General features: G+C 37.0%; 3 protein-coding genes across 7 annotated transcripts in view; 2 read left to right on the forward strand and 1 right to left on the reverse strand.

The window, feature by feature from the left end:
* The first annotated feature begins 210 nt into the window (after window positions 1–210).
* On the forward strand, window positions 211–52,329 carry LOC115442962 (flocculation protein FLO11). Of its 2 annotated transcripts, none has more exons than XM_030168190.2 (14): window positions 211–491; window positions 43,826–43,925; window positions 44,545–44,693; window positions 44,871–45,009; window positions 45,685–45,798; window positions 46,044–46,095; window positions 46,465–46,610; window positions 47,361–47,458; window positions 48,146–48,297; window positions 48,919–49,097; window positions 49,654–49,751; window positions 50,085–50,339; window positions 50,694–50,936; window positions 51,171–52,329. In XM_030168190.2, exons 2-14 carry the CDS (start codon window positions 43,841–43,843, stop codon window positions 51,321–51,323), a joined length of 1,863 nt encoding a protein of 620 aa, XP_030024050.1. In that variant the 5' UTR covers window positions 211–491; window positions 43,826–43,840; the 3' UTR covers window positions 51,324–52,329. The 2 variants fall into 2 exon arrangements, with proteins under 2 accessions (XP_030024050.1, XP_030024049.1); XM_030168189.2 differs by having other exon boundaries at window positions 212–491; window positions 43,821–43,925.
* A 1,240-nt stretch (window positions 52,330–53,569) lies between these two features.
* Window positions 53,570–81,792, reverse strand: LOC115442960 (WAS/WASL-interacting protein family member 1). 2 transcript variants are annotated; one of them, XM_030168187.2, is made up of 10 exons: window positions 81,586–81,792; window positions 69,934–70,008; window positions 68,251–68,386; window positions 65,973–66,049; window positions 64,950–64,998; window positions 64,565–64,681; window positions 63,777–63,855; window positions 62,389–62,659; window positions 62,115–62,250; window positions 53,570–61,904 (listed from the first exon to the last, which is right to left on the reverse strand). In XM_030168187.2, the coding sequence occupies exons 1-10, from the start codon at window positions 81,646–81,648 to the stop codon at window positions 60,877–60,879; spliced, it is 2,031 nt and encodes a 676-aa protein (XP_030024047.2). In that variant the 5' UTR covers window positions 81,649–81,792; the 3' UTR covers window positions 53,570–60,876. The 2 variants fall into 2 exon arrangements, with proteins under 2 accessions (XP_030024047.2, XP_037295343.1); XM_037439446.1 differs by having other exon boundaries at window positions 80,903–81,775.
* A 1,958-nt stretch (window positions 81,793–83,750) lies between these two features.
* LOC115442953 (microtubule-associated serine/threonine-protein kinase 3) overlaps window positions 83,751–144,179 on the forward strand; it is an 86,278-nt gene continuing 25,849 nt past the window's right edge. For 2 of the 3 annotated variants that reach the window (XM_037439449.1, XM_037439454.1), the window contains exons 1-5: window positions 83,752–84,182; window positions 121,557–121,642; window positions 123,643–123,717; window positions 134,258–134,394; window positions 138,708–138,783. In XM_037439449.1, coding sequence (XP_037295346.1) covers window positions 84,050–84,182; window positions 121,557–121,642; window positions 123,643–123,717; window positions 134,258–134,394; window positions 138,708–138,783 — 507 coding nt within the window. In that variant the 5' untranslated portion in view covers window positions 83,752–84,049. Of the gene's footprint in view, window positions 84,183–121,556; window positions 121,643–123,642; window positions 123,718–134,257; window positions 134,395–138,707; window positions 138,784–144,179 lie in introns of all 3 variants that reach the window. The other variant, XM_037439455.1, reaches the window with a different exon arrangement.

Consider the following 144,179-nt stretch of genomic DNA (forward strand, 5'->3'; position numbering starts at 1 on the left):
AGGACTATAAATTGTAGCATTATCTGAATATTATAATTATAAATCTGCAGTGCAGTTGATATAAATTTATTCAAATATCCTAAGCAAGTATATCATAGTTTAGCTGAAGTGAAATTGTGAATAATATTGTCATTGAGTTCATTACTTGAAATAAATTTATTATTAACATATTTTGAAACACTATATTCAAACATAAATATTAATGTTTCATTTGTTTAGTTTCTGCTGGTGATCTCAAACTGAGTCACTGATCGTGACTATTTCTGTTTCACGTTTTCCCGCGCCTCGAGAGTCGAGAGCGCGCGCGCAAGATCATTCCGCGCGCGAAGTGCAAAGTGGAGACGTGGACGCGCATGTGTTACGAACCGACGAATTTTCGAAAATAATATAAATGAAATAATTTGTAAATACGCTTTGTTGTTATGTTATTGTAGGATTTTGTGTTGTTTTTGTGTATTAAGTGTTGTGAGTGAAGGATAATTTTATAAGCGGTGAGTGTTCTTTTTTCTGTTTTTATGTATATTTTTACTGACCTTCGGAGTGATATATTATTGTTCCGCGAATGTTGATATGGCTGGTTTTAGTACCATTACACTACATGTATACTTTAAATTACTTAGCAAACATTGTAAAACTAGGTATTCTTACATTTTATCGCTTTAATAAGATTTTGGCAAAAACAACAAACAATATATTTCATGTGGTGTGATTTTTATATTATACTCACAGGGTTTCATAAAGTAATAATGAAACTGGCCGTGTATTTTACAAAAGTGTTTTAATGTTCCGATTACCTACCTTACTAATACAAACTCCTAAAATTATCGTTCGAAATTCAAATGTCCGTTGCGGTTCATGGGTACCATGCTATTCATCTGGCTGGCCATCTTTTTGGCTGCTTATAAAGGAACACTATGATGTGATCTAACGTTTTAATAACATAATCCAAAGTTAGATTACCTTTCTTACACGAGTCTAGTGCATTCAAGCTTGCACTTTGAGGTCCGCGGCTTTACAAGTCCTGAAAGTCTTCGGTCCTGGGTTCCCATTGGTGAGCATGGACTCTACTGTTGAGAGGGGAATTCCTAGTAGAGAATATGATTCATTATTAAATGAAGAGTTAGTTCATGAAGAATACCTTATAATTCAACTTTAAGATCAAAACAACCTTTGCGTCATTTCCCGGGTCGTTAGATTGCTACTTTCGACAGTCGGACCCTATCATTTAAGTTTATTTCACGCTAGTAAATAACTTAGAAACAGTTCCAAGGAAAAACTTGATCTAAGCTGCTATTTTAAAGGTTTTAAATCAGTAACTACCCGATTAGAGCGGAATTTATGCACGCAGAAATAGCGTTATTACATCGAATTTAAAATGCCTAAATCAGAAGACTGATATTTAGCAATGGGACAGCAAGATTACATATTTTCTTGCCCGTTCTTCTCTGGTGAGAACTGCTTTCCGAACTGGCGGTAGAGTTAATATTGACGGAATCTAAATAATGCATAACAATTTAAAGGTTCAAATATATAAGCTCGGTAAAACGAAATATACATCTCTGCCTACCCCCTCATATAGCAGTAGTTTCTTACTTCACTAACTGTACAGCATTTTCCTTTGCCGTTACGCGCGTATAAGGCACCGGTCAGGAGAGACTTATGTCTAAATCGTGCCTAGATTGAAGTCTAACTAGTTTTTAAAGCTACTGATGGAAACTTAGCTTTAAAGGAAAAAAAACTTTAGTTAAACGGGAATGTGTGTACGTGGGGTAGACGGCGCAATTAGAGGAATTACATCAACGGTATTACGGTAGTATGGTGGTATAGGATGGAAGTTGGTAAACAGAAATCCTATTTCAGGATTTGAATAGCTACCGCCGTATCAGTGATACAGGGCCCCCGAGCATTGGGGCCCCTCTTGGCCCATACCTACAATAAACTAAGCGGGTGCCCATGGCAAGCACCGCTACTGACTCAGTGTCGTAAATGAATAGAATCGAATCCTCACTCATTAAGTAACGAAGACTATAGGTAACATATTGGTATTTAAATCTAACAAATTAAATAGTAATCACACACAAATTTTAGCGTCTTTGGTAGGTACCAACTCTACTTTACTACTCTGTATCAGTCCCTCGTAGGTACGAGGGACTGATACAGAGTCCGCAAGACCCGAAAAAAATTGCGATTTATAAAAAAATCGAACCTGTACCAAGTGGTACGTAATTATCTACGCTGTAGACGTTCCTTGGGAGTTAGGATAAGTAGCACAATCTAGACCGCCTAGGTCTGGTCTAGCCTCCAAGCGACGTCGAAAGCGCCATTGTTCCACTGAGCTTTAACACGACTTTCTATTTATCAAATGTTGAGTACGGCTGTAAATTCGTTTTCTCTGTGCACCCACGTTATGTAATGGCGTTATAGTAATTGATTTCGTGTAGGAAGACTTGCTTACATGTTTTAGTTAATTGATTTGAATAGAAATTATTTTGTCCTATTAAAATATTTTGTGTAATCGTTCTTTGTTTTGTAATTTAAATAACTGAATTGTGAATACATAATTTTGCCTGATGGTACTTATAAATACCAAACAAAGGCAAGATTTGTTTGATATTATAAGATTTTTTTTTGGAGATAGAAAATTAAATGACGAGATTTATAGCACAAACTTTTTAACATTGATAAAAAATACTTGCCAATCCGCATTAGGTCAGTGTGGTGGATTATAGCCTAATCCCTCTCAGTAGTAGAGGAGGCCCGTGCTCAACTGTGGGACAGTATACAATACAGGTTTAATATTATAATACCAGAAAGGCCATAGTGATTTCTATCTGGACAACACTCCAGTTACTTTCAGCTAAAATGTAATCCCTATTAGTGTCCGAATAAGATTCAAGATTTATCGACAATGTATTTAGAATCCAAAACCTTACGATACGTTACTACTGGACTGTTGATATTTCGAAACAACATATCCGATCGCCTACATGTTTACCTGGTCACACCCACACGCCACCAGCTGTTGACACTCGTGGGCAGTAGTTATGTAAAAAGTACATCCACCCTTTTAAGGATTGGAGGCATTGGTCAATGGAAATGAGGTATTAGATGATTGCTTTTTGTGTATCGGAGCCGACAGTCAACACCGGGAGACTTGCATATGGGATAATGGAAAGCTCTGTATTAGCGACTGCAGGGCCTTGGAGTAAAGCTGAGAGGGGAGATCTGGGGAAGTAAGTGTGCGGGGAGGAGAAGGAATCTTCTTAGGTCGGGTGGAGGGGAGAAGGCCAGAAAATGTCCGCAAGCCCTCATAGACCTTAATGTAAATAGGCAACTATGAGGTATAGACACTTAACAGCGTGCCTAGGGCCGCGACAAATGTTTCCTCGTGCATGGGTTTGCATTCGTTGTGGAGACCGAGCGCACAGGAATTGCCTCGGGTGATTTTCTGGGCTTTAGCTTATAAAGCTTTATTGAACCTGTGAGTATTTGAAAATGTTCTCTTATGTATATTGGTTAGCTTATTACGCATAAACCTAAAGAAAAGGGCAGAGTTAGATAATGTTAATAAGCAAGTTTCGATCCCGCACTTGCGCTGCTTCATAGCAAAGATCTCATGACCTTTATTCTGTAAAAATAATACAGACGAAGGCGTGCAATTCTCAAAAAAAAAACCCAGAGACAAAACCATAACATTTTACCTCTACATCATATGTTACGGTTCCCAATAAGTCATACAAGGTGTTTACGTTCACGGTGACCCTGCATAATACGGCCAAGGAAATACCTATATTACCGAGAACGGGTTACGTGACTTCAACCATTGCAAGGATTTCATGACTCAAATTAACAAACAATTCCAGGATTACATGAGAGTTCTTCGTCATAGCTATTTGTGTTTTATGATGAAAACAATAACCCTCTTATTCATAAACGTTATTTTTCTAAGGACGGAGCATCGCTGTGATAACAAGTCTGTTTCTCAGTGCTGACGGCATGGCAGCCTTCGCAGTGCGTAGACATAGAGCCGTTGTGATTGGCTAATATTGAGATACAACTTGAATCTAGTTGGCTGTCAAATAAACAAAGCTGAGAAACAGACTCGCAGCAATGCTCCGTCCTTAGATAAATAACGTTTATGAATAAGGGGGTAAGACTACAATTCCAGTGAAATGAATAGAATGCTAAAATCGAAATAATATGGCTAATTAATGGCCCTAGGATCCGACTTTGTTATTACTATGTTCCTGAGTAAAAAATGCCTATCAGTGGCAAATTGTTAATATAACCAGATTCCTTCCGGCTTTCCTCTATGTAAAATCTAATTATCATCAGAACGATTTGCAAACCGCATTTATGCATATTAGTACCTATATGTTATGTCGGGTTTCCTTTCGGAAAATTTCACCTTTCGTCACTATTACCCATGACATTTTGTTTTAATGTCAACTCTGTTAGTTCCACTAACTGAACAAAGGTTTTCAGCACTTATGAATTTAATATACTATATAGAATTATAAATGTCGATTGAAAGAATAGAAAACTAAATGTATAAAATACCTTTTCTAATTGTGATTATAGAATATTTTATATTTGCCTGTTTTTGCAACAGTTTTCATTGATGCTCCCCTCATATTTGACATAGCTTGATGTTATATAGCATATTGTTATATAGCCTTTGATAAATGAGCTATCTAATACTAAAACAATTTTTCAATTGAAACTAATAGTTCCTGAAATAAGCGTGTTCAAACAAACTCGTCAGCTTTATATAATTGTATAACTAGATTATATCGTAGACAAATATATTAAAACAAGTGAAGAGAAAACTTAGTACCACTATTTAAGCAAATTGCGCGCGAGGAGTGTGGAATTCGCCACGATTAAAATTCATGTGGAAGAGTGTAGAACAATATTCTTTTTGTTTAATAATATTTGTTATGTAAATATTTTAAAACCGACAATCGAATTTTGACAACTTGACGATCGCTAGTTCATTAAAATAGGAATAATTAAGTGATTAAGTAAGTAAGTGAGTAAGCGGCAGTGGGCTGGACATAGTTTGCAGAATTGACGGCTGATGGTGCAAAAAAGTTCTTGAATGGAGACCACGTACTGGCGCAGCGTTGGATGTCCACCTGCAAGGACAGATGACTTAATAAAGGCCGCTTTCTACAGGTCCGTCTGGAATTCTTTAGATCTATTGTTAGCAGTGGACTTTATATGGCTGATGATTGAAGTGATTGTTACATGTATTATCATCCCCTCCCCCTGGAACCTAGATTTGGAATACACTGTATCATAATCGCCATTAATTACTGGAAGACTTGTAACTGTTTCTTTGTTCAATACTTCTCAGTTTTTCAATACCATAATGTCTATAATAAGATTCGAACCTACGTCATGCCTATTTCTCAGAACTTAAGGTTGCAACCACAAGGGTGAGTCGACTATCACATCATCGAAATTGTCATAAAGGAATTTGAGTCAGCTGAAGTCATTTTATCCTCTTACGGCTTTTGAATGGAATATTTCTGACAAACATATTTTGTATTTATTGGTATTTTTATAGCTCTTTGTGGAGCCATAAATTTTAAAATAATATCGGTTTTATTGGATATGAAAGTGTGATACTTTTAATCTGATTATATGAAAGGCTGCAGGATTGTGTCCTGGAATTTTTTGGAGAAATGTCATCGCATATCGTAAAGGCAAAGACAACAATGATGTGTTAATACAAAAAAAAAAAAAAACAAGTACGAGTCGGACTGGGCAATTCTCTGAACTACAAAAAAACAGGTTTTTTGTCAGATAATGTATGTTTTTTGGTCATTTTTAATTATATCTATATTTCATATTGTACTTATACTAGTTTTCTACTAAGGCCTATTCATATTTTTTTATATAATATTATAATATTCCAGTAAAAAAAAATTAAACATGCAAAATCTCATTCATATGGCGCGTCCGCACGTCCAACTTACGATTTTAATATTTTATAATAGAAAATATACAATACTTTAATTATTTCAAAGTAGTTGAATCGATACTTAAACTATGCGCCCGTGATTTACCATTTATAGTGGATTAATTAGTAAAAACCAATCGTATTTACAGAAGTTTTAAAAATGTCCAGACGTATTTCCATAATTTCTATGGCTCATGCTTTCGCCAAGTACCTGCAATAACTGTGAAGACATATCGGCCGAAATGTTTCGGCATATCTTTGGTGATAGATGCCGCCGTGCTTGAGTGAAGTAAGAATGTTCCTATGTAACGTAAATAGTGAATTATACACGATAATATCAACGACTCTGGCTTTTGTAAGGTATGTTTTCTAATTTTTATGATCGTATTTTATTTAATTTATATTAACACAATACTCTCTATAAAATACCACCGAGAATCGAAACAGTTTTAAAATTCTTTAATGTATTTGTTATTTGTGAATTCTGATAAAATTAGACGGGAGATGCATTTTAGTGCTTAAATCTCATTTAGCTGGGTCTAATTATTCTGGATTTCTCTGGCGAATTTACTTCAGATGAATTAGACAGGGGCCAGCTAAATTAGAATTTTAAACAGTATTAGGTTTTTTACTTTATAAAAATTGAAATATTATCATTTCATATTACATGAAACGGTTAGCAGAAAAACAAGATATAATTGGATTAAAACTATCGAAAATTTACGGAAAGAAAAGCAAGAGAAAGACTGACTTAAATATCTTAGGCATAAGACTGATAAAAAGCAACTCAGTATTTCAAAAATGTCACCAAGAAAACAGAGAATTCAAAGAAAAAGATAGAGATAAAATTCCAAGGCTTACTATTTAAGGAAAAAGGGAACAGAAGAAAACGGCTCAATTGCTAGCTTCTAATACTCCTCTTGAAAGTACATTTGGATCTGACGTTGAACGCTTCTAAGAAAATAAGGATAATATTTTATTGCCATCACATTTAATTATATCTGACGAGACATATATTCCTAAACTTGGATCACTTGTTAATTAAAAGAAGACAAAATTCATCTTGTCCGAATTTAGCGCAGCGTCTATTAACTGTTCGCAAGTTGAGCTGTTGCGGGAATTCTTACTTAGACGAAGCTATTTTATGTCCTCATGATAATCATCCAGGTTTTTATATACTGCCCCCTCATAATATTAGTGTGTATGTGGTACCATTAGCTGAATCTACAAAGGAACTTAGCTTATTACGATAACTAGATTGCCTGAATATTCTTTAAGAAAACGGTTATGATGCGTCTGTACCTCTAGAATCAAATAAAATCTGTGTTAAAATATTGACTGATATTGAAGTTTAGCCTGCTAATATCACGTTCACAGATAATACACTAAAAAAAAAATAGAAAATTAGAAAAAGATGCCAAGCCAAAAAAAAATTGGAAAAGAAAATGCTACGACAGAGGACTTGGATTTGCCAAATTATAATAATGAAACATTTGAATTTTGATGAAAAATTTAGAATATTGGCTTATGGCGAGACGTCTTTGATAATCATGCTTTGAACATTTTTAATTGGTTGAATATTATAATTAAATTGCAACAAAGTTGCTACCTTAATAATGATTATTTCAATAATATATTTTTATATTTCTACCAAAAAGTTATCTAATAGCCCTGAAGTGAAATCGTTCTTATGTGATTGTGATGATAACATTTAAGAGGACCTAATTTTCTTAAACATGTTTAGGAAATTAGCGTGAGTCAGTCTTAGAAATATAATATAGTACATCTAATATAATGCTCAGAAGAATACTTGCCTCATTATATTTTAATAAAAAAAATTAAGCTCAATTGATTATGTTTATGATAAACTTATGATTATGATAAACTTATTGATTTATTTAGTTATTTTATAGAACATAGAGAAAGTGTCTGTTAAAGAAACTGATTACTATTTGCAGGTTTTCATTTGATGTTCATTTTAAACTTTAAACCAAGTTATTAATAATTATAATATTTATAATTATTGATAACTTATTGTAATCTTTTGATTATAGAGGACAAAAGTATGACATTGTAATTTTTTTCAAGGCTTTACAAATTTAAATATGCTACCATTCTCATTCACCTGTCTTGATCTCATTTATCTGATAATTTAAATTTTCAATTAGCTATATTTCTTCGTCTAATTGATCAATTTAAGGGCCTTTACCGTTATTATATTTCTTTAAATTATGTTTTTAATATGAACTAAGCAAAACTTTCAAATATTTAAAAAAAAAATGAGCCAGGTTAATGATGCCAAAACCTTGTTTTTCGGAGAATTGCCCGACGCGCTCACCGATGATTCCGTACAAACTACCTTTTTTGTTATGATGCATATTTACCATTTTCATTTTTTCCTTTAAAAGTGCTGTGAGACATAAGTTCTTGCCAAACATGATTGTTTGTCTTAAAAGACGGACAGACGAACAACAAAGTGATCGTTTTGAGATACGGAACCCTAATTAAAACTAATATATTTAAAAACATAATGATGGTTTCCTGCAAAAATGCACGCGAATATTCTAAAAAAGTATTACCTAATTCAGCATGCACGAGTTTCCTTGTAGTTTCCTTGTATCAAGGCTTAAGCAAGCAAGAAGTGTGCGGATAAGCTAGTTTCTTTATTGTTCATTATAATACATAAGTCTATGGTTAACCAAGAAGTGTAACTACTGCACATAATAAGACTAAACATCTCATGTCCCAGGATGGCGAGAGTAGTGGAGTACCAAACACTATTTATGATGCCCATTGAGACCTAACGTATGAACCACCAACCAAGAAGTTATGAAGTGGAATAATATGGACTACTAAGCGTTGCTCGCGGCTTCGCGTAAAATACTTTTACTGGGATAAACTAAGATGTTTTTATTACATAGATACGTTGTCCGAGCTCAATACTGGCAAGACGAAAGTAAGGTAATTGCCCGACATTCAGTCAACCTCCAACCACTGTTGCCGATAGTCGGCTTACTAACTATTGTATTTTTATAAATAAAATGCCTTCCTGAGTTTTTAGACGATGTACACATTATACTCCAACTGTGATTGAAAAAAACGTTTCATTTCATACGTTAGTAATAAGTATACACTATTTAACTTATTTTTTAACTAATAAATGCATTTTATTCGACCGTCATGGCGACGGAGCGGTCGACGCTCGGGCTCATTCGGGCATACTCGGGCACACTCGGGCCGTATCGACGCGAGCCGCTAGGGCTGTGACTATAGTAAATACTGCGCTGTTTTTATGTGCAATTTTGTTAGTGTATGACGCGTCTATTTGTAAAACGTCATTGGGGATATAGATCTCAAATGTATTTTTCCGGGATAAAATGCTTATAATCGAGAGCATGATCTGTCCTTGTGCCAAAATACACCCAAATCCGTTCAGCGTTTGCTGCCTTTACTTCTAATCTCCAAGGGTCCGAAGATCTAAAAAAAACGATTATACTACTAGTAAGATAGACTCTATCGAAATAAAATTAGTTTTGGGATGTTATTGCGGTTTTTATATTTTAATTTTCTTCGGACGTTTCGAAAACTGCTGCCTTCATGGTCACGGGGCAGAGTGAGGTGTTGTTCGTCCGAAAAGGCAAAGTTCTATCTACCTACATATTGTATAATTGTAAACTTTATTTCTAACATTCGTGTAAACATAAACCATTTATTTCTCTACACACACATAAATAAAATAAAAAAGGGATAAAAAGAAAAAAACCCACACACAGTTAACAATGCCAGGCACAATAATAAAAATCATTATGTAGAATATAGTCAATGTACATTATCTTCAATATTAATGTAACGGGTATAACTATATTGTTTGGTAGACAGCCAAATCGTACTGCGCAGATAGATTTTACTTTCTACTACATACAATATAACTTAGGAACGTGTTTATTAAGTTTATATGCAAAATAGTCATTGTAATTCCCGCTCACTCATGTTTTGCGTAATTTCATTCAACGTGACGAATTTACTTTATGACATGGTCTGTATTCTCGAGTTTTATAGGAACCACAAAGTAAACAATGATTATACACTTCAGTAGCAAAGGATACCATTTTCCGAAAGGGACACAACTATATTCTTATACATGAAGGCGTTCTGAAAATCGTTCTAATGATAATTAGATTTTAAATAACTTACGAAAGCCAGCAGGAATGGATTTGTATGGACCTTTCGCCATTGACGCTTTTCAAAAATGTTTGCCATTCTCGACTCTAATGTAGTCCCTTATTGCTTGGTGTATACTCGACCTATTTTGACAAGGGACCTACCGTGTAATATGTGTGTAATTTGTTTGAAATCACCAAAATCTTAAATAACCGAGACGAACTCAACTCACAGACATATAACTCAAAAACATACCAAATCAACAAGGCGGATTTAAATATGTAATTTCTTTTAGAATTTAAGTATTTATACCTAGAAATAATCGTTTGATAAATCATGATTTTATATACAATATACTTAATATTAAATTAAAAAAATTGTCCCCGACAATCGTAAGACCAAAGGGCACTCTACTTCATTCCTGTATGCATTTGCAAACAATGCCCGGGTTATTTAATTGCACATTTTCAAAATGAGTATAAGTTCGAGTTTTCCATATCTCAAGTCCTTAAGCAAACAAAATAACACCTATTTCAATAATAAATCGTAATGTTATCAACCGGTTTGACCTTATGCGGTTTAGTTATAACATTCGTATTTGTAATAAAGGTCACGCAACGATCATCCGTGTTATTTAAAATATATGAAACATCGCTATTATGAATTGAAATATGTAATAACCTGTTTTTAAAAATTGTTTAATAATGTATATTTAATCAGATGTTTGAAGATTTTCTTATAGGGGGAGCGTCTTTCTGATTCGACATGGATGCAATGTCTATTTCTGCTACCAAACAATACTGTGCAAACACTTATATGTTTAGATTTGAAGCAGAACCAGTCTAATTACTAAGGCGAATCTTTTGATGAGCACCTTACCGTCTGCGCGAGGTCTTACAAAACAATAACCCATATCTACCATACAATACGGTTGCAAATGCAAAAAACAAAGAATTAGTCCAAAGCAATAGCCTTTGTACATTCTATCACAACTTGTTTAATCTCAGAACAAAACGTAAACAACGCCGGTAACACAATTTGCGAAAAATATCTCTGATACAAATTGTAGTAAGTCAATATTGAATTAAATTTGTTAGAATATCAGAGTTTGTAATCTAACCTAAAAAGGAGCTTTGACTTCCTTCCGGTCCCTACTCCTGTCTTGTCATGTTATACAAAACGAATGTCTACAAAATAAAACAATTATGTAAAATAAAACCTTTCATTTGTAGCCACTAGCCAGCACATGAATGTTGCAAATATAATAATAAAATTTGGAATAAAAAAATACACTGAAACATATAAATCAATGTTCTGAGCTTATACGATAAGTACGGATAAAAAATCTGATTTGTTTTGTCTTCAAACACAAACAAATAAACAATTTAATTCATGTTTAACACATTGTTTTCCTCACTCTTAAAGTAAAGAATCAAATGACTATTAATTAGTAATTCATTAAAAGTCCAGGCTACTGATAATTTTGAGTTACGTCTCTTATTACGGCAATATTTTCGTAAACAGTTCGCCCGATGACATCAGCTATCGAGGGCGCTAATATTAAACTTGGCGCCCGTCCACCAGCATGGATCATAGTAATACGGGAATTGGGATAACGCGCATTTTTACGTCGGACTGTTGGCAAATTCGTGAAAAATGATTCGTAAATCTAGTATGTAAATAGAAGAATATTTGAATAGCGTGTTGGATAAATTAGTGTATGCCTATTTATAAATCTCTTTTTTTTTTGTCACCGATTGGTAATTTTGCTGTTTCTCATAAACACACACATAATACATTTTATGTGTTATATAAAATAAGTTAACTTTGACAGTCAAAATTCAGCAACATTTACAATTTCTATTTTGAAAATGAACTATTGAAGATTTCTATTTCTTTATATTTCTGACCAAAAATTTGATTAAGCGATAAAGCACCTTTATCGGGAGAAATCAGAATTGGAACTGTTATTATATACTGTCCCACTGCTGGGCACAGTCCTCCTTTACTAATGAGAGGGATTAAACCTTAGTCCACCACGATGGCCCAGTGCAGATTGGTAGACTTACACACCGTCAAAATTCCATAGAGAACTTAGGTATGCAGGTTCCATCACAATGTTTTCCTTCACCGTTAAAATTGGAACCTTAATTTGAATATTACCTCCTACATCGAAACGTACAAACTTTACTTTATAATATTAGTACACAGTGGAAATATAAATATTGTATCTGCACTACCTTTGTTTGAATGCCCACATTAGGTATTCTGTAGCGGATGTGTGTTTCCTTTCCTTGAATCTTGTCGTGGCATTGTAGTGACACCTTCGTTATTCTAATCAGACATTAGGACACCTTGTGGGATTTTTACATACGCTTCGCCGTAGGGACTTTTTTTTTTGGCTATCGAACCCAGTATTAAAAACCTGGGGAATCCTACGAATGGGGTATTGGAATTCCCCGGTTTAACGACTACAGGGCCCTGGAGGAAAGTTGGAAGGGGATAGCTGGGAAGGAATTGTGGGCGAAGGATAAGGAAACCTCTTAGACTGAGACGAGGAGAGGAGTCCAGGAAATGTTCACGACTCCTTGTAGGTTTCAATGTGAATTAGCAACCATGAGGCACACACTTAACTATGTGCCTAGGGCCGTGACAAATGTCCCCTCGTCCATGGGCGTGTATTCGGTGTGGAGACTGGAGACCGAGCGCACAATATTGCCTCGGGGGCTTGCTATAGGGATTGTCAGATGCACACTTTCTACAATTAATCATTTACTAGGTCTGTTGTACCCTAGTCTGACAGGGTATATGCCCCTGTACTGTCTATTTCTTTCGCCGAACGTTGTGCAAATACTGTTGAGTTCTGATTTCTTTCGTTTACCCAAATGTAAGACATTGAAACAAAGCTATTTTTCGGATTTATCACGGTTTTTCATATTATAATTCTTCCCGATGTTTCGAAGACTTTGTAGTCTTCATGGTCACGGAGAGGTACTGAGGTATTATGCGTCCAAAAAGTCAGTTACATGATCTACCTACATTATACATTTTTTTATTTTTTAGCTGACGACAGTCTCTGAAACGCCAGGAGAAATTATAAAACCCGTGATAAAGTAGACATAAAAAACAGAATATATACTGAACATTATAAGGTTTTAAATTTATAATGTCTAAGAGAAGACTTTCTTACCATATCTTATATTCGAATCTGGCTAGAAGCGATATAAAATACAAAATAGAGAGTCTACACTGTTCGGTAGAAAGTTGCGTGTTTATACGCGAAATGTAGCCGCATTTATCAATAAACAAACGAGTCGCGAAAACTTTCTACTAAATTGTTTTGGCAATAGTGATAAGTGACAAGTAATGTACCGGAGTGACGACGGGCGTAACTCGCAGGATTTTAATATCTGCACGGCACAGTGACTCCACTGCCCCTAAGAAGAGGGATGATTATTCCTCGCCATTGGAACTCATGCTGGTCTCTTTGACACTGGATATACACATACCAATCCTAGAACGCGACACATTAATACACTTTATATTGTGTCTTATTTATTTAGGTACAATTTTTTTTGAATATTTACCAAAACATTATCCAGAAAGATCCAAAACCTTTCATTAATATCAACGGTGTGTTTATTGTTATAGAAAAAAATTCACATACATTAGTTGCAAGTTGTATGTGTTAACCGACATTGGCACCGCATCACCTCGTGACCTCTGCTAATTCCCGCCGGAGCCATGAATTGTAACGCGTGCTAAATATAAAACATGAAACCATAGGTTTAAAGCTATTAACGCTGTAGTGGCAGTATATTCTTTTTATGGTTACAGCAAATTAAAATATGGTTCACAGGCTCTTTAAAGAAAGCAAAGTAAACAATGTTAACTAAAAGTTACCGAGTTTACAAATATGAGTTTTAAAAAAAAAGTGAATTATATTTACGCGAATATTCGACATTGAAATAAAATTACTTATCGAAAGTTTTTGCGATAACAAATACTTCTTAACCTAAATAACGGAGTATAAATAAAAATTTGTAGCAAAAGAATCCGTCAAGTAGTTTTATTTCAATAACTTGAATACAGAATGTAATAATAAGTGTTAAGATATAAAGATGTCGACTTAATGCAGGATTCCTCAACAAAATTAACAAGCCAGAAAAACTGGGCAAATATCTTTAAATAAAATTAACAGCGTTTCCACGAAGAAATGCAGTGACACAATTTCCAAATATCTTTCCTAATTCATCAGATTAAAATTCCACACGAATCCCGCTTTTCGTGCTCACACGCCATGAAAAAATACTGTTTTTTATAGTTATACCGAAGGTTTTATAACAGATTTCAACAGTTAAAGCCAGTCATATTAGAAAGTTATTATTTATCACTAGTGTCGTGCTATCGTCCGATCTCATCATCTACTAATATAGCTATAAAGCTATAAAGCTGGGGAGTTTGTTTATTTGAATGCGCTAATCTCAGGAACTACTAAAGCGATTTTATTTTTTTACTAATTCGGAGCTACGTTAGTTCTAAATGCTGTAGACTACTTCTAAGTAAACAAAAGGCGGGTCTTTTACCCACGAAAAACTTTTCATGTTGGCAGAGCTACGGGCAAAAGCTATTAATTTATAATGTTAATACTGTATATTGTGTGCCAAATATCATAAAAAAAGGTTTCTTTTTACTTCTAAAAGTATAGTCAAATATTCACAGATTCTTATTTACAGTATTAGTAACATAAGACGAATCAAAATAAAGCACTAATTAGGTAAAATTGAGATTCTAAGCACTTATTGGTAAACCCGTGTTAACAATTCAATTTAGTTCGATTTTTTTTATTGCTTTGAAAGACGAGGTGAGCGTAACGTTTGTCTGATGGTAAGCGATACGACCGCCCATAAACGGAAGAAAGACCATGCAACACCTTGAATTACAATTGTTTGTTATTTCACTACGCATGTCATCCACAGACATGAGATGTTAAGTCTTATATCTAGTTACACTAGCTACAATACGAATTTTAAAAACACTGTTATATAACTGCCTTCTTTTCTTTACGCCATTAATTCCGAGTCCATGTGTGTCCGTACGTGGAATACATTTCAAGCATCGTGAGCGGCTGGTAACGACAATGTTCGCACACTTTTTCTTCTGTTTATAATAGATTTATAACTGTATTGTAACAGTTTACATAATGTTGCGCATTGGTAGACTTCACATACCCTCATGATTCCTATAGAGAATTTTTTAAGTATGCAGGTTTTCTCACGATGTTTTCCTTCACCGTTAAAGGGAGCCACAATTCAACACACATGATTTTACAAAAGTCAGAGATGGGCTTTTGGGTTTTGAACCTGCGGACATTAGTATTGGCAGTCCGTTCCACAACCAATAAGGCTACCGCCGTTTTTATGCTCGTTTCATTAATCTGTTTAAAAAAGTGATACATACATATAAAACAATACTGCATTAAATAGCAGTTGATATTAGTATCGTGAAAACATTTTCGCGTACAGCAAGCGTTGGCGCCAGCATTTGTGTCAGGGTTTGGTGTAAATCGGTAACAATGAATCAGGCCAGTTGGAAACGATACGGAAGGTTTTGTAAATATAACGAAAATAGCTGAAGAATATTTCTGAGTTATGTTTTTTGAATTTATCAAAATAAATATCGGACTGCCTCGGTGGCGTAGTTGTATTGCATGTCCGGTACAATAGCGCTCTGAGGTCCTGGGTTCGAATCCCGGGTCGGGCAAAGTGATATTTGGGTTTTTCTACTCAGTATCAGCCCGGAGTCTGGAATTTGTGCCCGATATGGCGATAGGCTCGCCCCCTATCACATCATGGGACGGAACATACTTGGCGAAAAGTGCGTGCCCTAGTTGCGCCTCTGCATACCCCTTCGGGGATAAATGCGTGATGTTATGTATATGTATGTAAATATCGGAAATCAACTTTGAGAAGTTGGTGGTGAATTGTTTTTTGGAGTTTAGATGTAAATATATATGGATCAGAATAGAAATTATGTATTCTATTATCAGTATTGTATTTTGGTTTGGTGTTGATTGTTGCCTATAATATCCGGACAGCACGAAACGCAATAAGTAAGATTTGAATTATAGAATCCTTCTTATAAATTGTAAAGACTGAAATACCCAGGGCATGATCTGTTAAGATATAAGAAATTTTGTTCCAATGTTGATACAATTGATTTTTAAAACACCGGAATTATTAACACCCATCCGAACTTCTATTCTTTACATAGTCTTCTCTTCCCTTTCAACATTGTCATAGTTTATACACGTAGTGCTATGGGCGCCGGGAGGGGGGTAAGTAGGTGCACGTACACCCCCCTGTCCAGTAATAAACCACAAAAAATATAAGTCACTGAATAAATCCGCAACAATGAGTCTATCGACTACAGAAGTTTTTTTTTATGATAAAGCTTTTTTAAAAACTTGCGCCATTTTATTTGATCAATATGTAGCAGACCCGACTGACGTTGGCCTGTCTTAACTATATATGCACGCGCGCATTCTGTCGATCGCTGACAGTTATTTCAAACCACTGACGGTTATGTAAAATTAATATTGTCGTTAAGTTTTTTTAAATTTTCTGATTTTCTGGCAATTTTTTTATTTTTTTGTTTCATAAGAACCTTTTCCTGACAATAACAAACAACAACAAAAAAAAAATGATATCAGTCCAGCCGTTCACGCGTGATGGCGTGACCAAGGGAAATAGGGATTCATTTTTATTTATATAGATAGTACGTAGATCTAGATGCACCTCCCTAAAACTAATCTTGGCGGCGCCCATGCGCAGTGCTATCCCAGGGTTTACTGTAACAGTTAGTCATTAAACAACGTCTAGTTTAAAATTAGTGTCATGATGCAACTTCCTGATAGGACAGCGGATGCGTGAAACCCAGTTGGCTCGCAGGTAACCCAGAGACGAATCTAGGATTGGGGACGTTACCCCCGTGGCAAGATAAGAAAAATAATAGCTCATAGTTGTTACTTATTTGATTCTAAAAATCATAACAAATAAGTGCTACTAGGTTATGGTTTCTCGTCTTGCTTATTCTATTTGCAAAGACTTGTAAAGATTTTATAACCATCTTGTCTTGCCCTATGAAATTTGTGTTGGAACAACACATTATTAAACCTCTTTTGTTTTATATCGTTGAGGCCAAACGTAATTCGCGCACAAATCAAAAAGGAGCAAGCATGCCACCTAAGGCAGTATTGGCACCAGTCAATACAGCCTATAAAACTCCCATGAAACATCATAGATCCGGCTCTGTAACCACCTGAAACATACTAATAATAACTGCAAACGTCACTTCGGGGAATACTCGATTCGACTTGGCACACTCGGAGTTTAGTCGGTAATGATTGAGGCCGCGTGAAGGGTGCTGGCCGCTGGGTGTACTATAGGTCAGATTCGTCATAGCTGGTGGTAGGATATATTTTATATCCCCTTGGATAGCGACCACCGTACACAAGTTGTTAAAACCCGCTATAGTGACCTATGTAAGTGTGTCGCGTTCCGAGATTAGCCTGTGTGTATATTCGGTTCCAACAGGCCTGAATCTGTTAACTGTCGAGAGACAATCATCTCTCGTCAGTAGAGATTCTATCGGAACCCACTCCAGCTACCACCGGGTGCTATGGGTCACTTTGTTGTACCCGTATTAAAAAATTGATGTTGCTGGCTACCGCGAAGACCTTTCCCCTAATAGTCCAACTTGCCAGGATAATAGGTTGCTTATCTTATAGAAACCCTGGACTTTGTGTATCAAATTGCCATCCAAAACCACCCAGAAGTTTATGCATTTATCTATCATCAAAATATTTGCTCAAACTTTCGTATTTCTTAATAGTAGCGTTACTTATCTACACATATTATAAAACAAAGTCCCATTTTCTGTCTGTCTGTATGTTATCGATTTTCTCAAATTCTACCGAACGGATTTTTATGAAAATTTATATGAAGATAGTTTAAGACTTTGGGAAGGTTATAGACTACTTTCTATCCCGGACATATATATAGCGGGACTTTTATCCCGGAAAACTTCTTCACGCGGACAAAGACGCGAACAAAAGCTAACAATATTATAAATGCAAAAGTTTTTAAAGTATTCGCATGTTAGAAGTGAACACAGGAACAGCTAAACGGATTTTGATGAAATTTGCACACGAGTAGACCATGTCCTAGATTAACACATAGACTACTTTTTATCCCTGTAATTTGTTCACATGAGAAATAATGGATTCTTTATATAGATGGCGCTGAAGTCGTAGTGTTTTAGGGACTTTAGTAACGGGAAACTCTATCCACGCGAATGCAGCTGCGGGCCCCACTTAGTGTATAATATACGCTTCACAGGTTGCAAGTTGTCTTGAGGTCATAAGGCAAAGTTCGAGATTCATCATCATCATCATCAGCCACATAAAGTCCACTGCTGAAAATAGGCGAGATATAAGATTTCGAGACAGACCTGTCGAAAGCGGCCTACAGCGTGTTCCTGTGACTTTATCACGTCGTCTGACGTTAAAGAATAGCTTTATAAAATACTCAGAGTCGGAAACAATTGAAGGCGTCATTCCATCTTAATCTATATCAAAAACCGAATACCTTTTGAAGTAAATCTGTATAAAATTCCAAAAATCTCTTTGTTTTGTATACAATATTAATATTCAATCGTTTTATAGTTCGGACGCATAGCCGAAAATATAACGTTCTGAGAATTTTAATCAGCTCATAAATAGTTATCTAAATAGGCATCAACGGACGGGCGTGCAAAACAAGTTTACAGAATAATTTTAATTTTAAGAATGTATTTTTATTAGTAACAAAATAAAGCTTATCACTGCTATTTATGAGGATTTTTTATTCTACACAAATTAAATTTAGTTCAGATGTTAAAGATATTGATATTGTTAATTTATTAAAAAAAAAACTTAAAAATCCTTTCACAAATAAATGTTTCTTGATGAAATCCTGGACAGATAAAGTACGTATAAGTATTAGAATTTGGTTTAGATTATCTTATTTAAAACCTGAGATACTTATTATAAGTAAAATGTAGCGAACTTACTTTGGCATCTATTGTTAAACATCTGCCTACATTTACAAATAAACAATTTTGATTGAAACTGGCTTGCGATTTAACAGTCAGCGGTGATGTGATCCCGAATTTAAAATCGCATCGACCGGGAAGGGGTCATCATTTCTCGTCGACACACATTGGACCCTACTCTATTTACTCTCTGATGTTTGTGGCCACTGCCATGCACGAATAAAAAAATAGCAAGTTAGATCTGTTCCCAGTTAAAATTTATTTTATCCACAATGTAAATAAATGATCGAAGATAAAATTTGGTATTTCTGTTGAAGCAGTAATTATATTTTGCTCCAGGAAACGCCTTGAGATTCAAAAGTAATATAGCATCTGAATGAATACCGCAATTGTATGGAAGCCTTTCATGTCAAAAGTTTGGATATAACGTGACGGTTATATGCCGTTATCATCATGTCATTTCTCTCTGTAATATATTGTACATTTTATACTTATTTAAAGTATCTTAATATCATTAATATTAACGGAATAATTCATACCAATATTGATGAATTTTGGTAAACTTGAACTGAAAGAATGAATAAATATATTACGTAGTTTTTAAATAGTCGCAAACCGAATTCCATGAAAACGAAGCCACGTTCAAAACCTATCAACCAACCTGTTTTGTGTATGCAGTTTTGAACATGAGGCGATCATGCGGTGTTATTCAAATTTTTCACCAGACGACCTTGTTCTGTAAATTAGCTATTACTATACACGGTGATGTAATTCTATTAAAAACAATAAAAACACGCTATCTGCTGTTAAATTAATGTGCTGGTGTTCAGTTCAATTATGATGAAGTAGTGACCTTGATAGAAAGTTTGTCAGCTGTTTCCGAAGTAAATGGAATTGTACGAGATTAGATTTTTGCCTAAGGATCTAGTAAGCTATCTGCCTTATACAGCTTTCCAATAAACAATCTTAATCTTAATCTACAATCCGATTCTGAGAATGAACCAAAAATAACTCATTTGTAAGCACGTCAAAAGAAACTTTATTGTGATTGGTTTATTTTTAAGATAGATCGGAAAAAGCGATTGGGATCTTTTATTGAAAATGGCGGGTAGTCACTTATCTTAATGATATTGAGTTCGATTATAAATAGTTAAAGTCTATACACCGTTACTTATCTTCCTAACTAATTAATAAACTATGGTGTAGGTTATTGCATGAGTTTCTTAATGTTATATATAATAAATAAATATCTCACTGCGTTCATATCTATAGTCTAATAGTTTTGAACAGCCATTGTAGAGTCAGCTGTAAACTAGCTATAAATTAAGAAGAAGCCCGTTCGATTCTCACTCCAAGACGAACGATCATGTCCTCTGTAAAAATTTGTTTATCTGTCATCTATCTTATTATGGAACCAATATCACACACAAATATACTCGATCAGCTGTAAATCAAAACAGCGCCATCTCGCCTCTTAATAAGGTTTAAACTAGGAAACCGGTGAAGTTTTTAACAGCTATTTAAGCAATTCTTAACCACCTCTTAACGCTAAAACAAAGACCTATTAATTTTTAAGATGTGTTTTCTTAGTGTGCTATCAAACCATATAAGAAGATTTATTTAAATATAGGGAAATTCACTACAGATATAGCCAATTCAAAATTTATAAAAGATCATCAGTCCCAGTTCAAATCCAGTTAAAGTCTGATATTACTAGACTCCAAAACTCATTCAACAATTCATTTTTTCACTTGCAATATTCCATTGTTACTACAATCAAAGGCAGTTACAGTCATTTAGTAGTTAGCCAGCACGTGTAGTTATGTAGTAATCATTGCATTGTAGTCGGTATCTCGAAGGTTAGCAACGTTGTTTACCCATTTATTAACACTCATTCATAAAATTACTGAGTCTCCTTGAATACCTGTGTAGGTGACGAGATAGAAATATTCGTATACTACGTGTTAGACGGAGAGGGGAGATGGTGGGTGTTAGACTATTTTTGCTTTTGAATCACTCCCATAGCAACTAGTGAATATGACATGTAGACGCGTGAGATGACTAAAAAGTGTAGCTGAGTTATTTTGGTTCATAAATAAACATTTGACGAAGTTTGGAATCGATATGCTGATAAAACATCGATTAATTTTAGTATCGATGAAAAATAAAAGCTATAAAATTTAGTCTATGAATTTTATCGTTATTCCAAATTCAAATGAATACTAAGTAGAATAGAGCATACTTTTTGTGTTCAAAGTTTAATGTTTTCCTGTTTTCGTTTGTAAAAAATCTATTTCGGTTAACCTTCGAGTATTCGGTCTGGTATTTGAATGTTAGTGTTACGTAGAATGCAGACGGGAAAATATTTTCGATAATGCATTAGCGCTTCTCTCTTCCTAATCTGAAATGTATACTTGTAGTTTTTAACATTAGAATGTTTCATACCAGTGGCGAAAGGTTATATAAACTGATTCCTGTCGTCTTCCATTTCATAATTTATGTAAAATGTAATCATAAGAATGATTTAGGCAAGCGACGAGAAGGGTGTAATCCGAAGCGCTGGTCCAAGGCCGCCAACTCCCTAAATACGCCAATGAGCGTAGTGGTGAACCAAGCCGAAAATCGCGCCTCGTGGAGAAGACTGCTGAATGACCTTGGGATCACGGTCCTCAGTAATGAGGGACCGGCTGAAGAGGCAGAGATTAGAACGATTTGCAAACCGCATTTATGCATATTAGAACCTATAAGTTGCGTTGGGTTTCCTTTCGGAAAAGTTAGTCCTTCGCCACTGGTTCATACATAAACAAAGATAAAATTTATATCATGTTGAAAAGCCTCTCATGTTGAGAGTCCTTATCGAAATATAAGATTCTAATTCCATAAATTATAGATGTTAACTCGTGTTGGGGTTAGATCGAGTCAACTCAAGTTGAATTCTCTTTAACTCAAGTAAATACTTACCTTATTTATGTTACGAAGATTAATCTTAAAGACATAAATGCATGATGAATAAATAAATTCCTTTTTTATTTAAATTCACCTGGTGAGTCATTACATTTGTATAAATAACCCAAAACAAATCATTACTCAGTTTCATTTTACCCAGTTAACTCGAGTTGTACTCGAGTTACGTGAATTTCAACTCGAGTTAGTTCGAGTTGTGTTTATCCCGAGTTGGCACATCACTACCATAAATATAAGACTTCATCATCATCATCATCATCATCAGCCTATATCTTTGTCCACTGCTGGACATAGGCCTCCTCCAATATGCGCCATTTTACCCTGTCTTCGGCCCGTCGCATCCAGTTCTATAATATAAGACTTGGTATAATCTAAATAGAATCCTTTTAAGATCAATATTCAAATGCGTAATGCAGTTCGTATAAACGATATTTTAGGACCCACCGATGACAGCATCCGATGACTCGCTCGCAGATCGTTGATATAAATTTATTAACAAACTGGTTTCTGCGGCTAGATGTCATATTCATTAGCAAGGATTTTATGTGCATGAATAAAGTAGACAAAGGCATCCTTCTTTGTTATATACGGCTTTTATTTGCTTAGTTTTTGCGGTATTACATTCTTTCATACGTTATTCATATTACGTAATTTTTAAATCTTCAATTTGGACTGTCATCAATCATCATGATTCACACCAGTCCTGGATTTGTAAATAGGCGGCAGATATCACAAGACTCTCACTCGATTTAATTAATCATTCGTTTATTTAACTTTAGTGCCTTCCATAATAGGGTACCGGACTCATTTTAGTTCTTTACTATTATCAAATACTTACATAATATAAATTATAACACAGAAGGAATTATTAAAATCCGGTAAAAAATCAACAAGTTATAAGTCTTTGAATTTCGGTGGAAGGGGTTATTAACAAGAAACAGAAAAGAGACGAAATATCCACTTGTGACGTCATCGGGAATTACAACGCGTGCGAAAAAAAGAGATGAAGCGATATCCCCACATCGTGCCCACTTCTGCACATTACAATATTTTAAATATGAATTACTCGCTCATTTTTTAACCAATTGTTATGCAGTTTTCGCAGGAGTGCTTCTTTTTCGTACTATTAACCATTACATGTAGAATAATGTACAAAATCAAGCATAGGCCGGTCCCCTATTCCACTCATTTTAATCCCGAAACGAGGCTCTGTTATGTTTGTTATAGTTTTTTCTGGTTTTATTTTATTTTGTAATTTTAATTTGTAATTCTATCTAGATGTTATTTGTGTGAGAATGTTGTGCATACCTTTAATAGTCATATGTATCAGAATTTGTATTATTATTTATTATTTGTGATTTCTAGATGCATGTGTCACTGGTGTGTTATTCAATAAATAAATAAATAAATAATACAAATAAATGGAAAATTATTAAGAAACCTACATAACTACATACATAAACCTACCTACATGGGGCGGCGGAAATAAAGTGGCCCACACTCGTAAAAATTATAAATCCGGCACTTATTCACATATGTTATTCAGTCACCTGCAATGAAATGTATATCAAATATTTTTTACCCCAGCCTTCAGTCACCAGAACCCAGGACCTCAGCGTGATAGTCGTACTCGTACCGCGTACACATTACAACTACGCCACCTGGGTAGTCAAATCTAATATTTACACCATTAGTGCTGGTAAGGTATTGGTTGACACCATTAGTGCTGTGAGCTTTTTAAATATCCCAAAATTTATGTGTCAATGACAATAAAATACATTATTCTTTACTTTATAAATAACTAGAATTTGCTCGCGGCTTCGCCCGCGTGATGGGTTTTCCTGGATAAAAGCCCGGCTATATGTTTTCCTGTGGTAGGAAGTAGCCTATAACCGTTCCAGGGTCTTAGACTATCTCCATACCAAAGTTCATAAATATCCGTTCAGAAGATTTTGTGAAAATCGATAACATACAGACAGACAGAAAAGGGGACTTTGTTTTTTTTATGTATAGATATCTGCGTATGCTTGCTCAGTTTTGTGCATTAGGTAAAAAAATAACCTAAACATTGTAAAAAACGTTGTGAAAATAAATTTGCATATTCCAATAAGGAGTCAATAAAATTTTACGTGAGTCATGTACTCACAACTATCGAGATGATGTCACGTTGCTTATGACTTTCCTTCTAAAGTTAACAATATTTTTGTGCATCGAATTTCGTTATATTTATATGTAAGTACCTTAAAGACTTCCCTTTATTCATAGACATTATTTATCTATGGACGGAGCATTGCTGTGATAACAAATCTGTTTCTCAGTGCTGACGGCATGGCAGCTTTCGCAGTGCGTAGACATAGGGCCGTTGTGATTGGCTAATATTGAGATACAACTTGAATCTAGTTGGCTGTCAGATGAACAAAGCTGAAGAAACAGCAAGCTGTCAGATAAACAAAGCTGAGAAACAGACTTGTTATCACAGCGATGCTATGTCCTTAGATAAATAACGTTTATGAATAAGGCGTTAAAAATTTTATAAAAATGATTATTTATGATGGTTATAGTTCGTGTGACGTGGGCTTCATTAATTATTGATCGACCTTAGCTGGAAGAATGTTGAAGCCCTTCGTATGTTAAGCATTATATACTCTCATAATTATTACCAAAAATAAAGTCCAAGATTAAACCGACTATGAATGTTTTCACCGTATGTGCTGTGCTCGCTATCCAGTCAGATGTAGCAGTTTATTATGATTGTGAATCAAGATTATCTGGAAATATCGCCCCTGTCTATTGTTATACTTCTTGGGCTATGAGCCACTCTAGCAGAGTTGCACAGCAGAATTAACGTGCTTCAGGATTGACAGCGAACTAGATTTTCATTTGAATAATGACTTATGTATTTGTAAAACATTGCACGTCAGAACACAACCATAATTAGTCAGCACATAACACTAAATAACAACTTGACATTGTTAATCATTCTAATTTCCACAATTCAATTATGCTGCCAGCTCACATCACATAAAAACGTTTTGTGTTTGCCTGTGCATCCTCAACAATACTAGCTGTTTTATTTTAGATTAGTTATTTTGGAAATATATTTCATGTACAGAATTGACCTCTCTACAGATTTATTATAAATATAGATAAGTCTTATGAAATAAAGAATTCTCTATTCATCTGCATCCCATGAAAAAAATAGTCTCATAAGAATATGTCAGGAAACACTCATTTCAAGTTTGAAGAAAATTTTAGCCTGTGTAACTACTGGACATGAGACTTAACATCTCATGTCTCAGGAGCGCAGTGAAATACCAAACAATACTTTGTAATTCAAGATGTTGGACGGTGTTTCTACTGTTTATGGGCGGTCGTATCGCTTATTATCAGGCGAACGGCAATCTCGTCTTGTCATTCAAAGCAATAAAAAAAGTATATTTGTGAATTGAGCGGAAGGGTTATGTCGGAAGTAACTGAGCCCTTTATAATATTAGTGCGCAGTTTCCCAACGAAATTCTACAAGACTAACAGCTCTGCGTGGGCGGCAAGTGGCGCTTTAAACCGATCCGCCCACGTTTCTGTGGTTTATGTTCCAACTGTTCGTTCGATTTCGAATGCAATCTCTCGATATTGTCAGATCTAGTTTTGAAGACTTTAGGTGTTTAAGGTGTTTTAGGTGTTTAAGGTGTTTTAGGTGTTTAATTTGGCCGATAGGCGAAGAATGAAACAGGTTTGAAACAAATGTTTGTGATCGGCAAGTGTTTGTTCCGCTTCAAGTATTGTGGGAGTAAAGATTATGATATTGTTTAACCGTTGTTGTCAAATGTACATTTTTACGTAAATTAAAATAGATTAACTAAACTATATTACTAAAATCTGATCAAGAAAGATATTTCTTATGTTAAACATCGAATAAATCTATTTTTCGAATTTTAACTGTTTTTTTAATATGATTTTCTCCTGACGTTTCGAAGGGTGCAGTCTCCATGGTCACGGAGTAGACTGAGATGTCGGTAGTCAGAAAAGTCAAACGTACAATATTTACCTACATTTTCCATAATTTGTATACTTTCATTTCGAAAAAAGAAATTTATAAAGTCAACATTACCTGAGATTGAATAACTTGAATAGTCAAAGCGTTATTAGCTTTAAATGCAATGTTTGTGCACGTTGGACGTCCTTCTATAAGATCGACAGATGACCTTGTATACGTCACAGGAGTCCGCTGGATGCAGGTCGTTGTAATTGATTGGCCTGGAAATGTTAGGAGGAGGCCTATTTAGCAGACTTCCAACGGCTGAAGAAGAAAAAGAAGAAATGGTTTTTATAGTATGCTTGTTTCGTTCCTAGTTTAACTGAACACAAAACATGTGCCCCTTTATTTCATTCTCAATTCTCGAATCAAATTTAATTCTATCAGTCGATTAGATTATCACAATGCTGATGAACATCCATTAACGGAGGCAATTTAAAATCGATTACGAATGTAGGTGAGCAATGCGTGCCGTGTAGTTAAAGCATACGTAGGCTGGAATAATGCAAATACAATGATTTTATATAACAATTAAATTCTATATGGTGTGTCATGAGATGGTGAAGAAGGTGCTTATTTCAATATAATAATATCAACCCTGTATTACATACTGTCCTACTGCTGGGCACGGGCCTCTTCTACTACTGAGAGGGATTAGACCTTAGACCTAGTGCGAATTGGTAGACTTCACACACCATCAAAATTCCCATAGAGAACTTCTCAGGTATGCAGGTTTCCTCACGATCACCCAACTAGGCTATCGCCGCTATTAACTTAAAAGTAACAAATATAAATAAAAAAAAAAAAACAAATAACTCACTTACATGAGCATAACATAACGACACATAAGTAATAATTGTAATACAATGGTCACCGTGCACTCACTTAACAAAAATTAATATTCATTATTATTCCAGAGTAGTTTTTTTTTTATTTTAACAAATAAAACTTGACTAACTGATTTTCAAGGAAAATAAATTCAGTGGAAGTGAAAGTGCTGCCAGATACTGGTCTTATATTTATCCTCTGATGTATATAGAAAGTCTGTCGTTATAAAGGAAAAAAATCCTGGCCAATCAGTTGACAATTTGCCTGTAAAACGAACCTTTTAAGCATAGCTTTGCGTTTCATATAAGTATAGCTTTGCTAATTTTTTATATGTACTTAAGACTGACAGTGTTTAACGTCTGTATAATATAAGCACGAGATATCACAGATAATAGATTCTTATCAGCAATAAATACCACGTCTTAATTATCTTTCGGAGTAATGTTTTATTTATGGTAGCAGTTATGGCTGACAATCATATTTTGTGGTTATCTTACTTGATAGACATCGTATAAGAAAGTAACTACTAGGTAGGTTCGTATTTAGTCACAGTCCATATTTCCATTATAATATAAAGACTTTTTAGTAAAAAAAATATCGCTTTCAAAAACCGCCAAAAAACAATAAATAATTGCCAGCTAAACCTACATAAATACATAATATGTATATACGAAACAATATACAAAGTTCAATTTTAATTACTCACCGATTCCAAAATTAGTAACCACTTTTAGATTTTGAATGGTTTTTTAAGTCTGTTAAAAATCATTAACATCCCCGAGCATGGAACCCCGTGCCTCCATATACACTCTCACAATTAAAGCGACAAACAATTACAAGTCAATTATAATAAACATCATTCATTATACATAGATATGAAGAGAATAGCTAGCCACGTGAGGTCGCTATTGCAACCTGCATGATGTCACCTAGTTGAAGGAATTGCTTGATGATTCTGATAAATTGATGATACCGTGGGTGGAGAGGGCACGGCGTTTATAGTTGAAGGTGTTTTGGCTTCTAACCGTAAATAAAATGGAATATATTCACAAAAAATACGATGTGTGATTTACTCACTTACGTATAGTAATTTTAAAGTACTTCTGATCACGAAAGCTGCAGTCTTCGAAACGTCGGGAATAAAATATTATAAAACCACGATATAATCCGAAAAATAGTTTTATTTTAAAAATGTATTTTTTTTACGATATGCTATAAGTACTTATGTTTACTAGTAAGGCTTTAAGTTTATGTTCAATTATACCTTACATTGTCGGCAGAAAGATAGGTAAATTACGTGTACAATAACAAAATCTAAGAAGTTTAAATTGATTGAATTGAAAAGTTTGTATGTAATATATTGTGCTACATTTTTATTTACTTCCTAAATAAGGTAAAGAATTATCTGTTACACTTATACCACGAATGCTTCTAAAAAACCGGTATAATTTGCATAACCTAAGTTTTATTTCACGACGAATGACCTCGTCTGTATAGCAGTCCCGCGAATGCGTAGGCTCTTAGCTATTTCACAATAGTTCTGGTTAATATTTGGTATATTGGATTAGTAATCCATGACTATCAGAGTACTACTTTTTTAAGATAATTGATCTTTGTAATTACTTGCTAAGAGTGAGTAATTGATATTTACTATTTAGGATAGAGATTAAAAAATGGTTGTTTTTGTCTAGGAATTATTTCCATAGTAATTTTATTTACCTAGAGGATTATTGAATGAAAAATTTAATGGGATGTATTTATCGCAATAAGTAGAATTAGTATTAAGTACCTAACTATTTGTTTGATTTGTTATTAAAACCTTGGATTGAAGATTACATTGAATTTATTGCACGCTACAATCTTATCAAGGAAAGGTCAAAATACATTTTAAAACGTAAATATAACATCAATCAACTTCAAAATTGTTGACATAAGACCTAAAACATTTTAATATTAATTTTGATTTATAAATACCCATATAATTAACATCTTACTATGAGAGAGAGCCCAAATTATTGACTGCCTCGTTGGCGTAATTGTAATGCTTAAACGGTTCGAGTACGACTACCACACTATGGTTCTGGGTTCGAACCCCAGATCGGGCCAAAAATATTAGTGACTGGGTTTTTGGTTCTTAAAAATTGCTCAGGCGCAGGTCGGAGTCAGGAAGTACGTGGTGTGATAACCCCGTACCTCGAAAAGCACGTAAGGCCTTTGATCCTGACTATGAAAGTGAAGGAACAGAGAGTGCATCTGTGTATTGCGCACACTTGTGCACTATAATATCTCCTGCGTACCTGGCTGATCTCCGATGAGATTGGCCGCCGCGCCGTGACGAAATTCGGCTAGGAAAGATTAATTCATAATACAATGAGGACGCATTAGGACCTAGCCTTTTGCGGATAGAGTAAAACTTATGTAAATATATTTATGATTCTTAGAAAATTGTGATCTATGTACATATTCTTTCGATCTATAATCGGAAAGTATTTCTATTCAATACAGTATAGGCATTCAGGAAGATAATCAGCGTGTAAACGACAAGACGTGGACTCCTTAGGACATGCCAGTTTTTAGTTCATCTGCACTGGCGTTAATTAATATATTTCAATGAGTGGATGAGGTTATGTTGAATGTTTAATGAAATTTATTTTTCTTTACTAAAAGAAAAATTAAATACAGCTTTGTTATTTAAGAACAAACATAATATATAGAAAATAATGGAGTTTGTCTTTATTAGTAATAGTTATTTCCCTTATAGAAAGTGACTTGCTTTTGCATGCAGGTTTGCCCGCGGAAAATAGTTTTTTCCGGGATAAAAAGTAGCCTACAGCACTCCGCAGTAATAAAGCTAAACATTAGTGAAAAGAAAATCAAAATCGGTTTAGTAGTTCCTGAGATTAGCGCGTTGAAGCAAACAAAGCTTTATGTATTGCATAGGTTATAAATCTATATATTATGAATTCAATAGAATTTATTGGAAGTACGTGACCGATTGTCAACAAAAGGAAATAAGGATTGAGAGGATTTCTAGTTGTTTGGCATCAGACATTATTGGTGTTGAAATAAAGTTTCTATCGAAATCACAACTGATATACAAATAATCCCATTTCACATTGCTATCCAAGGCACAAGAAGGGCTTCAATAAGCCATACTTTACCCATCTTGCGTTCGTGGCGCCCTCTGAAGTATTTACTTCTATTCTTCCATCTGGAAGATGACTGCAACCCTATATTGGATACTGTCCCCGCCAAGTTTGTTTAACATTATAAATAATGGACAATAATCAAACAACCACGCAACAAAATATAATTACTTTCAATCAATTCATTACGGTTGAGCCTTGGGAATCTAACGCAATAATGGGAAAAATACACCTAATTGATTAGCTTCAACATAACCGCGTCCAACTGTTTTTGTTTCGTACCTATTCGTAGGTAATGAGAGTTGTTGTTAGGGTTGTCACTATCACTGGCACTAATTTAAAATATTAATAAAAAACGAAATTTTTCCCATTAGTGGTAGAGATAACGCAATTTTCCCCACCAAAAAAATAAGAATGTTTTCAAAAATTTCAAGGTAATATATGTCTAAAATTAGGGCGCTATGAGCATGTATTGGTAAAACACTGTTTTTAGTATACTGATATTGGAAATACATCATGCAATTTCCTGATTCCGAGAAAAACCAAGTATGAATTTACCCGACATGGTATCTGAATTTGGGACCTTAAAGCAGTAGTCATACCGCGTCAATACATCTACGCAACCGTGGCAAAATCAAGGCTGATATTACAATAATAAATAATTGTATACAAGTTGTCAACCCTGCACCGGCCGGCGTCACTCACAACCGGTCTTGGCCTCACGTCTAAATAGGAAGTGGTATATCACAGGTCGAGATAACCTACACAGTTTCCTTGCTAACTCTGGCACTTGTTTGTACACTGATATTCTTAAACAAAATGTTTGGTACTAACGTATTCACAATTGTCCAATTTACTGCTGTCAATTTTCTTTTTGACCATTCCAGTATCGGAAGAGGCTAAAGGCTTATTAAAAAAATATTTTGATTTTATAAAAAAATAGTAGGCATGGATAAAAGTGGACGTACGGAGCGACATAGTCGTGAAATAACGACCAAGCTCCTTAAATAAAGATTAAAAAAAAAAAAAAATCTTTTATAAGGGCACGCCAAAGTGATGGTAAGTGAAGTGGAATCTGTAGTGTCTAACGAGAGATGATTATCCCTGGCCAGTCGACACAATTATGCCGGCCCGTAATTTAGACATTAAGGTTATACTTGGTATTACTTATGACTCCGCCCGCCTAAAACACCTATCCTGATTCCCGAATAATCCCGGAATAAGGCAACATATCAGTAAAAGTTAAGGTTTATCAATCGGATTCGGCACATAAAAATTATCCATTAAATATGTTTTACCTGACAGAATATTAAAAGAAAAATATAAGAAGAATAAAAGTTAATTAAATTGACAAGTTTATTCTTACACTAGCTTTTGCCCGCGGCTCCGCCCGCGTTATAAAGTTTTTCGGGCTGAAGTTTTCCGTTATAAAAGTCACGCTATATATTTTCCCGGGAGCCTATGTTCTTCCCAGGGTCTCAAACTGTCTCCATACCAAATTTTATCCTAATACGTTGGGTAGTTTTTAAGTTTAACACGTTCGGGCAGACCGATGCAGCGCGGGACTTTGTTTTATGATATTTTTGTAGAACTTTTTAAGAGGAACAATCCCGTCATACATGTATTGTTGCATAACTTTAACCGTTTACGCAGCGCACGCAACAGAAGCTCTCAAAACTAATAAATTGTCCCCGTTTTTGCATCATGTTTCATTACGGCTCCGCTCCTATTGGTCATAGCGTGACGATATATAACCTATAGCACTCCAGGAACAAAGGGCTATCCAACACAAAAATATTTTTTCAGTTCGAACCGGTAGTTCCTGAGATTAGCGATTACTGCTCCGCTCCTATTGGGCATAGCGTGATGATATATATAGCCTATAGCATTCCAGGAACAAAGGGCTATCCAACACAAAAAGAATTATTCAGTTCAAACTCCTAGTTTCTGAGATTAGCCGTTACTGCTCTGCTCCTATTGGTCATAGCGTGATGATATATAGCCTATAGCACTTCACGAACAAAGGGCTATCCAATATAAAATGATTTTTTTAGTTCGAACCGTTAGTTCCTGAGATTAGCCATTACTGCTCCGCTCCTATTGGGTATAGCGTGATGATATATAGTCTATAGCACTCCACGAACAAAAGGCTATCCAACGCAAAAAGAATTTTTCAGTTTGGACCGGTAGTTCCTGAGATTAGCCATTACTGCTCCGCTCCTATTGAGTATAGCGTGATGATATATAGCCTATAGCACTCCACGAACAAAGGGCTATCCAACGCAAAAAGAATTTTTCAGTTCGGACCGCTAGTTCCTGAGATTAGGCATTACTGCTCCGCTCCTATTGGGTATAGCGTGATGATATATAGCCTATAGCACTCCACGAACATAGGGCTATCCAACGCAAAAAGAATTTTTCAGTTTGGACCAGTAGTTCCTGAGATTAGCGCGTTCAAACAAACAAACAAACAAACAAACAAACAAACTCTTCAGCTTTATATAATAGTATAGATATTCTATAATGATTTCTTATGTTTACGCGAATGTTAGACATAAAAACTAAACTTCTTTTCGAGTTTTATCGCGATTTTAATTAAAATAAAACATATTTTGTCAGTTTTAATGCTTTGTTTGAGTTGCACTTTATCCTACGAATATATTCCAATGATCGAAATATTAGGAAGTAAGGATAAAACATCTTTATTGACAACCCGCGATTAAACTTCCGTTTAAAATTTAATGATACTTAAGTTTTGAATAATATAAAATTTTATTCAATACTTATTTTTCGAAATGTATGACAATTGTATATTACGAAATCATTAACTCAATTGTTTTAAAACCGTTTTGCCACAGTTCGTCTTTTAAAGTGCGAGTGGTGTTTCAAGGTATTCTAAAAAGCAAAAGCCAAACCAATTTTAGTATAAATCTAGACAGGAAACATAAATGGCGTCGTCCTTAATTGATAAACGCCTTTGATCTTTCAATAAACACAATTACGAATGAGTCATTGTTTTTATTAGTGAAATTAATAGCTTGCTTCCAAGTATTTATCTTGAAATAGTCTCTGATTGATGACTGATTCATCAACGCAAAAATATTGCAGAAACTATCGTAGCTTACAGAAAAGTTATACTCGCATTGTACGAAAGAACAGAACAAGAGCTGAATTATCATCGAGAAGTTAGCAACAGACTAAGTAACTAGTATGAACTAGTTACTGGTATACGAGAGCCTGGCTGAGTACCAGTACCACCACAATGCCTCCTTCTAGTAGTAACATTGTTGTGTTTTGGTTTAAGAACATTAACCAGTGCCATTACTAATTAAAAGACTGCTGGTGGTAGGATATATTTTATATCCGCCCGGATAGCGATCACCGTACAATAGGTGATACCCGCCATAGTGGTCCACGTAAGTGTGTCGTGTTCCGGGATCAACCTGTGCATGCCCGGTTCCAACAAGCCGGCATAATTGTGTCGACTGCCGAAGGGTAATGATCTCTCGTCAGTCGACATTCTATTGGACCCCAATTCACTACCATATATACGTATAAAAAAAAATCGAATATCAATTCTTAAGGGTCGATCGCAGTGCCAAGCAAAGCTCCACAATTTCGTTTAAAGATCAAATGATTTCTGGCAGTCTTTTTACCATCAGACGAGGCTTAACAAGTATTTTAAACCAACAAAATGCAACAAAGAATAAAAATTCAAATGCAATGCGTCCGCGATTCGTTAAGATGAGTAATTCATTAGCAAAGAAAGAAACGTTGTGCTAAATTGTGTGCTAATTGATACGATCAGTGACCTCATGCGCCGGATAATAAGCGCTTCAGTATTCGGCTTTTAATATATGTACCCACACATTACTTTTTCCCTTTTCAGGGGTAGGTAGTTTCTCACCCATATTTCGTTAGCAATGTTAGGTAATAGGTCCCGTAATTCCAGGCACAATTCTTTACTCTAAGCTAGTACTGAGCAGAAAGAAACGGATTTCTGTATTACGTTTCAGTTTCTTTTGTGTTTTGCTGTCATCTTTTTAGTTAGCAAGGGTGTTTAAGGACCCCGTTGATCATACTGGTGTTAATACCACGACTCCTAAAGGTCTTTGTTTTGTCTTTAATATAAATTTCGTTCTTTTCTCAATCCTTGAGTTTCCCTAGTCACAACATTCTTCGGAATATACTTTTAAACCAGACCACTTTCGATACTATAAAAATAAACTTCGCAATTAACAAAAGCAAAAAGCATTAAACGTAACAAAACCCGTTCAACATAATTTTTTTTATGTGTCCGGTCTGAAGCCCTAAAAGCTATAATAAGAAAGACCTTTATTCCAAAAACGCGTGCGCGAAAGAGACGGCTACATACGTCCATACGAGTGAGGGGGAGGATGTAGCAAAAATAAATGAAAAGCAAACGAGATGATGTCATCTTGTAAGGCAAATAGCGGTCAAGGTACATGCTCTGAGATAGCTCGCGCTGTCGATAAAAATCGACCAAGAAATGAACTGGCACAGCGTCATGCACTTACGTCATCGTAAGATATTTCTGCTTTGTTTCTTGTAAAAAGTTACTAAGAATTATTGTTTGTATACAATGATATTTCGATAGCTCCTAGGTAAACTATCGTATCTGGTAAAATAGCGACATTCACTTTTAAGCGGTTCGTTATTAACTATCAAACAAAATTAGTTCTAAAATTAATAAATGAAAAAAAAAACACATTAAAAATCATTAACTAACTTTTTTTTAATGTGTTTAGTAGTAAACAGTATCTAGATAAGGAAATGTTAAAAAGTGAATATCGCTATTTTTTTAGATACGATAGTTTATTTAGAAGCTATCAATTTGTGTGGTTGTCATAGCCGGTTTTCTTTAAAACTGTCCTTGCCTCACGGTAAACAGACGCACGCGCAAATCAACTGTCAGCTGTCCGTTGTGCTATTGCGTTTCTTACTGTCACTTGGCGTCTCATGAGTATAAACAATTGTGTCCAGCGGTGGGACATTCAATATCAGCTGATATTTATGTAATATTAATAAACCAGTTCTGCATTGTTTGCTGCCCACTGCTAAGCACAGGGCTATATTACTGAGAGGTTTTAGGTTTTAATCCACCACGCTTAGTGCGAGTTGGCAGACGTCACATACCTTCTCAGGTATGTGGGTTTCCTGTCGATATTTTCCTTCACCGATAAAGCATGCGATAATTGGCAGTGAAAACTCATGTACCTTCATAAAGTCAGAGGTGTGCCTTGGGTTTTGACCCTGTGGCATACGGCTCGGCAGACCCTTCAATCCTAACTAGGCTTTCACCGCTATTAATATTACTTCTGGATTAAATTGTATTATTAATATCAAATAACTTGTATGTCTGTGACTGATCAACTATTTTATTCTTCTTTCAAAATTTCTTCAAATATTTTCAATATATTTTACATTTTTAGACGATTTTTTTGGCTTCGACAATCATGCAAATGAATGGTGATTTTCAGTTATTTTTAGCACCCACAATAATCATTAATCCTCTTAACGAAATTAAGAAAAGGGCTAGTTTGGGTCTTTAGAAATATCATTCACTATACGAAACATGACAGTAATCGGTCACTTTGTTAGTTTTCTGCGAGATACCTCGGCCAAACCGGCTCATTCAACCGCCAGCGTGTTTGCCAATTAAAAACTAAACTAATTAGTACTTGCGGTAATAAAATCCATAAATATTTACAGAAACACACTAAGCTTCCACTCAAAACCATACGACTATTTCCTTTTTTCGGGTGGTAGGATATGTTTTATATCTCGTATAGCGACCACCGTTCACAAAGTGTTAAATCCCGCTATAATGGCTCACGTAAATGTGTCGCATCCCGGGATCAGCCTGATCAGATTCCAACAGGCCGGCATAATTATGTCGACTGTCGAGGGGTAATCATCTCTCGTCAGACAACATTCTATTGGACTTCACTCCACTTATCGTCAAGTGCAGGAGGGTCACCGTGCACATATAAAAAAAAACACGTACTTAAATGGAAACTGAATCGACAACAATTCGATATTCAAATGCATGTATCTTCACACGGCTTGACTCACTAATGCTATGCATCGCATGTAATGCGTGTATGCGTGACGTCATTAGGCATCCTCTTATATCATTTACGTCACTCTTATGTTGAGAGTGAAAGTAGAGCTCTGACTCATAATGACTCGTTTAAGTGATGTACACTTAACACGATTAAGTCATATGCCCGTATGAAAAGGTACCTAGATTGTTGAAACAACTGTTAATTCTATAGTAGTGTTTCTCAGAGGTTGACTTCCTCTGTGGCGTAGTTGTTTTGCAGTGTGAATCGCAGTGGGTTCGATCCCCGGGTCGCATAAAGTTATATTGTTTTTTCAGTATAAACCAAGAATTTGGAATTTGTACCTGATGTGCAATAGACTCGTTCCTTATGACCTCGTTGGCGAAGGGTGCGTCCATTAGTGGTGCTACTGCTTAACCCTTTCGGGATAAAGGGCGTGGGTGTGTGTGTGTGTGTGAATATTGTTTAGACATCGGCGTCTTATGTGTTTAAAGGAAGGAAAGTACAACGTTCAAGAAATCTGTTCTATAAATAAGAAGTCCACCTTTCTCTACATTATCCTTAATGTATTCAGCTTGTAGGCGTGTTGAATGGGTGACGCAAGTGGCGCCTACGCACCTTGCCGCGCCATCGTGCCTTATTGGAAAGGCATTTTTGAATGCGCAAGATTATTGGGGATTCAGGTCAGGAATGGTTTATTTCTTATTTTTGGAAAACTGAAAGATGAAAGAATGTAAGCATAGTCTACAATAGAATGTTATATGTCATCAGTCGTAATAAAGTCGAAGGTCGAGACCATTAGAGTTTACCGTACTCTCCTCTCTCCAATGACGAGACGAGCATTCCGCTCGCCTGATGGTAAGCGATGTGGCCGTCCATAGACATTAGCAACACCATACATAACTTTGAATTACAGAGTAAATTTTACTAAGAATACCCACCATACCAGTCGACATTCTATTGGCTCCCACTCTATATACCATCAGGTGCTGTGACGTCACTGCTGTGCCTGTATAAAAGACAAAGAGAGGTGACATGTCCTGGATTCCCGAAGGTTAGGATATAACTCCAATTCCTTCCCCTCTGCCACAACAAAGTGTCATCATCATTTCAGCCGGGAATCGTCCACTTCTGAACATAGGCCTCCCCGATTGAGCGCCACAGGGACCAGTTCTGGGCCGCCCTCATCCATCGGACTCCGGCGACCCTCACCAGGTCGTCGGTCCATCTCGTAACAAAGTGTAACTAAGTTGAATCTATGAGTTCAGCTATTGACCCAGGACCAATCTAATTCACTTCGAGAGCAGTAAATCATCCAATTTTACACACTTAACGCGTCATGTGAGTGATAAAACGCGTCTCGGCATTCCTCCTCCATCGTAAATACAAATAATGTTAAATATACATCAGTTATATTACATAGATTCCTCATAACGATTGAGGTAACCCTGCTAATAGGCGAAGTTACTGATAACCAATTACCGCGCGTCATCAATTGAACATAGAGTCTAAAAATTATATTAAGTATTACATTAAGATTGTGTGAAAATTATTTAAGTCTATGATCCATTATGACTCTTAGGACTCTAATATTATAGGATCATAATACGCGCCAATTTGCGATTTTTTGTTTATTTTATTAAGTATAGATGTTCTTACTTTCATCCACATTTTTTTTTAAATACTTCTACGCACATATAAATCCACATTTGCATATGTTAGGTATCTATTCGTACACTTATTATTGAGATCAAATAAAATTAACTGGGTCCCTATATTAGACACTGCCTGTAATGTAACGTAAACCAATACCTTAGTTAGTTTTCAGGCAGTATCTAACCATCCACCATACCATTATAGACTTTTACGTCTATTTTCCACCTCCTTGGTTTTAGTCTATGCGAATCCGATTTTACAGGTGTTCTAATCGAAGGACAGCTTTGCAAGCGCTGTAGGTAAAAGAGTCAGAATCGCTATTTCCTTGTCCATTCATCAAAGCTGTTCTTCCATTACAACGTCCGTAATTGCAAAAAGTCGAATATGTCCCCGTAGACGGAATAGGCCTCCCTATATCATTAATTAAATCTTCATGAACTTGCGCTATAAGTAAGAGGGTCAAATAATCCCCTATTTACCTACACGGCCATCATAGCTGTTCTTCCATTACATCGTCCGTGACTGCAAAACGTCGGGTATGCCCAGAGGCGGCTTTACCTATTGTGCAGGGTGTGCGCTGCACACGGGCGCAGTGTGTTGGGGGCGCTAGACACGACACGTTCAAAGAGACATGCGTCGCTCGCGACACTGGCGCTCTCAAACAACCTGCGCCCGTGCAAAGGCCGGCGAGCGGCTTTACATTACACAATAACTTTTGATTTAATATTTAGTATCAAATTTATTAAAGATTACATTGTGTCCTAGGGGGCGCGAAGGAATTGATTGCACATGGGCGGCATAAGAGCTAGAGCCGCTTCTGGGTATGCACCCGGCGGAATAGGGCCCCCTGACTATATCTTTAATTGAACCTTCATGAACTTCTCCATCAAAAAGATTCTTCTCCTTCTTCTTCAGCCTGTATATTTATTTATTTAACACTTTACATACAGAGGAGTATATAGGCGGACTCAATGCCAAAGGCATTTTCTACCAGTCGACCTTAAGGTGGTGCAGAGATAAACAAATTAAGTATTATATATTCACCCAATGCTGAATGTAGGCCTCTTGCAATGCACGCCAAGTTGATCAGTCCAAGGCTGAGATCCTAAACAGATTACTACTTCTTATATTTAAAAACATAATTAAACGATTTAAAAGTGCTTCGGGTCGAAAGTAAACCCTTTGATGTGCCTCGAGTGATTTATTTGCGTCAGGTTAAACATTATACACAGAGTACAATGCCCCTTCCATGGAGTTAATACGTCTTAATCTTAGATAAAGTATACTAATTTTATTATCTGTTACTATGCTATAAAGACACGAGGAAAATCTGCGAGGAGGCAGAAGTCGGTTTATATATTTTAGCTAGATCAGAATGAGAGCTAGTAAGGTATCTAATATTAGGGGATAGTCACCGCTCGTTATCACCCCCACTAAAATAATTTAGTAGGTACATCGTTAGCGATAAAGATTTTTTTATACAATCAAAATAGAGCAACAATCTCGCCTCAGCCCGTCCCACAAAATCCAAAAAATATACAAAAAGAATATTAACAAAAAGTCAAGTTTTCCAGAACACACCAAGCTTTTAATAAGGCGGTCAGCGCGGCAAGCTATGTATCAAATTTCGGAAACTCGCCCCAATTGTGAAAGACTAGCGTTTAAATCAATTGTTTTGTAAGTTATTTGTGAAAATATAAGCTTTTAGCTTATATACATATAAAAATCTGTGAATTTCTTTGGAAAAAGAACGGCATTTAGTTCATTTTAGTAAGTTAATTTACTAAACTTCGAACCTTGAATGTTAAGTACCAGGCTATCAGAAACTCAAGGAACCTTATGATCCTAAAATGGCGGTTGCTGCGTCTTGCTATATCAGGAAACCCTATGTACCTCCATATTTATGTTCTGAGCACGAACTGTTCTACTTGTCCCCATGACTCAAGGCAGCTGCAGCGACCACTTGGGACAGCTTTGTAAAAATAAAACCTAAAACAGTTATAACAGATGTGTGTGAATCATTAACATTTTTGCCGACGAAAATTACAATAAAATATGAACATCAAAATCAGATACGTTCGATTTTGGTAATGCATTTTTTTAAGTGTCTTGCAAAATTATTCATAGACTATATAATATACCACACCGCAGGGAAAAAACTAGACTGTACTAATATAACATTGCCAAAATCTCGATCGTAAAGGAACATCGCGTTTTGCGAATTATACTGCATCGACTTCTGTTGTAGGGTTAAAACAGGATAAAGGATACGCTAAGGAGTGAAACGGAACGTTTATATCAAAAATATAATTAAAACAACATAAATGTAATCAAAACTTTTTACATACACTAACGCCTTTTATTCCTGGAGAGGTAAGCACAGTTTCTTGCCCGTTCTTCTCTGGTGAGAACTGCTTTCCGATCTGGTGGTAGAGTTAATATTGACAGAATCTAAATAATGTATAACATTTTATGGGTTCAAATAAATTATTACAGGCACAACAAGTACACCCACTTTCCGCCATGTGTATTCCGTCCGTATGACAGCTGGTGACCCTATCGCCATATCGGGCACAAATTCCATACTCCGTTTCATAATAATAATATCAGCCCTGTATTATATACTTGCCCACTGCTGAGCACGGGCCTCCTCTACTACTGAGAGGGATTAGGCCTTAGTCCACCACGCTGGCCTACTGCGGATTGGTAGACTTCACACACCCTCCAAAATTCTTATAGAGAACTTCTCAAATGTGCAGGTTTCCTCACGATGTTTTCCTTCACCGTTAAAGCGAACGATAAATTCACAAAGAATACACACATGATTTTTTAGAAAAGTCAGAGGTGTGTGCCCTTGGGATTTGAACCTGCGGACATTCGTCTCGGCAGTCCGTTCCACACCCAACTAGGTTATCGCCGCGTTTTTTACTCCGTTTACTGAGTATTAAACCCATCACTGTCCGACCCGGGATCGAACTCGAGACTTCAGCACTGCGTACTGTAATGCAAATGCCTCCTAGGCAATAGAATTTTCTACGTAATAAAAAAATATATTATTTTTCAGTAAATTTACGGTTATTTAAGTATTTGCTTTAAAATAAATAGATCACTCCATTCCTTTCCAAGTATCAAGACGCAGTTGTATGTTGCTTCGAAGAGGCATTGCAACAGTAACTCGAGTTTCGCATCACGTATGTATTGATTAGTGTCCGACACGATGTGGGCTTCCGTCCTCGGAGACTATATTGAGAGATGACTGCATCTACGGGCCCGTTGTTGATTATTGAGTGTGTTTAAAGGAATAAGATCCTTAATAACGTTTCTTTCTAAGAAAAATTTAATGTAGGAGAAACTTTGGATAATTAATTTGGTGAAGGAGTTTCTTATAAACAATATTCAGTAACAAATTTCATTGACGATTTATTCCCTTTTCCTTATTAACTAAATAGGGATAACCAATAATTATTACAGTAACCGTGTACTGAATTTAAAAAAATATATTTTTGTGAAAAATAAAAAATGCATTTATTAATATATAACCTAACTATACCTACTGTTTATTGTATGAATGAAATAAACAAAAAGGGGTCGAGATAGCGCGACGGCTTTAGTTCAAGCCTCTGAGTTGTTTGGCGTCCAACATGGTAAATTTGTCATGGTTCATCAGTTAGGATTTATTTGGTTGATTTGAGTACATATATACTTGGTTTATAATCTGTTTTCCCATATGCCAAATTCGACCAGCTTGGCATCGACTGGCTCCCTCGAGGCGGCTGACCCCCGAAGTATATTGAAACGTCTGGGGTATATATACGAACGGTCGCGAAAATGTTGATAGCGCGATTCAGGATTTCGCGATTGAATTTCGTCTTTATATCTTTATAAACGCAGTAAAAAATATAAAAAAATTCAGAACATTACAGCCGTGATTAGAAAAGAATAATGTAATAGAATTTTTTAAAAATCTAATTGGATTCGATTGCACTAACAGGGTGGTAAATATTTAAATCAAGGAATTCTGGAATAATCTTGAATTGTGCACAAAATAATCGTATCTATATTTTTCTACATTTTTTTCAAGCACAATAAATAATTATCATGTGATTTAGGACATATATTTGAAAATAATTGTAATAAAATAGTATTTGCGACGATATCGCCATCTAGCCATCATCCCTTACTCGAAGTGGTGCGCTTATGCAATAGGTTTACGGTAATACAAACTAGTGTTATTCGAACTATGTAACCAAATTGAAACCTAGTTTTATTACAAGTGGCGCCACAACAAATACTGGCCATAAAATATTCGGATTCGAAATTTAAACCTTTAAACTTCGAATACAAAACCGTTACAATCAAAATAAACGAATTGTTTTTAATATGATTTTTAAAAAAATACACATTTATTTAGACCAATTTTATAAACCTTTCTTTTGTGTAATGTGTATGTTGTGAGATGCAAAATCTTGAATTCGGTTAAACTAGAAAAAAAATTTTGAAATACCAGGATAAACTAGAAAAAATATTTACTTTAATTTTAGATTACTATTTTTCCTCGGACTTGAATGTCTTACTAAGAATTTTATTACGTGCCAAGAGAAGATATCCTCGTCCTATCTATGTCAGTTAACCCACATTAATATGGTTTTATGTCAATTAAAGTATTTCTCACTCAACAACTTCCTAAGCAAAATAAAAACCAGTTATAAAACCCTGACACAATCCCACACTGCCAGATTTGGCGCGCAGCTGTTCAAAGACTATTCTTTCGTTCACTTCAATACACTTTAAGGCCATATTTACGCGTAAACATTTGTGATTACTTATAGGTGTACAAAAGTATGTTTTCTGTTCTAGCGATATACAAAAAATACGCATCATTGATGATTTTTTGTTTTCATAGATATCAGTAATCATAATAAGAATTATAGAGCGTTGAAAAACTATAATTATTAAATATATGTATTACGATCCTCTAAGGGTCATCTTAAAAACATTTTTTTTAATCAATAATTAACCTATTCAGTATTTACATACATACACACCACGCCCTATTCCCTTTATAGGGGTAGGTAGAGTTGTAACACATCTACATTTCGCCAACAATTTGTCGCGGCCCTAGGCACACAGTTCAGTCTGTATATTGTATACCCGATGGTTGTAAACTCATTTTGACGATGAGGACTCGCGAACTTTATCCTCTTTTTCCCCCTCCGCCTGTCCTTAAAGGGTTCCCATTCTTCCTAGTTCCTTCCCTCAAGTCCCTCCCTATTCTCCTTTGGGCCCCTGTAGTCTAGTAGGCCCGTTCGTAGATTTCCCCTGCTGGTTGGGAACGAGCTTTGAAATCTTGCCCGATCCTCTCTGGTCAAGTCGCACAAGACTCGAAAAATTAACTTAAATATAATGAATATAAAGTTCTGATTTCATTCTTTTTATTATGTAAGTATTCATTAATTTCCCCTTCTAAAAAATTTCACATTTAACTTACTACTGTAGTCAATAAACTATTAAATAAATGTTGTACAATGAGCATGACTCATGTAATTTGACCTCAATCTTAGTAAGGTGTCACCCGGTTAATTCAAAATACACACAAGACTGATATTTGTTATTAAATATAACAATTATTCATTAATTTACTCTACTTATGTTTAAACTAGTGCTATAATGAATAAGCGGACATTCAAATTTAATTAATAGGTATAAAACCCAATTAAGAAATTATGGATAAGTTATACGTATTTTCCATATCGAACGGTATACGGTGGACGCTCGGGCAGGTAAAAATATTCTACCACAAGCAATCGTCATAGAAATCATTTTGCTAGACTTGTATGGAAGTACCGCAATTCACATAGTTCTAAGCATCTTCTCTTTTGTTCCAGAGCAGTGAGGAGATATTAAAATGGCGACTAAATCCTACAGCAAGCACAAAGAGTACAAGGAGTACTCGAGCAGCGGCAACGTGCCTTACACAGACGAACAATTCGGTAAGAACACGAGTAACTTTATTAATTGACTTGGAATAAAAGACATAATTGTTAAATTCATAAAACCACTAAACTTGATGGTAAGTTCTGCTTATTATAAAATGACTACGAAAGAAGAATGAGCATTGACAATAGGCGCCATGTCAGAAGTTAAAGTAAAGTTAATAATATTATATTCTCCAAATCCACAAACATAATGATTATCTTTATTCATAAATATAATAGGTAGACACAACTAAAGCAGTAAAATTTTAAATTCAATACATTAAAAAATATTTCCAAAAAAGATTTAAGTTCTTGAGTTATGGAAACTAATTAAATGTGACCCAGCGAATCCTTACGCACGCAGGATTGCATAGATCTATCCTCTAATTATCATCGCAGAAGTATAATATACGTACGAGTCCATAAACTTGCATCTAGTTGGCTGAGTAGGATATATCCATAGATGGATAGATACGTAGGTAGACTTGCGTGGGGTGCTCATCTCTCGGCAGTCTACATTGTATTGGACCTCACTTCATTTACCACCAGGTACAAAGGGGTCTTTTTGCCATACTAGTATAAAAAAAATCTAAAAAACACCATAGCCGAGACTAAAATACTTCTTTTGTTACAGATATGATAAAATCCGACCTGCTCCCGAAGGGGAGTAAGCTGAACTCCTTGAGTCGTACTGGGGGTGGCGCCAGGGAGTACCACTACGAGTACAAGGAGGAGGTGCTCCCCGGAGGAAAGTATGACAGGAAGGACATACATACTGTTGAGGTAAGGAATTTTGGAATATCCAGAATGAATAGCAATGCATATAGAGCTTCAACACTAAGCTATTGTAGTTCATATAAGCTGGAGATGTATCTTCCGATGATTATTAGGATTATGCTGCTTAGTATAATTACATCCTACAGTAATAAATGCATCTATAGTAATTTACTTCATTCCCAGGATTACACGATCCCGGCGAAGTCCCTTCCTAAGGCATCGGAGAGCAGCTCGTACTACTACGAGAGGGAGGAGCGGGACCTGCCCGCAATCGGCACGGGCACCCGCACCTACAACTACGAGACCACCAGTTCTACACCAGGTAACTCATTACCTCTAGCTCCCTCTCTTTTCCTCTCCCTTCTTCTTCCATCGCGCGTCATTTGACCATTAACTTTCTATGCATCATCAACGTTGCCCCAACTACACATCATCAGGAAGTCCACTGTAAAACATAGGTCTCCCCAAAGAATTCCAGATCAACATAATACAACATAACTCCGCATAATTAATAATTAAATAATGAATAGTAAGTCGAGCGGAAAGCTATCGTAAAACCACGACACAACTATATCTTCAATTACCTTAAGGTGGTAGCTCAAGGTCCATTTTCATACATTTTGTTTCGGCTTTGATCTGGGTAACTAAACAAGTATTGGCAAGTAAAGAATTTAAATTCACGTCTAGTTAGTGATTAGTTCTCGCAGTTGAAAGAAAAATGTAAAAATAATTAATAATCATGGATATTTCGGCCTTTAAAATTTCGTCATATTAAATTTTAAAGGCCGAAATATCCATGATTAAATTATTTTACAACTGATCTTCACCTAGAATTTAATTACTAATTGAAACAAATAACCTACCTAGAGTGAAACACTCTTCTTTAAAAAATAGTTTTTTATCAAGAATAAAAAGAAAATGGCAACGGGACGCTTCTTCTAATAACCGAGTACCTATTTTTATAACTTTGAATAAGACGATTGTATATTGTATGCAGGATACTCCAAAGTAAAGAGCTCCAAGGTGACCAAGGAGATGACGCAGAACGTGGAAGAACTCGACTCCCTCCTCGACGACTTGCAGAGGGATCAGGAGAGGCAGCTCTACAAAAGTAAGTGTTGAAAATAGGGCATAGAATTTGCTGTTTCTATTATTCTAGATAGTTTCTAGATAGGGGGTCTTTCTTTTTTCACGGTTAGTCGTACATCCCTAGATAGACTTGGTGTCAATCCAGAGAGATACTTAGTCTGATTTTACAGCTAAGCAGTTTATAAAATTTATTATCTCCTGGTTTAATAGACTAGATAATATTTTCTGTGAAACCAGCATCTCATTATTTATTTCCTCTTTTTTCAGGTGGGTACACTTCAGATACAGCTGAGAGCTCATCATTCGACTACAGGAGGGGGTACGTCACATTATCTTCTATATTATTTTATTCTTCTTCTAATGTGCTGCGAATTTCATTATGCAAAGAAGTATTGACCGCGGCGACCAAAATTTTGAAAATACTTGAACTGATAGGATTCCATTTTACTTATTCAATTTTCAATCAATCAATCAATTTATTGCACTCCACAATTGTTAAAATATAGGTTTTACAAATTAGGAAAAGTACATAATCGTGGACCCAGCAGTGCACGGCAACATAGAACAGAGGGAGGAACGTTAATTCCCTAATTAAAAAATTATTGCTGAAATAAGTTATTACATACTTCCTATATTTTGAAAAATGACATTATCTGAATAAAGACTGATTGTATTTTTGTATCATTAGAACCCCAATAAAGCCGGCACCGTCCAGCGGCTACTCGACCCTGAAGCGTGAGGAGCGGCTGGAGAGCGCCAACTGGAGCGCCAGCCCGCCGCCGCCCGTGCGCTCCACCGAGCTGAGACAGGAACTCTACCGGGAGGAGAAGACAGGTGAATCTCTAGTGGCTAGTGTGTTATTATAGAGTACTAAGAGGGAATGGAAACGTTCCGATACCTTCCTGTGCTGGTGGAAAGACGTAGGAGACGCTAGGTGAAGGACTAGCATCTCCTGCCCTGTGGATTGAGGCTTTCCAGAATTCCATAACAATAATCCCTTGCATATATGATGAGGTGACTAAAAGGAATCATGGAGGGGTTGTGATGGCCGTCCACTCAGATTACGATGTACAATTACTTTACATGTACATTGTGTAACCGCCGTAAAAGTTGACAGTGAAGCTCTGGCTAGACCTTATGCTGCAGCCCATGCCGAGGGCATTCTCCGTTGCGCGTCTGAGACCCTACAATTGAAAACGCTTTCTAGGCACATTGACGGACATGAAACAATGTCGGTTTGTAAACAAACATCGTATAATTGGAACCTGAAGAAATAATACCTTTAAATAGGGTCAACTGCTTCTGCAGCTCACCAGGAGCCGTCCCAAGTAAATATGATGGTATATTAGATTAAACTATAAGCTTCCAACTGCAGCTGAGGTTGTTACTTAACCTGCAATTAGAACTTAGAACGTAGGACAACCACAATTTGTGTCGAATCGTAGCTGCTATGATAAGACGATTAAGTCTTCTGAAGTATAAGATGCTGCTAAATGTTGTTATTCTGAAGAATAATGCGAGAAGTCAACGCAAATTCTTCAGGCATAATGTTTGGCCATAGCTTAAATTTGATTTTGTTGTCAGAGTCGCGAGTGGTGCCGTCCCAAATCTCGCCTGCATTGCCGATTGCAGTTCCACCGACTGTATGCGCACACTGCCACCAGCCACCCAACACTGGCACTGTAAGTAATACATTGAACCTTGATTACTTTCGAACATAAATCACATAATTGTCCTTCGTTTGAGGTCCTTAAGTAAATAAATAATTGTGTCGACTGCCGAGGGGTAATCAATTCTCGTCGCTCGACATTCTATTGGACCCCACTTCTTACCATCAGGTCCAGTCAGGTCACTTTTTCGAGCACGTTTAAAAAAATATTTAAAATTTCTTTTAGGTGTTTAAAAATTTATGGTACATATTCATTTCCTCTGGATACCTTTAGTCTCAAATCAGAATAAACGTCGGGAAGTAGATCAGTCGTGAGATACTCTACCCTTACAAAATACATGTCCTTTAGACTTTTTTGCCAGGATCTATCTATATATATAAAAATGAATCCATATTTCCCTTGGTCATCGCATCACGCGTGAACGGCTGGACCGATTTCACAATTTTTTGTTGTTGTTTGTTATTGTCAGGAGAAGGTTCTTGTGAAATAAAAAATTGCGCGGAAATTAGAAAATTTAAGAAAACTTAACGACACTATTAATTTTATATAACTGTCAGTGGTTTGAAATAACTGTCAGCGATCGACAGAATGCGTGCATACATAGTTAAGACAGGACAACGTCTGTCGGGTCAACTAGTAGTAGTATATTTATGACCGCATTTTTAGTACATCCATTAGATAACAATGTTACCATTCCAGCTGTCCCGCTCGGCGACTCCTATGAACAAGGTGACGACCACAGTGAAGACCTACACGTATGAGGTGCCGGCCGACCAGGACCCCACCACTGTACCGCTTCCTCCCGTGGCTGATCACCAGCACACCTACATCGCCTCAGAGAACATTAGCTCGTGAGTTTATAATTCACAAATTTGTTTTGAAATTTCTGGTTTGAATTCTGCCTTGAGCAGTGATGTTGGATTTTCTGTTAAGAGGAGTTAGGTTTTGTGCCCAATATAATGATAAGCTGATCTATTACATTATGGGACAGAATACCTACACACGGAGAAACGTGGGTGTATTAGTTAAAAAGTGGGGAAAAAAGTTTTAAACAAAAATAATTATAGTACCAGTTGAAAAGTGGGGATAAAAGGTTTTTTTTTTAGAAAAAATATACTACTTACTCTACGTTGTTTTAGTTTTTTTTAAGTGAAAGTCAGCAGGCGGTAAAGTAGCAAGTGAGTTAATTAATGTCTTAGTAGCAGGATATTTGTATTTGCCAGGGTAGCGACCACCGTACACACTGTTTAAAACCCACCACATCAGCCTGAGTATATCCGGCGTAATTGTGTCTACTGGCAAGGGTAATCATCTCTCACCAGTCGACACACATTTTGGCCCCATTCCGCTTGGCATCAGGTGTAGTGGAGTCATTTTGCCGTATAAATAAAAACATTGATTTTCAATTAAAATATAAGTAAAAAAGGCGAAAATCACATCAGATCCTGATATATATTCCTTCGTGGTTGCAGCACGTCGAGCACGCTGCAGGTGTCTCCGCACGGCGCGCAGCCCGCCGCGGCCGCGCCGCCGCCTGCGCACGCGCAGCCCGTGCAGCCGCTGGCCGTGGTGCCCGCGCCCGGCGGCTGCCAGCACTGCTCCCACTGCAACTCGCACGTGCGCGAGTACAGGACCGTCACCACCACTGATGGTAACTCTCCAAATTCATTTTATGTTCACTTCTTTCATGTGTAAGAATTAGATATTGTCACTATTTGGGATTAGTGGCAGCAGAGGTCTGTGAAAAAGATAAATCCAGGAGTTTATTTCCAAGTCTGAAGTATATTAACTCCATGTCCAGAAATAAATCCCCGAGAGGACTTACACGTGTCAATCGTAAAACGAATCTAAATCCTTTTACCACATTAAAAAACCAACCTTAGATTTAGCGTCGATCTGATGGTATCTCAAAATTTTAGACTTCACAAAATTTCTTTAGTCGGATACTCTTGACGGAGTGGTTACAATCGTTAATGGTAATATCGGAAAATTTCGTCATTGTCACTCTTTTAGGCGATGTTCATAAGTCTACTGCTTCTCCATTTTTGTTAGTTTATTAACTAACAAAAATTCCATGACTATGTGATACTTCATATAGTCATGGAGGACTGTGTTGGCGTATTGACACAATCAGTCCAGCAAATACAATAATTAGTAAACTCGAAGATTGTATTCAATTGAGTGCATCTAAATCATGATGTGTATAGTAACAGACCGCACGAACGAGCGCATGGTGCACCCCACGCCCGCCAACCACGACACCAAGCTGCAGCCACACGAGCCGCACAATGGACATGGCCCATACGTGAGTACACTAGACTGACTAGACTTCAATACTAGCGAATTTGAAGCCTTAATGTAATTAAGATCTTCTCAATTTGAGGTCTCATGATTTAAAATCCAAAGGACGTTTTAGTATAATTGTATTAAAAGTAAATGTCGCCACTGCCGAAAATGCTTAATGAAAGTAACTACTACTTACTACATAATGAAGGTATCTAAATATTACTTCTTGTAATATGAAACATAATAGACTAAAATTAAAAAATTAGACAAATTTTTTGACATATATCCTTTACTGCATGTGGTGGCTAACCAACAACAAACTAACTCCTGAACATCCTTTATCAAATTCCAGGGTCCAAACACGTACAAGTACAGCGAGACGACGTACTCGACGCACAACACGACGCAGCGCTTCCCGTCCCCTCCGCCCGCGCCGCAGAGCCTCACGCTGCACCCCGCCAACTCCCCGCACGGCCCCCACCCCCCGCACGCACACCCCGGCCCCTCCCCCTCGCCCGGACCCTTCCCGCGCCCCACCACGCCCTCGCCCGGCAACCAGCAGACACCCAAGAAGCTGGACGATCTGCTCGCTGACTTCCCGGAGGCTGTGAGTATATTTTAGAACGGTATAGGTTATAAGGAAAAATAACGTAGAAAGCATCTTTTAAAACAACCAAGACAAGGTATAGAGTTGATTTATTTATAAATATTGAATCTGGCAAGTGGGTCGCCCTCTTAATCACCTAAATTTTCAAAGAATCAGTGCCGCTTCTAAAAAATACGCTCTTTGTGAAGATTTCTACATTGATAGTCTGGTAATACTCATGGTATTGATTTTTTTTCGGTTCAAATTGTATAGTAAGGCCTTTCAGAACCAACATCTTATACAGCATAACCGTGGACCTTGCCGCGGTAACTAAGTATATATTCAGATTATTTATTGATGCCGTTGCCTCCACAGCGCTTCCCGACCCAACCTGACGGCGTGACGCGGCGCCGCGTGGAGGTGCGACACGAGAGCTCCAACGCTAACAGCTCGTCCCCCGCCTCCCCCGCGACCCCCGCCGCCCCCGCCGTGAAGCCCCCGCCGATAGGGTCCAGCCGCAACGTCGCCGGACCCCCCGTGTACTATCCCCCGGGACACACGCCCTTCGCCAAGAAAGACACGCCGGTGGGAACTGTGCAGGGGTACCAGGCTAGCAGCGTAAGTAGGAGATATGCTTTTGCTCTCACACAGCTCACACACATTGTCAGCGATTATTGAAAGTGGCTATACCGCTATATCTTCGTGGATGGAATGATTTAAATTCAATTGATTTTCAAAAATGCTTTTAGTCTTCATTCAAATAGAAACAATTGTAAAGTCCACCACGAGACAGGCAACGTACTGGCATTTGTTTTAATAACCCTAATAATGAAAGTCTGTCGTTCCCCGCAGGCGGCCATGCAAGGCGGTGGTTCGTATGCGTCAGGGCGCGGTATGTATGAATACGAGTCGGGCTCGCGAAGCAAAGAAAAGCATTACGAGACCAAGACCGCCGTGCCTCTCTGCCTGCCCCTGTGCTGCGCCATGCCCTGCGTGATCATGTAAACTTCATCAAGATCGTTGCTAAGGTCGTGTTACAACGAAATGTAATTTTAAGGATATAGGGCTGGGATCTTTTATTCTTCGAAATAAATAAAAAAAAACTACTAGTAGTTACATAAAAAAGATCTGCAAAAAAATATTGATTATTCATATCCGACTTAGTCGAAGATTGATTATCTCAGCCCAAATTAATTCGGATTTTATAATTGTTTTGGAGTTGTCAAACTTGTATATTTGTGACGTCAAAAATTGTCTATAAACGTATTTTAATCTTAATGTTAATTGTTAAAAATAATAATTAAGATCATGTTCTGCAAAGCAGATTAAAATCTCTGAATATGGAATCTCAATGATGGTAAATTTGCGCTTGCTGCCGACGAAAATAGTACAATAATATACAAAACGTGTTTAAAAATCGACATTTCTCAGTAAGTTGCATCGATATCGAGTAAAAATCGATTAAAATATTACAGTCTTTTGTAATGGTGCTATAATGTTCTTTACGTTTTAATATTTGTTATCGATAAAGTTAGAACGCTAATCGTTTTCAATAAACAATCCCAATCTCAATCTGAAACCCGAATCCGAGAATTGACCAATCAAAATAAGCAATTTTTAAGCATGTCAAAATACTTTATTCTGATTATTCCATTTTTTAGATTGTGATGGTTTATTGAAAATGGCGGTATCTCGTTTCTTAATCAAGTTCTTTTTCGATATAAGAGACCCACCATATATACTCTACAGGGTTCAGCACGATTGCTAAATCTCCGGTGCATGGGGGTCCTCATTCACCCCCGCTGTTAACACCAGGAGGCCCTGCGAATAAAATGGTACCTCCCGTTTCATATTCAAGTTGGCACGTTAATCATATTGTTGAGACTGGTGGCGACGCCCGAGCTAAACTAACAACGTGCCATTAATGTTATCGCGGCGAACACGCCTCCATTATAAGTTAAACTGTACAATGTAATTTTTTTTATTAATACATATTATTAACTGACTAAAATATGTTTTATTTATTTATTAGGTTTTCCAGCACACTTAACACCACGATACAATAATTTATATATTAAGTATTACTTATAGTTATAATGTAAGCCTAAGTTAGGAAAACTCAACATGTATATAATTGAATCTAAAAGTGACTTAAACGCAGCAAATTCAAACACAATATAATGTTTTACTTTTACTGTCTTATATTACTGAGTCTTTCTTTCTTAGTGTTGTTACTGAGTCATCTTACTAAAATAAATCACTATAGAGAAATACCCGAGATCACATAGTCTAATAAAATAAAAAAGTTAATTTTGATTACTTTCATAAAATATATAAAACATCGGATTTGAATTCCTTTTTACCCGACTACGGTGTGACAAGGAACGGTAATTTTAACACCCTTTGTATAAAAGTATACATTGTTAAGAGAATTGAGAAGGTCCAACGAATTTCCTCTAAGTCTGTGATGGATTTACAATGTTACATGTGGCACTATAACATCTCTCTGTTCCCAATATGAATGAATGAATCCCTACTAGCCGAATTTCGGCCACGCGGCCAATGTCAACGGACATCAACCAGGTACGGAGGAGATATGATAGTTCACAAGTGTGTGCGCAATACACAGGTGTACTCTGTTCCTTCACTCTCATAGTAGAGTGAAACGGCAATTCGACATGACCGAAGAGAGATCAGTTTTAGGACCAACGGCTTTACGTGCTTTCCGAAGCACGGGGTATCACACGCCAATTTCCTGACTCTGAGCTGCGACTGGGTAATTTTTAAGATGGAAAAACTTAGTCACAATTATTTTGGCTCGATCAGGGATTCGAACCCAGGATCTCAGCGTGGCAGTCGTACTGGTACCGTGTACAATTACAACTACGCCACCGAGGCAGTCAATTATTACAAAGAACAAATGAACCCCAATATGAACAAAAGGTTCAGTACGATTTATTTAAGTACATATCCCTGAAGAGAGATATATACCCAAAGAAGAAAGCCAGAAAGAAACTCCTGACTTGCTTTTTAGTCATCCGTTGTATTTTCTTTAATAAGGGAGCAGCACAAACTATTCCTGTTCAATATCCTTAGCCTACTCGCAGCAATAATCAGTCTGGTTTGAGAATATTCTAAATCTTAGTATTCATTCTACACTGGTAGGATAATATTATTATAGAATTTTACCTGTTGTATACTAATATAGAATCTGATGCCGATATCTTGGCCCTAATCAATAAAACAGGATATCATAATAAAAACACATATATTTTGCTTTTTATATTTTACCAAAATTTTGGATCGAGTCCAACAAGGCAGTCTGCGGGTTACATTATTTATACAAGCTCAACGCCCGGCTTCACCCGCGCATTAAATGTAAGGCCTTTTGGTTCTGCGCCGCGGCAGCGGGTCCGTCTCACAACCGACAACACAGAGAGCGACACCAGAACATAAATATAACAATAACTAATTACATTGCCAACAAGCCGACTGAGAAACAAATGGACATGATGCTATTCAAAAATATTAAATCTTCAAGATATTAAATATATGAGAATCAACATTGCCTATTAACATTATAGTCTTTTGGAACGAAAAAGAATTAATTATAATAGTAACAAATAGCAACAAAAAATGGAGTACTCATTCCTTTCTCAGCCAACATAGTCGTGAACCGGGTAACGTCAATTCAAACAAACATCAATCTCTACAAATCAACAAATATGCTGATAAATGAGGATCGCGCTCGACCCTATACATACAATTTTATTGTCATAACCACGTAAACGATAAACATCTACGTTCTCGCGAAATATTTAATTTAACGAGACATTTATGTATTTTTTATTTGTCTAATATAAATGCTTTAGTATTTTACTTTTTTAGTATGGCAACCTTTGAGCATAGTATATGGAAAGATAGCAGAACTATCAAGCAAAAATACATTAACGTCTCGAAAATAACAAATCGCATATTCCCTATTCGTATCTTACAAACATTGGCACAAATTGCGTCGCGTGACCGACTTTTTGGACACCTAGATATGTTTCAAACAAAATACTCAATTTCAATAAACAATGAATGATTCTGTACAAATATAATTTTCGTAGATAAATAATTGTGGCACACAAATTGGTTGTGAGACGGACCCGCTGCGAGCGCTTAGTTCGGGCAGCCGACGGCGACGCATTACACGTCGCGGGACATCGCCCACCGAAACTAGAAAATAATCTTTATTTGGATAATTTCTGCAACGCATTCCCGTTGGCCAGGCCGTCGGTAAAGCACACGACGACATTACATTGGTACGGACGAACGCAAACATGATTTTACAAACAAAATAATGTGGACAATATGTTCGTGGCATATTTTACTGACGGCCCATCGATAACTACATATAATCTAATGTGTTGATTATTTTGGAATGTTTTAAAAACACTGTAATTAGAAAACGAAGATATATCAGTTTAGTGAAAATATGATTGACTGTATTATGGTATTTCCTTACAATAGATAGGAAGTAGGATTCTTTTGTTTAAGTTTTAAATGCATACTGGATTGTGAAAATGCTTTGAATAGAAGATGAAAGGGAACTGCGGAAAAAATTACAAATAGAAAAAAAAAAATCTTGATACCAAAATATGAAACTAAACCTTTGAAATAAACAGTGTTTTTAAAACAAACCATAAAAAGTGGAATAGTCGCATCTCTATCAACTTAAACAGGGAATGATTATTTTTACAATTTTATTTTACAGATATTTGGTTATCAGGTCTCCTGAACGCAATATGATAACACTCACACAAATACACTTCACCTCACACATTAACAACACATTAATTAACTCCTATCCCAAGCCAAGTCAATGTACGGTCGACTCGACATACCTTTTACTCATGTTACAGAGATGAACTATAATTTTACCAACGACTGCCAGTCCACAATCAAATCCGACAGAGCTTGCACTACAAAAACTGGTAAAATCAAACAAAAATTCATGTAACAAATTCGTTTAAACAAAATCATGAAATCTTATGGTAAATGATAATATATTCAAAATATATTGAATACAGAGAAGCGACTATTTCAAATCCGTTTATGTAAATCAACACACAATCTTTGTTATAATGTTGTACAGTCAATTTCAGTCTGATGTTTATGCGCGTTATGTAAACTTATATATTTATTGTATTTAGATATTTTCTAACTGCTACAATTTCGATATAGGCTGTTTTTTTACGCACGCAGTGCAAGTGACCTCACTGCACCTGATGGTAAATGGAGTGTGGTCTAATAGAGTGACGACTGACGATAGATAACCCCTCGACGGTCGACACAGTTATGCCGGCCTGTTAAAAGCGGATATTCACAAGCTGATCCCGGAATGCAACACTTACGTGGGCGGCTGTGGCGGGTTTTAACACCTTGTGTACGGTGGTCAAAGGGTTGGTGTCCAATGAGAAAGTCCGTGCTATGAATTGCAGACTTGTAACTGTAGGAAAGTATTTTTAAAACCGTATTTCAATGCAAAATTTGTATTTATAGCAAATAAATGCACAAATACAGAGTGCATATATCTGGATCTCATATTTTTTTGAAAAAAATTAAATTAAGATTTCTAGAATTTTCTCTCTCTGGATTAATGAAAAACCGTTATAACAATTTCCAAATTTAAAAATTACACAACGCGCACAAACACGACGTCAAGAGTATTCATTTACATCCGAGATACCGAAATTGTCACAAAAATAAACGTGAATACATCTTAGAATAATAAATATGTACTATGTTTAAAAAAAACAACACTATTTCTCACTCCATTACCTATGGGACATCAGAATTATTAGAAAAAAAAAACAATAATTCGGTATCTCGGACATTATTATTTATAAAAACTAGTTAGTTTGAAACAGTTCCAACGCGGCTGTGAAAGTGCAAAAATATATCTATGCATGGAAACCAACAACTTTATCACATCGACAGAATTTTGCATATACTATGAATGTGAACACATTTACCTATTGAACATTAGGCGACTTTGTATACGTCATCGATACTGTAGCGTCAACTAACGAAAGCACAATAAGCCATTTACATATTTGTTTTAATAAAACAGTGTATTGTTTTTTATTGTTCAGAAGAAAACAAACCAGAACGTTATTTAAACTGGAATGACAAAAAATCTCCCAAATACACAATATGGTAAGTATTTTGAGGCAACATTATGTACTCTAAGACAATCAGAACCAAGTGACAATAGAAAAATGTTCAAAACAGGTTACTCAATTGAAATGTTTCTAGACATGAACTCAAGACGCAGTTTACAGTATACAAACTCGCCTAAAATAAAAATCTATATCTATATTTCTCTTAGCAATAGACGCCGCATTAAAACTGTATCCAAGTTCATTTTCACTCGTAATTCAATGATATTCTTCACCATAATGATATAGCAATATATATGTATATTATACAATTGGAACTCCTATTTAATTATTAATTACCTAATTTTTTTTTCATTTCTTTCGATCACATTCGGTAACAATATAAATCAAATACGAATAACAGTCTAGACGTTTTGCCTTTATAGTCATTGTGTAAGGAATTTTCTTAATTTTCTGCTATGCTATAAGGAAATAATATGCGGCGGATCGCTATAGGAATCGAATGATATCGATTTGCGAATCGATTGTGATCAGTCTAATCGATTTATGAGACTAAATGCAGGTGAATATCGGTAATATTATGAGCATTGTTGGAATAATCGATAATCTCGTTGGTTAATGAATTAACGCATATTTAACATTACCTAGGAAATCTCAGACATGTTTACAAACTAGATTACATTTTATTATCGTTTTAATATTTTTTATTTGGTTTTTTGTTTTAATTTTTTTTGGTAACCTATATGGGCTTCGATGTGACTAATCACAATATCGCATATCGACTCACAATAATTCATTTTCCAAAAAAATATGGCAGTATAACAAAATATGGAAGATTCTTGATTAGTTTTTGATTTTTGGTTTATGGCTTGACTATATATTTTAGTCTTGGAAAACGTTTTTTTTCGATGGTTCGACTGGGGAAAATATTGGAATTTAAACTTAAAGTACAATAACTTAGGTTACAAATGAGAGTCATAAGGTAAGCGATCCACCGCGAAATAAGGATAAGTTTGATGCCTAAAACAATACAAATAAATATACATGACTAAAACACGTTGCAACGATGCTTTTGACTTACAATAATTATGACAAATCATCTGTTATTGAACGCACGCGCCGCCCTTGCGCGAGAGTGTCTGCTTTTGACGACCTATTACAAATTCGGAAGTATATTATTAAATGATTCCCGTACTAGGATAAATTACTTTTCCCTCTGTAGAGCACATTTAATTCAATACAAAAATATTCAATTTATTTTATTCATAATGAAATATTGCTTCAATTTTCATTTTTGTGTTTGAGGATTTTTATCGATAAGAATTGATTTTTAGTTTGGATATTTTTAGGAGCACTGATAAAAGGCTTTAGGCAAAGTTGTAAATGTATTTGGGACATTAATGCTGGCTATAAAATAAGTTTTTCCACAAATGGATGATACTGATTTCATGAGTTTAGGATCCATGATATCAAAGTAGCTCACGCTGAGAAAAGGTATTGTTTTGTACTTCAATAAACGCGTTGAAGCTTATTTTCAGTCTATTTAAATCTTAATATGGATAATGAGATGCTAACCTATAATTAATATTGAATGCTAAAGCCGGCCAATATGGCCGAAAATTCATAAGTTGAACGCCCAATATGATATAATTTGAATACCTTGATAAACCAAACACAGCAAATACATTGTACTTGATGTCAACTGCGATCATAATAAGAACCAACCGGAGTGAATCGACGGTTTTAATCACTATGCCGGCAAATTGCTGGATATTGTATGTACCGCCTCGTTAGAACAAGCCGCATGACATTCCAGATTTACTTTACAAAAGAATTCCTATACAAACTCGGTCATCAGTTTTTTGGACGGAATATCTTGCGAATCGAATAATACAAGCTGTTTTCCTACCACCTCAATTAGAACCTGATTTATATAAAGTTAAAATCACTTAAATGATTCCTTTTGATTCACTTAAATGTCGGGAGGAGCCGGGCTAGACGCTGCAATGCACTGGGAGAAGGCCATCTAGACCAGTGATCTTTTTATAGGACTATCCTAGGAAACTGACAAAGCATCTTGCCTACCCAAAAAGTTTAATCAGGGACCTTGGTTACCTAGCTACGCCATTGGTGACAAGCTCCTGATTGCAACAGTCATGACTGCGCATTAACAACTCCTCATCCGTATTGAACAATACTTTGAGGACCCACAGTGCGCTGACGCATCGTTGGCAATGTCATAGTATTCTTTGGCTTTGTTTATCTGACCGCCAACAGAAGTTGCATTTCAATATTAACCAATCACAGCACCTCGTTCTATCCCATGCTTACGAGCTGAGAAACAGACTTATTATCACAGCATTGCGTCGCACTTGGCCAAGTTTGTGAACATGGGCCTCAATACTTTGAACAAAGTTCAGTACACCACACTGCACTCAATATGAAATATTGATAGGCCTTGAGTATGCTGGTTTTCATCATTCAAAACAGTGCTCGCATACTGGTGTTTGGTTTCGGGAATTTGTCGCCAGTAAATGTCCGGAAACTATGTAAGTATATAACTGTTGCAATCAGTAGTGAAGAGGCAGTCATATTGATTTAAGAATTTGTAAAGACAATTAGAGATATTTGATTTATCTGCCCTGCATTTTGTTTTAGGTTACTTAGCAATATGATTATCTTTTTTTGTTGTTTTGGCCTCGTAAGTGCTTGCTATAATATAATTCTGTGCCAGCTAAAAAGTACTGTTATGTCCAAGTTACATTGTTGATATTCTTCAGTCAAGCCTGACCCATAGTCTGTCGAGTAGCTCAAGGAACTCCATGCCAATTTAAGATTATCAGTATAATGTTTTACTATCATTTTCTACAAACGATCCCAATCGCTTTTTTAGATCTAAAATAGACTAATAACAACAAAGTATTTGTTTTTTTTTATTTGTGATCGGCAAAATGACAATGGTAAGTGAAGTGGTATCTAATAGAATGTCGACAGACGAGAGATGATTACTCTTCGACAGTCAACACAATTATGCCGGCTTGTTGGAACTGGATATGCACACTGATCCCGGAACGCGACACTTTCGTAGGCCACTATGGCGGTTTTAACTCATAGTGTGCGGTGGTCGTTATCCGGTCGGATATAAAATATATCCTATCACCAGGAAACATGACTTGCTGACAAGTGAGTTATTTTTGGTTTAATTTCGGAATCAGATTGAAGATTAAAATTGGGATCGATCGGGTGTTAGAAACAAATGTGCCATTTTTAATCCCCTTTTTAAAAAATATTTTTATATCACTAACCATTTATTTATAAAGATTTTCATAAACAGAGGCAGTGGCAGTTTAGTCTTTTTCTAAGCAGTAATGTATTTGCTTTTTTCAATGATTTTAAACTTATTACAAGGACATAGAGGCGCATTTTCGCCTTTTCCGCCGTTCGCAGAATTTATATAAGGCCAAAATATCAATTACTGAATGACTTCCTTTTTATAACAAGATGATTATAGTTCTCTATGGTACTTGATATCCATTCCGTTATATCCATATAAGAGATTTTTAAAAAGTTTGTTTCTGCGCACACGGTAGCTCACGAACGCGGCAAAATGACCTCTTTGCACTTGAGATAAGAGTGGACTCAAGATGGTGTCGTTTGACAAGAGATCTATCCCTCGCCACAACACAAATATGCCACTAGCTTGCGTAATTTAAAAAAAATAGGGTCGTTTATAATTTTGGCGCGTAAATGGTTGTCAAAAGCGAGACATTGATTGGTGCGGCGGTGCGTGTGGAGTGCGCGTGAGTGCGTGTGGAGTGCGGCCGCGGCGGGGCGGGGGGTACGCGGCGACACACTGCTGGCTCTTTGGGATCGTGTGTCGGACGTTTGCAGCGAAAAGTATAAGGCATTTTTTGCGTAAAGTTTTGTTTTAGCAAGTAAGATGTAAATTTTTGCTTAATTTGTAGAAAAATGATAGTCTTTTGAATTCTTTCGGAAACGCACATAAATCGATAATTGAGCAATTCGAAAGTATTTTTAACTTTGATAAAACTTTATAATTTTGGCTTGCACGTTTCCCTTTCAAGCTAAAGACGCATTTAACATAACTTTTAATATAGCAAAATTTTAGAACACGTCGAGTCAATATCAAATTGAATAACAACAACAACACTCGAGTGGAAGGGTTCATGGAGATTAAATCTATTTAGTTTTAGTGTCAGTAGTCGTGTGCGAGTGGTGCCGCCGCGGCGCGCCGCATCTCGTCGCCTAACTACATTCGCTAACTTACAAACTGTATGTACATATTCGAGCCATCATACACTCCTATATACAATATCACGTTAGAGCTAATATAAGGACACTTTAGTGTTTGCGGCGGCGGCGAGAGTGCGTCAGTCGATGACGACGTAGGGCAGCGCGACGAGGTCGCCGAGCCGCGCGCACTCGTGCCACTCGGCGAACCGCGGCGGCCGCGCCGGCCGGCACAGCGCGTCCCGCTCCGCCGCGTCCACCGCCGCCAGCGCCGCCGCCAGCGCCGCCTCCGCCGCCGGCAGCGCCAGCACGGGCGCCGGCTGCAGCTGCGCGTAGTCGTACCGCACCGCCGCCGCGCACCGCACGCACTCCGCGTGCAGCGCGCGCCCGTCCAGCGGCTCCTCTTTCGTCCTCTCGACGGTGCGGTGCTCCTGCGGTTCCGTCTTGAACGCGTCCTGCACGTCGAGCTCGACGCCCGGCTCGCTCTTGCCGAACTGCGTCTCGTCCTCGGCGGACAGGATGGGGGCCTTCAGCCTCTCGCTCGGCTCGAGGCTCGGCACGCCGATCATCTCCGGCTCCATCTTCGGACACTCCGCCTCCGGCTTCGATTCGGCATCCTCGCTTTCGTCGTCGCCCTCTTCCTTCGGCTCCGCCTTGACTTCCACCTCGTCGTCTATCGGGTAAGGTCTGAGTGGCGGCGGTTCCGGCGGCGGCGGCAGGTCGGGCGGCGGCGGCGCGAACTCCGTCCAAGGCAGGTGAGTGCAGAGCGGCACCGCGGCCATGTTCTTGGCGCAGTAGTCGTCCGCGTAGTCCGAGTACTTGTAGAGCGGCACGACGCTGGCGAACAGTCCGGGCCAGTCGGCGTGCTCGGGCTTGCGCACGGCGAACTGATGCGGGTGTAAAGGCGCGCGCGTGCCGTTGACGCCGGGCACCAGCGTGTTGTGCAGCGCACGCACGTGCAGCGGCAGCACCGGCCCACGCGCAGCCGCCGGGCACTCCGGGTCCAGCGCATCCTCCTCCGTGCCACACGTGCACTCTACGTACTCGCGCTCGTCCTCCAGGGGCTGCATGGGCGAGCGGGCGCGCGCGGGGGACGCGGCCGCCGCGGGGAGCGGTGGAGGGGACGAGCCGCCGTTGCGCAGCGGTGAGTCCACCTTAATCGGAACCGCTGCAAATATAAACAAATATAATACTAGTTACAATTATTTCTTTATAATTTATTATTGTAATGCAAGGGTATTTTCTTTCATCTTTAAAAAAAGGATGAAGGGTTAAGTTGAGATTTAGCTAAGGAGAAAATTTGCTATTTTTTTACAATACATGCAATTATAGTTCGTGCTCTTAACATAAGAGCTATAACGTCACCAGCGGCACTCACAGTCTGGCTCTATGAGCATGACGTCGGGCGAGGCGGGCGAGGCGGGGGAGCGCGGCGAGGCGGGCGAGCCGGCCGACGACGCGGGCTTTGTGCCGCGCGACTGGATCTGCTCCAGCAGCTCCTTCGTTGTCTTCACCTGGAACGCACGAGTCATCAATTAACATTCATACTTTGAGGCTATAATTAGTGATCATGGACACAGTGATATTGACGAACGTATTTAGCAACGTGTATTAGCGATCATTTTAGTCACAAAGCAGTGAATGCGTGGTACCTTCTTCCCTCCGGCGGGCGGCATGCGCGTGGCGAGCGCGGCGTAGGGGTCGAGCGCGTCGCGGCGGCACCCGTTGCGGGCGCGCCTCTCCCCCGCCGCCGCGCCAGGCCCGGCTGCAGGCGCGGTCGCCGCCAGGGCCGTGGGGGGCGCCGCGCCAGCGCCGTTCCTTACGCCCCAGGCGGCGGGGACGCCGACCCCTGTTCCCGCACCCGCCGGCGCCGGCGAGGGTCCCGCCGATGACTCCGCACCTGACCCGGCGCGACCGTGGCCCCTGCGAAACACACACTCATGTGAAAACCAACACCTTATTTGGCATATGTAATAAACATATCCCTTGCTGTTAGTAGGATCATGGGATGCACATTGCCGAAAACTGGCGGTGTTTATTTTTTTTTTCCTTATTGTATCTTGTTTAAAAATGTTTTGGTACATCCTAATCTATACTATTATCTATACTTCTATACTATTATATAAAGCTGAAGAGTTTGTTTGTTTGTTTGTTTGTTTGTTTGTTTGTTTGTTTGAACGCGCTAATCTCAGGAACTACCGGTCCAAACTGAAAAATTCTTTTTGCGTTGGATAGCCCTTTGTTCGTGGAGTGCTATAGGCTATATATCATCACGCTATACCCAATAGGAGCGGAGCAGTAATGGCTAATCTCAGGAACTACCGATTCGAACTGAAAAATTATTTTTGTGTTGAATAGCCCTTTGTTTGTGGAGTGCCCTAAGTTATATATCATCACGCTATGACCAATAGGAGCGGAGCAGTAATGGCTAATCTCAGGAACTATCAGTTTGAACTGAAAAATTTGTTTTGTGTTGGATAGCCCTTTATTTGTGGAGTGATATAAGCTATATATCATCACGCTATGACCAATAGGAGCGGAGCAGTAATGAAACATGTTGCAAAAACGGGGACAATTTATTATTTTTGAGAGCTTCCGTTGCGTGCGCTGCGTAAACGGTTAAAGTTATGCAACAATGATGTATGACGGGATTGTTCCTCTAAAAAAGTTCTAAAAAATATATTATAAAACAAAGTCCCCCGCTGCATCCGTCTGCCTGAACGTGTTAAACTCAAAAACTACCCAACATATTAAGAGGAAATTTGTTATGGAGACAATTTGGGACCCTGGGAAGAACATAGGCTCCCGGGAAACTACTACTTTTATAACGGTAAACTTTAGCCTGAAAAACTTTATAACGCGGGCGGAGCCGCGTGCAAAAGCTAGTAGATATATAAATGTTTTCTTTCCATGGAGTACACACCATAGTGGAAACACTACACCATCATTATAATGAAAACTTCCACTGTGGCGTACAAATTTTACATCTCACACTTTACTTTATATTCATATAAAAGTACTACTACTTTTAAGTTATTACCTTCTTTTTTTGGGTTTTTTATCTCTTTTCGCTTTTTTCTCGTCGTACAAAGGTTCAGAGGAGGGTGGCCTCTTCACAGCTGCAATATAAAGACAACATATTACACATATAAAAGTAAGAATTAACAAGATATCCCTTCCCAGTACCCATTTGGGTATTATTAAGGCGATACCTCAAGGTCCATTTTCATACATTTTGTTTCACCTTTAATCTGGGTAACTAAACAAGTATTGGCAAGTAAAGAATTTAAATTCACGTCTAGTTAGTGATTAGTTCTCGCAGTTGAAAGAAAAACGTAAAAATAATTAATAATCATGGATATTTCTGCCTTTAAATTTTCGTCATATTAAATTTTAAAGGCCGAAATATCCATGATTATTAATTATTTTTACGTTTTTCTTTCAACTGCGAGAACTAATCACTAACTAGACGTGAATTTAGTTACCCAGATTAAAGGTGAAACAAAATGTATGAAAATGGACCTTGAGGTATCGCCTTAATATCGGAATCTGAACAATATACGGCTCAAACAGACCGGCATAATTATGTCAACTCGCGAGGGATAATCATTTGTCTCCAGCCGACAATCTGGACCCTACTCCACTTACCAGGTGGAGTCAATTTACCGTGCGTTTAAAAAAAAACAAAACCGTTTTAACAATATAATATAATGTATATTATTATTGACAGGTCCGTCTGGAAATCTTTGGGTGAGTCCTATGTTCAGCAGTGGACTTTATGTGGCTGATGATGATGAGGTATATTATTACAACTATGTGTATACTGACGAGGTGTGAGCGGTTTCTGTGCGATGTTGAGCAGGGGGGGCGCGAGGGCCGGGTTGGACGGGGGGTCGTCGTCCACGAGGATCACGTCCTGCGAGTCCGACTCGTAGCCGCCCCATGCTGCACACAAAAAATAAAGACCTTTAAAAACACAAAAACATACAATATTTTTCTTTTTATTGCGGACATTTTTTTTTGTTTGGGGAAAACATAAAAATCCAAAAAAATAATTAACAATGTTTTTTTATGTACGAGCCGTTTTTTTTCTATAATACTAGTTCGTATTTATTATTTTTTTATAAATATATCTAGCTTTATTTACTCGGTTTCGATTTATAATTCAAAAATTATCTAGATCAGTTCAGTTCTTCCAAAAAACGGTACTCACTTTGACGCGACACGGGGCGCGGACTGGGCACCGCCGGGCTCACCGCATTCTGTAAAATATACACAACATACAATATAGTATGTATAATATACTGATGATAGGGACCTCGTATTGGCCCTGATATAGGCCACCGTACACAAGATGTAAAACCAGCCATAGCCCACGTTAGTGTTACGGTCTGGCATCACCCTGTGTATATCTAGTTGCAAACAGGCCGGCATAATTATCAACTAGGGTGTGATAAATCTCGTTAGCCAACACTATCTGGTCAAGATCGCTTACTATCAAGTGCAAGCTTTAGCCCTGCCCATATTAAAATGGGACATCTTTTAAATGGTATTAAAGAGATCCTTTAAGGAGCTAGCTCTATGTTTTCATATAATCTATTATACAATTTTATTTTGTCTACAGGGTGTTTGTTTTTTACTTATTTATAATTATTTTTAAATAAAAAGTAACTGTTTGAAAACTTACTGAATCTGCACTTATATAATGTAGGTTTATTGGTTATATGGTTTATTTAATACCTACAGGTAAAACAGGGAGGTTGTTAACAAGTCAAGTATAAAATGAAAGTCAATTATAAGTACTTGCACATATACAGGGTCATTTTGACTTTGCGTTACTAAATGAAACCACATACTCGTCTTTACCTTTGCTGACATTGTGCCAAAAACCATCCATTAATAACAAATATTTTCACGAAAAATCGTGGTTTTAGTTTTATGATTTTTTGATCATTTTGTAGTTTAATACTAACATGGCGTGTGCATGGGTGTTTTTCTGACTAAAGATATAATGTTGCCGCTGTGACGAATTCTCTAAGAGTAGTATTAGTGGCATTAGGGCGCGTAAAATTAAAATTACTTTTTATTAATATTTATTTTGTTCGAAACTTACACTTTTACATCTACGGCTCAAGAAACTTATTGTAGTGTTATTTTAAAGTTGATAAGTATGTGGTTTTATTTAGTAACGCGACGTCAAAATGACCCTGTATAATAGTAATAGTAATCGTCTGACCCGCGACAGCGCCGGGGAGGTGAGCGGCGTCCCGCCGAGCCGACGGACTTGCCGCTCCGCTGACGATCTGTTCGATCCTGGGGACAAACGGTACCAATGAGATGCTGGTCATCAGATCGATGGCTCCTAAGTATACCATCGTATCTGTTAAAATTGCGATATTCACATTTTAGCGTTTCGTTATCTAGGTATTGTTTACTACTAAACCTATTAAATTTTCAATTAGGGCATAGGTTTAAGGAATACAATCTAATCTTAATGTAATTTAGTGCTTAAGTATTCTTTATAATGATTGTGTTCAGTGTTATGCCTTTTGTTAAATAATAAAAAAAAGTTAGTAAATGATTGTAAATTAAGTGTTTTTTCGTTTATTAACTTTTTAATGAAATGGGTTACTAAGTAAACAGTACCTAGGTAAGGAAACGCTAAAATGTGAATATCGCAAGTTTTACAGATATGATAATTAACTTTGGAGCTATTGAGATATATACAATACACTTTTGCTGGAGGTAGGATATATTTTATGTCCGCCCGGATAGCGACCACCGTACACAAGCAATTCATAGACTTTTTTATCTAGGGACGGAGCATTGCTGTGATAACAAGTCTGTTTCTCAGCTTTGTTTATCTGACAACTTGCTGTTTGTTCAGTTTTGTTTATCTGACAGCCAACTAGATTCAAGTTGTATCTCAATATTAGCCAATCACAACAGTCCTATGTCTACGCACTGCGAAAGCTGCCATGCCATCAGCACTGAGAAAACCCCGCCATAATGACAAGATATCTGACGAACTAAAGATGATGCTGACTTTAATTTGACAGCGTCTCAGCTGATATCGCTGTTCAGAGCGAAACTGAGATGCAACTATTAACATGGCCCCGAATATACTTCGATTAATAAAAGCTCGCACGTTCAATACTGACACTAATACAATATTATACAGTTGATAAAAAAAAATATTATAATTGAATAGATAGATATATAAATGCAAAAAAAACGTCATGCTATATATTTTACTAGTTGATCCGAGAGCATTGCGTTGTCATGGCGACTGATGTATGTTTATCCACAAAGGCAACAATGTGAATGTGTTGAACGCGCCAGGTTTAGATAATAGACTTTAACTAATGGTAGACCTTCCTCATCCCCCTAATTCTTTTGGAATTATGTATTATCATTACCTAGACGGCATTTGAAAATCAAACATCTATAAACTAATTTGATTAACCTCAGAAAACAATAACATTTCCGAACGATACCTTCAGCGAATCTCATAATTGATTATTCCCGTATCAAAGCGTACGTACCATATAGCAGTAAATAGCCCAATTATGGTCCGCTCGCGAATGACCACATCACGAATCTTTGTTCGCGGTCGTGACCTCAATGTGGAGATTATATTTAGCTCCCTGGGGGCTATGGACCATGTTCTTTTAACATATCGATCTACACGCCCTTATCTCTTCAAGGTGGGGCTGAGAGGGTATTTTATATCCGCCTGCATAGCGACCACTGTACACAAGGTGTTAAAACCCGCCATAGACACACGTAAATCCGAAATCAGCCTGTGTATATTCCGTTTGAAACAGGCCGGCATGAATGTATCAACTGGCAAGGGTTAATTATCTCAACCCATCCAACACTCTATCTAGACCCCACTCAAAACCCGCCATAGACACACGTAATTCCGAAATCAGCCTGTTTATATTCCGTTTGAAACAGGCCGGCATAAATGTCTCAACTGGCAAGGGATAATCATTTCTCGTCTGACAAACTATCTAGATCCCACTCAGCTTACCATCAGATGCTGTGAGGTCCTTAGCCGTGCCGTATAAAAAAATACATAATAATTAGTAGAATTAGTTTTAGCGGCAACATGCCTATCAGGACTCCCTGAGTAAGATCCAATCGTGGCCAAATTGTGTAGATCGAAAAACTTTACTTCGGGAGTGTACCCAAGAGAGTACGTGGTTTTTTTTTAAATTTAGTTTAAACTAGAAAGTTCTGGCAACAATATATCTTACAAGAAGAAGCGTTTAGTCTTGGGGCAATTATATACGCTGACTCGCTTCAAGTTCTCAAAGCTTTAAAATTTGCTAATTGTATACAAAACAAAAATCTCTTGCGGGTCAACTTCTGTTTTCTTACCAATCCAAACCTCGGTTATGAAAAAGCCTTAAAAGTCAGTAACGCATCCGTGATCCTCTGGTATCCTGGATTTTCATGGGTGATGTTACCACCAGGAGCTGCTCCTCCACCACCTCATGATCACTCACCGGTCTGGTTCGGCGACGCGACGGTCGGTATGACGAGGTCGCGCCACCGCTTCACGAGCACTTTGGCTCGGCGCGCGAGGGTCGGCTCAGAGGTCTTCCGTCGCAGCTCGTTCACGTGTTTGCCCAGTCTGGTGGTCTACAATGCAGAGAACGATGGGGTTAATAATAATAAGAATATGAATACTGTGTTATATACTGTCCCACTTGGGCACGAGCCTCCTCTACTACTGAGAGGGATTAGGCCTTTGTCGACCACGCTGGCCTAGTGCGGATTGGTAGACTTCACACACCCTCAAAATTCCTATAGAGAATTTCAGGTATGCAGGTTTCCTCACGATGTTTTCCTTCACCGTTAAAGCAAGCGATAATACACAAAGAATACAAACATAATTATTTAGAAAAATCAGCGGTGAGTGACTTTGGGATTTGAACCTGCGGACGTTCGTCTCGGCAATCCGTTCCACGCCCAACTAGGCTATCGCCGCATGGGAGTTATATGGAGTTAATATCTGACAAGAATTACAAACGTTTATGAAGGGGTAAGCAGATACGAAACTATTGGACTCATATTTCGCCATGTTTATTATATTTTATGATGTGGTAGATGGCGAGCCTATCACCATTTCGGGCAGAATTAGAGACACTAGGTTAATTCTGAGCAAAAAAAACACCCAACCTAACCCCAGAATCAACACACGATCAAACTTGCATCAGTTCTATCTTGTTATAATTGATGTCAGTGTTCTCTAAAATCTTGATTTGATGAATTGAACTTTGTCAGATTAATAGCGAGACTATCAGTCATGTCTAGACCTAAGCATTCGTGATAAGATAAACGCTTCGATCATCTAGAAGGACGCACACACATCACGCATTTATAACCAGGGCACCACTTTCCGCCAAGTGTGTTCCGTTCCATGAAGTGATTGCGACGAGCCTATCGCCATATCGGGTATAAATTCTAGACTACGGACTAATACTGAGCAGAAAAACCCAAATATCGCTACCCAAGCCGGGATTCGAACCCAGGACCTCAGAGCGCTGCCGTACCGTGCATGCAGTACAACTACGCCACCGAAGCAGTCGGTAAGAAATAGGACGTGCCATGTGATTTTACCTTGAACAAAAAATTCTATCTTTCATTGAAACTACTATGTAAAAATGCAACACAAACTATACCGTCTTGTGTCGTGATAAACGCACACATTAATAAAACTTAAATACTTCTCACTTTTACGCACACTACCAAATAAAAAAGTTTTTATAAAGTTGCGCATGCGCATTTTATACTTTGTTTATTATCTGAGGATATTGTCGTCCAATGTATTAATATTGAAGGCTACAAGAACGTTTGTAAAATAAGACGAACATATCCACGGTCGGTACAATTATAGCGTCTTACTTAATTGTTTCTTTACACTTTGGGATTGTCGACATCAAGGTGTCGTAAACTTTACAGCCAACAATAGTTTTATAGGCATATTTAATTGATGTAAAATTTGACACTTTCTGCTATATCGATAAAACAGAAATAGCTGTAAGTAACGCATTCACTCTCCAACCAAATACTTTGAGTGTCAATAGAAAATGAAATAAATTCAATTCTGTCAATATTCTATCATTTTGGAAATGATTCGGTCTAGGAAATACGAATTTGTTACATAAAAAATGAAATATATTTACCTCCAACAGCTCTTTTGTGATATTGATTCTCTCCAAAATGGATATAATTTCATTAACCGCTTGCATGTCGACAACCTGCAACATGATTTAAAAATAACATTATTATAAGTATTCAACAATCTTAAGGCTCTAAATATAATGTGCAAGTGTTGAACTGCGTACGCAAAAGTATCATTGCCAAAAGAATTATATTCCCACTACGCCAAACGACACCGCACACGTAGTATTCGTTATGACGATATAGGGTTGAAAAATAAACAGCACGAGTCATGAGCACAAATAGTGGTAGCATATGTAAAAATTAAACGTAAGTTTAAAAGTCCTAGACATAAAAGTCAATGATTCCTTCGCAGTCGAATTCCGGCCACGGCGGTCAATCTCAACGGAGATCAGCCAGATAGGCAGGAGATATAGTACACAAGTGTGTGCGCAATACACAAGCACTCTCTGTTCGTTCACTCTCATGTTCCGATTAGACGGCAATTCGACATGACCGGAGAGAGATCAGGCGTAGGACCAACTGCTTTACATCCTTTCCAAGGCACATATCACATCGACAACTTCCCGGCTCCGAGCTGCGACTAAGTACATACTTATTAAAATGGAAAAACTTTATTTTTTGACCCGACTCCGATTCTTTGGAAGTTCGTTGAGCACAATAAGCTCGAAATATGGACGTTGTTTAAATACGGTAAAACGTTATAACGGAAATAGTTATAAATAACGTTATCTATATTTTATTTGTAAGCTTTTTGTATTTAAATGCGAATTGTAACTAATACACACATTCACGTTATCAATACTTCGAAATGCATATTTTTAGAGATTAGTTTCGCGGGATTCCCCTTGTTTTTAAGTTTAGTAATGTGTAACGTTGTTGCAAAAAGATTAGCTTTTTAATGTTTATCGTCTCAATCTACTGCTGCAGCTGGGCTCCTTAGGCAGCAGGTTCGATTTCAAATTTTGATTAAAGAATATATAAAATAGAAATAGAGCGACATGATGGGCAAGACGCCACAAGCCCCTGTTTCAGGCCAAAAAAAATTATAAGTATTTTTGGGTGTTGAACGTAAAAAAAAGTTCGTCTGAAAAAATCTATCTAGGTGTAAATTTTTCATGTTGGGAAGGATTCATTTCAGGCCCTTCCCCGAGCAAAAATCTCGAGCATTCCTTTCATGTATTTGGACGAGAATATGCAGATTTACGAATAATTTCTTTAATAAGTGAATTTAATAATGGTATATACACAACTTATAAAAGAGAGAAACAAACATAAAAAGTCAGATTTTAGAATAAACAGTATTTCGTACTATATTTTTTGGGGAAAACAAACATTTAATATAACAATGATTATACATAAGATATGCATAAGCAGCAGACCAGGCTCTGCGGCGTACCTTGGGAGAGGCCTATGTTCAGCAGTGGAGTGCAACGTGCTGAACATGATGATATACACGACTAATTCTAAAAGCAGCCAACGGACTTCAGTGGCTATATCACTCCAGTCAGCCGACCTGGGACAAGGGACACATTGGCTCTACTTCTTAAAATCGATCGCCTAGTTCACCAGTTTCCTTGGTAGCAAGACCGGGTTACATCGTAATTCAAACGTTAATTTTAAATGGACTATCGCGAGTATAAATAGCATATCGATTTTGTATGCAAGTTGTGACCGGTGGCCCATATTATCACCTGGTCTACGTCAAAGGTGTTAATTATACACACACACACACAACATCACGCATTTTATTCCCGAAGGGGTATGCAGAGGCGCAACCATGGCACCCACTTTTCGCCAAGTGTGTTCCGTCCCATGATGTGATAGGGGGCGAGCCTATCGCCATATCAGGCATAAATTCCAGACTCCGGGCTGATACTGAGCAGAAAAACCCAAATATCACTTTGCCCGACCTGGGATTCGAACCCAGGACCTCAGAGCGCTGCCGTACCGCGCATGCAGTACAACTACGCCACCGAGGCAGTCAGGCAGTGTTAATTATAACGGTTATTAAAATAAGGATAGCGTTATCTGGTGGTGAAAATCTTGTAACCGAGGAGGCAATGGATTCAAAACCCACGTTGGACAGAAAAAAATTGGTTTGAATTTGGAGTATTTGAGCGTTTCGGGATAATGTGGAGATGCTATGGGTTGTTATTAGACCCAGTATACAGGCACTAGTTAAAGCTCTGCCTACCTTTTTACTACTGAATGATGAAACAAGGGAGTCACCTGCTGGGTAGCGGTATGGCCGCCCTTAAACATTAGTAACACCAAACAAAACATTGAATTGAAAAGCAGTGCCTGACAATTATTCTCATCCTGAGACAACATCACGTCATCTCTCTTTTACAGGGGTAGACAGTAACACATTTGCCAACTATAAAGTCCCATGTAATAGATAGCTAACTTATTTCAATAAAAAAATGTAGTTAAATCTCAAAAGAGTCAAACATATAATTCGACGTTTTAGGTCGAATTTTAGAATAAACAGTATCAAGATGTAAAGCGTATTTCGATATATCTATCGTGTATTACAAATGTATATAAGCTATATTGAAATTAACAGATTATAAGTAAATAAAATGATCATTTTTTATGGATTAATTTTACATAATATTACAACTCTGTCTTGCGTTATATACTCGTATGTATGAAGCACAATACATCCCAATGTAGGATAGTGCCGCCCGAGGCCGTTACTAGCAAATGCACTATCACTAAATTGCATTACAATCTTCTTCCTGTAATTGGCACTAGTGTCCAGCACTGGTGAATTAGATACGAGAATTCAATGCGAAGATTTGCCGCGATCAAAGCCGATGGGCTGGTTATATTGTTTATGATTTTGTTGATGTTTCTCGATAATTTTTGCTAAGTCAATTCTAATTCTATAGGTATAATATTAATGTTTTTTGGGGCATAGCAAAGTGTAGAGCAACACCCTACAGTCCCGGCGGTAAGCGGATTGGAGTTCAGAAAGTATAGAGACTAGACTGACTGGAAGTGTTTTTAATGGGTTCTAAAATAGTCAAGCGTATTTTTTTTTGTTTTACGTGGCATTATATCTAGTAAATACACTGTATGTCTCAAAATGGTGGTAGGATATATGTTATATCCGCCTGGATGGCGACCACCGTACACAAAGTGTTAAAACCCGCCAAAGTGGCCTGCGGAAGTGTATCGCATTCTGGGATAGCCTGTGTATATCCCAGTCCAACAGGCCGGCATAATTATTTCCACTGTAAAGGGGTATTTATCTCTCGACAGTCGACAGTCAATTGGACACCACTCTACTTACCATCAGATGCAGTGGGGTCACTGTGACGTGTATAAAAAACTAGCGACCCGCCCCGGCTTCGTACGGGTGCAATGCTGATACTAAATACACTACAGAAAAACTGTGAACATTGTATATAAAAATATAGCGGCCCGCTCTGGCTTCGCACGGGTATAACATAACAAAATAACAGTATTTCTCCACTATTTAATGGATGTGGGGGAGTCCCCCCCGTGACCATGAAGGCTGCAGTCTTCGAAACGTCGGGAGAAAAAAAAAATAAAAACAAAAAACCGCGATAGAAGACGGAAAATTAGTTTAATTTCAATGTCTTCTTAAGAATTTCTAGTTATACTAGGCGAAGGCATACGTACACACCTACTAACTCTTCATAAGAATTTATAGTTATACTAGGCGAAGGCATACCTACCTACGTACTCTTCATAAAAATGTAAGGTATGAAACAGTGGCGAAGTGTACACACAACCCGATTCCTACCGGCTTCCCTTTTAGGTTTACTTAGGTTTGCGTTAGTTTTTGCTTAAAGTCAAATTTGGCGCGATATGTTAAGGAAAGCAATGGTTTTTGCATTTAGTTACCTTTTGAACAAATTCACCCTTCGCCACTGGTATGAGAAGATAATCCGCGCAAGGCCAGTGTGAATTATGACCCTTTCCAGAGAAAACGGCTTTGAGCACTCGTTTCATATATTATCGGCGCACGAGTTCCAGCGAGAATATGTAGATTTACGAATAATGTATTTAAAATATTCATAAAGATCTAAATTTAATTTTAAATCTTTATGAATATTTTAAACTATCAAAATCTTCTTAAATTGTCTGTTTAATAGTGTTAGTTGCTAATTAAATGATATATATATATGTACGGTTAGTGGCATTTTTATTGTATAATAAATGACACGTCAATTATACAAAAATTTTAACTACCAAAATTAATATAACATATTGTAGAAACACAATGTTTAATTTTCTTCTAGATATTTTATAAATTTTAAGTAGATTAGCTTTTAAAAATACGGGTAGCACGCCGCCGTTTAAGTAGGGAGAACACCTTAAAACCTAACCCTTTCAATAATAGAGACCAGTGCCACTTCAAATAATATACAACACTTTTGCCCCGCGGTATTTCCTGGCCTTCTCTCCTCCTTCCATTCTAAGAGGATTCCTTCGCTTTCTCCCTTCCCCAACTTCCCTCCAGGGCCCTTCAGTCGCTAACCCGGACGATTCCAGTATCCCATTCGCAGGTTCCCCGGTGTTAAGTGCAGGTTTGGATACAAAAAAAAAACAGGGCGCGAAGTTTCATTTTTTACGAAATTATTAAATATTTTGCAACATTTTCCATTCGATAGCCGGCAGTTTACGACGTTCCGCAATCAACGCTCGCTGCGACGACCAGAAACTAAAAAATAACGATCTAGCTTCCTACTATTGTGTTTGTTGTTTATAAACCTGAGTACTTTGACATTACGCTTCAAATAGCAAAATTTATTAGTAGTATATTCTTTTGATTATTATCAATAGGGCACGAGATGGACCGACAACCTGGTGAGGGTCGCCGGCGTCCGATGGATGAGGACGGCCCAGAACCGGTCCCTGTGGCACTCAATGGGGGAGGCCTATGTCGAGCAGTGGACGATTCTCGGCTGAAATAATGATGATAATGATGATGAATAGGGCGCGCTGTTAGATAATTTTTTTTTCGATATTTCGCTATGCACTTATAATTTAACTAGCCAATTAGGCATCTCACGCTAGAAAACCAAAAGCAAAATTTGGGAGATTTTTAAAATGCGCAAAATACGCGGGTGTCTGAAGTAGGTCGTAATAAAGACGGGCAACCGCCTATAATATCCGTCCCGTCAAGATATTAAGGGAATTGCCAGAGCAAAAAAGTTTAACAGACTTAAAAAAACATGAATTCATTGAATAGTCGTGGAATGAAAATATCGGGCCACATGCATACTTTGTGATACCCAAGACCTCTCTAAACCATTCAAGTTGGATTCACCGATTGCCACAAGCGATCACAAACCTAATTGCGTCATAATACGGGACAGTCACGATGTTTCCGAAATTCGATTACAAACAAAAGACTTGGCAACCATGGTCCCCTCAATGATCATCTCATTTCCTTCATATCAAACTAGGTTTAACTATAAAGTAATCTGGGATCAGATAAAGCAAAACCTCATAGATAAGAGTATTTAACTGTCCGAGTGGTAGGAAAAAACGTTGGAACTAAAAGCAAAAAGTATTTCACAAGACTTTCTTATGCAATAGCAGAAAATAGAAAAAAAAATTTACCCCTTAAAATCCCACAGAATATTTTTTTTGTAAATCTATACATTAACCCCCTTATTCATAGACGTTTTTTATCTAACGACCGAGTAAGGCTGTGATAACAAGTCTGTTTCTCAGTGCTGACGGCATGGCAGCCTTCGCAGTGCGTAGACATAGGGTCGTTGTGATTGGCTAATATTGAAATACAACAATAATAACCAATCACAACGGTCCTATGTCTGTTTCTCAGTGCCATTGGGCACTGAGAAACAGGCTTGTTATCACAGTTTTACTCCGTCCTTAGATAAAAAACGTTTATGAATAAGGGGGTAAGTGTAATATTCACGAACCAATCAATACAAGGCAATCTACCATGAATAATTAAAAGATGAATCCTTTTTTTCACACAGTGAAACGAACAATGATGTATGACTTTGGATAACAGTTGTAATAAAAAAAAACTGAAGGATCAAATTGTTTTAAACATTTTTCTGACAAACTTGGCATCCCAAATTTTACTCATATAGTGCAATTTTAACCAACTTCAAAAAGGGAGGAAATTCTCTATTTGTCTGTATTTTATTTAAGGCATATGTGTTGAAAAAGCAACTCATAGTACTAAAACGAGCAACACACTTCCTCATAGAGATAACATAGACATAAGTTGGAGAATAGTTACATTGATAATGATAATTAAATGATAGAAATATTATCTTTGGCTATTTTATATACAACTTTAAAAAATGAGCATGTTCTATGCCAATGGGAAAAGCAATTGTTTCCCCAAAAAAACACCATATAAAACTTACATGGTACTGTATGGCATTGAATTACATTAACTACTTTAAAACTAAGTTAGTCTCTTGTATGCAAAAGGTTTGTTATGTTCCGGTTTGAAGGACATTGTAGCCAGAATAATTACTGGGCTATGAGACTTAACATCTTAAGTCTCAGAATGACAAGCACAGAGAGCCATGCAGCACTTTGTAATTCAAATTCTGTATGGTGTTGTTGCTGGACGTTGGTATCGCTTACCATCACCCGAGCGGCATGATCGACTCTTCATTCACAGCAATTATAAAAAAAAAGACATTCGATGACTCCACTATAGCTTATAAAAAGTTGCCAAACTTGACAAAACTTATAAAGTATTATATAGCCTATAGCCTTCCTCGATTAATGGGTTATATAACACTAAAACAATTTTTCAATTCGACCCAGTAGTTGCTGAGATTCATACAACAAAAACTCTTCAGCTTTATATAATAGTAAAGATTGCATTGCAATGCATTCAACAGCCTGTGACATTGGATGTTAAAACTCATATTACAGAGATCACTTAAACCCAAGTTTTTAATTTGAGGGAGTAATTGGACAACCATTAGTGCACGGGGGTTGCCAGTGAACAAAATTAATATTAAATAATATTATGATGTTCGATAAAATTTATCAAGCATCTTATCTTATTGGAAGAATTGATTCCAAACCAGTTGCTATGGGAATTTTTGGCCATAAATATTGTGGTCCTTATTCAATTAGGTGACATTTTGTACGGTCTGTGATGTATTGTTGACAAAGGTCCTACAAATACCTTTCCTATCCTCAACACTCCCTCCACGCAACACTGAACTTCCTTACTGTATTTTCAAATGGTGGCTAAAGAAGACTATGAATTCAAACAGAAATCTTTTTGGAAGGCATTTAAAAATTAATTTCCAAATCAACAGTTGGTTTCACAGGTGGCGGGCACAAACAGGTGGTTGTGTATAACCAATTTAGTGTTCAAAACTACTCCAATTTCGAATGAAGGCTGCATAGAGTAGAATAAGAATTATTTTATAACATGAAGAACATTGCGGCATAGTTATTAACCTGTTTTTTCCCAATCCATGCTTGAGGACAGTTCTGGCAATGTTTCTTTGATAACAAACTATATTGATAGCAGACTAATTGGCTTAAGCAACATTTATTTGTGTCTTGCATATTTGGAATCATTCGATTTTTCTCCATTTTTAGAACATATAATATTTTTGAAAAATAGATGTTGCTACATCAATTTACATGGCAACCATCAATATAATCCTAAAGGGAGAATTATTAAGTTATAAATATGAAAAACGGTACAACCACAGACTTACTGTGTTGTTTTAATGTTGTAGGACCAAATAAAGTGCTGTGTTAATTATCTCAGCATTAAAAGGATGGTGTTGCTCTTTACTCTGTATCCTATATTGCAAGAAGTGCTTGACATTAATGAACATAAGTAACTAATAAACTGTTTAACACCTCTGCCTACCCATTAAAGGGTTAAAGTCGTGTGCTTATATTTGTAAGATAAGTAAGGAGGAAATTTGCATATTATTATGTTCATTATTTTACCTCATTTGATATAATACCCACTTTGTTATAGCAGAAGCTACAAGAGTTATAAATTTGTTGTTGAATATTATAGTATATTTTGTTTATATGTAATAATTTAACAAACATTGTAAATGGCTCCTAGCTACTTACATCGGGAAGAAATTATTGACTTTTGGGTATGGTTTTTAAACTTTTGTACTGCAACACAATAAAAAAAAATATAGATGTCTGTAGTAGAGTAACAATTTTTTTTTATTTAATATGTAATAATTGTTTTTTTTATAAAATTAAAATAATTTTCCAAATATTAACACAATATTGACAACTCATAACTGCTTTTGTTAGTATTTATTATGAGGATAATAACTTTAGACTGCTAATATTGATAAGATATAATTTGCTAATAACTAAAAATAACATTGTTCATAAAGTATGATACATTGTGTTTTATGTCTCAATCTTAAATTTGGCCATAGAGTCAGTTTTGTTATGTTTAAAGAACTAGTCTTTTTTTATTGCTTTGAATGACGAGACAAGCTTGCTGGTCGCCTGATGGTAAGTGATATGACCGCTTAAATCATATATTTAAATGAACTGCATGATGGGAAGCTTAACTGGAGGAAAGTAACATGAATAGCAACATCACCAAATTTAGATTACTGAGATCTGCATGGCAATTAACTGGACTTGCAGAGTTCTTATATTATTTGTAATGTCCAGCAATTATGTACCAAATTTGTAATATATAATTGTTAAATTTCCCTAATAAATAAATTATCATATTAAATATAAGCATAATTCGGCTGTGTGGTCCAAGCTATAGCGCTATTCAGTAAATTTTACCAAAGTCAAATTCATACTATTATAAGCTAAAGAGATTTTATTGTTGGAACATACTAATCTCTGGAACTATTGATCTTCTGAATATTTTATACAAATCAGTATATGGGATTATATTTTGTAAAAAATTAAGAAGGGAATTTTTTAACCCTAATTAACAAATAGTTTAACTGAATATATGACTTAAATTTTCAATGCAAAGGTTATAGATCAACTGTTAATGTTAAGTGGTCTTAGCCACCTACAAGTAATCACATTACCTGAATTGTTACTTTATAAGGCTTGTCTATATTAAAGATCATACCAATTGGAGTCCAGTTTCAAAAATATAAAAAAACACCTGGGATCAAGTTGGTAGTTACAACTACCTATGTTAAAAAATCATTTGTTTTTTTAAATAATGTATAACAAAAATCTTGATTTATTGTTCAGGGTAAGGTTTTAACATAATAAATAGCCAATCCAGACTGCAATTCACCACTAGATTGCCCCTACATTGAACCAATGTAAAATTGCACAATCTTGCAATTATATGCAAAATCATTTGTCAATGCGACATTTGATAAAGTTATGATGATCTAAGTTATGTTTCAGCCTTTAAGTACTGTCTTTTCATGCAAATTGAAGTGTAGTAAAAGTTGAACAATGCTGTTAAGTAGCAAAGATAGATAAGGTGCTATGTGGACATATTTTCACACTAGAGATCTGCATATAGTATTAAAGTGAACAGTATTGTATAAAAATTAAGTATTCATACTCTATTATGTATCTGACAATACACCTACAGTCATAAGTGACTTAATGCAATCATTTTATATAGTACAAATACTAAAACTACTGCTAAATATGAATTTATATTGTGCTAATTAGAATTAGCAAAAAAAATCTTATCCACAATACGATAAGGGTTCTTCCAGAGAAATCTGGATTATGATTAATAAATTTCATATACAGCAGATGTATACAGATGGCCTTAATGCCTGAGGCATTTCCTAACAGTCAACCATTTGGTGATGCAGAGATGAGACAATGTGGGTGTAAGTATATAAAATGTACATATCTACGCAAATATAAATATACTGATTCTTTAAAATGTCTATTATAAAAATATAAGTCCCAGAGACTTTTATGTTTATAAATCTACAACACTATTAGAGAAAAGCATCGGAACTTTAGATTTGAAAATAAACCTGTTAGTGGATGTGCCAATTTCTAAATTATTTATAGTAGAATGATCAAGTTTTTACTACAAATAACAATGGTGTCAATAACAAGGACAATTACTTGACTATGAAAGAAAATTTCCAAAATGACCCATTTAGCAGTGAAAATTCAGTCTTATAATTTGTACTAGTGTATCTTATAATAATATAGAAATGTTACGATTCTTTGGTTTTTTAGGCTAGCAAATGAGAGATACTAAGGCCTTAATTTTAAAATGAAAGTCTACTTACATAATTTACATTGGAATCATGTTAATTCTGTGACCATTTGCTATATGAAGCAAATCAACTGTTTGATAAACTAAATTCCTAACTGTATTAAGTAACAATTTAGGCTGATTTAGGAATATCAATGAACAGAAAACTTTTAAAAGTTATGTAAAGATTTTAATACATGAAGTGAATTGTAGTATGCATTTGTCATTTGAATATACCTTCATTAAGCATTGTATAAAATTTTGAGGATACATGCTGTTTCCGATAATGGCTTAAAAATATAATACAGCACTTGACTTGTATATAAAAAATGAAATTAAAGTTGTGGGAATCATGCTAAGTTCAGTGTATGTTGTAGAAAATTATCACAAACTATTTTCAACTTTTGCTAAGAAATTGTTTTCTGTCATGAATTACAATGTAAAGACTACATTATGTCTACATGTCTAGATGCCACAACTGCTAATGAACCGTGTGACCATGTGGTCTCCTCAGACATGTGTCATCCAACTAATGGCTCTTGGACACTTGCAGAGTTTTCAATTCACTTAATGAGTTTCAAGCAAGTGCCAGGCGTTTTTTTTTCACAATCCAGTTGGCAACAGTGTTGAAAACAATTATCAAAGTAGCAGATTTCAGTAACCAAGTAGACTGAACCACACACTAGACCCTTTATAGGTTATAACTGTTATTCATCAGTAATACAACAATAATACAAGCATAATCATCAGGCACATAATGATATCATTACCAATATGAAAATTGTAATCGAGGCGAGATAAGAAACCGGAAGATAAAGTTTAGTCGACAGCAAACGTCGTTAGAGTGTGCGTTCCCCATGGCGCGACGGTCGCGGATCACCAGCAGCAAGGTTTATAGCACAACGTTATGAAAACGAGCAACCCTGACGCAATCACTCGCCGTGCACAGCGCCGCGCGCCTCGCCGAGGGTAATAAACACCACCACGAGCCCCGGACGGCGCTGTCGCCGCCAGGCGCTCGTCCAACACTACATCTACATACTTACATACAATCTGAACTTATGGAAAACATCACCACTGCCACAGCGTCGCGACGCAAACGACTCGAAAAATATACGGGAAAGGTCACGCGTGGCACAATTTCGTACTTTCACATTGCAAAATTTTTGGCACTAGGGACGGAGGGACGGGGCTGACGACGTCAGTGGCCCCACCGAGCTCGTAACGCTCGTATCCAGACGCGCCGTTTCCGCTCCGCGACCCATATCGAACTTCATATTCAAACTGAACGGACATCGAACACTCGTATGGTATTGCACAGCACAAGGAACTACCGAGGCGACCTCCCCGCTGTTCGGATCGCAACATCGAATCGGGTGTCACGGGCTCGTGGAACGTTTTCGTATCATTACTCGTTTGTCGGCCTTATGCTCATCAAAACTCGGAAACTTACATTGTAATTGTTATCCAACGCATTCAGAAGTCGATTACTTAGTTCATGAGCGTTATTACTCATTTATAAACGAAAATATTTAACTAAATACGACGAACGTGTCTTCGGCTGCGTCGTAATGGCGGACCGACGACTACGTATGCCCGTGCCAGGGCATTTTAGCCGAATAATTCAGCTGATATCTACTGAGGCGACGCACACTCGTGTTTTTCCGTTTCTTTTGACGGAACAACTTTATTTTTACTTTTGGAGGCACTAGATGTCACTGGCAGTATTTAAAAAGAATTTATTTTTATCGAACTTTTTCATTGTGCTAATATTATTTTATATGTATTTTTATTTGTATGTATGTTATTCAACAGTTGTGTAGCAAATAGTTTCGATAAAAGTTAAATATTTTATAGTTCCGAAATTATAACTTGGCAATGTTTTGCTTTAGAATGTTTCAAAAGACAAGTGTTTAAATAGAACTTACTTAAAATTGCCAATAGATGGCGTGGAATTATAACAAAAGATAGAGAAAGAATTATATTGCTATCCTTTTTGGATACACCCTAATACCAACCCGAAAATTTTGGATGAATATAGTAGTTTACGCATATTTATATGATTTCAGGAACCTAATAAATTGTACGAAATATTATTTTACTGTTATTCCACATAGGTGACATAACTATCAATTTTGTTTGCAAAATTTAAATTGCTCTCTTTATTACACAAGATTTGACAGTATGATAAAAAATATTTTCACTATTAGAATAATTGATCTTAAAATATAATTTTGTTTCCGTGTAGATTTTTGGTTTTATTTAATGAGAAAAAAAAAAACAAAATATTTCCAGATTAGATATTTTAATATTCATATCTGCATCTATCACAATAGAGATAATTATTTTTATAATATCATACAGTAATATTATTTTTTCGTTTACTTTATCGTCTATTTTAGAGCCCATGAACTCACCCTGGTTTTAATACTGCGTTCGCAATAAAACTATGCCACCAAAGTATATATACTTAATCTTCATAATATTGTATCATCACTAAGTATCTAGAAAACATAATTTTGGGCCTGTTCTTATGACAGGTATTTGGCCGGCCTATGGGGTAATTCGTGACGTTGTAAATTATGCCATTAGGCTAAGTCCCAAAAGCATTGCTAGGATGACCTGGACCCTGGACCTTTTGTCATATGAATGACATTATTGAGACATGGGCAGGATAAATTCACTTTAACTTGTTCTATTTTCTATTTTCACATTTAACTTTTAGAAAACATCTACTCTTATAAAATAAGTGTATTAATAGAAAAAAAGGTATTACTTAAATACATTGAAATAAAGTTTTATTATAACGCATTATTTAGTTAAATAAATTTTAAACAAATATCATGTAATAATATTTTTTTTCCGGCCTAATAATTATTATTTGTATCTATTACAAATTAATTAATTCATTTTTGCACTTATTACATAATAATTTAATGACTAGCTAATTTAATCGTGTTGGTTTTTCATGCCGGTGTGCGCGCGCGTCGTAATAAAAAATATTCTCATAATATTTTTCTAACGTGCCAAAAGAAGTATAACTTCCAAAAAATATTTTTATAATGAGATTTTTTAACTTTGTGTCCAAATCTAAAGTTAACGTACAAATACAGTGCGAAAATAATACAATGGAAAGACACTTAGTTATAAAAACGCGGAGACTTGTATTTTAGTAACATTTTAAATAGGTATACTGAGCAATACTTATTTCAGTGTTGCTGTAGTAACCGCGGTGTGGACAGATAATATTGTTTTAATATGTTTTTCTACCAAACATATGCTAAAAGTATCGATATTTAAACTTCAAAATCTGGAACGTAATACTGATGTTGCCAATTTAAGAGCCAAATATAATGCAAACTTTAGTGTAAAAGTAATACAAAATTTGTATGTATGGACTTGTAATTATCGTGATCTTTAGAGTATAAAGCAACAGCTATAGTTTTATTACAGTAATAAATTACTCATAAATAAGTGATGTACGGTAGTTTATACTTTTTATGGATTATATTATATGTTGTTGAATCAATGCAAACATTGGTTTAAACAAAATCCTATAATTTTAATTAACCACCATTTGATTGTGGCTTTATGCTGAATCTACAATTAATTGACCATATTGGAATTTCACTTGATTTGATAGTAGGTGGGGAGAAAACATATGAGCTGACAACACCATTACCTTCACAATTGTCACTTTTTCGATTTGTGTGAGGAGTCGTGTATCGCGTTATTTGTCATGGCATAGAAAAATATTTTGCATTTGTCGTGTGAACATTAACAGTTTTTTACGCGCCGTTTACATACGTTTATCATAAACGGTGTCATGTAAATAGACCGTGTCGTAGTAACACGCGTGCAGGGTGATAAATGGGGAAAATATTAGATAGTTTGTGTGTAGTGTAGTGAGAGTGGAGATGGATCGCCGATGTTCCCAGTCCGTACGAACGCTGGTTTTCGACGATTCGGACTCGGATCCGCCGAAAAATGGACAGAAGAAAGATCTGTCGGCTTCAGGAGCCCCGTCATCGCTCAATCAAAGCGCTGAAGGTACGCCTCATGTTAATAGAGTTGGTCGTATATCTATACGATACGCCTGTTAAGGCGATTTCGCAGTGTTTTCAAGGTTTATCTGGCGTCAATTTAATTGCTAAGGCGTGAATGAGTGTTTTGCGGGCATTGGCAATGCGGCGAGCGCGCCGTGCGTTATGAAAACATTTATAATCGTGTTATTGAGCCGTAGTCTGCACCGATGTCGAATGTTTTCATGCTAATTGCATTACGGTGACCCAGATGGCGGTCTCATTGATAAAAATAAACAATAAACACATATTTGTATTTACGATCATAAATTACGACGCATCATACACCTTTGGTTACGTTATTTTTTATTATTTTCGGGTACACACACTTTGTGTTGTCTATTGATCGTGTTTTAATACACATCATGTTATCTACTACCTGATATCTTAATTACATTGACTGTATTTTAAGTTGATTAAAATAGTAAATACAGAGATAAGTATGAATACATGAATGTAAATGTTAACACTGAATTAAAGATTAATAAAAAAAACAATATTCCATGTTTTTTTTTTGCAAACATATTTGAATAATTTTATTAACATTTAAAGCTTTATATACTTTTAGTAACAATTTTGATGAATTCATTTTAGACTGTTATTTATTTACAATGGGAAAAGCATGAACCAATAAATATTTATATGAACACTAATGATTACTATGAAACATTTCTTTATATTAAGATTAACAATTCATCTATAATTGTGAATGTTTGTTATTCAATAAATGATTGCAATAATAATTTCTGTTAGATATCTTGCTACTCTTAAATCTATTGAAAAATATTTTAACATTTATTTTTAACACACAATCTTTCTTATCTCAAGACATTCATATCAACAAATCTTTTTTTAAGAACAACAACACAAGTCAAAAAATTAGTATTGTTTTGGCAATATGCAACAATCAATCAATGTATTATAAATTAGTCTGAACTGTTTCCTATATTAAAATTGTCTACAATGTTTTATAGTAGTCTTAATTAATTAGTGACATAAAAGAACACAATATATAGGTACTAATATGCAAAAATACGGTTTGCAAATTTTTATAATGCTAATTAGATTTTACACCCTTTTCATACTGTATTCCTTAAAGGCATTGGTGTGAAGGAGTTTTCCCGGGATAAGATTCTGGCTATATATTTTCCCAGGATAGAAAGTAAAACCTAAAACCTAAAACCTTCCCAGTGTCTTAAACTATCTCCACACCAAATTTTGTAAAAATCTGTTTAGTACATTTTGAGAAAATCAATAACACACAGACCGATAGAACAGGGGACATTGTTTTATAATATGTATAGATGTGTGGTTTGATTCAGCATGTGATGATGGTATTCATTCAAATTGTTTTGGAGCAACATTGTTGGGTGCTTGCCATTATCATCAATTGCTTATTATATTGGCCTCCTATAAAATAAGGTGACATTATGAATTAATTATTCTAATGTAAGGTTATCACAATTATACAGGAATAGTATAGTAGTTTTGTTTAATGTAATTTTCAGATTATTAAGGGTATTGTTAGGGGCATTTCCCATGAAAAGTATGTTTTCGACAAACAGTTTATTGTTACAAGCTTCAACCATTTCTATTATCAGTATTTATGGCTACTTCAAAATCGTTTTCGTGTTTAAATAGTAAAAAATCAATTTTGTAGTAATAGGGTCTGAATGATGCAAAAATACAGAGAAAATGCTATCGATACTAATATTGTAAAGAGGAAAGTTTGTGAGTTTGTTTGTAGGGGCTAACCTCTAGAACTTCTGAACCGAAATTTCTTTCACTAATATAAAGCTATATTACTCTTGAGTGCTATCGATTTTTTATCACAGGAAAATATAAAGTGGTACCTTTATCCTGTTAAAAACTTATTATGCGAGCAGAACCATGGGAAAAAGCTAGTTTATAATAAATTTTGACATCAAAGCATAACATTTTCCATAACTATTTATTGTTATTGTGTCAGTTATATCTTCCTGTTCAACTTTATATGGTTTTATTATGACTTCAGTGTACACATAAATTCCTGTTATTTCAATGAATGGAATGTATTGAGCTCTTAGAAAATTATTGGAAATAATTTAATTTGCATATTATATTACTGAGACATATTGATACCTATAAGGCTGTAGAGTTTGTTTGCACATGCTAATCTTAAGAACTACTTGTTTGAATTGAAAATTTGATTTAGTGTTAGATAGCCCATTTACCAAGGAAGGCTATAAGGCTGTATAACATACTGACCAATAAGAGCGGAGCATCAATGAAAAATATTGCAAAAATGGAGAAAATTTATTCCTTTTGAGAGCTTCCATTGTGTGTGCTGCGTTAATGCTGAATTATGTGCGATGGAATAGTTCCTCGTAATTTTTTTTAAACATATATCATAAAACAAAGTCCCTGCTGCATGTGTCTGTTTGTGTGAATGTAATAAACTTAAAAAGTTCCCAACAGATATAGATAACCTTTGGTATGGAGATAATTTGTGACGATGGGAACAACATAAGCTAGTTTCTATCCCGGAAAAATATAAAGTCGGAGTTTTATCGTGACGCGGGCGAAGCCGCCAACATAACATAGTTTAATATTTGCAGTACATATTAAATGCTTGCCTCTGACTACTTTGGTGTCATGGTTGTATTATTATGCGCGGTAAGACCACTTCTCTGAGGTCCCGGGTCAGTGACTGTTGGGATCAAGTGATTTTGATTTTGGGAAAATATTTTCCAAATCGTTTGAGAAGGTTTCTGAGTTTAATACAGTTTTATTCCGTCGCGGCTCGCAGTTGGCAATCCAGACGATTGCTAATCCGTACTACTGAAGTCCAGATAAACTCATATTCACTGTACATATTTTTTTTTTATTATTCTGACAGGACAAAGTGCCTCCACTGCATGTGATGGTAAACGCAATGCCGTCTAGATAGAGAATCAAAAGCCATTCGACAGTCATGCCGGCCTACTTAGCTGCTTCTTCGCACTACGGTTAATGTTACTTTTATGTTTTTAACTAGCGACCCGCCCCGGCTTCGCACGGGTGCAATGCTGATACTCAATACACTACAGAAAAACTGTGAACGTTGTATATAAAAACATAGCGGCCTGCTCTGGCTTCGCACGGGTATAACATAACAAAATAACAATATTTCTCCACTATTTAATGGCTGTTATTATTATACATATAAACCTTCCTCTTGAATCGCTCTATCTATTAAAAAAAACCGCATAAAAAACCGTTGCGTAGTTTTAAAGATTTAAGCATACATAGGGACAGAGAAAGCGACTTTGTTTTATACTATGTAGTGATACACACCTCCACGCTCCATTCTGTTTTAAACACTATGTTTCGTACATAATGTATTCATATAATTTAATTAGCAATGAGTCATGCTTAACGTAATTAAAAACAGCACATTTCACCTAAATACATGAGGTTAATTTAATTTCGTGTTTACTTCGCATATCGCTTGCGACGAGTTCTCAAACTATCATCGGCAGTGGTCCTCAACTTTTTCTTTAGAGCCCCTTTTAAGCAAGAAAGGGTTATGATTTTGAAACCTATGTATGTATGTATTCATTTTATGTTCTACTTGATTTTAATAAGTGAGGTATTTATCGATTCGTTTTTGGTGTGTTGGTTATAGGCTAAATATCTTTCCAGAATGTTTATATAAGAGTTTCTTATTGGGTTTGATAACGAGATCGTGAAGATGGCAAAATCAATTTTATTTATTATGGTATAAGGAATGACAGATGTTACTACAAAACTATGTAGTTTCATCAAACGACTTCTTTTATTAAAATATGTATGTTGTTGGTCTAGCATAAGATTAAAATATTTGTCTGAATGACTAGAGAACCAGTTCGTTAGCGGATGATGGGCACTCCTAAACAGTAGCAATGTTAACGTGGAACTACTAAAGCTTTGATATGCTACTGAACAAAACCCAAAACCTAATTTGTTTAGAGGATAAAGTTGAGAATGATTGGCTTTGAAGACAGAGGCATGGAAGGAGTCCTCAGATGCTGATAAAGTTTGACAAGAGCTGTACACTGTAATATCCTTCAAACCATTTATTAGTTGTATGTACTTTGTTATTATCGTTTAAACGACCAATTATAGCAATCGTGGTTATCTTTTGCCGTAACCAAATCAAACTGGAGTGAATCCGACTCCCACTTATTGTATTGTTGCATAAAGCATTATATATCCGGTTCTAACAGGGCGGCATAATTGTCTCGGCTGTCGAGGGGTAATCATCTCTCGTCAGTCGACGTTCTATTGGACCCGTCTCCACTTATTATCAGGTGCAGTGGGGGCACTTTATCGTGCTCGTAAAAAAAAAACAAATTGTATGGGAAATTTTTAGTATAATGGAAATCGGTGAATCGTGTTTTTTTTTTATAGTATCATGCTGTTGAATTGTATTCCGGGTCACGTGGTCCAACAATTTCGTGTCCTTTAAACGAAGCGTGAAGGGTCGATCGAGCAGCGCGGCATAACGACGGCAATTGTCAACAAATCGTACAATATTGTAATAGTTTTCGGAAGTAACGCTGTGTTATGTTTAAGGCGTTCCACGTAGTAGATTGGAAGCTAACAGTGAAGTGGGAGGTCATTGGTTCGTCACTGTTATTGTAAAAAAAAATGTTATTCAAGCTCTGACTAAAACAAAATCCATAAAAATTCTAGTACCGGCTATACTTCAGACCCATTATAGGGTCAAGAAATTGAGCGATACTCTTTGTATTCATAGTATATCCCCAATAAAAAGTGTTGAAATATTTTGACGTTTTTTGCATTTATAAATCTTCAACTCCAAAGCCACTTGACATGAACAATGGACGCAATCGAAAGTGTTGAATGTGTCACTTCACGCGGCACAAACAAACCGCCCACGTTTACCAAATGGTAATTCGCTTGCATCGGTTTTTGGAATTTTGATTATCCGCCATTTTGCATCGCGTTGTTTTGTATGCGAGTGCTTCGGTAGTCTGTGTTGTTGCGAAATGTGATATTGCCACAGTTTTTATTATTCTATTGGAAGACTATCATCTTTACTTATAACATTTTAATCGGCAGATTTCTGTAGGTTATAGATATTAATGGAAAACTAATATGGGATTCGTTATTAGAGCAACAGAAGTCAAAATACAGTTTTTAGAAGTTTTGTCAGGATGTATGTTCGTACACGCATCACGCAAATCCTATGGAATTGAATGCAGTTTTCGCTTATGTTTTGCTAGAGGTTTTAATTATAATAATAATATATAATAATATGAGCCCTGTATTATATACTTGCCCACTGCTGAGCACGGGCCTCCTCTACTACTGAGAGGGATTAGGCCTTAGTTCACCAAGCTGGCCTAGTGCGGATTGGTAGACTTCACACACCTTCGAATTTCCTATAGAGAACTTCTCAGATGTGCAGGTTTCCTCACGATGTTTTCCTTCACCGTTAAAGCGAACGATACATTCACTATGAATACACACATGATTTTTTAGAAAAGTCAGAGGTGTGTGCCCTTTTGATTTGAACCTGCGGACATTCGTCTTGGCAGTCCGTTCCACACCCAACTAGGGTATCGCCGCTTTAATTAAAATATAGGCACCATTTTTCACCGGAAAATATAAACCAGGACTTTTATCACGGAAAAACTTTTTCACACGATCGTATTTGTGAACATAACCTTTCACCATCATTATCGTCATAAGACGTAAATAAGACGTGATTAAAGTAATATACACAGGAAGTTATAATTAAGTATGTCATTGTAAACATTCGTCAACATTGGACATTTGAAAAGGTCATAGGGCAGCAGTAGCTAAGGGTCAATATAACCCAATGTCTGACAACTCCCTTTTATGTAGAATCTAATTATAATCATTAGAACGATATACAGACCGCATTTATGTAAGGATGAGGGGCAAATAAAAGAGAGGAATCCTACTCAAAATATTTACTTAATTTTAATTATGAGGTTGTGTGCACGCCCTAGCGTCTGCCGTAGCCACCATTGCTCGCGAGAGACAGAAAGCACTATCACCTTTCTCTCATGCACCGAAAATCAGATATGCGTACAAAAACATTTTATTATAATTCTCTTAAAATACGATCAGATATTATTCCCCACATTTATGCATAGTAAGACGTATATGTAGTGTCAGGTTTCCTTTCGGAGAATTCCACCTTTCGTCACTGGAGGGCAGTCTTTATTTTTATAATGATTTCTTATGTTTACGCGAATGTTAGACATTGAAATTAAACTAATTTTCGGATCTTCAAGACACTGTGAGCTCATTCTACGTAGATCGGACCACCAACAGCAAAAAAAAAATTTAAAAAGTTGTATAATTGTAAAATGTAGGTCGATATTGTAACTTTGACTTTGCGGATGAACAACACCTCAGTCCCCCCCGTGACCATGAAGGCTGCAAAGTCTTCGAAACGTCGGGAGAAAAATAAAATACTAACCGCGATAGAATCCGAAGTAGTCTTTATTTTTACGAAATCGAATGTACCATATTTTAATTTTAATCCTTTTATTAGTAAGTATACTGCACTTGATGGCAAGGACTATGAATAATGCAGCTAATGTCGATGACCAATGAAAAAATTGCATTCGTCGACGATCGGCAGAAATATTCTGCTTTGTACTTGATTTCTTAATCCTGTAACGCGAATTCCCGGTAAATTATAGCAGGTTTCCCATATGTGCTCCGAAGTCACTAATAATGTTTTTTTACATTATCAGTCTTATAAAAAATTCGCAAAGCTATACTTAGGTAAAACACAAATTTACTCGATCAGCTGTATGTCAAAAACCCGCCATCTTGCCTCTTAATAAGGTTTAAACTTAGAAACCGGTGATGATTTGACAGCTATTTAAGCAATTCTTAACCACCTCTTAACGCTAAAACAAGTTTATAAGTAAGTATGTGGCTACCATGTTTAAGGAAAATATTAAATATAAACAAAACTTATAATAACCTACTTTTCTTTGTAATGTCGACAGGTAAAAATACGGCCAGTGTTTGAAATGATAACATAGTATTGTTTACTTTTAGTTTTTCCTTCCTTGACTATGGCTGTGGACTTTTTGTGTGGTGGTAGCGTAAAGCGGGCTTCGGATTACAAGGTCTTGTGTTGGACTCCCAGGTTAGACAGTATTTTATATGAGTTCTTGTAACGTTTATCCAGGATTGAATTCTCGATGCTGCTCAATTTAGGCAGATAGTTCGTAAAAAGTCAAATCCTTTCTGAAACATGCTTAGTGTGTTGTGCCGACTCCATATCTATATGACATAGGGCAAATAAACGGCCAAATATTAGCTAGCAAGTTCTAGCACCAATATATTGAGTATAATCTTTCATATGTGCATCATCATCAGTCGCAGGATGTCCATTGCTGAACATGGGCCTCCCCCAAAGATTACCAGATCGATCTATGGGAAGTGGCCCGCATCCAGCGACCTCAACATATGGGTCATATAAGTTAACATTAGCGGAAATATTATGATTTGTATTTATTTATTTCACAAAAAAAATGTGTTACATGACAAGGTTTTGGTCCCCTGGCACCCAAACTAGGTTAACCAGTATTTTGGGTGAAGTGTTCATTATAATAGATTTATCGCACTCTTAATGAAATAATGACTCATTTCAAAATTGCCAATTTGTGGGAATCGTCAAACAACCAATTTCTGTTTGCGACTTATTAGTTTTTTCCCTTTCTTTTTCATTGCTATAGGTTTCATTTTTTACCTATCTTTAATAGGCTTAATTTTATAGCAACTTCAAATAAAAGGGTAGCATACAAAAATTAGTTTTCCGACGACTGCCACAAATTAACAATTTTGAAATATTGTAGGTCATTATTTTATTAAGACTGCGTTATACACATACGACTCGACATATATCCAGCAAGTTTAAAAATTTGCAACTTGCGGAAGACAATCACAAGTTTTCTTGTTAATCTAAACACAGCTTAAGCGATATATTGAAATATAACACTTAATTCAATACAACATGAAACACTATGTCCATGGTGTGTCCGTGGTCAGCTGATTAGTGTTCGCTGTTATCGTTATCAATGCACTCGGACGGCGTTTGGTGTTATCCGGGTACGATAAGGTATCGCCGAATATTTGCTGAACATGTGTCGGAATTCTTAAACTATTGACATAATAGTTTATGAGGTTGTCTGTACGTGAAAGGGCTGGTAGAAATGCAACGTAAGGTTCGAGAACCTGAACCTGTTGAAACTGTGAAGGTTGGTGAGTGTGGAATACATATTCCACTAACGTGTTGGTTGGAAAGCCTGGACTTATTTCCAGATTTTTTTTATACCGATGTACTTGTCTATACAGATGTTTCTTGTTTTGTTTATAAAGTCTGATATTGAATGCTATGTTCTCATCGTCGGTAAGCCGGAAAGTTGTGAATTCGATTCTCAGGTGAGATAATTTGCTACGTGTTTTGAGCATCGTATTCCTCAAGTAGTGACCTTACGTTCGGTCACGTTAGTTTTGATTGTATTTACAACCGCTACGTTTTGTACTCGTAAAAAGGTAAATAGAAAGGATAAAACCCCTCAGGCAGCGTAAACAAGAGTCCTAAACTGGTCTAGGCCGGGCCGGGTGTCTAGCGTTTATCAGAGCGTGCGCGTGCGCCCGCGCAGCCTGTTCACGGCACACGACCACATTGTTTCAAATGTTTTGTGTTCACGACTGTCGCACATAACTGTGCTTGAGAGTCGCGGATCTTTGTTTAGCTCATAACTTATCTCTGAACCTAGCTCTTTATGTAGTGATATTATGGTTTTAGGACACGTTGAAATAGTGGAGTATGGAGTCTATATTAACTCCTTTTTATGACTTAAATGCATACATAATTACTTGTACAATCCAAACTAATGTTGGGTGATCTCCACAGCCCAAAAAGAGTAAACATCACAGAAAGCTTGATCCAGCTATAATTGGGTATTATAGAAACAGGGATTAGGAAGGTGTATAGATTGATTGGGCCACTAGAAGTCACTCGTCCCAAAAACGCAACATCGAGTTGTCAATTTACAATGACGACGATTCTGTGGGCCAGTGGTTTCTCGGCTCGGATCGATTATTTCTCTACACTAATCTGCTTTAGACAGTACCCCTTTTATATCAGTCGTATAGTATACTACTAGTAAGACTCAGTGGTGTAGTTATTGCGTGCGTGGTGTGACTTTTTATGGTCTCGGGTTCGAATCTCTGGTAAGGCAAGGGCACATTTTTTCTTTTCATTAGCAGCCCGTAGGCTGGAATTTGTACTCCACATGGCGATAGGCTTGCCCCCTGGCAAGGGCATATACACACGCCGAAAAGTGAATGCATTAGTTGCGCCACTGTCTACCCCTTCGGGTTTAAAAGTGTGTGTGTGTGTTTGTGTGTTTTTGTAGTAGTAAGTCATACGTCTCGTGCAGCGACTGGTTGTGCGTGTCAGTGGCGCTGGGGCGAGCCGCGCGGCCGCATTCCTCCTGCTGAAGGTCTAGGCGTTGGTTCCTGTCGTGCTCCGTTGGTTTCGCAGAATTGACTAGTGGGTTACCCTTCTCCTGACGGTGTTGGTTTTGATTGTTGAATGGTTGAAGAATGCGGGTGATCTGGTCGGTTACTTACGTATAAGATTGTAGATTTATCTTAACAGGGGCTTGTTTCAAAGTATATATTAGAAATACGAAGTTTTGTGAAGTCTGCCAACCCGCACTAAGCCAGGGTGGTGGACTAAGACCTAAACCTCTCAGCATTGGAAAAGACTCATGCCTAGCAATGGGCCAGTATTAACACAACTAGTATCTAAGTAACGAAGAGTCTCCCCGAACGGAACAGTAACGAAATATTCGCGCGGCCGAACGCGAACGCGAATGCTGACCCGTAAGCGAAAGTAGTGTTAAACAGTGATAGTAAAATTAAAATTTATTTGATGTGTCTCGTTTGAATAGAGGAAGTTTTTTAATAACATTGTTTGTTGGTTTGGGTTGTATACGAGTGTATGGTCGCGTATCATATACATTAATCGGCAGCATTATATTAGAAATAAATACACTCGAAAGTAAACTATGTGATATAAGTATATAATTCAAATTGCACTACAAATATATAATAGAACCTTGTAATCGTAAGCCAGCGAAATGTTTAGTAGTTCGGATAATGTAAATAGTATAATAATCATGTGTGTTTTGAAGACAGCTTTACAATACGCTAATTGCATCACACCATGCATCATACTGACTAATGTAGATGAGTATTTGATATACACTTAATAGTCATCTCTTATGTTACATCGTCTATGAGATATGCAATACAAGTATTTTTCTTTTATTGCCTTGAATGACGAGACGAGTTGCCGTTTGTCTGATGGTAAGCGACATGACCGCTCATAAACAGTATAAACACCATCCAATACTTTGAATTACAAAGTATTGTTCGGTATTCCACTGCGCTCGCCATCCCGAGACGTGAGATGTAAATCTGATTAAGTCCAGTAGTTACACTGGCTACAATGTCCTTCAAACCGGAACACAACAGTGACTACACACTGTTTGGCGACAGAAATAGACATTGCGGGTGGTACCTACCCAGGCACTCTCATTTATGAGAGCTACCAGTCAACGAGAAATCAATGACAAAATTTTTCGTGGTTTATTATATTATTATTTTCTTTTCTGTTAATAAATTATAATATGAAAATCCGATATAAAATCCGAAATATAGTTTTATTTCGATGTAAAATTCGCAAAAGTAAAACGTAAAAGATATACTCCCACCAACAAACTAACTAAATTACAAAATGATTAAACCGACCAGCCTGGAAATACATGAATACGCGAGCACTATCGGTATTCAGTACAGATATCAATTAATAAAGATTACCAGCTCGTTTGTACGATGGCAGCGGTGCTCGGCGGTCGAGAGCGTCACAGTTGCAGCGCGGTAGTGCAAGTCTAATAAAAATATTAACGGAAAAAGTATGGTTTCGGCATTTTTACTACCGTTTTTATTTTAAAGGTGGTATAGATGGCATTTTAAGTGGTCACGAGTTATCGTAGCGAAGTATTAATAAAACAATTACATTAACTGTCAATCTTTGAAATTGTTTAATTCTAAATAATCTTACAATTCTAATGTTATAACGTAAAGGTTTAGGCATTCTAGATTATTTTATGATGTCTAATATAGGAAGGTTTTAGACTTGTAAAGGCCTGGTGTACTTGAACAAGCAATCGATATCAACAGCCATTGTAATGCGAATAATATGTAAAATTCTACCGAACGCAAAAAACGTCTTGCGTAATTCCGATACACGAAGGTAATAAGATTGAAACCTCTTTACAAATTGTCGAACACAATCTTGTGCATTACTTTAGTATTTTATTTTTTTGCAAGAATTACATAGACATAAGCCAGTCTACACCGAAATGCAAGTCTTGTATTGTAGTTTTAAAATACGTGGGACTTTTTACGTTGGTCAAGCAAAATTCGATTAATATTCCATTCGATCGCACTAAATGGAGACCATGTTCAGTTCTGACAGACCCAGAGGACGATATGATTGGCTATTCGTCGTGAAAACGAGTTTTTGAAACTCTTACAATCCACAAGACCGTATCCATAATCGTTGAGGGCTCATCATCTCTCAGTGACCGTCTTGAGCCGAGGTTCGTAACCCGTTAGTGGGTTGCCTTCAGCATGTTCGCTTAAGGTGGTAGCTCAAGGTCCATTTTCATACATTTTGTTTCGGCTTTAATCTGGGTAACTAAACAAGTATTGGCAAGTAAAGAATTTAAATTCACGTCTAGTTAGTGATTAGTTCTCGCAGTTGAAGAAAAATGTAAAAATAATTAATAATCATGGATATTTCGGCCTTTAAAATTTAATATGACGAAATTTTAAAGGCAGAAATATCCATGATTATTAATTATTTTTACATTTTTCTTCAACTGCGAGAACTAATCACTAACTAGACGTGAATTTAATTAAATACAAACTGTATGAACCTTGAGCTACCACCTTAATTATCAAGGGTTGCGAGCGTCTAAGGCGCTCTCCAAAAAGTCCGGTGTGTTTGTATAAGCCGGTCCTTGTCAGGCTACGTACTACTACTACAAACGTAGTGTCACGTTAAAATAAAGTAGGACTTTCGTTTCAAAACTTAGACCCGAAACAAATATTTTGAGTTCATAACTGTTCCACACTCCACACTGACACAGAGATATTGAGTGAACCCTAAATATGGAATGCAGTCAATTGAATGTCATATGCTGATAGAATCGTATGTCCAAATAATTTAAACACCGTACGTATTTTGGTAGCTTGTGAGGCGTTGCCTTGCATTGTCGATGCTATCATTCCTGTCTCAAAGTGATAATATCCGTGTGTGAATCACTATGATGCGATGAGTTAGGCGTTTGTGTAGCGTCTTCAACTGTATTGATAAACTAGGTTTTGCATGCGGCTTCGCCTACCTAATAAAGATTTTCCGACTTAAATATTTTCCCGGGATAAAAGTGGCCTATAGCACTCAGGAGTAATGTAATGTTGATTAGCGCGTTGAAACGAACAAACTCTTTACCTATATACTAGTAAATATTATCATTGTAATGGTGAATATTAAGTGCATGAATCAGATGGGAAATTACAGTGTTATTATTAAAACATTGTTTAATTCAATTAATGGTATTTACAACATATTGAAGTCTCAAAGTTGAGCAGTGAATTAAAATGTTTGGTAATTCGAAGTTATAGTGGTGTTGCTGCTGTTTTGAAAGAATATCACATTTATCATCAGAATAGCAATATGCTATAATGCTCGACTGTTATAAAATATATTTAAATATTGTAATAATATACAAGAAGTGGAATAGTAAGGTGACACTGAACGACAAATGTCAATACTAATATTTGCTCCACGCGAAGCGCCTACTTGAATCATGAAGCTAACGCTTAACAAGGCTGATTTCAAAGTCAAGGTTGAATTCATCTTGATATGTATTACTTTACAAATTCCCGCTAAGGATGTCAGAATTTACTCCTGTAAGCATAAGAACTTTGTCACGTCTTTTTAAAGTGAATACCTGATAAAATTCTTCATTTTACAGAATGAGTTTGCTTATATTTGATTTGGACCCATTTTGAAATAACTTGTATATTTTCGACCCATTTGATCATCGATTTACAAAAAATCTACAAAGACTAAGCAAACCGGGCTTTGGTGGTGCGTTGCGTGATGCATGCATTACTTTCATTGGTCATTCTAATTCTCCTAGTTGGAACTCCTCAATTGCGACAATATTCTTGGACAATTTCAATCACTTACCATCAGACATACTTGATCGTATCTTCCGTGCTACTAAAAAAAGGTAACTTATCGTTTTACATGTAAATCGAGCAAAAACAACTTCACATTTTGCTGAATATGCAAACGATAAATACATCACTACTTTAGCCTTATCTGGCACATATAGATTGTTTGTGTGTTTGTTTATCAAAACAAATACAATATTAGTGTCTGGTGTCCCCAATATAGAGATTACGGATAGACGATCTAAGTCATGTTTATATGACCTGCATAATGCAGCATTGGCTTGGACATTTCTAGATTAGGGAAATCATTGGGTGTTTGGTGCTTGGATATTGTTATCGGTATTCTAATTAGTTTGTTTTGTTAGGTTAATTATTTCTTCGATTATGTGATTTGTTGTTGACATCAATATTTTAACATAATCGATGTCTTACTATTAAGTAAGACATCGATTATGTTAAAGATATCTATTCTTATCAAATAACTTAATAGTTATTTGATAAGAATAGATATCTTTCAATTATACTTAGTAGTTTGAGTCTAGGCACGAACTAAACACCGGATGGTGCGTCGCGCGTTTACCATTTATTGGCCACGATTTGGTTTAGCATGGTTCGATAGGTAAGCTTTAAATTTGGATAATTGTTTTCGGATACACGCCGTGTAAGTAGCCTACCATTTAGAGTCTAGTCGGGGTTCGTATATTTTACAAAATGCTTTGTGCATGACTCGCTTGACGCTATCGGTATTCGAGCACTATTATGACTTCGACGTGGCTTTTCATTTCTAGATAAAAAATCAATAACAACTCTCAGAAATACAAACAATATTTTAGCACGTCAATAATCTAATCAAAGTTATGTTATTACAATATGTCCACAATTTGCTTTACTGCCGCTGCACTGTGGCCATGACTTAGTTTCAGCCCACTGCCCTTCGCGCTGCAATTGATTCACATCTATTGCCATGACGAATTGATACAGCTGTTAGTGTTTGTACACCACGAGGGTACCGTCTTAGTTTTAAGTCGTGATTGTAATGCTCTAGGGAATTGGAATCGACTGGCTATGTATTATTCACGAAGACCGGAGTGGAGAAGGTTCCTTTGTCTATATGGGCAGTGATCACTCAGTAATGGACTTAACTAGTTAAATTTAAGGGGGTCTGTGTCTCAATTCTCGGACTAAAAAGCTTCCGTGTTAGATACAGTGATAATTTGGGTGGTTCGAAAAATAATAGTAGCAGGATGTGTCAGCATTCTGGACTGCAGGCGTCGGTGAGACCACCGGCGCGTGACCCGCTACAGGGCAGATAATGCCTAGGCTGGCGTGTAGTATTGTATGTATGTGTGATTTTACAAACATCTCATTCCTTGGATGGCGAGAGACTGTCTAAGAGCCGTCTCCTGCGATGGTTGCTGTTGCATGCACTTGCGCACCCCGTGACCTTCAAAATTAGGGAGAGAGTGTTTAATTGCGGGGTTTTAATTAGTAGGACAGTTTATACTGGCGAGTACAGCTGAAATCCGTTAATAGATTTCCCCGATCTTAAAAAAAAGCATCCTAGACTGGGTGCAGACTACCCGTGCCATCAGGTGACCTGCTATAAAAAAGTGCATGTCGTACAATTTCATTAGTAATTTTCATTGTTTCGGCCTCGCTCGCTACTTTAATAGATAGGTTACTTAACAACTGTCTGTCAAGTTCCCAATTCGAGCTACTGTCCCGCGTGTGCGGCCGTGGCTTAGTTTAGCCGGTCGCCCTTCAGTTAAAATCAATCTTGATCTGTCGTGTTTTGTATGTTGACTATGGATTGGAGATAATTGTCGCTAGGTAATCCGGTTGCTAGTTTTATGGGAATATTGATCACGTCATAACATCAACAGACATGGCAAAAATTGGGTGCAATAGTTGTTTCTCTGCCTAGCCCTTTGGGGATAGAGTGAGTATCTAAATCCAGATGCTATTCACCAATTAAGATGTTAAGACAGATAATGTAGTCATTTGATTACCATTTAGGAGCATAGTTGACAATGTCATATTTTTTTTTCAGAGTTTGTCAAAATTGTTTCACTGCACCTAACGATAAGCAAGGTGGAGCTTCAAGTAAGTATGTACGGACCTGCAATAGATACAGACATCCAGGTGTCTTTTTATTTGGTCACCTTACCTTACAGAAGCGTTTAGCGTATTTATTACTTATGCCACAACGGTTTTCTACTAATATAGTCTGACCAAGACAATAAAAGACTTATTTTGACGACGCTACTTTAAAGTTAACGTTGTCAATATAAGAAATTAATTCCATATTTTCCCACAGCTAATTGAAAATTTTGGCACCACCGCTGTTGGAGTACCATCAGACGAGTGCCATACTCGTCTCGTTCAGTAATTGTAATAATTCAGACCGTGCCACATGCCGACATAATAAGTCTCCTTAAATAGTAGCTGTCTACATTGATCGATGTACAGTGTAATCACAAGCTTCATGCCAAAAATGTAAACAAACGTATTATACCCACTTTTAATAACTTACTATCTGTTATAGCTAATCTAGTTGTAAGGGGTTGCTAGTGGAATGATAAAGCAAGAGACGATTTAACATTTCTACACAAAAGAGTGGTAAAATTATTATTCAGCGGTGTAATTAGGTTTGTCGAAGCATACCGATAAGTGAAGCTTTATTTTTGTTACAACTGTAATTGCAATTTCAACTATAATGTTATAAAATTAGAGTATGTTGTTATTCGTCACTAAAATTTCAACTTGTTCCCTCAGTTTGCACCTGGCTTTGCTATGTAATACTTTGAAATTACACAAAATACAATACACATTTCATTTCATTCGTTTCCGGATCAGCCTGTGTATGTGCGATTTCAACAGACATAATTGTGTCGATAGCCCAGAGGTAATAACTTCTCGTCATTCGACATACTATTGGACCTCACTTCACTTACCATCAGGTCCACTGGGGTCACTTTGCAATGTCAGTATAAAAAATAAGTAAGTAGGTATTTGTTTACATTATTGTCCCAGCACTGTTGATTGCACTTTAGACTGATAATTGATTTTGTCCATTTCTGAACGCACTGAGAACACAACTGTACATAAATCAACTTGTCTTACGCTAAGTACATAACAGGTATGGTAATTACGTTTTTTTTACACTTATCAATTTACTTTTTCTGTAATACAAGGATACGTTTACAAGCATATGTTTATGATTCTTGTAATTTACGGTAATTAGAAGGTATTGGTTTTTGTTGTAAGGTCATAACACCGTGGTGGGTCTGTTATATGTTTGATACAGTGTCATGGGATGTAGTGTAAATTATAATGTAATGATTTAATTGAGTTTCGCTTAGTAAGGGTCGAATGTATAGCGATGCAAGTTTAACCATTGTTTGAAGTCCAATACAAAATAAATACATTTATATTTTTTTAACATTCCCTGATAACTTTCAGTAAATCTATTTTTCGCAAAACGTATCATCGCTCTCTTAATTCAATAATGACATATTCCAAAATTGATAATTTGGGGGAATCGTCAAGAAACTTATTTCTGTTTGCGACTTTTATAATTTTCCTTTTTTTTCATGCTATAGGTTTCATTTTTGACATATATTTAACAAGTTCAATTTTATAGCAACTTAAAAAAAAGCTCTCTAACGGAAATGAGTTTTTTGACAAGTCCCACAAATTAACAATTTTGGAATAGGTCATTATTTTATTAAGAGTGCGTCATATCCCAGGGTCTCAATAGCCCAAACCCATATCCCTAACTCAAAAAAAGAAAGTCCTCACATCGAAAGCAGTGTGGAGCAACAACACAGTCGCGCCCACATTATTCAAATGATTATCGTTTGTATGTGACACGCGTCGCGACGCACTGACATACAGACAGACGGGCGTTATCTGATGGACGCGTGGGTTGCGAAATATCTAATGTAAACAGTTGCGTTGGCGCGGCGGGCTGAGACGGGAAGGCGCGAGATCGATGCCGAGGGGAATGTTTTGTTATATTTATTTCATGCTTAGTTTCTGGACTGATAGGTTGAAGTGTATTGATATATCGGAAAAATTCTAATAACTGTTATTGTTATTTACTATAAAATAATGTCTATAATGCTGGCTGCGGGCCGCTTCCAGTAGGTCGATCTGGAAATCTTTGAGTGAGGCCCATGTTCAGCTGTTTACATCCTGCGGCTGATGATGATGAGTGTTCATGAATGAAAACATCGCGGGAAACCTTCATATCTAAGAATTCTCCATAAGAATTTCGAAGCTATGTGACGTCTACCAACTCGCACTAGGCCAACTGCCGCACCCTTCACAGCAGAAGAGGAGGCCCGTGCCCAGCAGTGGGATAGTATAAAATACAAGCCTGGTATTATGATAATGCGTGTAAAATTATATTTTATATGACTTACGAAGATGAGAAAGTAACGGAACGATAGGTGTAATATATTGCCTGTATACTCAAGATTTTTTGCGACCATACGATCCTGCATGCATCAGTCAATTAGCCGAGTCGTGAGCGGCCATCAGTCGTGACCTTCTAGTCAAGCTGGGATGGTAGAAAAAGTGGTGGTAAAAAGCATCTCGTCCTCCAAAGGTTTATACTTTGTCTACGTGGTAACTGGTAAACAATGGCTTATGCAGGAGTTCACACGGACGGTTTCGTTTCGGGGTTGTACTTTTGTGTATCTAGATTCTAGATCAGCGATCATCATCATTTCAGCCGGGAATCGTCCACTGCTGGACATAGGGCTCCGCCATTGAGCGCCACAGGGACCGGTTCTGGGCCGCCCTCATCCATCGGACTCCGGCGACCGCCACCAGATCAGCGATGGCGGACCTTTAATTGTTAAGGTGCCATAAATATAAAAAAAAAGTATGGCCTGTAACGTGCCATCCAGAGTCGGTTTTGTTTATCCGAGTTGCCCCTTTTAAGCGACTTTTTTATGACCCAAATGTGTTTTTTTTAACGGGACTCGGCAAAATGGCATCACTGCACCTGATGTTGAGAGAAGTGAAGCCCAAAGTAAGATAAATATACAATGTTTGACATAATACTCGCGTGCCCGAATTGTTTTGACACGTGCTATTGGTTCGCCATCACTGTTCAAGATCATCTGACGCACTATCTGTTGTGTATCAAAAATTTTGGTATTATATTAGCGAGTTATAGAAATATAAACAATAATAAATCTACTGATCGATTTCGAAAGTGCCTCGTGTGTAATGCGTGTGCGGTACGCCGCAATGAGAACCCAGGTTCGAATACCAGATCTGAAAAAGTGGTATTGGTTTTACTGCTCGGTATCAGTTCGGAGTATGAAATTCGTGCTTGATTGGCGTTCGCTCGTCTTAATCTCATTATGGTTCTGAATACACATGGTGAAAAGTAGGTGTCCGGTTGCATCCCTACCTAGACCTTCGGGGACAAAGGCGTGATGAGTTTTTATTACTGTAGTCGAGATCGTATATCAACTCTTACAGACTAGCCGCAGATAGATTAAATAGCTCGTACCGCGCCTGTTGTGAGCGTAAAGTTTGTCAACAATTGTTTTGTAGTTCGCCAGTTCGAGTGTTGCCAGGTGTGGGGCTGAGGGAGCAACGTATTGTGTTATACCTCCCTCGTTAGGAAAGAGATTTTTACTATCTTGTATATTTGCTTTTTTTAAAAAGGATATAGTCAGTAGACGATATCCTGTGGCTGTTTATGATTTAAAATATTGGTAAACTTTTCTTGAGATTGTATTAAAGGAATTGAAATAGAAATTTCTTAAAAATATGGATGGCAAATTTTATTCAAATACATTAAAAATCAGCAAGTGTTCGTTTATAACATCTTTACAAACTTTTACATATTATATCAAATGGTTGCCCACGTAAATATGTATAGTACTCAGGAGTAATTTAGCTTTCTATTAGCGAGAAAAAAATCAAATCCGTTTATTAGTTCCTGAGATTAGCGCGTTCAAACACACAAACTCTTCAGCTATACATAATAGTATAGAATTAATATTACACGATTTAAATTTGTTACATTTAATTCCCCGTGAAATCTACACGATGGCAACCCCAGCCGCCGCCGCGTGTTTCGCGTTTTGGCAACGTTTTCAATGTCGGCCGGTCGGCCGCCGTGCGCCGCGCGCCGTGACGCGACCGTTGCGTAACGTGCAACATGTTTTGATTGCTGGTTCGATTTCTGTTCGTGTTATTGTTTACTCTGGCTTTTGGCCTGAATGCTGTGATTAATTACTGTATTGGTATTATTGACTCGGTGGTGTTGTGTGCGCGCGGTACGACCACCGCTCTGACTTGGTTCGAGTCCTGGATCGGGTTAAGTTGTATTTAGTTTTTTTGCTTTGTATCTGCTTGCGCGGTACGGCAGTGCCAGGTCCTGGGTTCGATTCCCGGGGTCGCGCTGTTATATTTGAGTTTTTCTGCTTGTTATCAGTCCGGAGTCTGGAATTTGTCCTCGATATGGCGATAGGCTCGCCCCTATTACATTGGACGGAACACACATAGCGAAAATGGCCGCCCTAAATGAGGGCGTGATGTATGACGTATTTGCGGTATTATTAATGTCAAATATTTTTGGTTTGTTTATGACACAGCGATGTTGTTTATGAAATAGAAAGTATCGTACCTTACTGTCATTGATTCTGAGAAAAGCAAGCGTTTCGTCGAAACAAAGTTAATCAAAATGTCTCACAATTTCTTCGCAGAATTATTCTGTACTTGACAAGTATGGTTCTACGCACAGATGACGTCAGTAAATTTATATGACTAGCTAAATTGAATTAAAATCAGAACAGGGAGAAGATATCGTAGCATGCTTGTAGTCGTGACATGACCCTAGAAGTCGTTGAATCTCACTGTGATTTGTTTTGTCTAAAGTATTAATCGGCCGGGTTGTTATCGTATAAAACTAAAGCGCATTTTTCGTAGGTCAATGAGATTTACTTACGTAGCATCACGCTCTATTCCATTTTCAAGGATAGGCAGAGTTGTAACACTCACATTTCGCTAGCTATGTTACCTTACAAATTTACAGTAGAAGAGTGGACATTTGGCTGGCTATGCTATAGGAAGCGAGCGTTGCCATTTACTGCGCTCAATTCCAGATTCTGGTCTAATAGAAAGAAAAAGAAAAGAAAGAAAGAAAAACGATTTATTAATACTGAACATCGACTTCCCTTCATAAAAACATTTTCCATTGAAGTCCTTTTTATCCGAGTACGTTACTCTATGATGCTCGACGGTAAGTGCACGCAATTGCAGCCAAGTAAAATGTTGACAAGGGAGCGACATCGCTGGCTCACTAGTCTATTTTATTTTTTAGCACAAATTAATTATGTTATCACATAATTTTATGTCTTTTCAGTAAAAATAAGATGGGAAACATGAGTTATTAGAATTTTACATTTATTTTTTTCAACTTAAGTAGAAATTAACATATTCTAATAGTGAGCCAGTGATGTCTCTCGAAAGTTAGCGTTCTACTGTATAACATTTCCTGTTACTTCATACAAAAACTTGTTTATTTCTAGTCTTTCTGATATACACTAAGTGTTACTACGCAGTCCTCGCACGCGACCTTATCCAGCAAAATCCTGTTGTGTACATACTTTCGGGGATAAAAAGTAGCCTATATGTTAGTCAGGGACATTGTCTATTTGTATACTAAATTTCATCCAAATCCGTTCAGCGGTTCCTGAGTTTACTTCTAACAAACATCTTCACAATATTAGATAAGATTATGTGTAATGTGTAAATATTTTTTCGTTTAGTTTTATTATAGTATTTGTAAGCAATGAAAACGTCTGCGTATTTGCCAACTGGCGCGATTTATGTAACCTAATGGATTCACGGATACATTCGACACGATGATGCCTATAGGAATTCTCTGTGATCAACAACATTCTTTATATTCTCTAGAAGTCCTAGGAATTGGAGGAATTGGAGACGACTGTTCGTAAAATTACGTAAAAGGCCATTATTTGTTTTTGTTAAACTACGAATAAATCCATGACTGAAATGAGAACAATAGAATCATGGTTGTGTTGTCTGCTTTCTGGAAGAATAAGGACTAGGGAAACGTTGTTTAAATCCCCAAAATGGTAGTTTCTCACTGTTCTTTTGTTATTCAACAATAGTTATCATGCAATTAATAAAACTCGATGTTGTGACTTGAGAAGTCACATTTCGTAAACAATTATTATTTTAGTTACTTTGCCCATCTTCATTTTATCGTTACTTTTTGTGATGTTAATATTAACTTCTATTAAAACCTTTCTCACTCGGCTAACTTTGTAAATAACCATTGCATCTGATTATTAAGGTCGCTGAGCAATTTTCTAGACCAAAGAAATTTCTCTAGCTAACGCGCAAGCGCGAACTGAACAGTTATAAGTAGATGTATAAATAATGGAATGGTAAAAGTCAGCAAGTCTGGGCCGATGAGACTAATATTTTATGAGACTATACGTCTTGCGAAACTCGTGCTAGGGAGAGATTTATACGCTTTGTATTATACTCCAGGCAGTAGCGTGAATTCGCTGTTGTATTCCGCTTTGAAGGACATTGTAGCCAGAGTAACTGGGCATTACGAGACTTAACATCTTATCAGAAGACTGCTTCAGTGATGTAATTGTACACGGTACGAGTGCTACTACCGTGCTTGAGGTCCTGGATTCGAATCCCGGGCCGGGCCGATGACAATTGTGACAATAGGAACAATGAACAATTGGATAGAAACAGAAATTATATGACGTAGGTAGTTGGAAAATAGTATAAAACTGTATTGAAAGGTTAATAAAGTGACTTTTTGAATGTTATGTTAGAATTTTATGTCATAATTTTTCATTGAAATTATGACCTAAATTACAATAATAAAAATCTACTCTGCGTTTTATACAGGGTCATTTTGACATTGCGTTACTTAATAAAAGCACATACTCGTCTTCACCTTTGCTGACAAAATTGTGCCAAAATCATCCATTAATAACCAATATTTTCACAAAAAAATCTGGTTTTGTTTTCGGATTTTTTCTAGTTTAATGCGAATATGGCGTGTGTGTGAGTGTATTTCTGACTGAAAGTATGATTCTGCCGCTATGACGAATTCTATTAGAGTAGAAGTAGTGGCATTAGGGCGAGTAAAATTAAAATAATTTTTTATTAATATTATTTATTTTGTTCGAAACTTACACTTTTTTTATTTTACATCTACGGCTCAAGTAACTTATTGTAAAGTGTTATTGTCACGTGGATAAGTATGTGGTTTTATTTAGTAATGCAATATCAAAATGACTCTGTATATGCAGTTATTAGCGGCTTTGCCTCATGATTATTCCAAACATTATTAATTCCGTTTGAATTTCGCCATGTCTAAAGGAATTTGAACCTAGTCTCAACCCGTTTAGTCTTTCCTTGCTCCATCTATTAAACTGAAATCGTAAACAACATGAATTATTTAGTTTGGAAGCTGACACGTTTTGTTGAATGGATCTTCACTGCGAGCCATAAACACTGTGAGAAAGTTGTTATACCGATCTATTGTGTTTAATAATATATTATAGTCTTTGTTTGAAGCAAAGCGTGGGATTCATACTGAATGAGTTTATGTTTGACCGAGTAAAAGAATTTCCGGATTAAATGTACCGCAAGAACTGTGTGCATATTTTCAAAATAAATACTGACCTGCATGATCCACTTGGTTTATCTATGTTTAAAATTTCAATTAATTCTATTCAGTAGGTTATGTGTCTCTAAGAACCATCCAAATATTCAATTTATGCTAGTAGTACTTAGATAAGCCGGGCTATTAATGACTATGTATGCAAAATTCAATTTTTTTTTTGTATGTGCTCGTCAGTGCGACCTCATTGCAATTACTGTACATGGAGTAGGGTCTAGAGTGTCGACTCACGAAGAGATGATTACCTCTCGCCAGTCGACACAATTATGTCGGCCTGTTTATCCCTCTGCCGCATTAAAATGCCGCATTACTGACCCCGAATCCTCATTTAATACATAATCTTATATCACACCTTTCGAGTCTATTTTAAAAATTATGTTTCACTATATCTATATCGAGGAACACAGAAATAAACCGAGTATCCGCGTAAACATCGCAAGTGCAACCTACGCCAGTCTCCCCGGCAATATGCGATCCAGTGACGGCTTTACATACCCAGGCGCCGGGGGAATATTTTTGACGGCATTTTTTTTAATCACATTTGAGAAATATTTGTTGCTAAAGTAGTATATTGTATCAAGTGTGAAGAAGTTGCAAGATATCTGCGATAACTAGTTGACCGTGTCAATAAAGCTGTTATGATGAGAGAATAACAAAAGAGAAATCTACAGGAATATCAGTTAGTTATTGTTTTTAAATTTATTTATTTATTTTCTCACACAGTTCTTTCCAGAAATTTTCCATAGCAACAATGTGGGGTAACTATCATTAATATAAAAATAAAAAAAAATTATAGAACAAAAAAACAATATTAAACATTATTAAAACGTAGATTAAAATAAAACATAAAATTAATAAGTGCTTATTATTAGGTGTAAATAACTAAATCTTTTATCATCAAAATCTATATATAATGGCATAGACCATTTCCTGTCGAAGATTGATTGATATACAAGTCAAAATGCATCAAGCTACTGCCCCCCTCTAGGGCCTAAAGACCCAAGCAGCTTTCCCTGAGCCGGCCCTGTCGCGATCTTCACAATGCCGACATTGCGAACGTGGGCCGACACGCTCGGCGCGCGTCCAAAATATTTTGTTATTTTTCGCGATTTCCACGCGTGAGTCGCGACGCTTTCCCACCTGTTGGTACTGGGATATTGAAAGGGATACTGCGGATTGATTTATCCGTTAGTTGACGGGACGTGTGGATGGGTTAATATATTAGGTTTTTTCGTAATTCACGTGCGGATTTTCAAGCAGTTTTGTAAAAGAAATTCTAGTAAACCTAGTGATGTAATAATAAGTACATACGATGTTGGATATTTTGTTGAATCGAAAAAGTTTTTATTAGTTTTATTAGTTCTTAAATATGTTTGTTAGTAAGTATAGTGAATTAAAAATTGAGAAGCATGAGAGGATTGGTGGGAAATAATGCAAATATAATTCCATAAAGAAGTCGTGGGTACAACTAACCTCTGTATTTTTATGCTTTCACTTCAAAGTAATATTTCATATACGATCAATATAAATAACAATCATCTGGCATCAAAAGCATTAAAGACGTAACGCGTTACATATGAAAATTGCCTTGAATTTGTATGGAAATATGCAATTTTGTAATCGCGTGGGTCGTGGAAAATGTATCATAATATATATCAACTCGAGAATTCGTATAAAATGGAATGCTTGTATAAGTACGTAGAGATTTCTGCTAGATGACGTTTAAGGGTGTTGGCTAAGAAATGAACTTCTGGTAAATGGAAAAATGACTACCTCCGTAGCGTTAATGCATACACGATACGAGTGCGACTATCACGCTGAGGTCTAGGGTTTGAATCCTGGATCGAGCCCAAAGAGATCGTGCGGTAGAAGGCGTGCGACTACTGCGCTGAGTTCCAGAGTCTGAATGCTGGAACGGGCCAAAAGAGGTCGTGCCATTGAAGGCCAAATTCGTGCAATTGAAGTATCATATTTTTATGCTTTTGTATATGCAAAATTTTTACTAATATTATAAAGCTGAAGAGTGTTTGAACGCGCTAATCTCAGGATTTACTTGACAGATTATGAAAACTTTTTCTCTAATAGGACACTACATTGCTCCCGTGTGCTATAGGTCTTTGTCAAAGGAAAATATTTATCCCGGAGAAACTTTTATTGGTGGACGAAGCTGCAAGCAAAAGCTAGTATTAAACATCTCTCTCTCTTCAGTTGGACCTCTCTTTACTGAGGATCGTGATCCCGTCCAAGCTCCAAGGTATTAAACATACGATCCGCTTAATGTAGGTCACATATTTCATACAATATATGAATATTCTCTAAAATTACTTTAGAGAATATTCATATATTGTATGAAATTGTTGAAGGCTCCACAAGGGTCTGACTTGATTAATTATAACGGGGCCCAACTTGAACTAGGGGACATGTTTCGGCAACTGTTGATGCTCTAAGCGTTATTTGATTACTGGGTCATGCACAATACACTGGAACAAGGTTAGGTTAGCACATAGGTCACTTTGTAGATAAAACTATTTTCAATGTCGGAACCGATTTTATTGCAGTTTGTGATAGAATATTTTTAATAATCTCCAGATATTTTCGCTGTACAATCTTATAAGTTACAATATGCTAAGCTTTTGTAAAAAAAACTAAATTTTTATTTTTTTTTGCTGCACACAAAATATTATAAAATGTATAAAATAACTTATATCTATGTTCGATTTAGTAAAAACGTGGAACTCTTAATTCAAAAACTGTCTTTTCCCTGGTAGGTAGGTTCTAAAATCTTGTGTAATTAACGTAGACTTCGGTGTGTATAAATATTTTTTTAACACTTGATTAGTCAAAAATAGTTTAATGATTTTTTATGTTTGCCCTAATGTTTCACATTGAAAATGAGATCCATAAATCTATTTTTGAAATAAAACTTTCGCACCGAGTCCGTCCCGTGACAATGAAGGGTTGCAAAGTCTTTGAAACGTCGGGAGAAAATTATAATAAAAAAGAAACAGCGATGAAATTCGAAAAGTAGTTTTATTCGGACATAAATAGCTTTATTTATACAAGCACGGGAAGTGAGTAGGGCCGAATAGAATGTCGACTAACGGTGATAACCCCTCGACAGTCGACACAATTATGCCGGCCTGTTGGAACCGGATATACATAAGCATATCCCGGAACGCGACACTCTTACGTGGGCCACTATGTCGGATTTTACCACGTTGTTTACGATAGTCGTTATCCAGGCGGATATAAAATATATCCTACCACCAGCTTTATAGATCTCATCTTCAATGTGCGCCACGGTTGAATTTAATTTGATTCTTTTACCCTCTTGTTCCTTCGCTTGCGTGCGGTCATGCGGTCCACATCGCAACATCCCCGTTGTGTGTGGACCGCATGTTTCTACTAATTATCAACTTGAACAAGGAATACAAGCTCTCTACACGAGGTTTCTAATGATTATTATTAATGGGAAAAGTTAGAACTTGGCTTTATTTAGTATCCAGACGGCTATAAGATTTTCTAACTATTCATGTCTTTATTACATGCATTTACTAGTTTTTGCTTGCAGCTTCGTTCGCGTGAAGAAGATTATAGCACTTAGGAATAATGTACATTCCTATTAGTGAAAAAATCTGAATCTCTTTAGTAGTTACTGAGATTAGGTCAAATAAACAAACTAAAAATCTCTTCAGCTTTATAAATACTAAAGTGACAAATATTATAAAACCAGGCGGTGTTCCTGGCTTTGCTTGCTTTGGCTTTGCTACTGCTATGTTCTGGTTTGAAGGACATTGTAGCCAATGTAACTGTTGGACATAATAAGACATCATGTCTCAGGATGGCGAGCGCAGTGGAATACCTAACAAATCTTTGTAATTCAAGGTGGTGGATATTGTTTCTACTGTTAATCGGTTGTATCGCTTACCATCAGGCGAACGACAAGCTCGTCATATCATTCAGCAATAACACAACAACTATATGTTGAGAGACACATGTGCAAATTATAATTCCTAACCAAGAGGGACTTTCACAAGCGGCGCTGCTAGCAAAAACTAGTCTAAACCTACACAGCATATAAGAAATCATAAAGTAGCCGTTAACAGGCGTGACACGATACCAATTTGTCCATAGAGTTAGCTTAATAAGGATGTTTATGGTTATGGGCCGTATATGACGTACGTGGCCATACTACATTCATATGTATTAAAACTAACATGGCTATCGTGCGCATGCATGTCTGTATATGTGTATAATTTTGGATATGTATGTATTCCGTGTAATAAAGCAAGGAATGTATGTCTACCTATATACTAATATTATAATGAGGAAAAGTTTGTTTGTTGGTTTGTAAGGGCTTATCTTTGTAACTACTGAAGCGATTTTGAAAATTCCTTCACTAATAAGAAGTTATATATTACTCCCGATTTTATTAATCAAGTTTTTATGCTAGAGAACTTTTTCACACGGCCGGAGATGCAGGCAAAATCGAGTGTTATGTATACCAATCAAACATGCCAAATACTTGTCTAAAACCTAAATAGTTTAATAATTCATTTTGCGATAAAAAAACAAATGCGAATAGAATGGAAGTTAAAATATACACTGTATTATGTAAATATATCTTATAAGTCACAGATAATGTAGAAGAAAGATTGTAATAACCTCTCATTCCACTGACTAATTCGATCTAAACAACATACTAAAAGTAATCTAATAAAAACCCGTGTGAAATGTTAGTGTTCAAAAATGTCTCGTGCGTGCGACGTCACGTGTCGCGTGGGCCGTATTCAACGCTAATTCAGTAGCGTTACGGTTCATTATAATTTAATGAGTCATTTAACTAGACATTGGACAATACTGAGTGTTGTGTGATCAAATGTTGGAACAAAATATAATGTTTTTGGCTAGGATAGGCTTGGGCGATGTTTTTGTTTTGAGATAATAATAATATCAAGGTAATTAGTGTAGATAGTTACTTCAAGGCAGCGAAAAGATTGGGTATAAATATTATTATGCGTGTCTAAAATAAATCATAAAATCACTTCTATATCATTTTATTGACCTATTACTGTGTCGGGCCTCCTAAGCGAGAGGTTTAGGCCTTAGGGTCAAGCTACGAAATCCACCGTGAGCGGTTTTCTGAGCAGTGATGACTGAGTGAGACAGATATACAGAGGAATAGGAAGGATGCCTGATAGAGACCAGGGCAAATAGCACCGTTGAGCCGCTTGCCACAATGCTTGTCGCTTAGCCCGCTTTCGTGGCCTGGCCCTTAGTCGGTAGTCCACCACGCTGGCCTAGTTCGGCTTGGCAAACTTCACATATCTTTAAAAATTCTTAGGCATATAGATTTCCTTACAATGTAAACCTACATACCATAAAACGAACAAATAATATGTCGCAAAAATATGTGACGTCACACGTTCAGTAGGCCATATTAAACGCTTTTTCACTAACGATTAGGTTTTCAATAAATATGTAATAATAGGTTTACAATTTTTAACTATTCTTCATGTGAGTTATTTTTTTTTGAATATATGTATTAAACTTTGCAAGACTTGCATGGGCTGGCATAGGTTAACTTAATGCTTCCATGCCTGCATATTTTATTACGATGTTGTGTTAGTTTAATTTACTGCGCTTGAAATCGTATTTAAATCAAATTATACACATGTTGAGTTTTCCTAACTTGGGCTTACATATACTATAAGTTATATTTTATTATTATAATCGTAGTGTTAAGCTGGAAAACCTAATAAATAAAATATAATATAAACTGACTGAATTATTCAACTAGACAACACTAGTGTTACGTGTTCGCGTGGTTTTATGTAATATCCCGAAACGTGTCGAAAACACGTGCGACGTCACGTGGTGGCGAGCGGGCCTAATTATACGCGGATTTTGAGAGGGAAGATTAAGCTCGGGATTATAAACGATCCCGGTAGCTATCTGCAGATCAATATAATTTTATTATGACTTATTGTAGATTTATTTGGATAATTTTTAAGGAGTAAGTTTATTATTAAAATTTTCCTCAGTGTTATCATTGGTATAAGAGCACTATTTAAAATAAAATAATAGTCGTAAATGCTGAGTGAGACGTGTGGCGTTTATTACTCGAAACAATCTGGAACGTGTGTAAGCGCCTTTAAAGTATCTATGCATTAATATGTATAGTTAATATAACAAAGTCCCCAAAAGCTGTATCTGTATGTGATCGATTTTCTCAAAATCAACTGAACTAATTTTAATACGGTTTTTACTAAAATGTAGTGCAATTCTTAAGGAAGGTTTAGGTTGATAGTATATTACGGTTTTATGTAAATTGACTGAAATATAACGATTACTGTTGAAGCGGTCGCAAGATTGTAAAAAAATCTCGTAGGTCGCGATTTAGGCGGGAAAATCTTTGACACACTGATTACCACGCGTGCGAAGCCGCGGGCACACCTAGTATAATATAATATGATGTTCTATTACACGAATCACTGGTATTAAATGGAAGCTAAAAGCACATTCAAATAATCTATACGAATCATAAACATATACTTTATATCGAACTGTGAACGAACCCTTATCGAATAAAATCACTTTGTTGACCTAGAAACTATTGTCAAACACTGATTAAAAGTTCTGCGAAGAAAAAAACTGTGGTATTATGGAGAAAGAGCCGGTCTGAATGGAGTTTGGACTACATACTTTATATAGAAACCGTTTGGTATTAGAAACAACTGGGTGTAAGAAGTATACACTAACGGCTAGGGATGTCACAATTATATCTGAGAATATATAATCGATTTTTAAATTAATGTTGCCTGACGACTTGACTGCCTCGGTGGCGTAGTTGTACTGCATGCGCGGTACGACAGCGTTCTGAGGTCCTGGGTTCGAATCCCGGGTCGGGCAAAGTGATATTTGGGTTTTCTGCTCAATATCAGCCCGGAGTCTGGAATTTGTGCCCGATATGGAGGAAGTCTTGCCCCGCTATCGCATCATGGGAACACAGAACACACTTGGCGAAAAGCGGGTGCCCTGGTTGCGCCTCGGCATATCCCTTCGGGGATAATTGTGCTTTTTCACGTAAGAGAAGTCGCGAGCTAGTCAAGTAAAATAAATGGAAAATGTAGGTTTAAATCGATTCACAAAATCTATATAAAATCGATTTTTCATTCCGATTAGATCGATACGTAATATCAGTAATGCATCCCTTACCGACGTCGCGGGACAAAAACAAACCAGTCGGAATGTTATCGTATTGCGGATTTATTTATAAACATTTACAAGGCGCGACCGGGGCTGGCGGGGCCGGGGGGCTCCGAGGGCGTGGCACTCCGTTTTATATGCTAACCTATTCATGATATCACGGGCTTGTTGTTTAGTAATGAGTGTCGAGGTGTTGAGGGTTCGAATAATGGTGATTCCTTGTTTTGAAGTGTGTTGTGATCGCAGTTCCATACACCAAAAAGATTAGTTCCGGGGTAAATAGTAGCTGATATCATAATCGGACATGGAGCATCACATCATGGGCATTTGAACTGTTTTATTCTCAGAACATCCAAGCATCATACATTTTCGCTTTTAGAATATAAGAAAACTACTATGGCGGTAAAGTTGGAGGACGTAGCTTTGCTCTTATGAAAACTTTGCAAATGGCAGTGCGGAGTGTTCTGTTTTGAGTAAATCAACAATAGACTGTCTCTGGTTCCATGATACCACCAGTTTGAAAAAAAACAGATCGAATTGGCACAGTTGCGAAGGGTCAAATTTTCCGAAAGTAAACCCAACATTACTTATAGGGTATTAATGATATGCATAAATGAGGTCTGCAAATCGTTCTAATGTATAATTAGATTTTATATCAATTACAAAAGGGAAGCAGGCAGGAATCGAGTTATAATATGGACCCTTCGCCATTAATGTGGCAGTTTCGTACTTCGGCTAAGATTTAAAAACATGCCCTAATATATCATATATGCAGTCTTACTTCGAACCTTGTTTTAGCGTTAAGAGGTGGTTAAGAATTGCTTAAATAGCTGTCAAAAACATCACCGGGTTCCTAGTTTAAACCTTATTAAGAGGCAATATGGCGGGTTTTGACTTACAGCAGATCGAGTAAATTTGTGTTTTAACTAAGCATAGTTTTACGAAATTTTTATAAGTAAGACTGATGATTGCTAAATGAAACTTCCTTAGCATTACGATTGTTTATGACGACTTACGATCAAGTGACCCACTTTAAATCCGTGTCACACACGTGCTATACGATTCTATCACAATCCGTAATCAAGAATTATACAATGCGTTTCACTTTATGAACTTGCGAAATGTTTGCGATCTCGTTACGTCGTCGGCGTACGTAAATATCTTCTTTTCTTGATATTCTTTACCGACTTAAACTTCATTTTTATGAGAGTACAGATGTTAAAATATTAAATATTATTTACTGTTTTTATTTTCATTTCTTTTTATACCCAAACTAGCTTTTGCATGCGGCTACGGCCGCGTGTCAGTTTTTCGTGTAAAAACTTTTACACGCGGTAATACATAATTTCCTGGGATAAAAATTAGCTTTCAGCACTCAGGAGCAATGTAGATTCCTATAAGTGCAAAAAAATATTTAAAGATGATTTAGTAATTTCTAAAATAATAGCTCAGACAAACAAACTCTTCAGCTTTATACATGTATGAGTATAGATGGTTTGCGAGTGACTCGTTCAATATTATTGACTAGTCCTAAGCAGTTGTATAATGTAGAATTTTCAATCGTAGCAGTCTGCCCGGCACCGTTTCCTTCCACCCGGTTTCCTCATAAGACATTCCATTATTCAGTAATTCCATTGGCTACAATGTCACACACTCGCACAACTGCTGGCTTCAGAAATACTATTACAAGTCTACACAAACCACTTCTGCCCTATGGAATACGGGCATGAAAGAATGCTGCCATGGTCAACCCTGCCTGTCGTAAAATGCTACTAATGGAGTTCATTACGGGTCATTTGACGTACAATCGAGGTTGTTTGGTCGTCAAGTGACCAGAATGTGCAGACAAACGTCTCGCCTCCCATCGGCTTCAAATGCGTCCCAGTATACCAACTTCCTATACCATTTATTTTTTGCACTGCACTTGATGGTAAGTGGAGTTGGGGTCTAATAGAATGTCGACTGACGAGAGATGATTAGCCCCCGGCAGTCGACACAATAATGCCGGCCTGTTGGAACATTTACACCGATCAAATAACATAAACACTTCCGCACTCGGGTGCATTCGCGTCAGCTTCTCGAACGTTAGCGCCATACGTTATCTGCCGGGTGTTTCGCATACATTTGACGTGAATTAAAATGAGCGGCGGTGGATTTATTGTTTCGGGTGGTGGGAGAGCAGGGGGTTGCGGATGCTCTAGATTTATGAGTGGGCGTTTTGCATATTTTAATATCACGTGTTTAGGGGTGTTTGTTCATTCTATAGGGGTTATCACCGGTTTTATTCAGAGCTGGTACGTAGGGTCGTTTAGTAATTTCGTGATGACGAATATAGGTAATAAAAGACATATAATGTATAACTAGACTTTGCGTGCGGGCCCTGAAAGGCCTTCCCTCCAATAAAACCCAGTAATTTGATATATTTTTACGGGATAAAATGTATATAATTTTATTCAGAATTTTGGTTTTGAATATGTACTAAACTTAAAGCATTGTTTCAGCAAAATGCGTGCAGTATGTCTGCCTCGTAGGCATAGTTGTATTATGATACGACTGCAGCGCTGAGGTCTCGGGTTCGATCCCCGGGCGAGCAGTGATATTGAGTTTTTCTGCACAGTATTAAATCGGAGTCAGGAATTTGTGCCCGATATGGCGATAGGCTCGCCCCCTGTCTCATTATGGGGCAGAATGTGGGTGCACTATTTGCGTCCCTGCCTACCCTTTTCGGGATAAAGGCGTAATATGTAGTTATGTTTTGTTATAGTATAAGTAATGGCAGTTGATATTTGAATTGCTAGCGTAGTGCAGGACTAAACATTAAAGTAAGTTTTCAATCAATCACATAATGTAATAAATTTCTTATTGGATTTTATCCAGTTCGAACCTCAGCCTTCCACACTTCATGTATATAAAATTAGATACTTGTCAATATACCATCAGATTTTTATAATAAAGTATATTTCGAACATTTATTGCATGTAATATTAATATGTTAATTTAACTCTTAAAATGCATTATTGTATTTTCTTAAAGCATAATTATAATGAGACCGCATATTAATTATATAATTTGCATAAAATTATAATTATTAAATGACTGTTCATTATTGTTCATGTTGTAAATGAAAATACATTTTTCGGTTTAAAGCTTTATGTTAACATAGCTTTTACCCGTGTCTGCGCCCGCGTCCGTACGCAGGAAGAAGTAGCCTAGCATTAAAAATAATATAGTTTTCTCGCTGCTGTTCTATACAGGGTTATTTTGATAATAATAAATTAAACCGCATACTCATCTTTCCATCCTTTTGTAAGCGGCGATAGCCTAGTTGGGTGTGGAACGGTCTGCCAAGACGAATGTCCGCAGGTTCAAATCCCAAGGGCACACACCTCTGACTTTTCTAAAAAATCATGTGTGTATTCTTTGTGAATTTATCGTTCGCTTTAACGGTGAAGGAAAACATCGTGAGGAAACCTGCACATCCGAGAAGTTCTCTATAGGAATTTCGAAGGTGTGTGAAGTCTACCAATCTGCACTAGGCCAGCGTGGTGGACTAAGGCCTAATCCCTCTCAGTAGTAGAGGAGGCCCGTGCTCAGCAGTGGACAAGTATATAATACAGGGCTGATATTATTATTATTATTATACTCATCTTTACCTCTGTTAACATTGTGCCAAAATTTTTATTCAAATCCAAATTTACAATTAGACTCGAGTTCTGATATCATGAGCGACACTCCGTACACAACCACAAGTTGTCAATATTGTCCATACGAAAGTCAGTTTGAATGGATTGCAGTTGAATTCAGTTGAACGCAGTAAATGTTCGGAACGCCAAATCTAGTACGTAGTACATAATACATATCGATGGACCGGAATGAGTTTCTTGACAAGGGAAATGTTCAAAGCGAATTTATGTCGAACTGAAGTCTATCAACTGTTTAATATTTGATGAACCCCGATACTTTCGGTCGGCGGGCGAGGCCGCGCCACTCCGTGTGAAGTCGACAGCTTTGTGCCGTTTCAGAACACTAAATGATGAATCATTATGATCGATACACGGTCGTGTTTGTTTTGCGATGAATGATTTATTGTAATGTTTGGACTAGCTTGCGCTCGCGGTTTCGTCTGGAAGTCCTTTTTTTAGAATAAAATTCCTACTTTCTACTAAGTCAATTAATATTGTGATGGTATGGCAATGTTTGATGGATTGAATTGATTTGGATGGATGAATATTGATTTGTATCGAAATAAACGTATTGTATGGATTTAGACGAAATTTGGCACAGGCCAAAACAAAACAGAATAGTTTTTATCCCAGAAATGACGCTGTATGATTTTTTTTTCACGGAATTTTCATGTGAGTAGATTTGTCGGCAAAACTAATAGACATAAAAAATAATAGGTATGTGAAGTTTTTTCACTGTGAGCTAATTGCCATTACGCACAATAGACTAGCGTGGTGGACTAAGGTCTAATCCCTCTCAGAGGGGGCCCATGCTCAGCAATACTACAGTATATACAGATCTAGTATTAATATCAATAAATGTTATATGCCTAACAATTGTACAACTATATCCAGGAAACGCTAGCTCCACCCATTTGTGAATTCGGTTAGTAGGCAAGGTGAGCCGCGCCGGCCCGCGCCCTCTGCCGAAACGCGCACCGATGAGGTAATCCTAACGTGGCGGTTTGCGTTTACCTTGCAGTTATTCCCTGTGGTAAAGTATTCCCCGGGGTTTCGTAACAAGGCGTTGGTAATGTTGCCAATGTAAGTTTTCGGTTGTGAAGTTGGGTCCCTTGCTGAAAATGTTATGTTTAATAAGTGGCAGCGTGTCAGCCGCGTATTGGCTAGTTCAGAGTTCGATTTTCAGATTAGCAAAACTTGTGTGCGTTTTTAAAATCTTAGGTTCTATGTTAGAGCAAATTGCCAAATTGAAGAAACATTGTATGTTATTTTATGTATTTGGGAAAAATAACTTGAAATATTTGGTAAGTTAAATCAACAAAACACGAAACTTGTCAAGGCTTTGTGTTCTAGAATATTTATTCAAAATTGCTTGTTTGCTACGTCATTGTTTACATGAGTTACAAAGATTCCCCGTGGAATCTATATTATATTTCTATTTCATAATACAGCCGTTTGAGTGTCTCGGTTGTAACATCAAGTTTTTTTATTTTCTCGTACAAACGCGAAGGTAACCCGATGTGCGCATCGGAAGAAGTCGTTAATTTTTATCGCCATATTATTACTCATCCAATATTATTGGACGAATAAGAAGTGCTTTTAAATTTTATAGTCAATATAGTCTTTGCGGAGTCTACTTAGTTTTTTCTTTTAAACGATACGTCACAGTGACTCCACTGCACCTGATAGTAAGTGGATTGGGGTTCAGTAGAATGTCGGCTGACGAGAGATGATTACAGCTCGACAGTCGACACAATTATGCCGGCTTGTTGGAACCGGATATACACAGGCTGATCCAGGAACGCAACACACTTACGTGAGCCACTATGGCTTGGGTATGGGTATTAACATGGGTATTAACATGGGTATTAACATTATGGGTTTTAACAACTTGTGTACAGTGGTCGCTATCCGGACGGATATAAAATATATCCTACCAGCAAAGCGGCACCAGCAGTGTTAGATTTAAGGTTAGATAATATGCTAAGGATTATAGATACAGACAGCATCAAGCATTTATCCCCAAAGGGGTATGCAGAGGCGCAACCAGGGCACCCTTCGCCCAGTATGTTCCGTTCCATGATGTGATAGGGGGCGAGCCTATCGCCATATCGAGCTCAAATTCCAGACTCAGGGCTGATACTGGAACAGAAAAACCCAAATATCACTTTGCCCGACCCGGGATTCGAACCCAGGACCTCATAGCGCTGCCGTTCAACTACGCCACCGAGGCAGGATTATAGATATTTTCAGTAACATTGTGTGAAAACCAAAGAGTACTTTATGAAATGTTACATAGGCGTCATTTAACATAGCAGAGGTAGGATGATTATCCCTATCTATCCTCCAAACCTTGGAGTCTGCATGAAATGCACCCACGCCCACCGCCGTATCTATTTCCGTCCCATGACCTTTACGCGTGACATTTACGCGCCCTTAGCCGATTTATTGAGATTAATCTCATGTTTGATCTCCGTTCATCCTGGATTATGATCTACTTCATTAACGATACAAATTAGATGACATTTCGCGTTGTAATAGTGTTTCGTGTTTGCGATAGTATAAAAACCTTCGTTGGAGGTCCTTAAATAAATAAATAAATTAGGATTTGTATATTATAACTGGGCATAATAAGATTTAACATTTCATGTCTCAGGATGGCGAGCGCAGTGGAATACCAAACAGTACTTTGTCATTGAAGGTGTTGAATGGTGTTTCTACTGTTTATGATCGTATCGCTTACCATCACGCGAACGGCAAGTTCGTCTCTTTATTAAAAGCACAAAAAAAAAACGGTCAAGTGTGGCTGTATTAATTTCTCTGTGTAATCCTTAGGGGATGAAAGCGTCAGCTTTATTTATACAGTGTCCTTCGTCACCGTACACAGCAGTTCATGTACCCTGCTGCTTGGCAGTAGATGTAGATGTTACAATGATAGGTCTACCAAGTCGGAGCATTATACGACCTACATTTTTGTTTTTCAATATTTTTTTATTGTCTACCATATTTTTTTATAAGTACCAGTATGGCAGAGTGATCACCTTATGGTAAGCGAAGAAATGGGTTCAGACTGAATGTCGATTAACGAGAGTTGGTTACCTCTCGGCAATCGTCACAAGTATGTCGGCCTGCTTGAACTGGATATACACAGCGTGACCCGGGCCGTGACACTTACGTGAAGCCACTGTAGTGGGTTTACAGCCCGTGCACGGTAGTCCCTACCCGGATACAAATATCCGACTATGAGCAACTGCACCATGTTCGCTCTGGTAGTCATCCAATAGACTACTTAACGTTTGTTGATTTGTTCAAGCTTCAACCTCACTATTTTATTTTCATTTCTATCCCCTCACAAGTATCTATGCGAAGTTCTTAACTGTAATGTTTGTTGTTACAGATGCCAGCAAAGCTTCGAGAACAAACTTGGTGCGCATCCGAAGATCGGCGCTGGGCAAGTCGGCGCCGACGCTCTCAGTGCATGTCGTGAGTATCACTGTGTGTTAAAGCGAGATCCTGTATATTAAAGTAGGGTCGGCTTTACTCAATCGAGCGTCATGGTCGTCTCTTCCGACCTCCGACCTACTGGTCCGACGATAATCGTAGGATCGCCGGTGGACGCTGGATGAGGAAAGCGGAGGACCGAGCAACGTGGCGCGCTCTAGGGGAGGCCTATGTTCAGCAGTGGACAGTTGTAGGCTGATGAGATGAAGTCGTCTCTTCAGGTGAAGTTTTAAATCACAACAGTTTTCTCCTAATCGTTGATGTCTCATCCTTTCCCAGTGACTGTCCTGAGCCGAGGTCTTAACGAGTTAGTGGTTTGCCCTTAACATTGTCACTTAATTTTTGCGAGCGCCTAAAGCATTCACCTAAAAGTCCGATGTGTTTCAACTCTTGTCAGCGTAACAACCGTAAGAGTTAAGACATGTCAATTTTTTTTTCTGGCAGGCCTTTTGTAAATGATATTCAAGTTTGAGACACTGGCTCCCTGTCTGGGTCCTTGGCTCTTTAAGATTCAGCGCCCCGGATGACCACCAGGCCGGCTAAAAATAAACCTGCTACCGTAATAATGCCTATGGACTATGGTGGCCTTAGCATAAGAGCCAATATTAACTGACACGAACGAGAAGTAGGTAGATATTGATTTTCATTTCGGATACAAAGAGGATAATAATATACATTTTACACCATGTCATTTTAGGAATCAACCCAAAACCACAATAAGGATTACTAGAATTACACACATATATGGAATCCTTCAGTACGGGAAACCCAAAGTCGTGATCAAATGTATATTAATGTAAATGTAACAAAAGGCTGATACACAAACCGGCACACCTTCGTAGAATTTATATTAACGTGGGCGGGTTGTGCAAGCTTCTACTACTTTAGACTAGTTTAAACTCAATTATCTATCCATGTATATAAAATTATTGTATGTATGTATGTTCCCTGATTCCTTCCTGACCGATTTCGGCTATGGCAGCCAATCTCAATGGAGATCAGACAGGTACGCAGGAGATATAATATTATTACCGGACTATGAGAGTGAAGGAATAGAAAATGCACCTGCGTATTGCGGACACACTTGTGCTGTAATATCTCTTGCGTACCTGGCTGATCTCTGTTTAGATTGGCTGTTGTCCGAAATTCGGAGAGGCATTCACTCTGGTCGAACCAATAAACAGGGTTGCAACTGGTTTGTGTCGACCACACTGATGGATCAATGAAATTACTTAAAAATGATTATCACTAATATTTTACAGAAATGTACTTACCAATTAGATAAGAGTTAAATGACTGAGTAATTAATTCAAAATAACCATTATTGATTTACCCCAGTTGACAGTAAGATGTAGATAATGTTATTAATTTATGAATACTTATGCTCTTGCGCAACGCGTTTCATAAACTTGTCAATAACTTTATTAAACGTATAATTGTAGATTGTAATGCACAACAGCGGTTTAATTGGCTTATTATACCTAACAATGTGCGTCATTCCTGCCGTCCCTATATCTATATTATAAGTAAATATGAATACGAAAGTAACTGTCGGTGTTTTAAGCTTTCACGGCTGAACTACTGAACCGATTTTGATGATATTTGGTATGGAGATAGTTTATGACCCTGGGAAGGACATAGGATACTTTTTATCCCGGGGAAATATATAGCGCGACTTTTATATCGAAAAAACTTTATCACGCGGGCTGATCCGTGAGCAAAAGATAGATAAATATGAGATTTAATCCAAGATCTGTAGTTTGTCTCGCGTTAATATTGAAAGCTGTATTTGAAAGAAAGAAAGAATACAATACAATACAATTTACTGCGACGCACACAAACATTTATTTCTTTAGACTACTTTTGCTTTTTAAAATAAGAAACCCGATCTGTTAAGTGTGCGAGTCCCCTTAATGTAAGGAAACCGAACTAGTGTGTGGATGTCACCCCAATACGTATGCTAATGGTAATGTTGTTCGCAGAAAGAGTCGTGCGCGGTGTCGCGTCGGCCGTCCAGGCTGCCGCCGCCGCCCCCGCACCACAGGCTTTCACTCGTGGTGAGTACTGAAATTGGGGGCTTTGGATTAGAAGACAATTTTTTATGTCCTATGCAAACGATGTTTTTGAATAGCTATTGACGCGTTTCCAATGCATTTTTTTTATTTTTTACTAGCGACCCGCCCCGGCTTCGCACGGGTGCAATGCTGATACTAAATACACTACAGAAAAACTGTGAACGTTGTATATAAAAACATAGCGGCCCGCTCTGGCTTCGCACGGGTATAATATAACAAAATAACAGTATTTCTCCACTATTTAATGGATGTTATTATTATACATATAAACCTTCCTCTTGAATAAAATAAAAAATAACTATTAAAAAAAATCGCATCAAAATCCGTTGCGTAGTTTTAAAGATTTAAGCATACAAAGGGACATAGGCACAGAGAAAGCGACTTTGTTTTATACTATGCAGTGACTTTTATTCAAAAGTGACATTATGAACCTAATTTGGTTTGTGTGTGATGCACAGATCACATCTCTAACTTTTTGCAATGGTTCTTATTGTTTAAACACTCTATAAATAAATTTATACGCGCATTAGACCTGATGCAGTTAGGGAGAACGTATTTTAATTTCTTTGTATAGAAAGAAATACTCGTGTATTAAAAGCGCACGTCTTCGCCGCTCTTCCAAAAGATAACCTGACCAAGAAATAAAAATCTGGCGCTACTATGGTAAAATATGGAAGTAATTTATGGTGACAATGAAATGAAAGTATTTATCGGATTTTATCGCGGTTTTATATAATATTATTTTTTCCCGACGTTTCGAAGACTGCAGCCTTCATGGTCACGGAGGGGACTGAGGTATTGGTCGTCCGAAAATTTGTCTAACATTCGCGTAAACATAAATTCTGGTGACAATGTTAAAAAGAAAAAGCCAAAATGGCGTCCCCAAGCATATTTATTTTCGTGGTAAGGTTATACTCCGCTTGCAGTGGCTATTATAATGTTTACTTCGTGTCAGCACGTATCATAACACAAACACAGGTCACATGTTCAAGTTGTAATCATGAAATGACATCTAATTTACTACAACATGATTGCATATGATAAATAGATATCAACGTCTGCTAAGCTATCATATTATGATTCCGGAATGTTCGCAGCAGTGCCGAAGGGTTCATTATAACCCGATTTCTGCTGATTTCCATTTATGTAGAATTTATTTATCACAAATAAAATGTAAGTTTACAATACTGTGAGCGGCGATAGCCTAGTTGGTTGTGGGACGGACTGCTGAGACGAATGTTCGCAGGTACAAATCCCAGGGTTGTGTGCACTCTGACTTTTTAAAAAATTATGTGTGTATTCTTTGTGAATTTTCGTTTGCTTTAACGGTGAAGGAAAACATCGTGAGGAAACCTGCATATCTGAGAAATTATCTATAGGAATTTTCAAAGGTGTGTGAAGTCTACTAATCCGCACTGGGCCAACGTGGTGGATTAAGGCCTAATCCCTCATAATAGATGATGCCCGTGCCTAGAAGTACGACAGTAATATACTGGTATTATTTATTATTATTATATTATTTATTATTAATACTCCAAGCGAACGTCTCATTTATTACTCAGTTTAGAAAACAAAACAAAACGAAAACAATGTAATACAGTAGTGATACAAGATTTACCGAACGTCCTTCGCGGGACCGCAGTAATTCAAAACTCATCGCGTTGCATAACGCCGGCCTGCGGTCTGCTAGGGCTGGCACGCGAGGCCATGACTCATTGTTTATATTGTGTTCACGTGATAAGTGGTTTCTTTTAGACGCGCTGAAAGGTATCAATAATGCGGTGGATAGCCCGGTTACGATGAAAGTGAATTTAAAAAAGGCTATGTTGATTGCGTTGTTAATAGCCGAACGAAATGTTAGCGATTCGTCATGGTATTCTGTAAGAAAGCAAGAAAGTTCGAATTCTGCGAATTTTAAGTGTTGTGTATTAATAAATCCTTGTCAATACTAATGTAAATTCGAAAGTTTGTTTTTGATCTTTTGTAATTTTTTATGAAGCGACCGTGCTGTAGGCCTTTTTTAATATTCCTGAATAAATCTTACTAACACTACGTTGAACGCTCTGATGCTTATTCTAGTATAGTAGATGTTTGTAGGTAATAGTATTTACTTACCACTAGACAATTTACTCGCTTGCTCTCTTATTAAATATATTATAAAGAAAACCATCAACCCTACCAATAAGGCGCAGTGAAACGATCCGCCGTGATTACAGATCGCGAACGATACAAAGGCGCAAATGATAACTGTCGAGTCGCGATGCAATCATTAGGTGATGTAACGCGCGTAATCCCTCATTACCTTACACCGTGGAGGTCGGCACGCTGTCACGTGACGTTACCGACGTGCTGTTACGGGTTTGCGTTTTCCGGTTTAGTGTGGATTATATAATTTGAATTAATTTATGTGTGAATTGTTAGACGTAATTTATGGTATTAATTTTATTGACTTTTTTTCGTTTTCCGGTATCCGGGAAAAAATCACGGTCACAAAAATTCAAGTTTAAGGTATATTGCAAACCTAGCATGATGTAAATTTTTATCACGTTAAGATAGTGGGATAAGGGACTGAAAAATGGGTATTGTAAAATAAAACATGTTGAGCTAAAATGGTGGTTTTTTGAATCAAGGTTTAAGTCGTTATTGTTATTGAAATTAAGCAGTTACACAGTGCCCAGTGCAAGTTTTTGTATCGGCATTGTCAATTTAAAAAAAAATATGCTATAGCACTTTAACGCTTTCATATCGATTTTCACCTTAACCACCCGGAAACCGGAATAAATTTCTAAAACTAGTTTTAATATGTAAGAAAGAAATCATCTATTTAATCACTTTCCGGCATGACATAGCCACTTAGGGTTGTCCGTTATTTATTCGCGCCAAAACAATTTAATGGCGTCACTCGTCGGGTGTTGATTAATGCCCATGTTTACACACATCGCGCCGGTAATGGACCACTGTTTATCACCACCCGCGTTATCCAAATAGAGGGGGGAGGTAGGGGGGGCTATGTTTTAGCGATACGTTAACTAAGTGTGTAATGAGTTATTTGTTGTTACATTCTGAGAACTATAGGAATTAAGTATGTAAAGTCTGTTGATCCGCACTAGGTCAATGTTTAAAACTTCATTGGTAGAAGAGGCTCGTGTCCAGCAGTGGGCAGCAGTGGTGAAGGGTCCGTATAATTCGATTCCTATCAGCTTCGCTTTATGTAGAATCTAATTATCATCAGAACGATTTGTAGACCGCATTTATACATCATCATCGTCAGCCTACAGCTGTCCACGTATACATACACTTATTCATATTGGTACCTATATGTAGTGTCGGGTTTCCTTTTGGAAAATTTAACTTTACGCAACTGGTGGGCAGTACATAATAGCGAGCTGCTGTTATAATGGGACGTTAGATACAATAGAGGTATCATATTGAATTGACTAACACATATTGACCTTAAAAAGTTATAATCCGCGTCTTCTGACAAAGTGACGTTTTGTCTTTCACTTTCCGATTTTATTGCCATGATAATTATTTTCCAAAATATGCCTATAGCACTCCGGTGTAATGTAGCTTCCTATTAGTGAAAAGATATTCAAAATCGGTTTAGTACTCCCTGAGATGTCTTTGTGAATTTATCGTTCGCTTTAACGGTGAAGGAAAACATCGTGAGGAAACCTGCACATCTGAGAAGTTCTCTATAGGAATTTCGAAGGTGTGTGAAGTCTACCAACCCGCACTAGGCCAGCGTGGTGGACTAAGGCCTAATCCCTCTCAGTAGTAGAGAATACAGCGCTGATATTATTATATTATTGTTACTCCCTGAGATGAGCACGTCCAAACAAACTCTTCAGTTCATTTACAGTCAAATACAGTCTCGTATTATTTCAGTAGGGTATCCTACAGAAATAGATAAACACCTAATAACAGTCTGAGTTCAGCGTTAGATATGGAGTTAACGAGACCAGTGTGGCGATCTTTGGCTCACGTTCAAGAATTTTAAGCATTGCACGCAATCTTGTTATACCATCGCGCTGATCATCTTGGGTGGTGGGTTCGGAATAAGCTGTGGTATGCAGGAGGGGGGGGGGGGGTATAAAGGATTGTGAACATTATCGTCTCCTATTTTGTAATTGAATGATGAACAAAGTATTAAGAGACGAACAGAACAAATTATTACTAAAAATATGTATATGAAATTAAGGTTCTTAATCCAACACAGTATCCATTCATACGTAATATATACATAGAAGAGAATAGACGAGTAAATTAATTAACAATATTACAAATCAAAAATTGCAAAAAAGGATACAAGCAAACTCGATCAAATGTGGAAAATAATTCAGAAGAGGCAAGTATCTAAATTATCAACAATAACAATTAATGTCTTCCTGTAGATGTGTAGTGATTGACAAAATATATGGATATCGGAGATTGAAGCAAACTTATTATTTTTAACAGTATGACCATGTGTATATCCATCAAATTCCCTGTTCCAAAAAGGTAATTTCTCAAAAGTCCGTAACACTATTCTATCATTGTGAAATAAAAAGTCGTCAGTTCCAATTGATCAATTTGTTTGATTTAAAGACCATAAAACAAATCCTCAGGACACGCATCACAACTCGCTCACCTCAACTGAGAGTCCAAGGTTGCGCGAAGATTTATGAAGAGAAAAACAAAGCCCACAGTTATGTACAAAAATGGACGCGTCAACCGGCCATTAGATGCCGAGTTAGAATGTAAGGCCGGTCGCACAGATGCGCATTTTAGTCGTACGTAAACGCACGAGTTTTGTCGTGCGAATTGTGAACGCACTGGTAATGTTGTATGTGTTTTAATAAGTTGGGTTGTGTGGTCTAGTTGAAATTGATAAATGAAGTACATTAGTAGGTACCCAGGTTATTTTTAAGATGCCCATAATGCTTGTTCCATTTGACTGCATATAAAAACAACTTAACGACGTCCATGTTGGATGACGCATCTCTATGTAGTGCTTCGTATTCAGTTTGCGTTACAGTATGTCGGACATTGGCAAGTGTTGGCGAAAACGTACGATTCAATTTCGTACAAAATGCGCCAAACTGCGCTAGGCCTTATCGTCGACGTGACTCATAAAATAAAGTCAAAGATCTGAGCCAAGGTGACGCGTTATGGGCAAAAAATGCTGATGTTTTGGACCGCGGTCTGGTTGCAAATGTTTATGAATTATGCGATTGTGTTTGTCATCGGTTGCAACTTCAGTCATGATAGTGATCTTGAGTGTTCATGATGTCGGTTATGCATATTTAATTAAGTAATTATAGTACATAGAAAGTCCTTTAGTAATACAACAGTGCTCTGTTGCTTAGCGGCAAAAATATACATGTTGAGTTACTTAGAACAGGTCAAACATACGAGAGACCTGCCTTTACTGTTTAAATGTACTTGCATTTCCAGATAATATTTATTTTAGACTACTAATCTAAAACTCTTTTTTGTTATGACTCGGTAATGTGGCTTCACTGCACCTGATGTTACCGAAGTGAATTCACCAAATGGCTACCGGCAAAAGATACAAGAATCCCCAGACGGTGGGCACAGCCATGCCGGCCTGTATAATTGCTTCATGTCCCGCTTGAAGGACCCCAGTTATAAGGAGGGAACTTTGTGCTGGCAAACCATTCCACTGCCTGATGGTGTGGGACTGATATGAGTTTCTGAATCTCTCGGTTCGTGCCAAGATGGAAGACACCGTCAAACTGTGGTTACGCAAGCCAGCACACGTGGTTCTGGGAAGGAATAGAAAACATTGCAATTTTGTTTTAAATTACTTGTATCATGGTGCCCTCATCAATCCGGCCATTTATGTTACCCACGTCACCGCGTTTCACAAGACCAATCACATCCTCATGAATTATATATAACATCCGAAAGGTCAACAATATTTATAACAACCATTTCGCAATAAAAACTTATAAACCTAATGTTGTCAAGTTTATCTCTAAGAAATCGTTAAGTTTCGCCGAGTGGAGCGGAGTAATTAGAACTTCCTAGGGAAAGTGTGTTTGTCAGTAGTTTTGATGGCTTCGTCCAACTTTGGAGCAAATATTGTTATGATTGGATCTAGTTAATTAGTAGTGACATCTTTACTAATATATACAAGGCGAGTTTTTGTTTGTACGTGGTAGTCTCTAGAATTACAAGCCAGATTCTTTTACAAATACGAATCTCAACTACCCTTGAATTGAGGTTATTTTTGACAACCGATTTTATTGCAACCGGAACCGCGAGCAGAAACTAATAGTTAACAAGTTCCATTCCATGTGAGTCGGTCTGAACTGATGTCTATTTCTGCCGCCAAGAATGCGCAAGCGCTGTTTTCCGGTTTGAGGGACATCGTAGTAAGTGTTATTACATGTAAATGGGCATTATGAAACTGTGTTGTCTCAGAGTAACGAACGCAGTTCAGTTATGCACATTATGTTTGTGTATCATCTATGATACAGTCAGTTGGTTGAGGACTGAAAGACACTCCTAGTAGGTGATACGATCGCCAAAGGAATTGTATCTCAGATTTGGGTTAGGAGTTGGGATCATTCATGTCAGTGGTGAAGGATGAAATTTTCTGAAAGGGAATCCAACACAACATATAGGTACTAATAAGCATAAATGCGGTTTGTAAATCATTTTGATGAAAAGGAAGCCGGAAGGAATCGGGTTGTATGGACCCTTCAACATTGATCCATGTGTGTAATTGTCTAGAGTTATAAATTGTATAAACTCTGGAATAGTTTGCTTATATTGGTGTTTCCTTCTTACACTTTGGAGTTCTACAAGGCAAGTGTGAAGAAGCAACTAGGCAGTCTAGCATAATTGACGTGCCGATCGTTTGGGGAACTATGGGGCTCGATATTTTGCTTGGACTGTACTTTACTTTACTCCAGCTGGCTGCAGTGAAGTCACTATACCGCGACTGCGTCAGTGGCGCACGATACGAGTATGTCTACTGCGCTGAGGTCCTCGGTTCGAATCCTGGGTCGGGCCAAAATAATTGTGACTGGGTTTTTGGTTGGTTGGTCCTGCGCCTTATCCCTCTCTGGTCATGTCCGATTGCCGTTTCACCAGACTATGAGAGTGACGGAACAGAGAGTGCACATTGTGGATTGCACACACTTGTGCAATATAATAATTCCTGCGTACCTGGCTGATCTCTGTTGAGATTGCCGTGATCAAAAATTCGGCTAGGAGCATTTCATTTCATACCGTGATAATAAAAAAAAGATTTAATAGTAAAATGGATGGATATTGTTATATTCACATGAGCATCAAAGTCGCTACGTCGTCAACCACCGTCCACTGTAGCATTGAAGTTATCAGCTACATAATGACAGCATTTTAACGCTTCATTAAGCTGTCTAATGCCGTTTAGACATTCAATCAATTCAGTCCACGTCATACGGTTATTAAAAAGATCTCGTCTGCTCACTTGTCATCGTGTAGATTGCTGCGTATGACAAGATAAACTGGATGATATTTCTTGGTGTTGACCGCGGATGCACTTGCGTATGAGGCAATTAATGCTTCAAATCCCTAAATAACTGCAGTAATACCAGAAGTTATTTGTACGACGCGACGTCAGCATTATATACAAAAAAATATATTTTTGTTACAGGGGTAAATTACCGGAACACAAAGTAGTTTGTGTTAATCCAAAGCATGGTCCATTCTCGAATTTATATTATTATTTATTAGATATCCGATGTGCGTAAGGGCCTGTGCTAATGACTTTAAACGCATTAAGGACTAGGTTTGTTTCTCATATGCGAGGGTCCGTCAAGATAGCTATTATTGTAAGTTTTTTTCTGACACGAACCACAGTTTAAAGAACCTTATATCTAATATTGTTAATGGTAAACTAGTGAATGTATATCCTAAAGTTTGGCGAGGGGATAGGAGACATTTTTATATTGAAAGGTTATTTGGTGGACGTTACTTGTATTCGTCTTGATGGCGAGCGCTGTGCACGAGCCATAATGGCCCACGTAAGTGTGTCGCGTTCCGGTATCAACCTGTCTATATCCGGTTTCAAATAGGCCGGCATAATTGTGTCCACTGGCGAGAGATAACCATCTCTGGACAGTCGAACTATCTGGATCCCTCTCCATCAGTGCAGTGGAGTCGTTTTGCCGAGTTCGTTTAAAAAAAGCTTCTGCTAGATGATTATTAGGCATAACAAAATTTTCACACATTTCAAAGACACGGAAAAGTCGACTCAATGTCACATAAAATACTTTCTAAATTACAACATAAGCCACAAATCCAAAGTCAACACCTGCCGGATAAACCCTCGCCTTGATAGTGCAAGGTCGCGGGATCAAATACAAGTGACTTTTGTAACGTTTACCTACTAATTCAGTAAATCTTTTAAAGTCTCCGAGTTGGATAATCTCCAATGCGGAAGATGTAATGTCAAGTGTATTATTAGATATTAGTATATTTCAGATTTTTAGGCAATTTAGTATTTACTGCAGTATAAGTCAAAAGTATCTGAAAAAAGCTATTGTTTTCTTTATAATAGTAGATAAATATTAAAAAATAGAGCAATCTTATGTAGAAGTAACGATCGTCAATGAGAAATTTAAAAAATTTGCGCTTGCATTACTGACTGCCATTTTCAATATACGATCCCAATCGCTTTTTTCGATCTGTCACAAAAATGGACCAATTAGAACAAAGAGTTATTTTGTTTCGTTCATTCTTAGGATCGGATTGAAGATCGAGATTGGGATCCATTGTTGAAAACGGCGGTTAATGAGCGGGAATGGAAAATAGAAACGACGAGGCCGTTTAGATTTTTGGTAATCAAAAAAATAATAGTAAAATTGCCTCTCATTTAGACAAGGTGAGAAAATATTTGCGTTCATTAATTGTTACTTTACACTGTGTAGAGAATAAAACGGTGTACCCCCTTATTCATAGACGTTTTTTATCTAAGGACGGAGTAAAGCTGTGATAACAAGTCTGTTTCTCAGTGCTGACGGCATAGCAGCCTTCGCAGTGAGTAGCCATAGGGCCGTTGTGATTGGCTTATATTGTTGTATCTCAAGAGTGTCTACAAATCTATACTATTATATAAAGCTGAAGAGTTTGTTTGTTTGTTTGTTTGAACGCGCTAATCTTAGGAACTACCGGTCCAAACCGAAAAATTCTTTTTGCGTTGGATAGCCCTTTGTTCGTGGAGTGCTATAGGCTATATATCATCACGCTATACCCAATAGGAGCGGAGCAGTAATGGCTAATCTCAGGAAATACCGGTTCAAACTGAATTTTTTTTTTTGTGTTGGATAGCCCTTTGTTCGTGGAGTGCTATAGGCTATATATCATCACGCTATACCCAATAGGAGCGGAGCAGTAATGGCTAATCTCAGGAACTACCGGTCCAAACTGAAAAAATCTTTTTGCGTTGGATAGCCCTTTGTTCGTGGAGTGCTATAGGCTATATATCATCACGCTATATTCAATAGGAGCGGAGCAGTAATGGCTAATCTCAGGAACTACCGGTTTGAACTGAAAAAATCTTTTTGTGTTGGATAGCCCTTTATTTGTGGAGTGATAGAGGCTATATATCATCACGCTATGACCAATAGGAGCGGAGCAGTAATGAAACATGTTGCAAAAACGGGGACAATTTATTAGTTTTGAGAGCTTCCGTTGCGTGCGTTGCGTAAAGGGTTAAAGTTATGCAACAATGATGTATGACGGGATTGTTTCTCTTAAAAAGTTCTAAAAAATATATTATAAAACAAAGTCCCCCGCTGCATCTGTCTGCCTGAACGTGTTAAACTCAAAAACTACCCAACGTATTAAGAGGAAATTTGGTATCGAGACAGTTTGGGACCCTGGGAAGAACATAGGCTCTCGGGAAACTACTACTTTTATAAGGGTAAACTTTAGCCTGAAAAACTTTATAATGCGAGCGGAGCCGCGGGCAAAAGCTAGTTACATTAATAAAATCAATTTGTCTCATTATGTATAATGGTATGGGAATAATTTCGCATCCCCATCACATTATGGGATGAAAAGTAAGCGCACAATAGGGTACCGGACTCATTTTTGTTCTTAACAATTATCAAATATTTACATAATATAAATTATAACACCAAAGAAATTATTAAAATCCAGTGAAAAATCAACAAGTTATAAGCATTTGAATTTCGGTGGAAGGGGTAATTAACAAGAAACAGAAAAGAGACAAAATATCCACATGTGACGTCATCGGGAATTACGACGCGTGCGAAAGAAAGAGATGAAGCGATATCCCCACATCGCGCCCACTTCTGCACATTACAATATTTTAAATATGAATTACTCGCTCATTTTTTAACCAATTGTTATGCTGTTTTCGCAGAAGTGCTTCTTTTTCGTATTGAAAGTCATTACACATAGAATAATGTGCAAAATCAAACATAGGCCGGTCCCCTATTTGTGCTGTCTGCAATACAATACCTGACTGTGTATTAATATTTTCTCATCTTGATCCCAGGTGGGTTCCGGAAGATGCAGCTCTCCAGGCACAGGCCCTCTGTCCCCCGCGGAGGGTCCACGCTGGCCTCACATGCACCACCCCCACCCGCTGCACCACGCGCTTCTCTCCTCAAGCGTGAAGCGCGGCAAGGAGCTGTGAGTATCCGCACTGGTTACAGAAGATTGTGTAGAAACTTCTAGAATGTCCCGTGATGTTTTACCTCGGCTAGTTCAGATGTGAAATTTCAAGGAATTCTGTTGGTATTTAGACTGTTGGTTTCAACGTGAAGTAGGTGTTGCTTGAGAATGGCGGAGGTGTAATTTTTACTAATGACAAGATTTTCATCCTTAAGAGATAAGTGATTTAGTTTAGTATTATACAACGTACAAAGGAATAAATTTTGCAGCAATTTAAAACATATTTTGGCAATAGTATATGGAAGAAAATTGGTTTCTTGTCGGTTCCTGCGTCGAAAGGAGCTAGAGTTTTCCTTAAATAATGAAAAAAAAAAAATGGATTGCAAAGACAAAGCTATCCGTTCAACACTTTTAAAGTTCTCTAATCTGGGTTATTTACTAGCGAGAATTGACGTGAAAGTAATGTAAGGAAAGGCCTATTATAATTTTAAACTTCAAACTTTTCTATGTTTTGTCCAATTCGTTCAGTTTCATACGATTCAATAGTTCCAGAAACTTCTACACTAACAACACCTTATTAATAGTCTCGTGTTATCGTATCGACTGGACTGTCCGAGTACCGTCGAGTTCTCGACATGAGTAATCTATCTAACATAATTATTGTTTTGTTTACATGTCTAACCGCATTAGAAACAAGGATGTGTAAGTATTATATCAAGTGTCGATAATTTATTGTAATCATTAATAGATGTAATTGTATTGTGGATTTTTTTCGCTTGGTTTAAGAGCATAGTACAATACGGTAAATCGAAAAAGTCTTTGTGTTTGAAATATCACTTTCAGTTTTCAGTTCAAGTGTTTTAGAAAACGAAAAAATAAAGTGTAATCGTCATATGACTTGATTTGTCTCATTTTTTTTTGGGTGAAATAGATAGATGTGATAATATTGAGGTAATTAAGTAATTTTGTTTTTCGTTTCTTGATTAAGAAATAGCGTTTGAATAGACTTAAAAATATAATTTTGACATATTGTGTTATATATATATAGAAGAGCTGAATCCAAAGTTACTCTCTGGTTTTGTATGTTGTTATAGGCTTCAATCTCAGACATCTTATAAAATTATGTTTTATAAAAAAGCTGTATTAATTACATGCAAAATAAAATTTACAAATTACTTTGATTAGTATATTCTCGACATTGAATCGAGGATTCTTATTGGGATCGTTTCTACAAATTCTGTGAAATATACTCGGTTCACCGAAGTATACCGAATGCGATAGAGTAATTAAAACGTACATATTCGTTTCCGAAAAAAAAAATCGTTCTCAGAATACGGTATAGATATGTATAGATTTCGTCTCTTCCTAGATAATTAACAGACGATCTAGATTCCCACCCGTCCCACTAACTTTGATGTTGTGACATTACGTCTAATGAGTGTGTTGCCGTGAAAAAGACTATTGGGATTAATGGCCACCTGCCATTAGCGCGGCATAAAATATTGCCGTCTGTCACAACTCACACGGCGCCGGGAAACGCCGGGAAAGTGGACCGATGTCTTGATCCGGTTGCGTGTATTTTAGTTGGTGAGGAAGTTGATCCGTTATTTTTGGTATTTATTGATTAGTACATTGAAAAGTTACATTTGGCGTTGCGTTTTTTAGAGGACGCAATTTTATTTTTTTAAGTGTAGGGGGGGGTCAGTGAAAAGCTAAAACCAAGTTTGTGGGGTCGCCACCCTTGTCCCACGGCCGCCATCTTGAAAATAGGCGTTGAAATGGTTTTTACGATGTATCTCTTAAACTATTTATCTGACAAAAAAAAATATAAACATTTCTTGTTGCAAATTAAATTCTCTACAACTTTGGTCCAGTAACTTTTTGTCGTAGAACTATAAATAAAAAAGTTATAAGCGAAAATGTTAAGAAATTCGATGTTAAGCAATGTCCATTGCAACGTCATCAGAACGTGTGTTTATAAGGTTCATAATACTTTTTTTTGTACTCTCATTACGTACAACACAAACCCGCGGTTGTCAGCTTGTACGCGAATTACTTGGATCCTGAATCGCTTTGGCACAATATAACATTGAAAATGCTTGTTTTTCGTCAATAAAGTAAAATTAAAATTATTTATTGGAATCGCCGTTTACAATGCTTTATAGCGGATCACATCGAGTTGTTTTTCAAAACATTCTGAAAGGCAGGCCGACAAAATTTGGGCGACACTTGATAATCACATCTGTTGGTCGATATAACGATTAGTCTATCAATTATAAAATTACAAAATTGACACCTTGATTTTTGGTGAAAATATTTGTTATTCTTGAATGATTTTTGGCACAATCCTAGCAGAGGTAAAAAAGAATATGCAATGTGAAAATGACCTTCTATACATACAAAATAAAGTATATTTTTAAAGTGTATTCGTTTTCTAAAACACTGATACCGACTACCTTACTATGGCAGTCTATTTAAAATATGCAAAGGTACACACCGAACATATTGATCTCAGGCGGGGCACGGGTCACGTCACGCGAGATTCATAAGGACACTGACATTCAGCAGATATGAGTCGACAGGATATTGCTATTGATTGAATTATGCTCATTTTTAAAGGACTTCAACAATAGGTTGGTTACTCAATTCGTCGTAAAATGCTGTATAAATACGTACTTAGTACGTACTTAATACGTACGCATTTTGGATGCACTTAGTTGTGTCAATAGATTGTTAAGTAATCTACATAAGTATATAATAATATATTTTTATCTTTTTATTTCTTTTTCCCTGCCAGCCCGAGTTGGCTTCTTTGTTTACTTTATACTCTTCATTTATGTTATGTTCAATATAAAATGTCTGTAGTTTATTAAGCGACTTAACTTGAGTCATAATTAAATATTTTCATGTACCTATACTTTTCATAAGTGCAACTATGTTCACCTGCGTGATGAATAAAGCATTTAATTTTTTATTTAATACAATAATTATGCATTCTCTCCAAAGTCAAAAGTCATAGTCTAAAAGTACCCTGAACAGGCGAGAATGCATGAAAAGATTGATGAAGGTAGAGGAAGCGAGAAAAGTATGCCAGAATCTTGCAAAGTAGCAATTCTTAGTGTCTGTCTACTCCTCTGAGGTAGAGGCGTGATACTATATATGTATGTACCATAATTACTCAGCTGGTGATGATACGTGTGATGTTTCATCCATACACTTCCAAATTTGTTCTCGGAGGAGCACTGACTACCAAGATACAGTTTAAAACCTAGTTTGGGAGCCAAGGGACCTATCCCGCTTTATTACAAAAAGATAGCTTCGTACTGGGTTTAATTTTTAGTCGTTTTGTAATAAGGCGGATAGTGCTTAATAAGCAATACGACCGCCTATATAAATTGTTTGTGGCGTATATGAACGCCATTACTGATCATGATGTAACTCAAAGTTACTCGTTCTGAGATCCGGTGTCGGTCAAAGGATATCCAGTAAAACAGTCAATAATAACGTCAAAATCAATAATAATGAAATGAATTGTACTAATATGTATTGTATCATATTTAAGTCGCTTTGCTTGCTCTAAGGCCACTGTCAAGGTCGCCTTTTAAACCAATTAGGATTATTTTAAGTACAATTTTACTTCGGTAATAGAATTAACCTTGGCACATTCTGTCAGATGTTCGTGAAAACAATAGTGAGATGGTGAAATGCTTTCTTTATTAAACTTGTCAAATATTTTAATAATTTATTGTAATACTTGATTTTGTTCGCGGCTCAGTAAGTCTGCGCGTGCGCTTGGCCTCAGGCAAATTGTTTCGTTAGTGAAAAAAACAATTAGTTCAATGTAGATAATATATTTATTTTATTGCCTCGGTGGCGTAGTAGTATTGGATGTGCGGCACGACTACCGCTCTGTGGACCCGGGTTTGAACCCCGGGTCGGGCAGTGATATTAGGTTTTTCTGTTCAATAAAGCTTGGAGTTTGGAATTGTACAAATATGGTGATAATTTCGCATATCATGGGACGGAACACTATTTTATATCCGCCCGGATAGCGACTACCGTAAACAAGGTGTTAAAACTCGCTATAATGGCCCATATAAGTGTCTCGCGTTCCGGGATCGGCCTGCGTATATCCATTCCCAACAGGCCGGCATAATTGTGTCGACTGTCGGGGGGTAACCATCTCTCGTTAGTTGACATTCTTATCAGCAGATGCACTAGTCACTGTCGTATAAAAAAAAATACGGTGAATAGTGTTTGCCCTGGTTGGACCTTTTCCTATCGTTTACTAAGTAGTTGAATGTTTTGTAAGTGTGTATGTTTGTCCACAGCGACGGTCGCAGATGGTCGGTGGCCTCCCTGCCCTCCTCCGGATACGGAACGACGCCCGGCAGTTCTAGTCTTTCAGTAAGTGTATTATTTGTTTATAAATAAATAAAAAATAATATCAGTCCTGTATTATATACTTGCCCACTGCTGAGCACGGGCCTCCTCTACTACTGAGAGGGATTAGGCCTTAGTCCACCACGCTGGCCTAGTGCGGATTGGTAGACTTCACACACCTTCGAAATTCCTATAGAGAACTTCTCGGATGTGCAGGTTTCCTCACGATGTTTTCCTTCACCGTTAAAGCGAACGATAAATTCACAAAGAATACACACATGATGTTTTAGAAAAGTCAGAGGTGTGTGCCCTTGGGATTTGAACCTGCGGACATTCGTCTTGGCAGACCGTTCCACACCTGACTAGGCTATCGCCGCTTCATTATTTGTTTACACTATAGATTTTTTTTACTACTGACAGTGTGATTGAAATTTGAGGTTGTCATCAGTTGAATACGTCAAGTCAATTTATGAAGTACCTACAGGTTAGTTTTTACGTATGTGCTTGTGTTACTTATGCACTCGATTTCGTGCGTGTATCTTAGTTTGCGACAAGAACTATCCATAGTCCTTTTTTCTGGTTCATACTTCCATAGGTAACGGTATAGATACTAAAGTTCATCAAAATCGGTTTAGTGGTTTAGCCGTGAAAACATAGCTACTTTCGAATTAGAAAGTTAGGAGACAGATGATAGCCTTCAGCAGGACAGCGTGGCTAACAAAGGCCTAAATCCTCTTACTAGAGTTTGGCCAACGAATCATGGCACAGAAAGCATGGCGGCAAATTCAAAAAATTATATCCTATAACCGCGGGTAAATATCAAGTGACTAATGTTTTTATTTAAAAAAAAATATTTTTTTAATAAAAAGATAAACTCATGTTTTTAATCTTTACGGGGTTACAGACCGTAGATTATTTTTAATTTTCCGCTACATTTCTGTGACACAACTCTTTGGCTAGACACGAGTGGATGAGGCCTGTGATCAGCAGTAGGACAGTGGATTATATGCTGAACTTGAACAACGACTTCAAGTTTTCTATAATAGCCAATATATCGGCACGCTCGTCTCATTTGAACAAACTACGTCCACACCACTTGAGCGGCGAGCGTGATGAGTCAAAAAACACGAAACGAGTGCATCTGTGTCACTGTGCCGTGTCATTCGACAATAATTACGTTCGGAAGTACGGTGACTGTGAATCATTGCTACTGAGAAACGTCTTATTAGTTTGTTTGTCGCGTGAAAAAATATTGTGGGGTCTTTTGATAGAAAAGTATGAGGCATAGATCTTAGGCCCGTACTAAGAAGTACCATGTAATAATAGATATACAACATTGATTGCCAAAGTGATCCAGGAGTGCACGTGTGAGTAGTGGAGATAGTAGAGTGACATTATATAATGCAAGACTGGTATACTACTAAAACGGGTGCAGTCTTTAATAAGCTTAGTATATCGGCTGCTCAGTCCGTTAGTTTGATTCCCGGGTAGAATCAGAAATATCTCAGGGTATTATCGTGTAATTATTAATAAAACAAAAATTACGCGTTAATTTATTTTTCAAATGGTAATAAAAAATAATAATTCAAATTGACCTTAATAATGATAGCACGTACCACAATGAGGTCGAGCTGTTTCCGAGGTCAACGAACCGATTTTAATCAGAATTATCACAGTCATTTAGTTATAGTATTTATATAGTTTAATTGGCGATAGATTCTTCAAAATTACAATACACACACGCCTTTCATAATTATTTAATTTGAAATAAATTTTACTATACTCCCTGTATAAGAACAGTACAGTCAAATATATGTATTACACACAAATACACTCCTTTAACTACGAAAGGATAGGCAGGGACGCAATTATATCCTATGATTTGGAGAGGCAAGCCCATGGTCATATCAGGCACAAATACCAATTCCTGACTGCTTAATTTTTAATTGATTTTTTTCTGTCCGGAAATATAACTTAGGACCTCACGTTTCAAAACTTCATGATGACTGCAACTAAACCAATAAATCGAAAACTTTACAATAATTATAATCGACCAATCCAATTTGCATAATAATGTTAATGTGATTGGACGTGTATATACTGGTCTTATGAGACTTGAGCTGATGTCTCATGGTGACCTGCAGTTCAGTGCCGTGCTGTGTTATGTAATCCAAACTAATATGTTACGGTTATGGGTAGTCTAGAGCACCTGGTCATTAGTCAGATGTATAAAAAAATCATCATCATTATCATCAGTCTATATCTTTGTCCACTGCTGGACATAGGCAATATGCGCCATTATAAAAAAATAAATAACAAATTCCTGAAGAGCAAGGAATTTAATGTTGCGTTAATTGATTTTTAATATTATTACAATGAAGACAATGTCGATAATAGTTTGACAGCATAAAATTATCTGCGCTGGTCTTAAATGTGACGTCATACAACAAAACTTCAGAACCGAATTTGATCACAATTAGTACGGTTTTCTTAAATTTTATTGATCAGAACCACACTCGAGTACTGCGTGTTTGCAATTTGTTTGCTACTTGCTCCCCTTGCGTCTCTGCCTACCCTTATCGGGACGAAAGACGTGAGTATAAATAGGATATTAATCGGTCCAAAATCGTTATGAACGCGGCCCCGTCACAGTTTATGAGGGTGAGGATGGATAGATAATTCGCTTTGATTGGCAGCGCAGGGGCTATTCTAGCGGAGTAGATATTATGACAAATATTGTATTATGATCGTTAGGGTTTCGCAGCTTCTCATTATATTAATAGATATTTTGTGAACATGGTTTGAGGTAAACGAAGAAAGAATGAAACAGATTTAGATACTTTTTTCGCAAAGATAGACCGGATCATGGATGGACATGTAAGTTACCGAGCAAGCTTGTTTTCCACGATTCAAAGTCAAATATGTTTTTATTAAAATATTTTTACAAGCTGTTTTAAATCGTCATGAACTTATCACCGCTTCGGAACGTGTTATCGCTAAGAAGCCGCGTATGAACTCTCAGTAATACAATTTGTCAAAATAAAACTAGAATCTGGTGAATACAATAATTAGGGCATATTATGAATATTGTGATTAACCGTAATATTATGTTGCATGCCATAAAATTATCCACAAATGTAGCCGAGCACATTAAAAATAGCAAAATCCTTCTACACGCTATCTTAACAAAAAATAAAATAAACCCTTTGAAGTTTATTTTAGTGAAGAAACAACTATATTATTATTTGATACGGACACAAAATAATTAAATGCGATTTAAAATTTTGAATTTGTTCAGTTTTATTTTGTGCATGATTCTACACTCTGAACAGAAAAATCTCATACGATGCGAATAAACGGTTTTACACACCCATCGATTTTAATACATATTAAATCCGCGAGACAAATGTCTACTCGGACAAGATTACCCTCAGAGGGCTCGTCCCTCTCACTCGCAAGGCATGCGTGTCCTATCAACGATACGCGCTTAGATAATTGACTTTTTGGACGACATTCAAACTACGATAACGACTGTACCGGGGCATAATTATTCTTAATCTTTTGCAGTAAGGTTGGATTTATATTGGCGTGGTGGTAGGAATGCAATGTCAGAATTTGAAGGCAATTAAAAAATTATATTCGTGCGTTGCGGTGACTGAGATGTAGCGTAATTAATGAGATTTATGATGTGTTTTGATAATTTTGGGAGTTTGATTCGTTTTGGGTCCTTCAGTTTTTGTTATTCTAATGATATTAGAAAAGTCGAATGTATTTTCGCAACGAAAGTAATTGTTACTTGTGGTAATCTGCTATTTGATACGTAATCCGTCTCCCCAGTTCTTTAGATTTGGGGATTGAAAAATTTTGTTTGTGTCTTCTTTATAAGATTTTGCCCGTTTTTTACCTATTAGATCGTCCATTAGTTTAAAGAGAGAGTTTAATAGCTATCCAAGGCGGTGCAACCTTGGATAATGTTCTATGTTCATCAATTATGGAATTCAAATTTATTTGCTAAAGGGGAAGGTAAATGCAAACGCTTAACGGATATTTACATGTATGCAATGCATCAACGTTGTCATGTCAAACACTCTACACAAAGTAAGCGCCCGGAAGTCGAACACGCGTCCCTCACTCATAATCGGTTCAACAACTAAGCCGCACCGGTATCCAACGCTAAATGAATTACACACTTGTGTGTAATCGTGCGGTTTTGTGTGCATAATTCGCGTTTTTATCGGCGATCGTGTAAGTCTTTAATCCTGTGTGCTCTATCGTAAGCCTAGCAGCGATTGTAATGAAATGAGGTGCTTTCCCGTAACATTGTGTCGTTCAAGTATTACGTAACAAAATTTTTGAAGATTTTTGACCCCTCCAAACCCCCTATGTAAGGCGACGTAATGTTTTCCTATAAACAAGTTATGTAACTCTAAGATTACATTTTTTTTCGAAAAGGACCGGAAAACCGCTAAAATATCTTTGTTATTGTTTTAAAATAAAAAATCCAATGTTACATAATGCGTTAACGCGCGGCCTAGCGGATTGGCAGACTACACACACCATCAAAATTCTTATAGAGAATTTCTCAAGGATTCCTCATGTTGTTTCCCTTCACCGTTAAATCAAGCGATAATTCACAAAGAATACACACATATCTTTAGAAAAGTCATAGATGTTTGCCTTCAGTATTCAGTACGTACAATACAATCAAAATCTTACCTAATTGTTTGCCAACGCACACAGCTAAAACTGAACAACACACAAACAGACATAAACTTATAGAGAACATTATTATCGTAGCATTATCGACTCGTGTCGATATCTATTTACGATGTCATGATTTACGATTGGAAATGATTAGTCAGTCTGTCGAGTGGTGATTTATTGATACACCAGTGCTTGCGGGCGTGGAGTTTGGTTTCCTATGAGGAGAATGGGGTGATGTTTGATTGAGAAAGTTTGGCTCGTTTTGGTTTTAGGCTCAACTGGCTAAGAAAAAGCGAATGGTCAATTACAGTTGATAATTATATTGAATTTGAGAACGACGCTGTGGCTGCGTATGCGCAATCTGTGTTTAAAGATATAAACAAAAAGGTTTGAAATTTTAGAGGCTAGGATGGTCTACGCTGCGGTGTGTGATAAGAATATTGATTGTTCACTAACACAAGGTTCTTCCGTGAAACAAAAATAAGTTTTTGTCGCAACATTTGAATTGAGAAAACGAAGTATGAAAAAATAAGCATCCAATAGACCCGTCTATGATAAGCACAGCCTCATGTTTACAATAGTATTACGTGTTGTGCGAGTATAAGATTAATGTGACCGATCGTTCGATGTTACCATAACCGGGAAGTAGGTGCGCACGCGCATCGGGCGAGGCCGGGTCGTAAAACTTAACAACGAAATCGTAAGTGCGAGTTTGA

The sequence above is a fragment of the Manduca sexta genome, chromosome 3, assembly GCF_014839805.1.
Source record: "Manduca sexta isolate Smith_Timp_Sample1 chromosome 3, JHU_Msex_v1.0, whole genome shotgun sequence".
Lineage (NCBI taxonomy): Eukaryota > Metazoa > Arthropoda > Insecta > Lepidoptera > Sphingidae > Manduca > Manduca sexta.

Excerpts from the sequence above, each read along its gene's own strand:
- LOC115442960 (XM_030168187.2), bottom strand. The coding sequence starts at position 81,648 with ATGAGTAATAACGCTCATGAACTAAGTAATCGACTTCTGAATGCGTTG. Across the intron at positions 64,682-64,949 it reads GCGCCCCGTGTCGCGTCAAA|CATGGGGCGGCTACGAGTCG; the intron begins GTGAGTACCGTT and ends TTTTGTGTGCAG. Across the intron at positions 62,251-62,388 it reads CGCCCGCCGGAGGGAAGAAG|GTGAAGACAACGAAGGAGCT; the intron begins GTACCACGCATT and ends CGTGCGTTCCAG.
- LOC115442962 (XM_030168190.2), top strand. The coding sequence starts at position 43,841 with ATGGCGACTAAATCCTACAGCAAGCACAAAGAGTACAAGGAGTACTCG. Across the intron at positions 46,096-46,464 it reads TCATTCGACTACAGGAGGGG|AACCCCAATAAAGCCGGCAC; the intron begins GTACGTCACATT and ends TTGTATCATTAG. Across the intron at positions 49,752-50,084 it reads ACAATGGACATGGCCCATAC|GGTCCAAACACGTACAAGTA; the intron begins GTGAGTACACTA and ends ATCAAATTCCAG.